Source organism: Struthio camelus, chromosome W (genome assembly GCF_040807025.1).
Source record: "Struthio camelus isolate bStrCam1 chromosome W, bStrCam1.hap1, whole genome shotgun sequence".
Lineage (NCBI taxonomy): Eukaryota > Metazoa > Chordata > Aves > Struthioniformes > Struthionidae > Struthio > Struthio camelus.
Genome location: NC_090981.1, coordinates 1,822,376 through 1,964,943, shown reverse-complemented (window position 1 = coordinate 1,964,943; position 142,568 = coordinate 1,822,376). Strand labels below are relative to the sequence as shown.

Sequence of the window (142,568 nt, the reverse complement as noted above, 5' to 3'; positions counted from 1 at the left end):
TGCTGCATCTGTTCGCTGCCTCTGTTAGCTGCGCTCTCAGAGAAACGGATTTGGACAGTTTTGCACCTGGACCCATTTCAGGGATGAACCGGAACCGGTTCCCAACCAGAGACATTTCAGGGATGGACTGGAAGTGGTTTCCACACGGACCCATTTTGGGGATGGACCAGAGGTGGTTTCCTAACCCTAGCTCTGACCCAAACCCTAACCCAGACCCATTTTCGGGATGCACCTGAAGTGGTTTCCACCTGCACCCATTTTGGGAACAGCGAGGGTGTTGTTTCCACCTGAACCCATTTCGGAAATGGACTTGGAGTGATTTCCACCGGGAACCATTTCGGGAACAGACTACCAGTTGGGTTCCTACTGGACCCATTTCAGGGATGGCCCAGAAGTGCTTTCCTAACCCTAACCCTATAAATAACCCAGAACCCATTACAGGGATGCACCAGATGTGCTTTCTATCCCTAAGCCTAACCCAGACTCATTTCAGGGACAGACTGGAACTGATTTCCTAAACCTAACCCTAACACCTAACACAGACCCATTTTGGGGAAAGACCAACCCATTTCAGGGATGGACTGGAAGTTGGGTTCAAGCAGGATCCATTTCATGGACAGACTGGAAGTGCTTTCCATCCGGACACATTTCAGGGAGGGACCAGGAGTGCTTTCCACATGGACCCATTTTGGGAACAGACCACAAGTTGGGTTCCACCTGTTCCCATTTCGGGGACAGACCAGGACTGCTTTCCAACCAGAGCCATTTCAGGGATCGAAGTGGTTTCCAACCGGTACCATTTCGGTGGTAGTGGTTTCCACACCATCACATTTTGGGAACGGTCTGGAAGTGTATTCGTGACCCTAACCTGGACCTCTTTTGGTGATGTATACATAGTTGGGTTTCACCTGGACCCATTTCGGGAATGGACCAGTAGTTGGATTCCATGTGGAACCATTTCTGGGATGGATGGAAAGTTGTTACCACCTGGACCTATTGCGGGGTTGGACTGGAAGTGGTTTCCTAACCCTAACGCTAACCCATTTTGGGGATGAAACGGAAGTGGTTTCCACCCGGATCCATTCCGGGCAAAGACCTGAGCTGGTCTCCAACTGGACCCATTTCGAGGATGGACTCAAAGTGGTTTCCACCCGGACCCATTTTGGGGATGGACCAAAAGTGGTTTCCTAACCCTAAACCCTAACACAAACCCATTTCGAGGACGGACTCGAAGTGGTTTCCACCCAAAACCATTTTGAGGATGGACTGGAAGTGTTTCCTAACCCTACTCTACCATAATCTGGACGCGTTTCAGGGACGGACTGGAAGTGGTTTACACCCAGACCCCTTACAGGGATGGACTGGAAGGGGTTTCCACCCAGAACCATTCTGGGAACAGACTAGGAGTAGTTTCTACCTGAAACCATTTTGAGGATGGACCAGAAGTGGTTTCCATCTGGACCCATTTCTGGGACAGAACAGAAGTGTTTCCTCACCCTAATTCTAACCACAACCCGGACTCATTTCGGAGACAGACCAGAAGTGGTTTCCACTCGGACTGAGTTCAGGAATGGACCGCAAGTTCAGTTCCACCAGGACCCATTTTGGGGACAGACCAGAACTGGTTTCCAACTAGACCCATTTCAGGGATGACCGGAAGTGGTTTCTACATGGACCCTTTACGGGGATGGACCAGAAGTGGTTTTCACCTGGACCCATTTCTGGGCTGGACCAGAAGTGTTTCCTCACCCTAATCCTTAAACATAACCTGGAACCATTCCAGGGATGGACCATAAGTGGTTTCCAGCTGAACCCATTTCGGGAACAGACCGGAAGTGGTTTCCTAACCCTAACCCCTGGTGCAGGTAGAACCCAAATTCCAGTATGTCCCCAAAACGGGTCTGGGTTGCAATCACTTCCAGTCTGTTCCCGAAATCGGTCTGGCTTAGGGTTTTGATTTGGGTTAGGAAACAGCTTCTGGTCTGTCCCTGGAATGGGTCCGGGTGGAAACCCCTTCGGTCTGCCCCCGAAATGGGTCAGGGTTATGTTTAGAGTGAGGGTTAGGGTTAGGAGTTAGGGTTAAGGTTCGGAAACCACTTCTGGTCTGTCCCCAAAATTGGTCTGGGTGGAATCAAACTTCTCTTCTGTTCCCGAAATGGGTCCAGGTAGAAAGCCCTTCCGATCTGTCCCCAAAATGGGTCCAGGTGGAACCTAAATTCTGGTACATCCCCAAAATGGGTCTGGGTGGAAACCACTTTTGGTCCTTATCCCAGATGGGTCTGTTTTAGGGTCAGGGTTAGGGTTAGGAAACCACTTCCGGTCCGTCCCTGAAATGGGTCCGAGTTGAAACCACTTCCGGTCCGTCCCTGAAATGGGTCCAGGTTATGTTTAGGAAAAAAAACCCAGTCGCTCAGGCCTGTGTTGAACATCCTGAGAGCCACTCCCAGGACTGTAGCACCCAAAGTGCTGTTAGAGGTCATGAGAGCCACAGTGGGACTCAGATTGTCAGGGCTCCATGGAGGTTCTCGAGAGCCACCACCAGGGCTTTGGTACCCGACGTTGCCTCGGTGGTCCCGAGCGCCACCACCAGGACTTTGGCGCCAGGCACGGCCTCAGGGTTCCCAAGAGCCACCCCCGCGGCTGAAGTGCCCTGGGCAGCCACAGGAGTCCCAAGAGACACCCCCCCAGGCCTTTGGTGCCCAGAGCTGCCTCAGGGGGTCCCAAGAGCCTCTGCCAGGTCTTTGGCACCAGGCATGGCCTCGGGGTCCAGAGAGCTCCCCCCTGCCAGCACTTTGGCACCCAACATGGCCTCGGGGGTCCCGGGAGGCACCCCTGGGGCTGAGGTGCCCAGCACAGCCTCAGGGATCCCGAGAGCCACCGCTGCAGCTTTGGGGGCCAGGGCAGCCTCAGGGGTCCCGAGAGCCACTCCCAGGGCTTTGGCTCCAGGCACTGCCTCGGGGGTCCCGAGAGCCACCCCAGGGACTTTGGAACCAGGCACTGCCTCAGGGATACTGAGAGCCACCCCTGGGGCTTTTGCGCCCATTGCGGCCTCCAGGGTCCCGAGAGCCACCGCTGGGGCTTTGGCATCAGGCACGGCCTCAGGGGTCCCAAGAGCCACTGCCATGGCTAAGGCACCTGGCGCAGCCTTGAGGGTCCCGAGAGCCACTGCTGGGTCTTTGTCACCCAGCGTGGAGTCAGCAGTCACAAGAGCCATCCATGGGGCTGAGGTGCCCAGGGCTGTGTCAGGCATCCTGAGAGCCACCGATGGGGCTGAGGCACCCACAGCAGCATCAGGGGTCCTGAGAGTCACCCCCATGTCTGAGGTGCCTGGGACGTCAATGGCAGTCCCAAGAGTCACCCCCGGGTCTGAGGCATCCGTTGCAGAGTCAGCAGTCCTGAGAGCAACCCCCCTGGGCTTTGGTGTCCATGGTGGCGTCAGTGGTCCCAAGAACCACCCCCCCAGGGCTTTGGTGCCCGGCGTGGCCTCTTGGGGTCCCAAGACCTACCCCTGGGGTTTTGGTACCTGGGGCAGCCTCTTGGGGTTCTGACAGTCAACGCCAGAGTTTTGGTGCCCGGGAAAGCCACAGCAGTCCTGAGCACCACTCCCGAGTTTTGGCACCCTGCATGGCCTCAGGGGTCCCGAGAGCCACTGCTGGAGATTTGGCACCCAGCATGTCCTCAGGGGTCTCGAGAGCCAACGCCAGTGCTGAGGCACCCGGGCATGGCCTTGGGGGGTCACGAGAGCCACCCCCCACGGCTTTGGCACTAGGCACTGCCTCAAGGCTCCCAAGAGCCACTGCCAGGGATTTTGTGCACAGCACAGCATCGGAAAACCCGAGAGCCACCTCCGGGGCTTTGGCACCTGGGGTGGCCTCAGGGGTCCCAAGAGCCACCCCTGGGGATTTGGTGCCCTGCGCAGCCTCGGGCATCCCAAGAGCCACCCCTGGGGCTGAGACAGCTGGGCCAGCTTTGGGGATCCTGAGAGCCACCCATGTAGCTGAGGCTCCCAGGGCTGTGTCGGGCATCCCGAGAGCCCCTGACAGGGCTGAGGCACCCACAGCAGCATCAGGGGTCCTGAGAGTCACCCCCCCCACGTCTGAGGTGCCTGGGACGTCAGTGGTGGTCCCAAGAGTCACCCCCAGGTCTGAGGCGTCTGTGGCAGCATCAGTGGTCCTGAGAGCCACACCTGGGGCTGAAGCATCCATGGCAGTGACAGGGGTCCTGTAAACTACCCACAGGGCTTTGGGTGGTGTCGGCAGTCCTGAGAGCCAACCCTGGACCTGAGCCACACTGGGCTCTGTAAGGGGTCCAGAGAGCAACCCCCAACGCTGTGGCTCCCTGAGTGTCATCCCAGGTCTCGAGAGCCTCCCTCGGTGCTGTGGCACTCAGGGTGGTGTCAGTGGTTCCAAGAGCCACTCTTGAGGCTGATGCAACCGCGGAGCTCCATCAGGAATCCTGAGAGCTACCCTCAGGCGTGAGGCACCAAAGGCAGCTTTGGAGGACCTGAGAGCCACCCCCATGGCTAAGGCACCTCAGGCAGCCACAGGGGTCCTGAGAAACACCACTGGGGCTTTGGTGCCAGACACAGGCTCAGGGGTCCCGAGAACTACCCCTGGGGCTTTGCTGCCAGGCATAACATCGGGGGTACCAAGAGCCACTGCTGCGGCTTTGGTGCCTGGGATGGTATTGGGGGTCCCGAGACCCACCGCTGGGGCTTTGGTGCCAGGTGCAGCCTTGGGAATTCCCGAGAGCCTTTCCCAGGACTTTGGCGCCCATGGTGGCATTAGCCGTCCCGAGAGCCACTCCCAGGGCTTTGGCACCTGGAGAGGCCTCGGGAGTCCTGAGAGCAACCCTCAGGGCTTTGGTGCCCTGCATGCTATTGGGGGTCCTGAGAGATGCCACCAGGGCTTGGGCACCAGGCACGGCCTCGGGGGTCCCAAGAGCCACCCCTGGGGCTTTGGCACCAGGATCAGCATCGGGGATACCAAGAGCCACCTCCAGAGCTTTGACACCCAGTGCAGCCTCAGGGGTCCCGAGAGTCATCCCTGCAGCTTTGGCACCTGGGGTAGCCTCGGGGATCCTGAGAGCCCCTCCCAGGGCTTTGATGCCCAGCACAGCCTTGGGGGTCCTGAGAGCCAATTCTAGGTTTTTGCTGCCAGGCATGGCCTCAGGGGTCCTGAGAGCAACCCTCAGGGCTTTGGTGTCCTGCATGCTGTTGGGGATCATGAGAGCCACTCCCAGAGCTTTGGTGCCAGGCGCAGCATTGGGTGTCCTGGGAGCCACCCCCAGGGCTTTGGTGCCCGTGGCAGCATCAGTGGTCCCAAGAGCTACCCCTGGGGCTTCGGCACCTGGAGCGGCCTCGGGGGGGTCCTGAGAGCCACCCCCACAGCTTTTGTGCTCGGTGGGGCCCCGGGGATTCCAGGAGCCACCGTCGCTGCTTTGGCACCACGCATGGCCTTGGGGGTCCTCAGAACAACCCTCAGGGCTTTGGTGCCCTGTGTGCCGTCAGGGATCACGAGAGCTACCACCGGGTCTATGGTGCCTCCATGTTCCATATCTCTCATCCATCTCTCTCTCATCCCTATATCTCTCTCTCATTCTCCCTATCTCCCTGTGTCTCTCTCTCCTTAGCTCCCTATCTCTCCCCATCTCTCCCTCCCCCCTTTCTCCCTCCATCTCTCTCCCTATCTTTCTCTCCCTTCCCCCTCTCCCCATCCCTCCTTCCCCCTCTCCCTTTCCCTCCCCCTCCCCTCCCCCACTGCCCCTCCCTCCCCCTTCTTCCACCCTCTCTTCCTTCCTCCCCACTGCCCCTCCCCCTCCCTCTCTCCCTTTCCCATCCTGCCCCCTTCCTTCCCCTCCCCTTCTCCCTCTCTCCCCCCCTCCCTCCCTTTCCCTCCCCTTCCACCCTCTCTCTCTCCTCCTCCCTGCTGCCCCCTCCCTCCCCCTCTCTCCCTTCCCCTCCCCCATCCTGCCCCCCTTCCCCCCCTCTGTTGGAGGTATGAGAAAAAGGAGATTAGGGCATTACTCAGTCTTTCACAGGTAGTTAACAAAACAAGGCCCTGGAGGAGGAAGGAGCAAGACAACACTATAAGGCAACCAGATAAGGAAGTACCCAAATAAACCTGAAGAGAACAAAAACAGACGATAAACAGGAGAGAACTACTTGAACTACGGGAGAACTAGCCTAATTAGCAGAATAAAAAACCCACCCACGGGCAGGGAAGCCCCCCGCAGATCGAAGCCCCTTCCCCATAGAGCATGCGGTAGTAGAAAAAGAGGGTACTGTGACTTTAAACGAAGACGAGACCTGGCAGAACCAATGGGAACGAGGGTGACGATGTAGTTGTGAACTGTACTGATAACCGTTGCTTAAACTGTATGAGGTGTCGGCTGTGTAGTAACCAGGTGTGCTAGCTTTGTGGCGTTACCGCCTAGCACCCGTCTGTGCGCAGAAATGAATTAAGCAAATATCTCGACTCTGTGTTTTCGGCTCATTGCACACCGGGTGAAAGAACCCTTCTTTGGGACAACACCTCCTCCCCCCCTTCCCTCTTTGGAAAACTTGAGTCTTCACTTTCCTCTCCTGCCAGTCAGACACTGAATTATACTCCTAGTCACCACAGGCCCAGAACAAACTGCAAAGAAGTGACACACATGCCACATCAAGCAGTGCTATTTTAGTGGGGTTGAATGCTGCTGTTGTTCAGTCTTTGCTTTCAGAGCAGACACTTGCAAAAGATTTTTTCTTCAAATAGTAGTTATTAAAAAATTCTCCCAAGGCTCCAGTGCCCTACAAATTGTTCTGAGGAAGGGGAAGGAGGAAAGATACCTGCAACTCTCCCTGATAAGGCTAGTAGAGAAAAAGTGATTGAGAGGGGAGGAGGAGGGGTGGAAATTAGAGGTTTCTTAGCGGAAACAGAGTGAAAACACAGGGAGAGAGAAGAGGCAGTATCCCTGTCAAAGTGAAACACAGGCCCAGGCTCCTGCTGTGGGCTGTGCCACAGGCAGAGACGATAGCTCTCTCCCGCAGACACAGACACAACCCCAGCAGCGGCAGCAGCTTCAACACCAACCCCACCCACACTCACCTGCATTTTCTTAACGGGTCACTTAATGACTGGCAGCGGCAACATGAGACACATCTCCTAGGCTACTGCCAGAGCTAATAAGGGAGGGGAGAAGGTCAGCGGGTGTGGGGCAAGAGCTGCTGAAGTGGATGTGGGAGAGAAAGAGAAGAGAGGTGCTGCTGCTTGTACCCCTACAACTTTACTTCCCTCACCTCACCTTGCCTTGTTGCTTGGGTGGAACCTTGCAAGAGCTTGATCTCCCCGCTCCACCTCCTGTCTCCCCAGCCCAGGGGGGGCCACAGGGCTAGACTCCTCACAGGGCAGAGACAGCTTTGCACCTGGCCCTATGAGCAAGGCTCCCCTGGGCTGGGGAGGTGAGGGAAGTAAAGTAGTGGAGCTGAACTTTCTGCCAGGCGATTTAAATGTGCATGTGTGTGGTGCATGTTCTTGCAACCCAGAGCTGCACAAAGGGCCAGGGAGAGGGGTGAGCTGCTGCTACCTGCTTTCCCCGCGCTGCCTCCTCCCATTGCACTCACTGGCATGTGAAAAAGGAATGGATGATCTCCTTGCTATTAATAATAATAAGCTTTTCCCTGCCCTCCTTGTCTCCCTGGAAAAAACAATAATGCATAGAAATAATGCACTTTTAAAGCCATTGACTGGCAACAATAAAGTAATACCACCACCACCATCATATCTTTTTATTGCTGCTCCAGCAGGTACATCAACTCCAAACTCAGCTCTTCTCTGCCTAATACTGTGGCATCTCAGTGGTGGCAGTGGCAGCAGAGCACTGCTTCCCGGATGGATGGACAGACAGATGGACTTCTGCTTTGCCCTCAAAGTATCTCCTAGTGATGAGAAGAGTCTGAAAAAGCCTTCCTTCACTAAAGCAAAATGCTGGAGTGATTGTTTAAAGGCTTGCAATTCCACTGATAATAATACAGTTGGGGGGGGGGGAGACTTAGAATACTGTGTTTTGGTTGTGGTTTGCTTTTAATCAAGATTGGATAGCCAAATGCTGGTCAATACTCTCTTCCAAAAGAAACATTCACAATCATTTGCTTCCCCAAAACAATGCACAAATGCTCTTAGACCTTAAACCATTTATGAAAGACTGTAGAAAAGGCAAGATTTTATTTTCCTTTTAATTTCATCTGCATTAAAATACAACTTTGTTCAGCATGCCTGCTGCCTCCTACTGATTTTTATTTTTGAGGTACTATTTTACACTGAGTTGTTTGATTTCATTTCATGACACTCATTTCCCATCCCCTAGCTGTTCAGCTCTTGCTTGCAGTACCCTGCTACTATATGATTGTTTAGCCACAACCACCTCCTTATATAGAGGCTCATGCACCAGGTGAACTCCCTCCAAAAAGGCATAGCACAGTATTAGACATTGCAAACACATAATCCAACTACAGGGGCCTCTGCCAAAGTCTGCTAGTTAAATGTGATTCTCAGCTGGCAAGAAGGCATGATCAGGTGCATGCAGAAAAGACTCATTGCATACAGAACAAAAGAATGCTGCTCAGTCTTTTGAAAAGGGCAAGTTTGTCCTAGCTCTATTGGTAAATACAGGAAAGCATCCAAACTGTGCAGGACTCTTCTTGTTAAACTGTTCACAGTTGTGTCAGTAGTAGTAGTACTCAGTAGCTGTTCTGATTTGCACTTTACATGTTCACAATAAAGCAACAGTTCAGTGAAATCACTGTGACTCAACCAAGAAGAAAGTAAGTAGAGTTTCCATTGTTATAAATAACACAGGGCATATTGTCAAATTGTATGTTATCCTAGCTCCAAAGTTTACCCTACAAACTAAAGGCCTACTAAAATACTAAAAGAGAAGGAGAAGCTCCCATTACACATAGTTCTGAGCACTCTGAGCCATCTTAACTAAGTACTTTTTACAGTTTCATTACAAATAAATTTGACTCCAATTTGAATTATGAAGTTTCAGCCTGCAGAAAAGGAAATTAAACAATACAGAAAGAAAAAAAAAATCTCTTTTTTCTCCTGCTCTTGAAAAGGGGAGGTTGAAAATTGTGTCTGTTATAAAATGTATCTGTATTTAGACACATAACAGAAAATGTGATGCTAATCCTCCTCATATGGGTGTTTTCCCCTTTGGTAAATCACTTGCCAGTATTTCTTTAATTTATAACTAAATATAATGCAATTTATGTCTGTAAAATATCTGATCTTATTTGTATTATAAAACACTGCTAAATGCAGTAGAAACATTAAATTAAATACTCTAAAATCTTAAATTAACACTCCTTATAAAATTGAAATTATGTATATAATAACTTGCATATGTGTGTGTGTGTGTGTGTGTGTGTGTGTGTGTGTGTGTTTATAAATATATATAAAATAACTTGTGAGACCACATCTGGAGTACTGTATCCAGTTCTGGGCTCCCCTAGTACAAGAATGACATGGATATACTGGGGCGAGTCCAGAAAAGGGCCACCAAGATTGTCAGGGGTTGGAGTACACGAGTACACAACATACAAGGAGAGGCTGAGAGAACTGCATTTGTTCAGCCTTAAGATGAGAAGGCTTAGAGGAGACCTTATTGCTGTCTACAACTACCTAAGGGGAGGGTGTAGAGAAGACAGAACCAGACTCTTCTTGAAGATGCACAGTGGAAGGACAAGAGGCAACAGATACAAGTTGGAACGTGGGAAATTCCAATTATATATATTAGAAAATATTTTTTACCACAAGGGTGGTCAAATACTGGAACAGGGACCCAGAGAGCCTGTAGAATCTCCATCCTTGGAGACGTTCAAGAATTGACTGGACACAGTCCTGAGCAACCCTATGTAATTGGACCTGTTCCGAGCAGGAGGTTAGACTAGTGACCTCTGGAGGTCCCTTCCAACCTACATGATTCTATGAGTCTATATTTTTCCTTGAATACAGTCCTTTTATCTTTAATCTATCCCTTTATTTTTCTCGGGCTTAGATCTATTTTCCAGTTCACTATGCCCTCTTCCCACACTTCATTGCAAATCTCTTCATGAGAGAATAAATTCTACAATTGTTGATATACTGATATACAGCACCTTTCATGAGTATCAAAGTTCTGTGCAATATAGTATATTCAGAGATCACTTCACCCATTACTGAAATGCAGCCAGAATGCAGCACCTATTCTGCATCATGAATATTATACTATGCTTTATTAGATTCATGAAGGCTAGAATGAATTCAGTATTAGAAGGTGTCACAAATGTATATGGGGGGAGAGCAAGTGGATGAAAATCCATGAGAAAGACTGTCTCTGCAAAATCACACAAGTGAGAGAAATAAACTGTTTCAAAAGTGGAAAAGTTGTCATTAAAAAAACTACAAAATATATCTGTTTTTCACATAAGAAAAAAAGTACCCACAGGTTTCAATACATGCCAGGCTCTATTATGTCACCTGTCATCTCAAATAAATAAAGTTTACCCTAGAGGCAACACTGCACCTATAGTCCACTAAGATATAGTAACAAGGGTGATTTCTGTACCTGCTTCTTTATAAATTAGTGTAGTAAATATGCTGTTTTATATGCTATCAGCACTTCTTTTTGGACTTACTCTACTTCATTTTTCTTTTGGCCTGTGCACCTTTGAAAAGTGTGGCTGAGGTTGGACATTTTATAAACAGTGATGATGAAGCTAGTGCAAATGAAGACTAGGAAAACTGCAAACCTAACAGTTTCAAGATGGAAAATGCCAGCTTATTTTACCTCTGCCTTCAGGTCTCTCTGTACATATGCTTTTTTTGCATCTGACTTGATACCTCAGCCTAATGTTTTTTGTGGACTAAAGTCTCCAAAGAAAAAGAGCAGAAGTTTCATCATGTGACACATTTAAAACCACAATGAGTAAGTAGGGGTTGTATCATCTAGTTCTAACATAAAAGTCATGAGAGAGAAGAAACAAAATATAAATGGAAAGGAATGGCCCAAGAATATCCTTGTGAAACTCTTCTTTGAATGTTTTTTCCAGGTTGGAGTTTACTATTTCCTGGAAGGAACTGAAAAGATGACCCAGCAATTAGTAAATCCCATGAAACCAGCAGGAAGGTAGGACAATTCTTGCAAAGTCCCTATACCTGCAAGGAACTTTGAAGCTTAGGTATCTTCCCATCACAACTCTGTGGTGATGCAGCTCCATCAGCAGTAGCTCCCCATGGCAGTATCTTCCTTATTCACACTTGTCAAAGGTAAACACTTTATCCTGGGGGAGAAGGGAAAACATTCATATGAAAAATTAGTCAGTGCCAGAATTAATATACTTTTCCCAATAATCATGCCATAAAGCTGACATGGGGAGAGAGGTGATATCTATTCTTCTACTAACTGCACCTAAGACATAATTGCCCAATGCTCAGTCAGTCAGTGTCTGTACACTACACATATTTGAAACCTACAGAAGCAAGGAGAAATGAGAGGGAGTGCCACAGAGATAGCTGACTTCTTTATGAAAGGAGGGAGATTTATCTTTGAGATAGTATCTCCTACCTTTGGATCACCAGGTACCTAAAAATGTACTTGCTGAAATAATACTTCATTTGCAGGTTGATGAAGGGTGATATCAGTAGTTCTTTGGCATACAAAGGATTAGATGTGCATCCAAGAGCCAAAAGTCTAACAGAGCATAATGGGAATTCTTCCTGGGAAAAGACTGTAGGTCAGGGATCACTAGGAAATTGCAACCCTGGACTTCAGAAGAGCAGATTTTGGCATGTTCAGGGACCTGCTTGGCAGGATCCCACGGGAGACTGCCCTGGAGGACAAAGGGGCCCAGGACAGCTGGCTAATAGTCAAGGACAGTCTCTTCAGAGCACAAGAATGGTCCATTCCAGTGGGCAGAAAGTCAAACAAGCATGGCAGAAGGCCAGCATGGATGAACATGGAGCTCTTGACTGAGCTCAAACTTAAAAAGGAAGCACACAGAAGGTGGAAGCAGGGATAGGCTACTTGGGAGGAACACAAAGATATTGCCTGTGCATGTGGGAATTGAGTCAGGAAAGACAAAGCTCAGCTGGAGTTGAAACTAGCAAGGGAGGTGAAGGGCAACAAGAAAGGTTCCTGTATGTATATCCTCAGCACAAGGAAGGTTAAGGAGGGTGTGGGTCCATTGCTCAGTTGGGCACTGGTCCTAGTGACAAAGGACATGGAAAAGGTGGAGGTACTCAATGCATTTTTTGCCTCAGTTTTTCACTGGTAGGGCTTGTCCTCAGGCCACCCAGGTCCCTGAGCCTCTTAGCAGGGTTTGTGGGAGTGAAGCAGTACCAACAGTAGAGGAAGAAAGTGTTAGGGATCACTTAACTCACTTGGACATACACAAGGCTACGGGCCCTGATGGGATGCATCCATGAGTGCTGAGGGAGCTGGCCGATGTCATTGCTAGGCCATTCTCAATCATCTTTGAAAGGTCATGGAGAACAGGAGAGGTGCCTGAGGACTGGAAGAAAGCCAGCATCACTCTAGCCTTCAGTCTTCAAAAAGGGCAAGAAGGAGGACCCAGGGAACTACAGGCCTGTCAGCCTCACCTCCATCCCTGGGAAGGTGATGGAACAGCTCATCCTGGAGGCCATCTCTAAGCATATGGAGGACAAGAAGGTCCTCCAGGCACAGGCATAGCCATGGCTAAGGTGGAAACTAGTACTCCTACAATGTAGCTCAGGCAAGGAGTGAAGGTTGAGGCCTGAGCTGAAAGGGGGCTCCTGGGCCCATGGGCAGGGAGTGTGGGTGGAGGTCCCAGGTGAGGCTGGCCAGGGCCATTAAGGCCTATTAGTGCACTCAGGGCCCTGACACTCAGCTGGCTCTGATACTTCTTCAGACAGAGTTTCCAGTCCTTTGTGTGCTACCAGGGCACTGAACCTATTCTGCAGTTAGTTGCAGATCTGTGGGTGGAGAAGGAACCTTCCTCCTGGTGCCAGAAGTCACAAGCTTCCAGCCTTCCCCATCTTGGGATTCTCCATCTGATACTCCAACAAACACAGACTCTGGCTGCCCCTCCTTCAGTGCGATTGGAGGTTCAGGCTTTTGTCTCTGCAGGGTCTCTGTGAAGATCCTGTCAATCTCTTTTTCATCTTCCCTGATGCTGCACAGTCGGCTCACCTCCTCCTGCAGCTCCTCAACTTGTCAACACAGCTCCTGAACCAGAATACATCTCCTGCAGGCAAGGACATCATCTCCACCATCCCTAGCCTCAGGGAGAGGTCCCAGACATTCCCTATAGCCTGAGACCTGGAGAGCTGCATGCTCCCTCTGGAGCTCTGTCTGAGGAGAGGCCTCTGCTGTACCAGGGGTAGTGCTGTGCAGTGGGTGCTCCAGTGGATGCTAGGGACCGTGCCCTGTGGTGTGGCAGCACCACTGTTGAGCATTCCTACGCTGCCTTCAGTAGAGTTTCCACCTTTCTTTTGTGCTCCCTACTGTGCCAGCTGCTGCTTTTGTTAGCTGCTCTCTGGGCCTGGCAGTTGTACAGGTCTTTCCTTAGCACCAGTTGAAAGGGTGCTAACTATCCCTAGTCAGGAGTCAGATGACGACAAAAGGTCAAAGTACCTTGTAGCTGACAGGAGTAGCTGACAGAGGTTGTTAGAAACTTCTAGAGTTTGCTAGAACCAAAAGCCTCTCATAGCTACCCTTACCCAGCAGCAGCAGCAGCAGCAATCCTTAACTTCCTAGAAAAGTTCCCAGAAGTCCTCCAAAAATCCAAGAAGTTCCCAGAAGATCTAGAAGCAGAACCCGGAAACTGCTGCACAAACTGCTGCATCTGTTAGCTGCTTCTGTTTGCTGTCAGAGACAGTATGGGTAGCTGAAGAAAACACAGAAGGCTGTTAAGGAGGCAGTTGATCAATTAAGACACCAGGAGGTGGTAGTCCTGTGTTTCCAAGTTCAAAAGCCCATTATTATCAGTTTAGAAAGCTAACAGAGAGTGGCAGCTCACTGTAGACTATTGAACAGTGAACCAAAGAACCCCCAGGATAGCTCCAGTAGTTGTAAATATGCTCTAGATGCTATGTCAGCTTGAAAAAAGGAGCTCATTGGTTTTCAGTCATTAACTTGTCCAACTGCTTCTGGGCCATACCATTGACTCAATCAAGCTGGTATCTTTTTGTGTTTGCCATGGAAGGGAAACAGTACACCTTCACTCAAGTACCACGGGGCACGATGTGCCAGTTATTACACATGAAACAGTGACTGAGATACTGGACTGTTTGGAACCAGAGGACAGGGAGGGGGGTGTCTCATGTGTGGATGATATCTTGGTATGTGGAGCAACCCAAGAAGAGTGTGTACAATGAACAAGGAAAGTATTGGAGCTCATCCAAGAGATGAGCAAATTTCCAGAAAGTTCAGCTGATCCAAACAGAAGTGTCCTTCCTAGGTCTGTCATGGTTCATTGTGATCTCTCAAATTTACAGGACAGCATACTGTGTGAAACAAACTTTATTTTTACAAACTCATTAGATAAAAAAGCAAATAAGGGGTTAATCCCTTCTCTATAGGCTAGCCTAAATTATTAATTCTCTAGTTACTTAAATAATAGTTACCTAGAGCAAAATAGTTACCTAGCCAACAGTGAGAGGGCGCATCCTTCCTCCTCTGTCATGATGCGGGTGTCCCTTGAATTGTACCAGGAAGCACGAGAGCCTCAGCAGTCCAGCTGCTGGTGGATCCGCCTCAAAGGCTGTTTGGGTGAGCTGACATATTTGACCCTTCCAGTTCAGAAGTTTGGTCTATACCATCCCTATTGGTCGTTTCGGTTACTGGGCAAGAACGTGCTTAATTCTGAAGAGTTTCGGTCTTATCAGGTATTAACAAGCAGTTACTTATAAAACTGCAAGGATAGCAGACCTCATTCTTCTCTGTCTTTGAGTATCTGGCATATGTGTTGCTCTCACTTTAGCCTAATGGCGCTGCTCCCAGCATGCATCAGGCCTTAGCATGAGCTGTGTGTTAGGCCCAAAGCCTGAGCAGGAGTCGAGTGAACAGTCATAAGGGCTAACTTTGGGGGTTGAAGGGAAAAAAAAATCAAGGCTGAGAGGGTCCAGGCCTTGCTTAATATCCTAGCACCTACTAATGAATCCCAATTGAGAACTCTCTTAGGGGGATTTGGATTTGTGTGGACATTCATACTTCAGTATGCAGAGATTATGCACCCCCTGCAGGCCTTGCTGAAGAACTGTTGATGCGATGGAACAACAGCATGCTCTCAAGCACTGACCACCCTGAAGCAAGCAGTCTGTCAAGCTCCAGTTTTAGCATATCCCAACACAGATAAGGAGTTTGTGGTAAAGCTGACTGCTACAGATAGAGCCCTTGGAACAAGTTTAGCAAGAGAACAATCAAGGCTTCTGATATGGAACAGAAATGCACTTCATTATGAGCGTGAGTGCCTCTGTGCAGTCTGGGCTATATAACAATTCAAGTTGTAAACTGGTACTGTACCTATTTGAACCTGGACGCACCACAGCCCTTTAGAATATATTTTTGGAGGCATACCAACCAAAAGTCATGTAAGTAATGCCAAACTGGCTTAATGGACTTTGTTCCTGATCTGCCTTGGGGTAACATACCAAACCCAGACCCCACATCCTATATGTTAATAGTTGAAGGTGAAGATCACAAATGTGAATTCCAGGATGGGCCAGAAGACCCATTGTTCCTCACTGCACTACATATACAGGCCTTACTGGACAAAGGCATCCCTCCTAAATCCATTTGGCTTATGGATGGATCTGCCTTTTATCATCAGGGACGGCTACATGTGGTGAGTGTGGCCATCAATATGGATGGTACAGTCCTCAGGGCTACTACTACCAAAGGTTCTGCGCAGACTGCATAACTTCAGGCTCTCACTCTCATAGCAGAACAGGGTAAAGGTAGCTAAGAACCACAGCATGTGTATTCAGATTCTGAATTTGTTGTTCAGGGTTTTTACAGAATCACAGAATAGTTGGGATTGGAAGGAACCTCTGGAGATCATCTGGTCCAATCCCCCCTACTCAAGCTGGATCAGCTAGAGCAGGTTGCCCAGGCCTGTGTCCAGTCGGGTTCTGAATATCTATCTCCAAGGATGGAGACTCCACAACCTCTCTGAGCAACTTGTTCTAATGTTCAACTTACCCTCACAGTAAAGAAGTGTTTTCTTATGTTCAAGTGGAATTTCTTGTGTTTCAGTTTGTACCCATTGCCTCTTGTCCTGTCACTGGGCACCACTGAGAAGAGTCTGGCTCTGTCTTCTTTACACCCTTACACCCTCCCATCAGGTATTTATACACAATGATAAGATTCCCCCCCCCCCAGCCTTTGCTTCTCCAGGCTAAACAATCCCAGCTCTCTCAGCCTCTCCTCATATGTCAGATGCTCCAATCCCTTGATCATCTTGGTGGCCCTTTTCTGGACTTGCCCCAGTACATCCATGTCATTTTTGTACTAGGGGAGCCCAGAACTCTATACAGTACTCCAGATGTGGTCTCACTAATGCCAAGTAGAGGGGAAGGATCACCTCCCTTGGCCTGTTGGCTATGCTCTTCCTAATGTAGCCCAGGATGCTGTTGCCCTTCCTTGTCACAAAGGCACATTGCTGACTCATGTTCAGCTTGCTGTCCACCAGGACTCCCAGATCCTTCTTTGCAGAGCTGCTTTCCAGCTGGTCGGCCCCCCCAGCCTGTATTGGTGCATGGGGTTATTCCTCCCCAGGTGCAGGACTCTGCATTTCCCTTTGAGGCTCCTGTTGGCCCGTTTCCCCAGCCTGTCGAGGCCCCTCTGAATGGCAGCACAACCCTCTGGTGTATCAGGCACTCCTCCCAGTTTTGTATCATCTGGAAACTTGCTACGGGCACACTCTGTCCCATCATCCAGGTCATTAATGAAGATGTTAAACAGCACTGGCCCCAGCATCAACCCATGAGGTACACCCCTAGTGACTGGCCTCCAGCTGGACTTTGGGCCACTGATCAAAACCCTTAGAGCCTGGCAGTTCAGCCAGTTTTATGTCCACCTCACTGTCCATTCATCTATCCCATACTTCATCAGTTTGCCTATAAGGATGTGATGGGAGACAGTGTCAAAATCCTTGCTAAAGTCCAGATACATCCACTGCTCTGCCCTCATCTACCCAGCCAGTCATTCCATCATAGAAGGCTATCAGGCTGGTTAAGCATGATTTCCCCTTTGGTGAATCCATGCTGGCTACTCCTGATCACCTTCTTGTCCTCCAGATGCTTAGAGATGGCCTCCAGGATGAGCTGTTCCATCACCTTTCCAGGGATGGAGGTGAGGCTGACAGGCCTGTAGTTTCCTGGCTCCTCCTTCTTGCCCTTTCTGAAGGCTGGAGTGACATTGGCTTTCTTCCAGTCCTCAGGCACCTCTCCTGTTCTCCATGACCTTTCAAAGATGATGGAGAGTGGCCTAGCGATAACATCCACCAGCTCCCTCAGCACTCGTGGGTGCATCCCATCAGGGCCCGTAGCCTTGTGTATGTCCAAGTGAGTTAAGTGATCCCTAAATCTTTCTTCCTCTACTGTTGGTACTGCTTCACTCCCACAAACCCTGCTAAGAGGCTCAGGGACCTGGGTGGCCTGAGGACAAGCCTTACCAGTGAAAACTGAGACAAAAAAGGCATTGAGTAAAAAAAAAAAAAGGCAAGCTGGGAGCCAAATGACCTGATAGGTGCAGTGACCTCACCAGCCAGGGATTAGTCCCACACTATCTGAGCAGGACCAGGCTGGTGGCCCTGATGGGATGCACCCATGAGTGCTGAGGGAGTTAGCCGATGTCATTGCTAGGCCACTCTCCATCATCTTTGAAAGGTCAGAGTGTTGCCAGCAAGTCGAGGGAGGTGATCCTCCCCCTCTACTCAGCCCTGGTGAGGCCACATCTGGAGTGCTGTGTCCAATTCTGGGCTCCGTAGTACAAGAGAGACATGGAGTGAGTCCAGCGAAGGGATAAGATGATTAGGGGACTGGAGCATCTCTCCTATGAAGAAAGGCTGAGAGCACTGGGACTGTTCCGCCTGAGGAAGAGAAGACTGAGGAGGGAATCTTATCAATGCACATAAATATCTGAAGGGAGAGTGTCAAGAGGATGGGGCCAGACTCTTCTCAGTGGTGCCCAGCAATAGCACGAGAGGCAACGGGCACAAACTGAAACACGGTAAGTTTCATCTGAACGTAAGGAAAAACTTATTTCCGGTGAGGGTGACCGAGCACTGGCACAGGTTGCCCAGAGAGGTTGTGGAGTCTCCTTCCCTGGAGATATTCAAAACCTGCCTGGATGTGATCCTGTGCACTGTGCTCTAGGTGACCCTGCTTGAGCAGAGAGGTTGGACTAGATGATCTCCAGAGGTCCCTTCCAACCTCAACCGTTCTGTTATCCTGTGGCTTAGACACACAGTCCATACAGTCGCTGGTCCTGGATCCTCACTCTACCCAGTAGCCTCCTGCACAGAGACACACACACACATGCAAACGGGTCTCTCAGTTGACTCCCCCCCCCCGACCCACGGTCTCTCCAGCAGTTGGCCTGGACTCTCTGGTCCCTCTGGTAGCCAACTCCTCCAGGTGCCTCACCCACAGAGATGTGCGCACACACACACACACCCTGGCTCCCAAGCCACTTAACCTACTCACTGGCTGGTTCAACTTGATATTCTCTAGTGATCACCCACTGACATACGTACCCTCACTCACTCTAGTTGTTGGCACTACAGACACGCAGGCCTCTGTGACCTGTGGTCCGACTGCAGTTGCTGGCACTTTGACCTCAATACACACACATGCATACACAAGAGAGCGCCTCTCACCCAGGAAAATATTTAGGAATGGAGTTGAATGAGAAGACAGGACAGACTGCACTGATCAGGAGCAGAGCATGGACAGGCAAGCATACCGTCCAGCAACCTGTCTACATGCAACCAGCCCCTTTTATCCCCTTATCCCTCTATTTTCCCACACTTGTTCCTCCCCAAACCACCTTGATCCCTCCCCTTCCCCACCTTTTGTTCCTTCCTGAAACATCCCATAATAAGTCTTGTGCAATCCCAAAATGCTCTTTCCCTGCATTCTATAATGAATTCCATACCTTCTAGGCAGTAACCTCCCCCTCAGGCTGTGAGGTGATCCAGAGAGCCTTTCCCATTGACTCATCATGATGGGCATCACCCCCAGACCATGGGGCTGATGGCTCTGCTGTGACAGCCCTGGGAGGAGCCAGGGCAGGGGCTCTGTTTCTCTGACTGGGTTATTGGGGCTCCTTCACATGCCACTGTGCTTGTGGAGATGAGCCTTTTATTGGTTGATTGCTCTCCTGTGATAGCCCTGGGAGTAGTTGGGTCAGAGCTCCCCCTCCTGCCATTGTTCCTCTGTGCTTGTGTGTGTGTGTGTGTGTGGAGACGAGCTTCTTATCACATAACCTAACAATTTTCCCCTGTATGATTAAATGCCACTGTTTTTCTTCTTTATTACTGATCTTTTATATGTTATAGTCTCATGCTGCACAAAATAATTGCATCTCTTATTAGTAACTTCAGGTAGAAATCTTTAATGGTGGAGCCTAGGTCTAAGTGTTTGGATATGACAGTCTAAAGTTATTTCCTCCTCCCTCCCAATCTCTATTTAGGCACATATATCTGAATTTCAATAACTGTTGTCTCCTGTTTATGTCCATGGAGCAACAAATATTAGCTAAGGAACAGAACTCTCCAGTATAATTCCACTGAACATGCTTAGCTCTTGATAGGCACTTTCTTAATTTTGATCGCAGGAGGTGGAAATTAAGATTCACATCTCAGTGGTAAAATCAATTTCTAACTGTTAGAGATCAAGATGAGCATAAATGTAAAGAACTGAGTATTCCACATCAATCTAACATGGGGTTCTTGCTCCTTTCCCTGAAGCATCTAGTGTTAGATGGGAGAGCCTGTCCATCTATCAGACCACACGTCTGATCCAGTATGTTGATACCTGCATTCCTATATGCTAGGAAAAATTCCACAGTTTTCAATGTGCATTAAACAAAGCGTATGTGTGACTGCAAGGCGGGAAAGAGAGGGTTGGATACCGGCATAGAGAGACACTCAAGGTTCATGAGGGGTTAAACAGGATAGATTTAATAAAGGACTTATACTCCAAACTGCATGGGAAGCCCCAATGTTAAGGAAATTTCCACTATACTCTAGTTTTGCAGAAAGAACATGCAAGGTCACATGCCCTGCAAGCAGAACATCTTATCTGACCTTGCCTTAGCCCTGGCTTTCGTACATAGTTGAAGAACTGCAAAGAAGCCAGTTTAATCCAGCCAGCAGTACAAAAGTTGTTCAAAGGTAACACCAGAAGAGGTGCAAAATCAGCTAATGAATAATTATAAGATAGATCATTTAAGGCTGGCATGGAACAACCTTGTATTGTAAGGTGGCAAGGGGACTGGTAGAACTAAGAATCGTGGATAGATCTGATTGGTTATGCAAACTAAAGTATTGCATATGTAACAACTTGCCTCTGCTTAAAAGTTGTAAAAAAAAAGCTGCTCAGGGTCCTTCTTGTGCTCCCAGCCAAGAGACATCTTATTGCTAGCAATAAAAACTTAGCAACTAAGAAATCTGACTCCTGCTGCTCATTACTGGTGCCTGTGAATGAACAAAAGAGAAAAGATAATTTTATCACTGGGAACTGCACAGAGGGGTCACTGATGGGAGGCTGCTGGACGCACAGGTCAGACGCCTAGGTGGGACTCACCTTGTTGTATCCTAAGGGCCCCTTAAATCTACTAGAACTATTTCCTTATCTCAGCTGTGCTAAACTTGGGTAGCTACCGGCTGGGAAGCAGCAAGACATTGTTGACAAAACAGAATATGCATGTCCGGCCTTGACAGGTTTCAGTCAGTGTGTAGCAAGCACACGGTAAGTTTCATCTGAACATGAGGAAAAACAACTTTACTGTGAGGGTGACTGAACACTGGAACAGGTTGCCCAGAGAGGTAGTGGAGTCTCCTTCCCTGGAGATATTCAAAACCCGCCTGGACGCGATCCTGGGCATTGTGCTCTAGAGGACCCTGCTTGAGCAGGGGGGTTGGACTAAATGATCTCCAGAGGTCCCTTCCAACCTTAACCATTCTGTGATTCGACATGGCTAGAGAGAGGGCCAAGGAGAGAGCTGGAGACAGGGCCAGAGGGCAGCCCAGAAAGAAGTCAAGAGAGAGACCCAGAGACAGGGCCAAAGAAAGGCCTGGGGACAGGGCTGGAGAGAGGGCCTGAGGCAGGTCAAGAAAGAGACCAGGGGAGAAGACTGGGCAGAGGGTTGGAGAGAGTGCTGCAGACATGGCTAGAGGAAGGGACAGGAGACAGCTGGAGAGAGAGCCAAGGAGAGAAGGTCAGAGGGATAGAGACAGTGCTGGGGAGAGGGCTGGAGACATCACTGGAGACAGGGCCAGAGACAGGGCAAGAGAGTGATCCAGAGAGAGAGGGCTGTAGAGGGGGCTGGAGAAAGGCCTGGAGAGGGGCAGACACAGGGAAGGAAACAGGACCAGAGAGAGGACCAGAGACATGGCTAGAGAGATGGCCGGAGAGAGGGCTGGAGACACAGCTAGATTCTGGGCAAAAGAGAGGACCGATTATATGGCTGGAGAGAGGGCTGGAGGGAGAGTGGTAGAAAGGGCTGGAGAGGGGGCCAGAAAGAAGGCAGAACAGAGGGCTGGAGAAAGGACCGGGGGGGGGCCCAGAGAGAGGCCTGGAGAAAGGCATGGAGAGAGGGCTGGAGACATGGCTACAGAGACGGGGGGAGAGAATGCCAGAGACAGGGCTGGATAGGGGGCCACAGAGAGGGCCTGAAGCAAGGCAAAACAGACAGCTGGAGATAGTGCTGGGGAGAGGGCCAGGGAAGGGGCTGGAAAAAGGCCTGGAGAGAGAGCTGGAGATGAGGAAGGAAACAGTGCTGGAGAGAGGGCTGGTGACAAGGAAGGAGAGATGGCTGGACAGAGGGTTGGAGACATAGCTGGAGAGAGGGCCAGAGAAAGGACTCAAGACAGGGCCAGAGAGAAGGCTGGAGACACAGTTAGATTCTGAGCCAGAGACAGGGCTGGAGATATGGCAGGAGAGAGGGCCAGAGAGAGGGCAGGAGGGAGGCCTGGAAAGGAGGCCAGAGAGAGGGCAGGAGGGAGGAATGTTGAAAGGCCTGGAGAGGGGGCCAGAAAGAGGGTAGGAGAGAGGGATGTTGAAAGGCCTGGAGAGAGTGCCAGAGGGAGGGCCGGGAACAGGGCAAGAGAGAGGGCTGGGGAGAAGACCAGAGACATGGCCAAAGAGAGAGCCAGCAGAGGGCTGGAGGAAGGACCAGAGAGGGGGCTAGAGAGGGCTGGAAACACAGCTAGATTCTAGGCTGGAGAAAGGGCCAGAGAGGGGGCTGGAGAGAGAGCCTGAGGAAGGGCAAAAGAGAGGGCTGGAGATAGGCCCGCAGAGAGAGAGATGGAGAAAGGGAAAGAGAGCAGGTCAGAGAGGGGGCTAGAGACATGGCTGGAGAAGGGGCAAGAGAGAAAACCAGAGAGGCTTGGAGACAGGGCTGGAGAATGGACCAGAGAGGGCCAGAGACAAGGCTGGAGAGAAGTCCCAGGTCATAGACAGGTCCAGAGAGAGGGCCCAAGAGCCGGCCAGAGAGGGAGCCAGAAAGATGGCAGGAGAGAGGGCCAGAGAAAGGCCTGGAGAGGTGGCAGGAGAGAGGGATGGAGACACGATGGGAGACAGGGCCAGAGAGAGGCCCGCAGAGAGGGCTGGAGAGACAGCTGGATTCTGGGCTGGAAAGAGGGCTTAAGACATGGCTTGAGAGAGGGCCAGAAAGATGGCCAGAGACAGGTCTAGAGAGAGGGCATGAGGGAGGGCCAGAGAAAGACCTAGAGTGCTGTAGACAGGAGCAGAGAAAGGCCTAGAGAGAGAGGGCCGGAGACACAGTGGGAAGAGCAAGCTGGAGGAATGTCTGAAGGATGGGCCAGAGGAAGGGCTGGAGAGAGGGCTAAAGAAAGACCTAGAGAGAAGGACGGGGAGAGGACCAGAGACATGGCTAGAGAGAGCCAGAGACAAGGCTAGAGACATGCCCAGAGAAATGGTCCAAGAGGGGACTGGAGAGAGGGCCAGAAAGAGGGCTGGAGAAAGGCTTGGAGAGAGGGCAGAGGATAGGACCAGAGACATGGCTGGAGAGAGGGTTGGGGGGGAGGACAGGAGACAGCACTAGACAAAGGCCTGGAGAGCAGGCCAAAGAGAGGGTAGGAGAGAGGACTGGAGACACAGCGGGAAATAGGGCAAGAGAGAAGCCCAGAGAGAGGGCCAGAGAAAGGTCTGGAAACAGGGCTGGAGACAAAGGTAGGTTCCAGGCTGGAGGGAGGGCCAAAGACATGGCTTCGGAAAGGGCCAGAGAGATGGCTAGGGACAGGACCAGAGAGGGCCAGAAAAAGGCCCAGAGAAAGGGCTGGAGAGAGGGAGAGAAAGAAAGCCAGATAGTGGGTCAGAGAGAGGGCCAGAGAGGGGACTGGAGATAGAGCAGGGGACAGGGCACACGACAGGGTAGGAGACAATGCTGTAAACAGGGACAGGGAGAGAGTCAGAATCAGGATTGGGAAGAGGGGGCTACAAAGAGGGATGCAGAGAGGGCCAGAGAGACAGACAGAGACAAAGTTGGAAAGAGGGCTGGACATATGGCTGGAGATAGAGCTGGAGAGAGGGTTAGAGACCAGTCCAGGGACAGGGCTAGAGAGAGAGGCCCAGAGAGGGGGACAAGAAACAGGGCTTGGGAAAGGACTGGAGACAGGGCAGTACAAGGGGCCAGAGAAAGACCTGGAGAGAGGATTGGAGAAATAGCTAGAAAAAGAGAAGTAGACAGTTCTGGAGAAAGCAAGCTAGAGAGACAGTGAAAGAGGGGGTCAGAAAAAGAGCCGAAAAACTGGCTGGAGGAGGAACCTTAACTTCTCCTGGGAAGGTCTAGCTAGGCGTGGTTGCTGCTAACAAGGTCTCTGGGTTGCCCTGATCAGAGGGAGGTGGGGCTTTTGATTCAGGTGGCTCTTGATTGGGTGGGTCAAGCACCCTGTAAGTCGCTGCTAGGCAGAGGCCTATATAAGAGCCAGGCCTAGAGCACAGCTCCTAGACATAGTGAACAGATGCAGCAGTTTGTGCAGCAGGATGCCAGATGGCAAAGAAGGCACCTTTGTTTCCTGTAGCAGTGTGTCCTTCCCCCTGGTATGGCCGTGACATGCTGCAGAGCGTATTCCCCAGTGGCTGCTGGAGGTGCTGCATCAGCTGTGTCTGAGGCTTCAACCCAGACAGACCCTCTGACAGCAGATGCAGCTCTGCAGGTGTCAGGCTGCAGGGAGTGCCTGGGGCCTCTCTGTGAGGCCTGGGCTGACAGTCAGCTCTCCTGCACAAGGTGTGCTGTGGTTGATGAGTTGTGCTGCCAGATAAAGGAGTTACAGGAGGAAGTCAGTAGGCTGCGTAGCATCTGAGAAGATGAGCAGGAGATTGACAGGGTATTCTTGGAGACTGTGCAGCTCCAGGAGTCCCCACCCTCCACTGCAGCGGAGTTGCTGGAGGGCTCTGTACTGTGTGTAACGGTACATCATAACACTGTTGAAGAAGGCTGGAAAGTGGTCACTTCTTGTAGAAGGAGAAAGGCTCTTGCTCCTCCTCAAGATTTGCCTTTGAGGAATGAGTTTAGGGCCTTCCAAGCTTAGGAGGAGCTGGGCATGGCTTCAAGGGAGGCAACTGGCCTGACAGACCCCGTGCCATGCAGGAACACCTGGATGAAGCAGTGAGTGATGCCTCAGACTATTACCCTCTGCTGCTCTTCCATGTGGGCACTAATGACACGAAAGGCAAATTGGAAACCATCAAACAGGACTTCAGAGCTCTGGGAATGGTGGTCAAGGGTCTGGGAGCCCAAGTCGTTTTCTCCTCCATCCTGCCTGTGAGGGGGAAGGACGGGAGGAGGAGTAGACGAGTTTTCCAAGTTAAGAACTGGCTGCGCTGCTGGTGTTGGCAGCAGGGTTTTGGTTTCTATGACCATGGGACCCTGTTTGAAGATCAACAGCTGATGGGGAGAGATGGGATCCACCTCACCAAGCGGGGCACGTGTGTCTTTGCCAACAGGTTGGCCAGCCTGGTAAGGAGGGCTTTAAACTAGGCAAGATGGGGGAAGGGGAGTGGTATAGTGACATGGTAGTCACATAAAACACCACTCAAGTCAGGATGCCTCCAGTGGGTGCATGCAGCCAGGGGAGACAGCATGGGACATGGCTATGGCGGATCCTCTTGCACCTCTCCTGGGAAGCTTGCATGCTTGACTGGCTCTCTGAAATGCCTGTGCACCAATGCACGCAGCATGGGGAACAAGCAGGAAGAATTAGAGATCTGTGTGTGGTCGCAGGGCCGTGATCTCATTGCAGTGACAGAGACATGGTGGGATAGCTCACATGACTGGCATGCTGTCATGGATGGCTATGTGCTTTTTAGGAAAGACAGGCCAGGAAGGTGAGGTGGTGGAGTTGCCCTTTATGTGAGGGAGCATCTGGAATGTATGGAGCTCTGCCTAGGGGTGGATGAAGAGCAAGTTGAGAGCCTATGGGTAAGGATTAAAGGGCAGGCTAACATGGGTGACACTGTTGTGGGGGTTTCCTACAGGCCCCCTGATCAGGAAGAAGTCATCGATGAGGCCTTCTACAGACAGCTGGAAGTAGCTTCACGATCACAGGCCGTGGTTCTCATGGGGGACTTCAACCACCCTGACATATGTTGGGAAGACAGCACAGCCAGGCACAAGCAGAGGAAGAGGTTCCTGCAGAGCATTGAGGATAATTTCTTGACCCAGGTGGTGGAGACGCCAACAAGGAGAGGTGTCCTGCTAGACCTTGTGCTAACAAGCAAAGAAGGGCTGGTTGGAGATGTGCAGGTTGGGGGCAGCCTTGGCTGCAGTGACCATGAGATGGTGGAGTTCAGGATCCTGGGAGGAGGGAGCAGGGCAATAAGTAGGATCGCGACCCTGGACTTGAGGAGAGCTAACTTTGGCCTCTTCAGGGACCTTCTTGGAGGAATCCCATGGGATCAGGCCCTAGAAGGAAGAGGGGGGGGTGTCCAGGAGAGCTGGTTAATATTCATGTATCACCTCCCCCAGGCTCAAGATGGGTGCATCCCTCTGAGTAAGAAGTCCAGCAAAGCGGGCAGGAGACCTGCATGGATGAGCAAGGAGCTCCTGGCAAAACTCCAACAGAAGAAGGAAGTCTACAGAACGTGGAAAAGGGGACAGGCCACTTGGGAGGAATATAGGGACGTTGTCAGAGTGTGCAGGGATGCGACAAGGAAGGCTAAGGCCCATTTGGAATTAAATCTGGCAAGGGATGTCAAGGACAACAAGAAGGCCTTCTTCAAATACATCAGTAGCAAAAGGAAGACTAGGGAAAATGTGGGCCTGCTGCTGAATGGGGCGGGTGCCCTGGTGACGAAGGATACAGAGAAGGCAGAGTTATTGAATGCTGCCTTTGCTTCAGTCTTCACTGCTAAGGCCAGCCCTCAAGAATTCCAGACCCTGGGGACAAGAGAGGAAGGCTGGAGAAAGGAAGACTCTCCCTTGGTCGAGGAGGATCGGGTGAGAGATCATTTGTGCAAACTTGACATCCATAAATCCATGGGCCCCGATGGGATGCATCCACGAGTGCTGAGGGAGCTGGTGGATGTTAGCGCTAGGCCACTCTCCATCCTCTTGGAAAGGTCCTGGAGATCAGGAGAGGTGCCTGAGGACTGGAAGAAAGCCAATGTCACTCCAGTCTTCAAAAAGGGCAAGGAGGAGGACCCAGGGAACTACAGGCCTGTCAGCCTCACCTCCATCCCTGGGAAGGTGATGGAACAGCTCCTCCTGGAGGTCCTCACTAAGCATCTGGAGGACAAGAAGGTGATCCGGAGTAGTCAGCATGGATTCACCAAAGGGAAATCATGCTTGACCACTCTGATAGCCTTCTATGATGGACTGACTGGCTGGGTAGATGAGGGCAGAGCAGTGGATGTTGTCTACCTGGACTTCAGCAAGGCTTTTGACACTGTCTCCCATCACATCCTCCTAGGTAAGCTCAGGAAGTGTGGGCTAGATGAGTGGACAGTGAGGTGGATTGAGAACTGGCTGGATGGCAGAGCTCAGAGGGTTGTGGTGAATGGCGCAGAGTCTAGTTGGAGGCCTGTAGCTAGTGGTGTCCCCCAGGGGTCAGTCCTGGGTCCAGTCTTGTTCAATGTATTCATCAATGACCTGGAGGAAGGGACAGAGTGCACCCTCAGCAAGTTTGCTGATGATACTCAACTGGGGGGAGTGGCTGACACACCAGAGGGCTGTGCTGCCATTCAGAGGGACCTGGACAGGCTGGAGAGGTGGGCGGAGAGGAACCTCCTGAAGTTCCACAAAGGCAAGTGCAGGGTCCTGCACCTGGGGAGGAATAATCCCATGCACCAGTACAGGCTGGGGGTTGACCTGCTGGAGAGCAGCTCTGCAGAGAAGGACCTGGGAGTCCTGGTGGACAACAAGTTAAGCATGAGCCAGCAGTGTGCCCTGGTGGCCAAGAAGGCCAATGGTATCCTGGGGTGCATTAGGCAGAGTGTTGCCAGCAGGTCGAGGGAGGTGATCCTGCCCCTCTACTCAGCCCTGGGGAGGCCTCCCCTGGAGTCCTGTGTCCAGTTCTGGGCTCCCCAGTACAAGAGAGACATGGCCCTACTGGAGAGAGTCCAGTGGAGGGCTACCAAGATGATGAGGGGACTGGAGCACCTCTCCTATGAAGAAAGACTGCAAGAGCTGGGCCTGTTCAGCCTGGAGAAGAGAAGACTGAGGGGGGATCTCATCAATGTGTACAAGTATCTGAAGGGGGGAATGTCGAGAGGATGAGGCCAGACTCTTCTCAGTGGTGCCCAGGGACAGGACAAGAGGCAACGGGCACAAACTGGAACACAGGAAGTTCCATCTGAATATGAGGAAAAACTTCTTTCCTGTGAGGGTGACAGAGCATTGGAACAGGTTGCCCAGAGAGGTGGTGGAGTCTCCTTCCCTGGAGATGTTCAAAACCCGTCTGGATGTGATCCTGGGCAATATGTTCTAGGTGACCCTGCTTGAGCAGGGAGGTTGGACTAGATGATCTCCAGAGGTCCCTTCCAGCCTCAACCATTCTGTGATTCTGTGATTCTTTTAAAAGAAGATACTGGTGAAGTAAGCCAACAGGTTTATTAGTTTTAAGTTTTGCTCTTCTACTCATCACGGTGCTTTTGGTAAAGCAGTGATGGAATTTGCCGAAAAGAATCAATCTTGTGCCTGCAAGCCAGCTGGAGCAGCTAAGGGTGCCGCCGTTACTCATGGAAGTTATTAGGTCTGATACAGTTCACTCTTTGGATGCTGAAATGAGGGACAATCTCCAGAAGCTGGGCTTGATGGCATATAAAAAAGCTAAGGTGTATACCAACACTCTTCAAAAGTACTTGGCACACATGATGCAGAGTGATCAGGAAAGGGGGAAAATAGCTCTTGTTTTTCTGGAACAAAATGCAACAGAGGCAGAAAAGCCCCCTGAGACTGCTGAGGACCCCGACCCTGTTGTTCAGGAAGTGTTAGATTTTGTGCATCCACAGTATAGGAAGAATGCACAAGTGCTCCTAGGTAAACTAGGGCAACACAAACATATTTCTTTTTGGTACAACTAGGGAAGCTTTTCATGCAAAGGAGATGTCATCGAGGGATCCAGCCTGCTCCATTTAGTCCGAGGCATCCTTCAGACTCATGCCCCTTCTAGCCTGAGAACACCTAAATATGGAATGTTCTTATTAAAGCCATGGCTGTGGTGAATGTCCTGTATTCTCTCATGGATAATAAAGTGAATCAAGATCTATGGAACAACTAAAAGTGACTGAGTAGGACCAAGAAGGACCACACACTGCCTAAGAAGAGAAAGATACCTAAAGCCCAGTGGCTCACTCTGTAAAGTTTACTGTTGAAAATAAATATTCATAAAACCTTTAAACTTTGTTGTCTATAGTGTCCATTTAAAAAAAAAAAAAGCATGGGGGGTAGTTAAAGAACACACACACAGCCCTTCAATTGGGTTGTAAGTTTTATTTACATAATGCATTTATGGAAATCATTACAAGAGATACAGGTCTGGGTATTTTGAAACATATTTTGAGTAGCTCTGATCATGGGGAAAGCTCCATATTTATTTTTTACAAAATGCATCACCAGCTGGTCATTCTATACTAGATCGTTAGAATACAGCATTAAAAGCTGTTCAAAAGGTAGTCCCTTGTTACAGTGATGTAGGAAGATGACGCAGTGGCATCCACAGGCCATGGTGAGGGAATGCTGTAGTTATTTCCTCTGGAAAGCAATATCCATAATGTTGTACTTTAAAAAAGACATGATGCTTTTAGGAAAGAGTATTCATTTTGGGGGATAGCCACAGGCATCAAAAAAACTCTGTGCAGTTCTGATCTGCCAGGAAAATTACTAGCCAGTGCTCTCCAGGCTGGTTATGTGGATGCATAGTCACAACCATGCTCGCTGTTCTTAGATGAACCCTAGGGAGCCAGTCACTCAGGTACATGTCTAGAAATGTTTCTCTGGCATATAGGGTCTGTTAAAAAAACACAGGAGAGCTGTTCAGTGTCCATCCTCACATGTAGACAAAGAGCATGTCTCCTCTGGTTTATTTCTTATTTCTATCATGTTGTCAAATACTCACAGAATCACAGAATCACAGAATGGCCAAGGTTGGAAGGGACCTCTGGAGATCATCTAGTCCAACCCCTCTGCTCAAGCAGGGTCATCTAGAGCACATTGCACAGGATCACGTCCAGGTGGGTTTTGAATATCTTCAGAGAAGGAGACTCCACAACCTCTCTGGGCAACCTATTCCAGTGCTCAGAGTAAAAATACTGAGTAAAGAATACCTGTGGAAGATCTGGCGAGGAGTCAGGTAGGTGACTGGCAGAGTATGTGATAGCAGCCCCAGAGTGTGCTCTCTACACACTGACCGAATTCCCGTCAGGGCCAGACATGCATATTCCGTTTTGTCAACAATGTCCAACCGCTTCGCAGCCAGTAACTACTCAAGCTTAGCATAGTTGAGATAAGGAAATAACTCTAGTAGATAAAAGGGGCCCTTAGGATACAACAAGGTTAGTCCCGCCTGGGCATCCAATCCGTGCGTACAACAGCCTCCCATCAGTGACCCCTCTGCACGGTTCCTGGAGCTCCCTGCACAGTTTGAAGTGCAAGTCCTTCATTAAATCTATTTTGTTCAGTCCCTCACATGCCTTGAGTGTCTCTCTACACCAGTATCTGACCTTCCTTTTCCCGCCTTGTGGTCACAAATACGCCGTACACCATCATGTTAACAGTGGTGGTCGAAACCTCCTTTCTTTCTTTTAAGGCTTTTTCTTTGAATATAAACAAGCTCCAAGCCCTCCTGGTTTGCCAGTCTTTCCAACTTGTCCAGGACAGCCTTGGAAACATGTTGAAACACTTTTTTTTGCAATGTCTTGAGTGGCACTTTTAACATGTGGCTTAACAATTTCCAATCCCCTTTTCAGAAGCAGGACAGCCTTTCTGAATGGAATATACCTCCAATGCCCACCCCATACATCACAAGAACGCCTTGAAAACCAGGGAGACCATTGCTGGCCTGGGCTCTGTAATAGTTAATGTCCAAGACCGGGTCCCCAGGCCTTCCGAGGCCAAAGCTGGAGCTTCACAATCACTTTCCCAAAGTGAAAGAAGATGTACTTGTTCTGGTCTGTCTTTATTTCAGTGCTGATCGTGTTGATGTGCTGGCAGTTTACAGACATGTAAGGCAGATTATCATGCATCACTGTAATGATCTTGTTGCTATTTCCACCAACCAGAACACAGCACAATAATGGAACTGAAGAGTCCCGCACAAGCTGGTGCTCTACAAGATACATGTAGAGGTAGAGCAAGTTAAACCCTCCAGTGATGTCCGCCACAAAGGCAAATTTCTTAGCAGCAACCCCCAGAGAAGCCCCCAAAATATGTGCTAGATCCCCAGTTCTCAAAAAAGTGTTAGGATTTTCATTTAAGTTTTGTTTTCCTTATGACAGGATCCTAGATCAAGCCTACAGCTGGAGATTTGACAGCTGAAGCTTTGTTGTGGGGGATAATAAGATGGTTCAGAGGTTCCATCAACATGGAGAGGGATGGATAATAGCCTTTTCATACTGCCATGTCTTACTCTGCAGCACTATTTCAAAGATGATGTCTTTGTTGATGTTATTCCAGCTGTGCGGATACTGTATTTCTGCCAGCCCCACCTCCCACTTGCCTGAGAGCTCCAGGTGCCTCACCAGCTGTATGGTAAAGTTTGAACTGGCATTTTGTAGGAAGATTCTGGCACTGGCATTGCTGGGTACCGTGATGTAGAAACTCCCCCTCCGCCATCCTTCTTTTTCCCCCACTCCAACCCCAAAAGTTTGACATCTTCAATTTGGGAGGTTTCAATTCTCCATCCTGTTACATTGCTGGGGCCAGCCATGCTGGTTCACCAGCAGCTGTTTCTTTCTTTTTTTCCCTTTTGCATCAAGGATCTTTTCAATTTTATAGATTCTGTCCTCATCAGGATTCACTTTTAGAAGTTCTTCAGGGTAAAATGTCCCCTTGATTGCTTCATGACCGTAGCCTATTAAGTGGTACATGGGTATCTGTCCCCTTCTCAAAATTTCAGCTACTACAAAAATTTCATCCATGAACGTCTGCTTATAACCTTTCTCAAATCTTGGATAATGCTTGGATAATATGGCTATCATGGTTAAGATGTACTTAACACCATCATTGTGTTTGGAAAACTTGCATATCCACCAAGTCTGCCTGCCATTGTGCATCCATATCTGCCACAATCATCTTGTTTCTTTTAAAGCACTTTCTTGCTGCCTTGGGTAAGCTGTAAGCATCCTGGTTTGCAAGCCAGGCTGCCACTTGGCTTCTGTTCAGGTTGGCAATTTGCCTTTTAGCACCTTCAAAAAGGAGGTTTATACTCCCAAAGCTTCCCATCTCCCTAGGAGCATAGTAAATGTCTTTCAACAGAGGCATTGGCATAGACATGTCTACCAACATGCCACTACTACACACATGTAAAAAAATGAAACACTGGACAATCCATTTAACTCAAATACAGAGAAATTTTATTAACAGGGTATGAGGGGAGTTGGTTGCCAGTCAGGCTTCAGCAAGGCTTTTGACACTGTCTCCCATCACATCCTCCTAGGTAAGCTCAGGAAGTGTGGGCTAGATGAGTGGACAGTGAGGTGGATTGAGAACTGGCTGGATGGCAGAGCTCAGAGGGTTGTGGTGAATGGCGCAGAGTCTAGTTGGAGGCCTGTAGCTAGTGGTGTCCCCCAGGGGTCAGTCCTGGGTCCAGTCTTGTTCAATGTATTCATCAATGACCTGGAGGAAGGGACAGAGTGCACCCTCAGCAAGTTTGCTGATGATACAAAACTGGGGGGAGGGGCTGACACACCAGAAGACTGTGCTGCCATTCAGAGGGACCTGGACAGGCTGGAGAGGTGGGTGGAGAGGAACCTCCTGAAGTTCAACAAAGGCAAGTGCAAGGTCCTGCACCTAGGCAGGAATAATCCTATGCAGCTGTACAGGCTGGGGGTTGACCTGCTGGAGAGCAGCTCTGCCGAGAAGGACCTGGGAGTGCTGGTGGACCACAAGTTAAACATGAGCCAACAGTGTGCCCTTGGGGCCAAGAAGGCCAATGGTATCCTGGGGTGCATTAGGCAGAGTGTTGCCTGGAGGTCGAGGGAGGTGATCCTGCCCCTCTCCTCAGCCCTGGTGAGGCCTCCCCTGGAGTCCTGTGTCCAGTTCTGGGCTCCCCAGTACAAGAGAGACATGGCCCTACTGGAGACAGTGGTCAGGAAACCACCTATGGTTCGTCCCGAAAATGAATTCGGGTTAGGGCTAGGGTTAAGGGTTAGGGTTATAAACCACTTGCGATCTGTTCCCAAAAAGGGTCCAGGTGGGAACCGCTCCTGGTCTGTCCCCAGAACGGGTCTATGTGGAAGCTACTTGCGGTCCATCCCCGAAATGGGTCTGGGTTTAGGTTAGGGTTAGGAAACCACTTCTGGTCCACCCCTGAAATAGGTCCAGGGGAAACCAGGTCTAGTCTGTTCCCAAAATGCAACTGGGTGGAACCCAGCTTGCTGTCCATTCCCAAAATGGTTCCAGGTGAAATCCACTCCAAGTCTGTTTCCAAAATGGGACCAGGTGGAAACCCATTCTGGTCCATCCCCAAAATGGATCCGTGTGGAAACCAATTCTGATCTGTCCCAGAAATGGTTCTGGGAGGAAACCACTTCCGGTCCGTCTCTGAAATGCATTAGCGTTAGGGTTAGGGTTATGAAACCAGTTCCAGTCTGTCCCCATGATCAGTCTGTGTGGAAACCACTCCCAGTCTGTCCCCACAATGGGTCTGGGTTATGGTTTGGGTTAGGGGAAGGTTTAGGGGTAAGGGTTAGGAAACCACCTCTGGTCCATCCCTAAAATGGGTCTGGGTGGACACCACTTCCGGTCCATCCCCGAAATGTCTCTGGTTGGGAACCAGTTCTGGTCCGTCCATGAAATGGGTCCAGGTGGAAACCACTTCTGGTATGTCCCTGAAATGGGCCCGGGTTATGGTTAGGATTAGGGTGAGGAAAAACTTCTGGTGCATCCCCAAAATGGGCCCAGGTAGACACCACGCCCAGACCATCCTCGAAATGGAACCGGGTAGAACCATTTCTGGTCTGTCCTCAAAATGGAATCAGTGGAAACCACTCCCAGTCCATCTTCAAAATGGGTCCAGGTGGAGACCACTTCCGGTCCGTTCCCAAAATGGGTCCAGTTTATGGTTAGGGTAAGGACACCACTACTGCTTCATTCACGAAACAAGTCCGGGGGGGACTCAAATTCCAATCTGTCCCCGAAATGGGTCTGGGTGGAAACCACTTCTGGTCCATCTCCTAAATGGGTCTGGGTTTGGGTTATGATTAGGAAAGCACTTCTGGTCCATCCCTGAAATGGGTCCAGGAGAAAACAGATCTGGTCTGTCCCAGAAATGAGTCTGGGAGAAATCAGGTCCAGTCATTCCAGGAAATGGATCTGGGGGAAACCACTTGTGGTCCATCCCTGAAATGGGTTAACGTTAGGGTCAGGTTTCGGAAAGCAGTTCAAGTCTGTCCCTGAAATGGATATGGTTGGAAACCAGTTCAGGTCTTTCCATGAAATGGGACCAGGTGGAAACCCCTTTCCCTTCTGTCCCCAAAATGGGTCTGGGTGGAAAATAATTCTGGTCCGTTCCTGAAATGGTTCTGTGTGGAGACCACTTCCGGTTCAGTCCCAAAACGTGTCTGGGTTAGGGTTAGGAAACAACTTCTGGTCTGGCCCTGAAACGGGTCTGGGTGGAAACCACTTCCGGTCCATCCCCGAAATGGGTCTGGTTGGAATCCATTTCCAGTCGGTTCCCTAAATGGGGCTGGGTTTTGGATAGGATTAGGAAACCAATCCTGGACCGTTCCTGAAATGAGTCTGAGTGGAAACCACTCCCAGTCCTTCCCTGAAATGGGTCCAGATGGAAAGCACTTCCAGTGCATCCCTGTAATGGGTTCTGGGTTATTTATAGGGTTAGGGTTAGGAAAGCACTTCCGGGCCATCCCCGAAATGGGTCCAGTAGGAACTCAACTGGCAGTCTGTTCCCAAAATGGGTCCAGGTGGAAACCACTTAAGGTGCATCCTGAAAATGGGTCCAGATGGAAACCAATTCTGATTTGTCCCCAAAATGGGTTAGCATTAGGGTTAGGGTTATGAAACTAGTTCCAGTCTGTCCCCAAAATGGGTCCGGGTTAGGGTTTGGGTTGGGGGTAAGGTTAGGGGTAAGGGTTAGGAAACCACCTCTGGTCCATCCCCAAAACAGGTGTGAAAACCACTTCCGGTCCAGCTCCAAAATGTCTCTGGTTGGGAACCAGTTCTGGTCTGTCCCTGAAATGGGTCCAGGTGGAAACCGCTCCCAGATCGTCCCCGAAATGGGTCCAAGTGGAACCCAAATTACAGTCTGCCCCTGAAATGAGTTTCAGGGGAGACCATGTCCGGTGGAAAGCACTTACAGTCAGTCCCTGAAATGAGTCCAGGTGGAAATCACTTCCGATCTGGCCCAGAAATGGGTCCAGTTAAAAAACCACTTCTGGTCCATCTCTGAAATGAGTCCGGGTTATGGTTAGGATTAGGGGGTGGACTTACTTCCAGTCCGTCACTGAAATGGGTTAGCGTTGATGTAAAGGTTAGGAAACCACTTCCAGGCTGTCCCCAAAATGTGTCCAAGTGGAACCCAAATTCGGGTCCGTCCCTGAAATTGGGCCTAGGGGAAAACCATGTCCAGTGGAAAGCACTTACGGTCCATCTCCAAAATTTGTCTAGGTGGAACCCAAATTTCGGTCCTTCCCTGCATTCGGTCCAAGTGGAACCCAACTTCTGATCTGTCCCTGAAATGGGTCCGCATGGAAACCACTCCTGGACCATCCTAGACATTGTTCCAGGTGGAAGTCAACTTCCAGTCTGTCCCTGAAATAGGTCTGGGGGGAACCCAAATTCTGGTCCGGCCCTGAAATGGGTCCGGGTGGAAATCCCTCCATGACAGCCCCTGTAATGGGTGGAACCCAAATACTGCTCCATCCACAAAATAGGTCCACGTGAAGCCCAAATTCTGGTCTTTGCCTGAAATTGGTCGGGGCAAACCATCTCTGAAATGGGTCCAGGTGGAAACCATTTCTGATTCATCCAAAAAATGTGTCTGGGTGGAACCCAACTTCCAGTCTGTCCCTGAAATGAGTCTGTTGGGAACAAAAATTTCGGTCCATCCCTGAAATGTGTCCAGATGGAAACCACTTCTGGACTGTCCCCAAAATGGTTCCGGGGAGAATCCAAATTCCCATCCATCCCTGAAATGGGTCCATGTGGAACCCAACTTTGGGTCCATCCCTGAAATGGATCAAGGTGGAAACCAAATTCCAGTCCTTCCCTGAAATGGGTCCATGTGGAAGCCAAATTCTAGTCTGTCCCTTAAATGGGTCTGGGGGGAAACACTTCTGGACCGTCCCCAAAAGCGGTGGAAGGGTGGAAAACACTTCCAGTCTGACCCTGAAATGGGTCCTGGTTATGTCTAGGTTCCTTCTGGTCTTTCCTCGCAATGGGTCTGGGTGAGACCCAACTTCCGTTTCATTCCCGAAATGGGTCTGGGGGAAACCATGTCTGGACCATCCCTGAAATGGATCTGGGTGGAAACCATTTTGGGCCTGTCCCCGAAATGTATCCGGCTTATGTTTAGAGTTAGGGTTAGGAAAGCACTTCCGGTCTGTCCCCAAAATGGGTCTGTCTGAAACCCAAATTCTGGTCTTTCCCTGAAATGGGTCTGGGGAGAACCACTTCTGGACCGTCCCTGAAATCAGTCTGGGTGGAAAACACATCTGGTCCATCCCTGAAATGGGTCCCGGTTATGTCTAGATTTAGGATTAAAAAAGTACTCCCAGTGTTTCCTAGCAATGGGCCCAGGTGGGACCCAAATTCCGTTCTGTTCCCTAAATGGGTCTGGGGGAAACCATGTCTGGTCCATCCCTGAAATGGGTCTGGGTGGAACTCAACTTCCAGTCTGTCCCCGAAATGGATCCAGGTTTTTGTTAGAGGTAGGCTTAGGAAAGCACTTTCGGTCCGTCCCCAAAATGGGTCTGTGTGGAACCCAAATTCCGATCCATCCCCAAAATGGGTCCAAGTGGAATGTAACTTCCATTCCGTCCCCGAAATGGGTCTGGATGGAACCCAAATTTCAATCCATCCCCAAAATGGGTGGAGGTGGAACCCAACTTCCAGTCTGTCCCTGAAATGGTTCCAGTTCCATCCCAAATTCCAGTCCATTCCCAAAATGGGTCCAGTTGGAACCCAACTCTGGGACTGTGCCTGAAATGGGTCCAGGTGGGACCCAAATTCCAGGTGGTCCCCGAAATGGGTCTGGGGGCAAACCACATCCAGTCCATCCCCACATTGAGGTGGTGCCTCAAATGTGTCTATTGGGAACCGAAATACTGGTCCATCCCTGAAATGGGTTCGGGTGAAACCCAAATTCTGGTTCACTCCCAAAATGGGTCCAGGTGGAACCAAACTTCCCTTCCATCCCCGAAATGGGTCTGGGTGGAAAGCACTCCCAGACCGTTCATGAAATGGGTCTGGGTGAAACGCAAATGCCGATCCTTCCCCAAAATGGGTCTGAGTGGAACCCAAATACCGGTCCATCCCAGAAATGGGTCCAGGTTGAATCCAAATTCCGCTCCATCCCCTGAAATGGGTCCAGGTGAAACCGAACTTCCTGTCCATCCCTGAAATGGCTCCGGGTGGAACACAAACTCTGGTCCATCCCCGAAATGAGTGGGAGTGCAAACCATGTCTGGTCTATACCCAAAATGGATCTGGGGGGACCCAGCTTTCGATCTGTCCCTGAAATGGGTCCATGTGGAAACCACTTCCGGACCGTCCCTGAAATGGCTCCAGGTGGAACCCAAATTCTGGTCCATCCCTGCAATAGTTCTGTGTGGAGCCCGAATTCCGGTCTGTCCCTGAAACAGGCCCAGTTGGAAGCCAACTTCCGATCTGTCCCTGAAATGGGTCCAGGTGGAAACCACTTCCAGTCAATCCATGGAAGGGTCCGGGTGGAACCCAAATTCCGATCATCCCCGAAAAGGGTCCAAGTGGAAGCCAACTTCTGGACCATCCCTAAAATGGGTACAAGTGGAACCCAAGTTCCAAATCATCCCTGAAATGGGTCTCGGGGGAAACCATGTCCAGTCCATGCCTGAAATGGATCCGGGTGGAACCCAGAATTCAGTCCATCCCCAAAATTTGTCCGAGTGGAAGCCAAATTTCGGTCCAGCCCTGAAATTGGTCCAGGTGGAACTCAACTTCTGGACCATCCCTAAAATGGGTGCAGGTGGAACCCGGAATTCGATCCATTCCCAAAATTAGTCTAGGGGGAAGTCAACTTCCGGTCCATCCCTGAAATGGCTCCAGGTGGAAACCACTTCCAAACCGTCCCAGAAACGGGTCCGGGTGGAACCCAAATCCCAATTCGTCCCTGAAATGAGTCTGAGTGGAAACCACTTCCGGACCATCCCCAAAATGGGTCCGGGGGGAACCCAAATTACAATCCATCCCCAAAATGGCTGAGAGTGTAGTTTTGAGTTAGGATTAGGAAAGCACTTTCGGTCCATCCCCAAAATGGGTCCAGGTGGAAACCAACTTCCAGACCATCCCTAAAATGGGTCTAGGTGGAACCTAGAATTCGGTCCATCCCTGAAATTGGTCCAGGTGGAAGCCAACTTCCAGTCTGTCCCTGAAATGGGTCCAGTTCCATCCCAAATTCCAGTCCATTCCTGAAATGGGTCCAGTTGGAACCCAACTTTGGGACTGTGCCCGAAATGGGTTCAGGTGGATCCCAAATTCCAGGTGGTCCCCGAAATGGGTCTGGGGGCAAACCACATCCAGTCCATCCCTGAAATGGGTCCAGGTGGGAACCACTACTGGTCAATCCCTGAATTCAGTCCATCCTGGAAATTGGTCCAGGTAGAAGCCAACTTCTGGTCTGTCCCCAAAATGGGGCCTGGGGGGAAAAAAATGCCTGGTCCGTCTCTGAAATGGGTCTAGGTGGAATCGAACTTTCAGTCTGTCCCTGAAAGGGGTCAGTGTGGTTTCCAAATTCCACTCTGTTCCCGAAATGCGTCCAGGTGGAAACCACTTTAAGTCTGCCCTGAAATGGGTCTGGGTGGAAACCACACACAGACTGTCCCCGAAATGGGTCCACGTAGAATGCAACTTTCTGACCTTCCCTAAAATGGGTCCGGGAGGAACCCAAATTTCGGTTTGCCCGCTAAATTGGTCCAGGTGGAACTGAACTTCCAGTCCATCCTCAAAATGGGTCTGGGGGGAAACCACGTCTGGCCCATCCCTGAAATGAGTCCAGGTGGAACCCAAATTCTGGTCCATCCCCGAAATGGGTCCAGGTGGAATGCAACTTCCAGTCCGTCCCCCACATGTGTCTGGGTGGAAACCAGAATTCGGTCCATCCCCATTTTGTTCCTGAAATGGGTCCAGGTGGAAAACACTTCCACTCAGTCCCTGAAATGGGTCTGGGTGGAACCCAACTTCTGTTTTGTCCCTGAAATGGGTCTGTTGGGGACCCATATTCCAGTCCGTCCCTGATATGGGTCCGTGTGGAACTCAAATTCCGATCCATCCCTGAAATGGGTCCAAGTGGAAGCCAACTTCTGGACCATCCCTAAAATGGGTCTGGGTGGAACCCAAATTCCAATCCATCCTCGAAATGGGTCTGGGGGAAAACCACATCCAGTCCATCCCCCAAAAGGGTCCAGGTTCAGTTTAGAGTTAGGGTTAGGAAAGCACTTATGGTCCATCCCCAAAATGCGTCCGGGTGGAACTCAAATTCCGGTCTGTCCCTGAAACGGGTTCAGGTAGAACCCGAATTCGGATCCATCCCTAACATGGCTCCAGGTGGAACCCAACTTCCGATCCATGCAACCCCAAAATGGGTCCAGGTGGAACCCAAATTCTGGTCTGTCCCTGAAATGGGCCTGTTGGGAACCCAAATTCTGGTCCATCCCCGATATGGGTCTGGGGGAGGGAAAACGACTTTCAGACCATCCCTGAAATGAGTCTGGGTGGAACTCAATTCCAGTCTGTCTCTGAAATGGGTCCAGGTAGAACCCAAATTCTGATCTATCCCTGAAATAGCTCCAAGTGAAACCCAAATTCTGATCCATCCCCGAAATGGGTCTGAATGGAACCTAAATTTCGGTCCATCTCTGAAATGGGTCTGTTGGGAATGCAAATACTGATCTGTCCCTGAAATATGTCCATGTGGACCCCAAATTCCTGTCCGCCCCTTCAATGGGTCCGGGTGGAACTCAACTTCCAGTCCACCCCTAAAATGGGTCCAGGTAGAAACCACTTCCGGTCAATCCCCGAAATGCGTCTGGGTAGAACTCAATTTTCGTTCTGTCCTCGAAACGGGTCCAGGTGGAACCCAAATTCCAGTCCATCCCTGAAATGGGTCCAGTTGGAAACCACTTCCAGTCCGGCCCTTCAATGGGTCCAGGCAGAACCCAACTTCCGGACCATCCATAAAATGGGTCTGGGTGGAAACCACTCCCAGATCGTCCCCAAAATGGGTCTTGGTTGAACCTAAATCTCGATCCGTCCCCAAAATGGTTCCAGGTGGAAGCCATCTTCTGGACTGTCCCTAAAATGGGTCTGAGTGGAACCCAAATACCAATCCATCCTCGAAATGGGTATGGGGGGAAACCACATCTGGCCCATCCCTGAAATGGATCCGAGTGGAACCCAAATTCCAATCCATCCCTGAAATGTGTCTGGGTGGAACCCAATTTCCGGTCCGTCCCTGAAAGGGGTCCAGGTGGAACCCAAATTCCAGTCCATCCCTAAAATGGATCCGGGTGCACCCAGAATTTGATCCATCCCCGAAAACGGGTCAAAGTGGAACTCAACTTCCGGTCCATCCCTGAAATCGATCCCAGTGGAAAACCCTTTGGTCAATCCCCAAAATGGATCCAGGCAGAACCCAACTACCGTTCCTTTCCTTAAATGGGTCCAGGTGGAACCCAAATTCCAGTCCATTCCTAAAATGGACAGATAGAATGCCCCCCCTTCACCCACGCGCTCTCTCTCACACCCCCCAATTTGCATGCTCGCTCCCTCTCACACCCCCCCGTTCACATGCGCGCTATCACGCTCCCCATTCACGCATTCTCTCTCTCACACCCCCAATTCGCACGTGCTTGCTCACGCCCACCTTCGCTCACGAGTGCTCACACCCCCCCCACGCACGCGCACGCTCTCTCATACCCCTCTTCGCATGTGCTCTCTAACACCCCCCCCTTCGCACACGCACGCTCTCTCACCCCCCTTCGCCCATGTGTGCTCTCTCATGCCCCCCTTCACGCGCTTGCTCTCTTTCTCATGCCCCACTTCATGTGCTCTCTCTCTCTCTCTCATGCCCCCGCTTCGCTCTCTCTCTTTCTCTCTCACGCTCCTTTTTGAGCTCTCTCTCTCATGCTCCCCTTGGCTCTCTCTCTCTCTCACACGCCCCCCTTCATGCGCGCTCTCTCTCTCTCACATGCCCCCCCGCGCTCTCTCTCTCATGCCCCCTTTTTCGCTCTCTCTCTCATGCCCCCTTTTTCGCTCTCTCTCTCTCTCTCACGCTCCCTTCCCTCTCTCTCACATCCCCCTGGCTCTCTCTCTCTCTCTCATGCCCCTCTTGGCCAGCTCACTCTCTCTCTCACCCCCTCTTCGCATGCTTTCTCTCACGATATACTTCTCCCTCTCTCTCTCACTCCCCCTTGTCTTTCTCTCTCTCTCTCATGCCCCTATTGGTTCTCTCTCTCTCTCTCTCTCTCACGCCCACCCCCCCACGCGCAATATCCCTCTCTCTCTCACAGCCTCCTTGGCGCACTCTCTCTCACGCCCCCCCCCAACACTTCCCCCTCTCTCTCACACCCCCTGATCCCTCGCTCTCTCTCTCGCCCCCCTGCTCTCTCACTCTCTCATGCCCTCTGCTCTCTCACACACCCCTGCTTGTTTACTCTCTCATGCCTCCTTCACTCTCCTGCTCTCCCATGGCCCCCTTCTCTTGCGCTGGCACTCTCATGCCCGCTTGGCTCTCTCTCTGTCACGCCCCCCTTCTCTCCCTCTCTCTCTCTAATGCTCCCCTTCTCTCCCTCTCACCCTCTCACGCCCCCTTGGTTCGCTTCCTCTCACACACCCCTTGGTCTCTCTCTCTCTCTCTCATGCCCTCCTTCGCTCTTTTGCTCTCTGACACCCCTTCTCTCTCTCTTTCTCTCTCACCCCCCCCCCCCTCTCTCTCTCTCTCCTGCGACCTGCTTGGCTCTCTCTCTCGCTTACGCCCCCACTTTGCACTCTCTCACGCCCCCCCGCTCTCTCTCTCACACGCCCCTTTCTCTCTCTCTCTCTCATGCCCCCTACTCTCTCTCTCTCATGCCCCTCCTGCTCTCTCACATCCTCTGCTATTGCGCTCTCTCATGCACTCCTTATCTCTCGCTCTCTCACGCCCCCTTCTCTTGCACTCGCTTTCCCGCGCCCCTGGCTCTCTCTCTCTCACACCCCCCCTCGCTCGCTCTCTCTCATGCCTCCCTTCTCTCCCTATCTCTCCCCTTGCTCCCCTTTGCTCTCTCTCTCACGCCTCCCTTGGCTCTCTCTCTCGCTCAGGCCCCCCCCTTCGTCCTCACTCTCTCTCATGCCCCCCCCTCATGCACTCTCTCTCTCTCTCACAGTCTCCTTGGGGCTCGCTTTCTCTCATGCCCCCTTCTCTCTCTCATGCCCCCTTGGCTCACTCTCTCACTCATGCCCCCCTTCGTGCTCGCTCTCTCTCATGCCCCCTTCGCGCTCTCTCCCACATCCCTTTCTATCCCGCTTTCTCTCTCATGCTCCCTTTCTCTCTGTCTCTCACGCCCCCCCCCCCAGCTCTCTCTCTCTCTCACACCCCCCTTTGCTCTTGCTCTCTCTCACGCCCCTCCTCACGCTCTCTCTCTCTCTAAGGCCTCCTTTGGGCTCTCTCTCGCTCACGCTCTCCTCCTCTCTCTCTCACTCTCTCATGCCCCTCTGCTCTCTCTCGCTCTCTCACGCCCCCTGGTCTCTCTCTCTCTCATCTGCCCGCCTTCGTTCTCTCACTCTCTCATGCCCCTGTTGCTCTCTCGCGCCCCCCCCCCCACATGCACACTGTCTCACGTCCCCCTTCGCTTGCTTGCTCTCTCACTCCCCCTTCTCTTGCACTGGCTCTCCCACACCCACCTTGACTCACGCTCTCTCTCTCACCCCCCCCCTTAGTTCTCTCTCTCTCACGCTCCACTTCTCTCTCTCTCACACCCTCTGCACTCTCTGTTACCCCCTGTTTTCTCTCTCTCTCACGCTCCCCTTTTTCTTTCTCACCACCCCTCTCTCTGTCTAGCTCTCTCATGCCCCCTGCTCTCTCTCTCTCTCGTCCCCTGCTCTCTCGGTTTCTCTCACACCCCTCCTGCTCTCTCCCTCTCTCACGCATCCCTGCTCTATTGCTCTCTTAGGCCCCTCGATTTCTCACTCTCTATTGCCCCCTCCGCTCTCTCACTCTCTCACGCCCCCCTTCTCTTGCGCTCGCTCTCTCACACCCACCTTGGCTCGCTCTCTCTCATGCCCCCCTTTCGCGCACCCTCTCTCTCTCTCATGCCTTCCTTCTCTCCCTCTCTTGTATGACCCCCTTGGCTCTCTCTCTCTCATGCCCCCTTCTCTCTCCCTCACGCTCCCTGGCTCTCTCTCTCTCTCTCGCGCCCCTTCACTCACTCTGTCTCTCATGTCCCTCTTCACGCTTGCTCTCTCTCATGCCCCATGTCTCGCTCTCTCTCACACCCCCTGCTCTCTCTCTCTCTCGCCCCCTGCTCCCTTGCTCTCTCTCACGCCTCTCCTGGCCTCTCGCCCTCTCACGCCCTCAGCTCTCTCGCGCTCTCACGCTACCTTTGCTCTTTCACTCTCTCATGCCCCCTTCTCTTGCGCTCACTCTCTCACGCCCCCCCCTTGGCTCTCCCCCCACTCTCACACCCCCATTTGCGCTCTTGCTCTCTCTCATGGCCTCCTTTCGTGCACCCTCTCTCTCTCTCATGCCCCCTTCTCTCTCGCTCTCTCTCTCACGCCCCCTTGGCTCTCTCTCTCTCTCGCCCCCCCCCCCCCCTTCGCACTCTCGTTCTCTCTCACGGCTTCCTTGACATGCTCTCTCTCTCACGCCCCCTTCTCTCTCTCTCCTACGACCTCCTTGGCTCTCTCTCTCTGATGCCCCCCTTGGCTCTCTCATTCATGCCCCACTCCACACTCTCTCGCTCTCTCTCATGGCCTCCTTCTCTCCCTCTCTCTCTATCTCAGGCCCCCTCTCGTGCTCTCATGCCCCCCTGCTCTCTTTCTCTCGCTCACATCTCCCTTCGCTCCCTCTCTCTCACATCCCCCTTCACACTCTCTCTAACGCTCTCTTTGAACTCTCTCTCTCACCCCACCTTTGCACTCTCTAACATCCCCTTCACTCTCATTCTCACACCCTCCGCTCTCTCTCTCATGCCCCCCTTCGTGCTCTCTTTCTCTCTCACATTCCCCCTTTGCTCTCTCTGCTCTCTCAGCTTTCGATCTGTCCCTGAAATGGGTCCATGTGGAAACCACTTCCGGACCGTCCCTGAAATGGCTCCAGGTGGAACCCAAATTCTGGTCCATCCCTGCAATAGTTCTGTGTGGAGCCCGAATTCCGGTCTGTCCCTGAAACAGGCCCAGTTGGAAGCCAACTTCCGATCTGTCCCTGAAATGGGTCCAGGTGGAAACCACTTCCAGTCAATCCATGGAAGGGTCCGGGTGGAACCCAAATTCCGATCATCCCCGAAAAGGGTCCAAGTGGAAGCCAACTTCTGGACCATCCCTAAAATGGGTACAAGTGGAACCCAAGTTCCAAATCATCCCTGAAATGGGTCTCGGGGGAAACCATGTCCAGTCCATGCCTGAAATGGATCCGGGTGGAACCCAGAATTCAGTCCATCCCCAAAATTTGTCCGAGTGGAAGCCAAATTTCGGTCCAGCCCTGAAATTGGTCCAGGTGGAACTCAACTTCTGGACCATCCCTAAAATGGGTGCAGGTGGAACCCGGAATTCGATCCATTCCCAAAATTAGTCTAGGGGGAAGTCAACTTCCGGTCCATCCCTGAAATGGCTCCAGGTGGAAACCACTTCCAAACCGTCCCAGAAACGGGTCCGGGTGGAACCCAAATCCCAATTCGTCCCTGAAATGAGTCTGAGTGGAAACCACTTCCGGACCATCCCCAAAATGGGTCCGGGGGGAACCCAAATTACAATCCATCCCCAAAATGGCTGAGAGTGTAGTTTTGAGTTAGGATTAGGAAAGCACTTTCGGTCCATCCCCAAAATGGGTCCAGGTGGAAACCAACTTCCAGACCATCCCTAAAATGGGTCTAGGTGGAACCTAGAATTCGGTCCATCCCTGAAATTGGTCCAGGTGGAAGCCAACTTCCAGTCTGTCCCTGAAATGGGTCCAGTTCCATCCCAAATTCCAGTCCATTCCTGAAATGGGTCCAGTTGGAACCCAACTTTGGGACTGTGCCCGAAATGGGTTCAGGTGGATCCCAAATTCCAGGTGGTCCCCGAAATGGGTCTGGGGGCAAACCACATCCAGTCCATCCCTGAAATGGGTCCAGGTGGGAACCACTACTGGTCAATCCCTGAATTCAGTCCATCCTGGAAATTGGTCCAGGTAGAAGCCAACTTCTGGTCTGTCCCCAAAATGGGGCCTGGGGGGAAAAAAATGCCTGGTCCGTCTCTGAAATGGGTCTAGGTGGAATCGAACTTTCAGTCTGTCCCTGAAAGGGGTCAGTGTGGTTTCCAAATTCCACTCTGTTCCCGAAATGCGTCCAGGTGGAAACCACTTTAAGTCTGCCCTGAAATGGGTCTGGGTGGAAACCACACACAGACTGTCCCCGAAATGGGTCCACGTAGAATGCAACTTTCTGACCTTCCCTAAAATGGGTCCGGGAGGAACCCAAATTTCGGTTTGCCCGCTAAATTGGTCCAGGTGGAACTGAACTTCCAGTCCATCCTCAAAATGGGTCTGGGGGGAAACCACGTCTGGCCCATCCCTGAAATGAGTCCAGGTGGAACCCAAATTCTGGTCCATCCCCGAAATGGGTCCAGGTGGAATGCAACTTCCAGTCCGTCCCCCACATGTGTCTGGGTGGAAACCAGAATTCGGTCCATCCCCATTTTGTTCCTGAAATGGGTCCAGGTGGAAAACACTTCCACTCAGTCCCTGAAATGGGTCTGGGTGGAACCCAACTTCTGTTTTGTCCCTGAAATGGGTCTGTTGGGGACCCATATTCCAGTCCGTCCCTGATATGGGTCCGTGTGGAACTCAAATTCCGATCCATCCCTGAAATGGGTCCAAGTGGAAGCCAACTTCTGGACCATCCCTAAAATGGGTCTGGGTGGAACCCAAATTCCAATCCATCCTCGAAATGGGTCTGGGGGAAAACCACATCCAGTCCATCCCCCAAAAGGGTCCAGGTTCAGTTTAGAGTTAGGGTTAGGAAAGCACTTATGGTCCATCCCAAAAATGCGTCCGGGTGGAACTCAAATTCCGGTCTGTCCCTGAAACGGGTTCAGGTAGAACCTGAATTCGGATCCATCCCTAACATGGCTCCAGGTGGAACCCAACTTCCGGTCCATGCAACCCCAAAATGGGTCCAGGTGGAACCCAAATTCTGGTCTGTCCCTGAAATGGGCCTGTTGGGAACCCAAATTCTGGTCCATCCCCGATATGGGTCTGGGGGGGGAAAACGACTTTCAGACCATCCCTGAAATGAGTCTGGGTGGAACTCAATTCCAGTCTGTCTCTGAAATGGGTCCAGGTAGAACCCAAATTCTGATCTATCCCTGAAATAGCTCCAAGTGAAACCCAAATTCTGATCCATCCCCGAAATGGGTCTGAATGGAACCTAAATTTCGGTCCATCTCTGAAATGGGTCTGTTGGGAATGCAAATACTGATCTGTCCCTGAAATATGTCCATGTGGACCCCAAATTCCTGTCCGCCCCTTCAATGGGTCCGGGTGGAACTCAACTTCCAGTCCACCCCTAAAATGGGTCCAGGTAGAAACCACTTCCGGTCAATCCCCGAAATGCGTCTGGGTAGAACTCAATTTTCGTTCTGTCCTCGAAACGGGTCCAGGTGGAACCCAAATTCCAGTCCATCCCTGAAATGGGTCCAGTTGGAAACCACTTCCAGTCCGGCCCTTCAATGGGTCCAGGCAGAACCCAACTTCCGGACCATCCATAAAATGGGTCTGGGTGGAAACCACTCCCAGATCGTCCCCAAAATGGGTCTTGGTTGAACCTAAATCTCGATCCGTCCCCAAAATGGTTCCAGGTGGAAGCCATCTTCTGGACTGTCCCTAAAATGGGTCTGAGTGGAACCCAAATACCAATCCATCCTCGAAATGGGTATGGGGGGAAACCACATCTGGCCCATCCCTGAAATGGATCCGAGTGGAACCCAAATTCCAATCCATCCCTGAAATGTGTCTGGGTGGAACCCAATTTCCAGTCCGTCCCTGAAAGGGGTCCAGGTGGAACCCAAATTCCAGTCCATCCCTAAAATGGATCCGGGTGCACCCAGAATTTGATCCATCCCCGAAAACGGGTCAAAGTGGAACTCAACTTCCGGTCCATCCCTGAAATCGATCCCAGTGGAAAACCCTTTGGTCAATCCCCAAAATGGATCCAGGCAGAACCCAACTACCGTTCCTTTCCTTAAATGGGTCCAGGTGGAACCCAAATTCCAGTCCATTCCTAAAATGGACAGATAGAATGCCCCCCCTTCACCCACGCGCTCTCTCTCACACCCCCCAATTTGCATGCTCGCTCCCTCTCACACCCCCCCGTTCACATGCGCGCTATCACGCTCCCCATTCACGCATTCTCTCTCTCACGCCCCCCTTCATGCTCACTCTCTCTCATGCCCCCTTCGCTCTCACTCAATCACCCCTGCTCTCTCTCTCACGCCACTCTGCTCATGCTTTCTAATGCCCCCTGCTTGCACTCTCATGCTCTCCTTCTCTCCCTATCGCTTACGCCCCCTCCTCTCTATCTGTCATGCACCCCTTCTCTCTCTCTTTCTCTCCCCCCTCTCTCACACTGCCCTTTGCGTGCTCTCACTCTCATGCCACCATTCTCTCTCTCATGTCCCCTTCCCTCTCTCTCTCACACCCCCCTTCTTGCTCTCTCTCTCTCAGGCACCCCTGCTCGCGTTCTCTCTCTCATGCTCCACTCTGCTTTCTCTCCCTCTCTCTCACGCCCCATTCCCCCCCTCTCTCTCATGCCCCCCTTACACATTCTCTGTCTCACACCCTCTTCTCGCTCTCTCATGCCCCTATTCTCCCACTCTCTATCACACTCCACTTCTCTCTCTCTCTCTAACGCCCCTCCTCTCTCTCTCGTGCCACACTTCTCACTCTCTTGAGTCTTCTTTCTCTCTCTCCAGCCCCCTGCTCTCTCACTCTCTCGCTCTGCCCTTCACTCTCTCCCTCTCATGCTCCCTTCGTGCACTCTCTCATTCCCCCTTGCTCTCTCTCACGCCACTCTGCTTGTGCTTTCTCATGTCCCCTGCTCACACTCTCATGCCCCCCTTCTCTCTCTCTCTCACAGACCCCCTTCTCTCTCTCTCTTGCCCCCTTCGCACTCTCTCACGCCCTCCATTCACTCTCTCATGCCACCCTTCGCTCTCTGTCTCACGCCCCTTTTATTTTTTCCTCTCTCAGGCCCCCCTTTCTCTCTCCCTCTCTCATGCCCCCCTGTGCTCTCTCTCTCATGCCCCCTTCACTCTCTCTCTCTCAGTAATCCATGCTTGCGCTCTCTCTCACCCCCCTTCGCTCTCTCTCTCCCTCTCTCACACCCCCCTTCGTGCTCAGTCTCATGCCACCTTTCGCCCTCTCTCTCACGCCCCCCCCTTCGTGCTTGCTCTCTCTCACACCCCCCTTCACTCTCTCTCTCAGTCACCCCTGCTCCCTCTCTCACGCCACTCTGCTCGCACTTTCTCAAGTCCCCCGATCGCACTCTCATGCCCCCTCCTCTCTCTTTCTCATGCACCCCTTCTCTCTCTCTTTCTCTCTCGCCCCCTTCTCACTCTCTCTCATGCTCTCTTGCTCTCTCTCTCTTGCCCCTTTATCTCTCTCTCTCATGTCCCCCTTCTCGCTCTCTCTCTCTCCCTCAGGCACCCCTGCTCGCGTTCTCTCTCTCATGCTCCACTTCACTTTCTCTCATGACTCCCTCATGCTCTCTCATGCCCTGCTTCGCTCTCTCTTTAAGGCCTCCCTTTGCTCTCTCTTTCTCACGCCCCCCCCGCTCTCTCTCTCTCTCACATGCACCCCTGCTCATTGTCTCTCTCTCACACCACTGCTCACACTCCCTCATGCCCCCCTGCTTGCTCTCTCTCTCATGCACCCCTTCTCTCTCTCTCTCTCTCGCCCCTTCTCACTCTCTCACGCCCCCTGCTCGCTCTCTCTTGCCCTCTTCACACTCTCTTGCCCCGTGCTCTCTCTCTCACCCCCTGATCTCTCACTCACCCCTTTCATCTCTCTCTCATGCCCCCTTCTCTCTCACGCCCCCCTTCATGCTTGCTCTCTCTCAGACCCCCTTCTCTCTCGCTCTCTCTCATGCCCCCATTCACCCACTCTCTCGTGCCCCCTTCTCCCACTCTCTCTCTCACGTCCCCCTTCACTCTCTCTCACATCCCCTTCTCTCCCTCTCATGACTCCCTTCTCTCTTTCACACCCCCTTCTCTCTCTCACGCTGCCTTTCTCTTTCTCATGCCCCCTTCTCTCTTTCTTCACGCTCCCTTCTCTCTCACGCCCCTCTTCACGTGCTCTCTCACCCCCTTCGATCTGTTTCTCTCTCTCGCCCCCCTTCACTTTCTCTCTCTCATGTCCCCCTTTGCGCACCCTCTCACGCGCTTCTCGCTTGCTCTCGCTGTCCCCTTCGCGCACTCTTTCATGCCCCCCCTTCAAGCTCTTTCTCATGCCCCTTTTCATGCCCTCTCTATAGCACGCCCACCTTTGTTCTCTCTCACTCACCCCCCTTCGCACTCTCTCACGCCTCCCTTGCCTGCTCTCTCACATCCCCCTTCGCTCTCTCTCATGCCCCCTTCTCACTCTCTCTCCCCATTCACACTCTCTCTCGCCCCATGCTTTCTCTCTTCACGCATTCTCTCTCATGCCTCCCTTCTCGCCCTCTCTCACATGCCCCCTCACTTTCTCACATCCCATTTGCTCTCTCTCACAGCCCCTTCCATCTTTCTCTCAAGCCCCACTTCGCTCTCTCTTGCCTCCTCCATGCTCTCTCTTGCCCCATGCTGTCTCTCACACCCCCTTCTGTCACTCTATCATGCCCCCTTTCTCTCTCTCTCACCACCCCTTTCCCTCTCTCTCACGCCCCATTCTCCCTCTCTCTTATGACCCCTTGCTCTCTCTTTAACGCCCCCTTTGCATGCTCTCTCACACTGCCCATCGTGCACTCTCTCATGCCACCCTTCTCTCTATCTTCCTCTCACGCCCCCTTCGCTCTCTCATGCCCTCTTTCACTCTCTCTCACATCCCTCTTAGCACTCTCTCTCACGCCCCCTTCATGCTCTCTATTTCACGCCCCCTCTTCACTCTCTCTCAATCACCCCTGCTCTCTCTCACACCCCCCTGCTTGCCTCTTTCATGCCTCCTGCTCTCCTCCTCTCTTATGCCCCCTTTCCCTCTCTCTCACGCCCCCTGCTCTCTCTTTCTCTCTCACGCCCTCTTCCCTCTCTCTCACACCCACTTTACTCTCTCTCACGCCCCTTTTCACACGCTCTCACACCCCCTTTGCTCTTTCTCTCTCATGCTCCCTTCTCGCTCTCTCTCACGACTCACTTCTCTCTCTCTCACAAGCCCCCTTCACTCTCTCACGGCCCCGCTCTCTCTCTCTCATGCCCCCATTCGCACGCTCTCTCTCACGCTGCCTTTCACCCTCTTTCTCACGCCCCCTTCGCTCTCTCTCTCATGCTCCCCTTTGCGCTTTCTCTAATGCCCCTTCGCTCTCACTCATGCTCCCTTTTGCCCTCTCACACACCCCCTTTTGCTCTCTCTCACTCGGCTCCCTTCGCACTCTCTCTCTCTCTCATGCCCTCTTCTCGCCCTCTCTCATGCTCCCTTCACTTTCTCATGCTCCAAAATCAAAAAATCAACCAATCAAAAAAAAAAAACCAAAACGAACAATGCCCAGAAGGCAATTGGGTCTGCCTGTCGGGCAAGGGGAGGCTTATCAGCGGATAAGTGATAATGGCCCATATACCTTGATCCCAGTTGGTCCTCACCGACAATGGGTGAAGTTTTAATAGATACGGCAGCACAAATTTCAATACTAACACAACAAGATGCTGAGAAGCTGGGTGTGTGACCCGGACGGCAGAGAGTTAAAATTACTGGTGTGAATGGAGCGAGCGTTGTGTGCCAGACTGCCAGGTGTTAATTCATGGCTCCCGGGCGAGAGGTGCATGTCGACTGCTCGCTTTGCAGTTAAAGATCACTATGAAAATATTTTAGGTTTCAATGTTTCAAATGGATGAACCTGGCGCCTGCTGGATGGCAGCGTGTGGTCCTTCGGCTCAAACGTCGACCCCAACCCCGGTAGGAATAGGGAGGCTCTAGTGCGTGTCCTTTGCACAGCCCCTGCATTCCCTGATTCAAAAGTTACTAACGGACGGCAATAGCCGATCTCTGCTGCGGCACGGAATGGAACTTCTGAAGTCAGAGCTGATTTGGAGAAACGACAAATCATCTCCAGAACCCACTCCCCATATAACCCACCTATCTGGCCAGTTCAGAAACCAGACGGGAAGTGGCATTCGAGAATTAGTTATCAGGCCCCCATTAACAGCTGCTGTACCAACTATTGCAAACTTAACAGCTATATTATAAGCAGCTGCACACCCATGGATGGCGGTGCTAGATGTGAAAGATATGTATGTTCCTTATGGTCCCCTTGCAGGAGGAGGATAAAGAGAAGTTCGCTTTCACTTGGGAGGGAATACAATATACCTTTAACAGACCCCCACAAGGAGGGGGACAAACATTCACCCACGATTGCTCGTGCCGCACTTGCTGAACTTTTACAGACAGTCCCACTCCCTCCAGATGTGAAACTGCACCAATATATAGATGATATTCTGATCCGAGGAACTTCTCCTGAGAAGGTGGGGGAAGTGGCAGCAGCAGCAGTGTGGCAAGCACTGCAGAAAGCAGAAGTTGAGGTTCTACCTGAAAATTGTCAGGGACCAAGTAGGGAAGTAAAAATTTTAGGTACTTGGTGGAGAGCAAGCAGTGCAGTGACTTCTCCAGACAGTTCAAGAAAAATCCAAGAGCTGCGAATGCCCCAATCAAGGAAGGAGTTACAACAGTTAATGGGAACTTTAGGATATTGGAGGAAGCATGTACCTGGATTTTCTATTAGTGCTCGCCCATTATATTCACTCTTACAGAAAGGCAAACCCTGGGAGTGGAAATTAGAACACAAAGAGGCGGTCAAAACTCAAACTGAAGAAATTAAAGACATATGAGTCATTGGGACCAGTACACCCCTGCGACCCTACTAGAGCCGAATGGGGTTTCGCTGAACACGCTACTTACCGTAACCTGTTCCAAACTGGCCCCGATCGACCAAAAAGACCTTTATTATTTAGCTCTACTGCATTTAAAGAAACAGAACAACGATATTCTGAATGGGGAAAAGGACTTTTATCTTTAGTCCGAGCAGTTAAACAAGTTGAGAAATTCACCAGGGACAACCTGTGCAAACTAGGGGACCATTTAATTTGCTAGAAGCAATCCTAAAGGGGACTGCTCCCCCAGAAGGAGTTGCACAAAAACCCACTATCAGACAACGGTATGCCTACCTAACAGGAGTGCAGAAAACATGCAATTAACTGAAGGACATGCTAAGGTTTCCAAATTACAGATGCCCGTAGATACAGACCCCTTAGCATTACAACAACCTTTTAAACCTTCACCAATTCTGAATGCACTGCTCCTCACTGAGGATACAGCAACAGAAAATATTTGGTTCACTGGTGCCTCAGCAAAAAGGATAAATGGTAAATGGCAATACAAGGCCGCTGCGTTAGATATTACCACTGGCAAACAAGTAATAGAAGAAGGTGAAGGCAGTGCACAAGTAGTAGAATTAAGAAGAGTCATTTTGGCAGCACAGAATGGAGCAAAAATCATATGGGTAGACTCTTATGCTGTGTGGGCCAGTGCCACATAATGGCTCTGTCAGTGGGAAACCTTGAACTGGGAAATAAATAGATCTCCAGTTTGGGGAAAACAAGATTGGCAACTATTACTAAATATAGCCCAAAAAACACTAGTCAAGATGGGATGGGTGAAAGCTCGTACCAAGGATAGTCAACCCGCCACGAAGTGGAACCAAAAGGTGGAGGAGTTAATTAAAATTAGGAAAATCACCTTTAAATCCCGAGTGGTGTTGGCTGGGAGAATGGCTACATCAAAACCTAGGCCATAGCTTTTGTCTTAACAATACACAATGCTTCGGTATACACCATCTACCCTATCATTGAGCTAGGGTTAAATCACGATGGAGCTATACTCTATCCTTTAGAGCATAGCGTATGGGTCTAACGAAACAGAAACAAATGGCAAACTGTAGATGTCAATGTATGCGTTGTACGGGAACAACAAGGATTTATTTGTGAAAGTAATACCATTCAAAGCCCAAGACATTTGTCTTGACACTGAACTGTCATCTTGAAATACATCCTGATGAAACCCCTGAAACTGTGCTTGCGTATATTGGAAAAGGATGTGTTTGTGTTTGAGACCCCTCTGTGATTGTGTATTTGTAGATAACATAACTGTAGATGCTAGCAATCACTCAAATATTTGTGTTCGTAACTTTACTGAAATTATGGAGTGTGACTTTAATTATTCAGCTCCTGTTATGTCTCATCAATTGTAACAATCTAGTTATACACTAATTCGAGATTTATTGCCTACCCCCATTGGACTGAATCTCACATTGGTGAAAAAACTGCTACAACATGATGACCTGTGTCAACTGCTGAAGCGCATCTGAAACAATGGACAAAAAAAATCCCTAATCACCATTCAGGGTCACCAACAGCAACAGGAATTTTTAATCTTATGCTTCACCCTGTAGTAATATTATGCACTTTGACATTGTTATGTTTACTGCTTATAATCATCCTATACCTCCGTGTGTGGTGGTTATTGTGAAAAACACAAGCCCTGCTGTTATATATTGAATTAGTATATTCTGAGTAGTAAACTCTGAGGTCTATTTATACCATGAAGGCAAGAGGCACCTGTACAGCCACTTTGTGAGGTTGATGGTTTGACTATAGTCGGAGGGGGAAGGTGGCAGGACCTTCGCCCTCCACTTTCCCAAGTGGTCAGCGATGACCTCGACACATACAATCAACTGATAGCGAGTCGCTAGCAAAAGGCCCAGGTGAGAAGTCCTCGCTTGACAACAAACAAGGAATTTCCTCCTAAAATTCGAAAAGTATGTGACTCCCAGACATGCACTGTGGCTAGATCACACCTGATTTGACTAATAGTACAAATCATTGATGTAGTATAAATAGACCTCGCTCAGGACAGCCATTTGAACTCTCCTGAGGAATGATGAGCCTGTACACCAGGATCTCCCCTCGAGTTGGGACATCTCTTAAAGTTGAAAGATCCCTCTCACTCCACAGACAAAGGTAAAAACTAGTGCTTAGTCTGAGATAAACTTTAAAAAAGAAAAAAGCGCTTCACATTCTCCTCTAGGTAGTAAATAACTATGCACATAACTTAAAAGATACAAAAACTTGGCTTCAATTTAATCACTTATATGTATATCTAGCAGGTATGCTCCTAAAAACAAAGAGAGGACTGTTAGAAAAGGGAGCTAATTTAGCTTTAGCCCAGCTTAGCACTAGTGCCTAAAGTAGATGAAGCCTGCAGGCCGCAGGAGTGAGTTGTAAATGAGCTCAAGGGACATTGCTGAGGATGCGACTGCAAACCCAGCTAGAACCAGCCCTCAAGGATACAGCACACAATGGCCAGAGGTAACTGTTAACCTTGGGATAAGATAAGGCACTGTGAAGCAGGACCATAGCAACCGTCCCGGGATGTAGATGTGAACCAATCAAAAGGAAAGAGACCACCGACTCAGTAGAGAAGATTGGAAGAGACTGTCACGGGCAGGAGGGGAAATTTGACTGTAAGGAGTATAATTACCACAAAATGTCTTTGTTTGGGGTCCCTCCCTGGAGGCACCCAGCTCGAGCTGTTACTTTGTTGTACCATCATTTAAATAAATAATTAAATTCACTGTTAGATGTACGTGAGACTCTGCTCCTAGGAAACCTAGGGTCGAACTATTTCCACAACAGTTTGGCGACCCAGATGGGACCCTAGGCAACCACTGTCAGACCCCTTCTCGCTCTCTCTTTCACACTCCCCTTCGTGCGCTCTCTCTCTCACGCTGCCCTTCACGTGCTCTCTCAAACCCCTTTTCGCACATGCTCTCTCTCATGTCCCCTTTTCTCTCTCTCTCTCTCCCTTTCGCTCTCTCTCATGCCCCCCTGATCACTCTCTCATGCCCCCTTCACTCTCTGTCATGGCCTCCTTCACTCTCTCTCACACCTCTCTTGGCGCTCTCTCTCGTGCCCCCTTCACTCTCTCCCACACTTCTCCCCTTCACCCTCTCTCTCTCTCTCTCTCATGCCCCATACTTTCCCTTTCTCTATCACACTCCACTTCTCTCTCTCTCACACCCCCCCCTTCTCACTCTCTTGCACTCCCTTTCTCTCATGCTCCCTTCACACTCTCTCATGCCCCCTTTCTCTCTCTCTAATGTCCCCTTCGCTTTGTCTCTCATACCCCCCATTCCTTCTCTCTCTCTCAGGAATCCCTGCTCACGCACTCTCTCTCTTGCCCTCCTTCTCTTTCTCGCTCATGCCCCCTTCGCTCTCTCTCTCTCAATCACCCCTGCTCTCTCTCTCTCTCTCTCACACCACTCTGCTCTTCCTTTCTCATGCCCTCTGCTTGCACTCTCATGCCCTCCTTCTCTCCCTCCTCTCTCACGCCTCCCTTCTCTCTCTCACGCACTCCTACTCTCTCTTCCCCCCTTTTCTCTCCCTCTCTCTCTTGCCCCTCTTCTCTTTCACTCTCTCATGCCCCCTTCTCTCTATCTCATCTCCCCCTTCTCTCTCTCTCTTGCTCCCTTCTCTCTCTCTCTCTCGCTCCCTTCTCTCTCTCTTGGCCACTGCTCTCTCTCTCGCCCCCCTACACTCTCTCTCTCTCTCTCTCTCTCAACCCTTCTTCCCCTCTCTCTCTCTCACCCCCCTTCATCTCTCTCATGCCCCCCCTCTCTCTCACACCTTCATGCTCGCTCTCTCTCAGGCCCCCCTTTCTCTCTCGCTCTCTCATGCCCCCATTTGGCCCGCTCCCTCATGCCCCCCTTCACCCACTCTCTCTCTCACGTCCCCCCGCTTTGTGCTCTCTCTCCCTCGTGCCCCTGCTCGCTCTCTCCCTCTCACGCCATCCTTCACGTGCTCTCTCTTTCATGCCGCACTTCTCTCTCTTTTTATCTCTCATGCTGCCCTTTGCTCTCTCTCTCTCTTGCTCCCCTTTGTGTCCCCTTTCTCTCTATCACATCCCCTTTGCTCTCTAAGGCCTCCATTTGCTCTCCCTCTATCATGCCCCCTTCGCTCTCTCTCTCACACCCCTCCTTTGCTCTCTCTCTCTAAGGCCTCTGTTTGCTCTCTCTCATGCCCCCTTGCTCTCTCTCTCACGCCACCCTGCGCTCTCTCACACACCCCTGCTCATTCTCTCCCATGCCACTCTACTCGTACTCCCTCACGCCCTCCTGCTCACTCTCACGCCCCCTGCTCTCTCTTTCTCACACCCTCCTTTTCTCTCTCTCTCTCTCTCTCTTGGCCCCTGCTCTCTCTCTCTCTCACCTCCGATCTCTGTCTCTCACCACCTTCGCTCTTTCTCACGCCCCCTTCTCTCTCTCTTTGTTTACACCCCCTTATCTCTCTCTCACATCCCCTTCGATCTGTTTCTCTCTCTCTCTCGCCCCCTTCACTTTCTCTCTCACGTGGTTCTACTCGCTCGCTCTCTCTCACAGTTCCCTTCGTGTGCTCTCTCTTGCGCCCCCCCTTTACGCTCTTTCTCACTCCCCTTTTCATGCCCGCTCTCTCTCACGCCCACCTTCGCTCACTCTCACGGCCCCCTTTGCCCACTCTGTCACACCCTCCTTTGCCCACTCTCTCTCTCATGCCCACCTTCGCATTCTCTCCCTCATGCCACCCTGCTTGCTCTCTCTCACGCCCCCTTCATGTGCACTCTCTCTCTCACGCTGTCCTTTGCACTCTCTCTCTCTGACGCTCCCCTTCGCTTTCTCTCTTTCATGCCCCCTCCTCTCTTGCACGCCCCCCCGCTCTCTCTCTCGAGTCCCTTCTCTCTTTCTCTCTCACGCCTCCCTTCTCTCTCTCGCACGCCTCCCCTTCGCTCTCTCTTGCCCCCTTTGCGCTTTTTCACCCCGTGCTCTCTCGCTCACTCGCCCCGATCTCTCTCTCATGCCCCCTTCTCGCGTTCTCTCTCGCACGCCCTTTGCTCTCTCTCTCTCTCACACCCCCCCTTTGCGCTCTCTCTCTCATGCCCCCCTTATTCTGTCTCTCACGTGCTTCTGCTCACTCTCTGTCTCTCATGGCCCCTTTTGCCCACGCTCTCGCACCCCCCTTTGTCCACTCTCTCGCCCCTTCCATATCTCTCTCTCACGCACCACTTATCTCTCTCTCGTCCCTTTCGCGCTCTCTCTCGCCCCCAATCTCTCTCTCTCATGGTCCCTTCTCGCTCTCTCTCTCTCTTGCACACCCCCTTCACTCTCTCTGTCTCTCGCCCCCTTTGCGCTCTCTTACGCCCCCTGCTCTCTCTCTCAACTCCCTTCTCTCTCTTTCTCTCTCACGCCCCCTGCTCTCTCATGCCTCCCTGCTCTCTCGCTTCCTCTCACGCCACCCTTCTCTCTCTTTCTCTCTCATGCGACCCTTCGCTCTCTCTCTCACACCCCTCTTCACATGCTCTCTCTCACGCCCCTCTTTGCGCACTCTCACACCCCCTTCGCTCTCTTACACCCCCTTCGCTCTCTCATGCCCCCTTCCATCTCTTTCACATCTCATTCTCTCTCATGCCCCATTCGCTCTCTCTCACACCCCCTTCGCTCTCTCATGCCCCCTTCCATCTCTTTCACACCTCATTCTCTCTCATGCCCCATTCGCTCTCTCTCACGCCCCTTCTTGTTCTCTCTCATGCCGCCCTCCTCTCCCTCTCTCACACACTCCACCTCTCTCTCCCTCTCGCATGACTCCCTCCTCTCTCGCATGCCCACTCCTCTCTCTCTTGCACGCCCCCCTTGACCCTCTCTCTCTCGCCCCCTTCGTGCTCTCTCTCACCCCCTTCGCGCTCTCTCTCTCCCCCACCCCCTTCTCACTCTCACTCTCTCACGCCCCCACTCTTTCTTGCACCCCTCTTTGCACGTTCTCTCACGTCCATCTTCGCGCACTCTTTCTCTCTCACACCCCCTTTCGCTCTCTCTCTCTCACACCCCCCTTTGTTCTCTCTCACGCACCCCTGCTCTCTCCCTCACGCCACTCTGCTCGTGCTCTCCTTCTCCCTCTCTCGCTGCTCTTCTCCTCTCTCTCATGCCCTCCTCCTCTCTCTCTCCACCTTCTCTCTCGCCCCTGCTGTCTCCCTCACGCCCCCTTCGCACGCGCCCTGATCTCTCTCTCGCCCTCTTATCTCTCTCTCACGCACCCCTCCTCTCTTTCTGTCACCCCTGTTGTCTCCCTCACGCCCCCTTCGCTCTCTTGCGCACCCTGATATCTCTCTCGCCCTCTTATCTCTCTCACACCTCCCTTCTCTCTCATGCACCCCTCCTCTCTCTTTCTCTCTCGCCCCCAATCTCTCTCACTCCCTTATGTATCTCTCACGCCCCTTCTCTCTCTCTCACGCCCCTTCTCTCTCTCTCTCACGCCCTCTCGCTCTCTCACACTCCCCCTTTCTCTCTCTCTCACCCCCTTCTCTCTCTCTCTATTGCCCCCTGACCTCTGTCTCTCTCACCCCCTTCTCTCTCTCACATCCCTGCTCTCTCTCTCTCACCACCCTGCTCCTCCCCACGCTCCCTTCCATCTCTTTCACACCTCATTCTCTCTCTCTCATTCCCCTGCTCTCTCTCTGCCATGCCCCCTACTCATGTCACCCTTCCCCCTCTCTCTCGCCCCCTTCTCTCTCTCACGCCCCCCTTCTCGCTCTCTCACGCCCCTCTGCTTGTGTGCTCTCTCTCTTGCCTCCTTTCTCTCTCTCTGTTGCCCCCTGATCTCTCCCTCTCTCTCGCCCCCTGCTCTCTCTATCTCTCTCTTTTACATCCCCCCTCTCTTTCTCTTGCCACCCTACTCCCTCTCTCTCTCTCACACCCCCTTCTCTCTCTCTCTCTCACATCCCCCTTCAGTCTCTCTCTCACGCCCCCCTTGGCTCTCCCTCTCTCTCTCATCCCCTCTTCACTCTCTCTTGCCCCATGCTCGCTCTCTTTTGCCCCCTGATCCCTCTCTCTCACCCCTTATCTCTCTCTCACGCACCTCTTCTCTCTTTCTCTCTCACCTCCCTTCTCACTCTTGCACACCCCCCTTCGCTCTGTCATGCGCTCCTCCTCTCTCAAGCCCCCCCCGCACGCTCTCTCTCAAGCCCCTTTCACGCTCTCTCTCTCACGCCCCCCTTCGCCCTCTCTCTCATGCAACCACTTCACTCTCTCTCTCTCACCCCACTCTGCTTGTGCTCTCTCGCGGCCCCTGCTCGCTCTCACGTGCCCCTACTTGCTAGCTCTCTCTCATGCTCCCCTTCTCTCTCTCACCCCTCTTCTCTTTCTCTCATGCCCTCCTTATCTCTCTATCTCGCCATCATCTCTCTCTCTTGCACCCCTGTTCCCTCTCTCACCCCCTGATTTCTCTCTCTCTCAACATCCTGCTGTCTCTCACACCCCACTTCGTGTTTGCTCTCTCTGAGGCCCCCCTTCGCTCTCGCTCTCTCACGCTCCCCTTCGCTCTTTCTCTCATGCCCACTTCACGCTCTCGTGCTCTCTCACGCCCCCCCTTCGCGTTCCCTCTCTCTCACGCCCCCCTTCACTCTCTCTCACACACCCCTGCTCTCTCTCATGCCACTCTGCTCGCACTCTCTCACACTCCCCTGCTCTTCTCCTTCTCTTGCTCACGCCCTCCTTCTCCCTCTCTCCACCTTCTCTCTCTACCTTCTCACACTCTCTCACCCCCTGCTCTCTCTCACGCGCCCCTGATCTCTCTCATGCCCCTCTTTGCACGCTCTCTCTCACGCCCACTTCGCGCTCACTCTTATGCCCCCTCCTCTCTCTCTCACGCTCTCCTTCACGTGCTCTCACCCACGCCCCCTTCACATGCTCTCTCATGCCCCTTTTCACACGCTCTCTCTCTCTCACGCCCCCTTCGCTCTCTCTCATGCCCCCTCTCTCTCATGACTCACTTCTCTCTCTCTAATGCCCCCATTCACGCTCTCTCTTTTACGCTCTTCTACTCGCTCTGTCTCTCATGCTCCCTTCGCACTCTTTCTCACACCCCCCTTCGCTCTCTCTCTCTCTCACCCTCCTTGGTGCTCTCTCTCTAACGACCCCCTTTGCACTCTCTCTCACCCCACCTTCGCACTCTCTCTAACACCCTCCTTGCTCTCACTCTCACACTCCCTTTGGCTCTCTCTCACACCTTCCTGCTCGCTCGCTCTCTCGCATGCCCCCCTTTGTCTCTCCCTCACGCCCTGATCTCTCTTGCCCCCTGATCTCTCTCATGCCTCCCTTCTCTCTCTCTCACTCACCCCTCCTCTCTCTTTCTCTCTCGCCCCTGATCTCTCGCTCATACCCCCTGATCTCTCTCCCACACCTCCCTTCGCGCTCTCTCTCATGCTCCCCTTTTCTCTCTCTCTCCCTCCCCTTTTCTCTCTCTCTCACTGCCCTGCTCCCCCCCTTTCTCTCATGCCCCCCTTCGCTCTCGCTCTCTCACGCCCCCATTCGCCTGCTCTCTCACGCCCCCCTTCTCTCCCTCTCACACCTTCTGCTATCTCTCTCACACCCCCCTTTGTGCGCTCTCTCTCTCACACTCCCCCTTCACTCTCTCTCTAAGGCCTCCCTTCGCGTGCTCTCTCTCATGCCTCCCTTCTCTCTTTCTCTCACACACCCTCTTCTCTCTCTCTTTCTCTCTCACACCCCCCTTCACTCTCTCTCTCACGCCCCCCCTTGCGCTCTCTCACTCTCAGGCCTCCCTACTCGCGAGCTTACTCTCTCGCCCCCTTCTCTTTCTCTCCCTCTCTCTCTCACGCCCCCTTTGTGCACTCTCATGCTCTCTCTCACCCCCTTTACTCTCTCTCTCATGCCCCCTTCGCTCTGTCTCACACTCCCTTCTCGCTCTCCCTCACGCCCACTTCTCTCTCTCTCTCTCCTGCCCCCCTGCTCGCTCTCTCTCACTCACTCCCCCTTCACTGTTTCTCTCATGCCCCCCTTCACGCTCGCTCTCTCATGCCCTCCTCCTCTCTCTCTCAATCACCCCTGCTCTTTCTCACGCTACTCTGCTCACGCTCTCATGCCTCCTGCTCGCATTTTCTTGCCCTCCTTCTCTCCCTCCTTCTCTCATGCCCCCTCCTCTCTCTCTCACACATCCCTTCTCTCTCTCTTTCTCTCTCGCCCCCTTCTCGCTCTCTCTCACACCTCCCTACTCTCTCTCTCTCACCTCCTTCTCTCTCTCTCTCTCACCTCCTTATTTCTCTCGCTCACGCCCCCCTTCTCGCTCTCTCTCTCTCAGGCACCCCTGTTCGCGCTCTCTCTCTTATGCTCCACTTCGCTTTCTCTCCCTCTCTCCCATGACCCCTTCGTGCTCTCTCTCTCACGTCCCCCTTCGTGTGCTCTCTAAGGCCTCCCTTTGCTCTCTCTCTTGCGCCCGCCTTCGCTCTCTTTTCACGACCCCTGTTCTCTCTCTCTCACGCCACTCTGCTCACTCTCCCTCATGCCCCCCTACTTGCGCTCTCTCTCATGCCCCTCTCCTCTCTCTCTCACACACCCTGCTCGCCATCTCTCTTGCCCCCTTATCTCTCTCTCACGCCCCCTTATCTCTCTCTCATGCCCCCTGCTCTCTCTCTTTCTCTCTTGCCCCCCTACTTGCTGCCCCTCTCTCTCTCTTGCCCCTCTCCTCTTTTACTCTCATGCCTCCCTTCTCTCTCTCTCTCTCATCTCCCCCTTCTCTCTCTCTTGCCACCTTGCTCTCTAACTCGCACCCCTGCTCCCTCTCTCTCTCTTACATCCCGTTCATCTCTCTCTCTCATGCCCCCCCTCATGCTCGCTCTCTCTCAGGCCCCCCTTCTCTCTCTCTCTCATGTCCCCATTCGCCCGCTCTCTCATGCCTCTCTTCGCCAAGTCTCTCTCTCTTATGACTCCCCCCTTGCGTGCTCTCTCTCCCTCGCACCTCCTGCTCACTCTCACCCTCTCAGGCCGCCCTTTGCATGCTCCCTCTCTCATGCCACCTTTCTCTCTCTTTTTCTCTCTCACGCTGCCCTTCGCTCTCTCTCTCATGCACCCCTGCTCATTCTCTCTCACGCCACTCTGCTCACGCACTCTCACGCCCCCTGCTCGCTCTCTCACACCCCCCTTCTCTCTCTCACGCCACGTGCTCGCTCTCTCACACCCCCCTTCTCTCTCTCTCGCCTCCCTTCTCGCTCTCTCATGCTCCTTTCTCTCTCTCTCTCTCACGCTCCCCTTTGTTCTCTCTCTCTCTCATGCCCCCCATTCACTCACTCTCACACCCCCCCTTCGCTCTCTCTCATGTCCCCCTTCACGCTCTCTCTCTAACACCCCCCCTCTGCACTCTCTCTCACCCCACCTTCGTACTGTCTCTCTAAAACCCCCTTCATCTCACTTTCATGCTCCCTTTCGCTCTCTCTCTCACATGTCCCCTTTTGCTCTCACGGCCCGCTTCGCTCTCTCTCTCTCTCTCATGCCCCCTTCTCACCCCCTCTCATGCCCCCTTTGCTCTCTCTCTCATGCTCCCCTTCGCTTTCTCTCTCACGCTCCCCTTCGTGCTCTCTCTCACGCCCCCCTTCTCTGTCTCTCTCTCATGCCCCCTTTTCTCACTCTCACGCACCCCTGCTCATTCTCTCTCATGCCACTCTGCTCACGCACTTTCTCACGCCCTCCTTCACTCCCTCTCTCACGTCCCCTTCACTGTCTCATGCACCCCTTCTCTCTTTCTCTCGCCTGCCTTCTCGCTCTCTCACGTGCTCCTGCTCTCTCTTGCACGCCCCTTTCGCACGCTCTCTCACACCTCATATTCTCTCTCATGCCCCCCCTAGTCTCTCACGCCCTTTTTGCCCTCATGCTTCCCTTCGCTTTCTCTCTCTCATGCCCTCCTTCGTGCTCTCTCTCTCACGCCCCCCTTCCTGCTCTCTCATGCCCCCCTTCGCTCTCTCTCTCTCTCTCAATCACCCCTGTTCTCGCTCTCACACCACTCTGCTTGCACTTTCTCACCCTCTGCGTGTACTCTCACACCTTCCTTCTCTCCTGCTCTATCACGCCCCCTCCTCTCACGCGTTCCTTCACTCTCTTTCTCTCTCACCCCCTTCTCACTCTCTCTCACACCCCCCTGCTCTCTCTCTTGCCCCCTTATCTCTCTCGTGCCCCTCTTATCTCTCTCTCTCATGCTCCCTGCTAGCTCCTCTGTCTCTCACATCCCTGCTCCCCCCTCTCTCTCACACACACTTCATTTCTCTCTCTCTCATGCCCCCTTCATGCTCACTCTCTCTGAGGCCCCCCCATCTCTCTCGCTCTCTCACGCCCCCCTTTGCCATTTCTCTCACTCCCCCTTGGCTCTCCCTCTCTCTCTCATGCCCTCCTTCTCCCTCTCTCTCCACCTTCTCTCTCTCTACCTCCTCTCACTCTCTCGCCCTCTGCTCTTTCTCTCACGCCCCTCTTTGCATGCTCTCTCACACCCGCTTCGCGCACGCTCTCTCTCATGCCCCCTTTCTCTCTCTCTCTCTCTCATGCCCCCTTCGCTCTCTCTCTTAGGCCCCCTGCTCTCTCTCTTTCATGCCCCCCTTCGTGCTCTTTCACATTGCCCTTCGCTCTCTAATGCTGCCCTTCTCTCTCTCACATCCCCTTCGCTCTCTCATGCCCTCATTCGCTCTCTCTCTCTCACTCCCCCCTTTGTGCTCTCTCTCTGATGTGCCCCTGCTCTCTCTCTCTCTCTCATGCTCTCCTTTGTGCGCTCTCTCCCACGCCTCCCCTTCACGTGCTACCTCATGCCCCTTTTCACATGCTCTCTCTCTCACACCCCCCCTTCGCTCTCTCTCATGCCCCCTTCCTTCTTTCTCTCTCATGCCCCCCCTCACGACTCACTTCTCTCTCTCATGTCCTCCTTCGTACTCTCTCTCTCACTCTCTTCTAGTCATGCTGTATCTCTCTCAGGCCCCCCTTCACACTCTCTCTCACCTCCCTTGGTGCGCTCTCTCTCACGCTGCCCTTTGCTCTCTCTCTCATGCACCCCTTTGCGTCCTTTCTCTCTCACAGCACCCTTTGCGCGCTCTCTCTCTCATTCCCCCCCCTGCACTCTCTCACTCATGACCCCTTTGTGCTCTCTCTCTCACACATCCCCCTTCATGTGCGCTCTCTCACGCCCCCTTTGCTCTCTCTCTCTCTCTCACACCCCCCTTCGCTTTCTCTCTGTCTCATCCCCTTTTGCTCTCTCTCTCATGCCCCCACCTTGTGCTCGCTCTCTCACGCCCCCCTGCTCTTCCTCTCTCTATCACACTCCACTGTTCTGTCTCTCACGCACCCCTTCTCTCTCTCTCTCATACTCCTCTTTTCTCTCTCTCTTGCCCCCTACTCTATCTCTCTCTCTCGCCACCCTGCTCCCCCCTCTCTCTCACACCCCCCTTTGTGCTCTCTCTCTCTCTCAGGAACCCTTGCTCGTGCTCTCTCTCTCACGCTCCCCTTCACTTTCTCTCCCTCTCTCTCACACCCCCCTTTGTGCTCTCTCTCTTTCTCATGGTCCCCCTTCGCTCTCTCTCTCTGACGCCCCCCTTCTCTCTCTCTCACACCTCCCTTTATGCACTCTCTCTTATGCCACCCATCTCTCTCTCTTTCTCTCTCTCGCCGCCCTGCTCCCCCCTCTCTCTCACGCCCCCCTTCATCTTCATGCTCTCTCATGCCTCCCTTCACTCAATCTCTCTCTCACGACCCCCTTGGCTCTCCCTCCCCCACGCCACTCTTCACGCTCTCTCTCTCTCACGCCACCATTCTCTCTCATGCCCCCCTTTGCTCTCTCTCAGGCCACCCTTCATTCTTGCTCTGTTACATCCCCATTTGCTCACTCTCTCTCAGGCATCCCTGCTCGCGCACTCTCTCGCTCCCCTTCTCTTTCTCTCCCTCTTTCTCCCCCCCATCGTGCTCTCTCCCTCTCACACCCCCCTTTGAGCACTCCCTCTCACGTGCCCCTTCACACGCTCTCTCACACCCCTTTTCACATGCGCTCTCTCTCACGCCCCCTTTCACTCTCTCATGCCCCCCTGCTTGCTCTCTTTCATGCCCCCTGCTCCCTTCCTCTCTTCTACGCCCCCTTTCCCTCTCTCTCTCTCATGCTCCCTTTCCCTCTCTCTCTCATGCCCCCTGCTCTCAATCTCACGCCCCCCCCGCTCTCTCTTTCTCTCTCATGCCCCCTTCCCTCTCACGCCCCCTTTGCTCTTTCTCATGTCCCCATCACTCTTTCTCTCTCATACTCTGTTCTCACTCTCATGCCCCCCTGCTCTCTCTCTCACATTCCATCTCTCACGCCCTCCTTTGCACTCTCTCATGCCCCCTTCACTCTCTCTTACACTCCCCTTCACGCTCTCATGCCCCTCTTCGTGCTCTCTATCACCCCCCCTTTGCTCTCTCATGCCCCCTTTTCTCTCTCTTGCCTCCCTTCTTGCTCTCTCACGCTCCCTCGCTCTCTCTCATGCTCTCTTTCGCTCTCTCTCACCCCTTCACTCTCTCATGCCCCCTGCACTCTCTCTCATGCCGCCTTCGCACATTCTCTCATGCCCCCTTTGCTCTCTCTCATCCCCCTGCTCTCTCTCATGCACCTCTGCTCATTCTCTCACGTCACTCTGCTCGCCCACTCTTACACCCCCATGCTTGCTCTCTCACACCCCCTCCTCTCTCTCTCTCTCGCACCCCTTCTCTCTCTTGCACACGTGTGCGTGCCCCTGCTTGCTTTCTCACGCCCCCTTCGAGCACTCCCTCTCATGCCCCCCTTCACACACTCTCACGCCCCCTTTGCTCTGTCTCACATCCCCTTTGCTCTCTCTCACCACCCCCTTTTCTCTCTTTCATGCTCCCCTTCTCTCACTATATCATGCCCCTTTTCTCTCTCTCTCTCATGCCCCCTTCTATCTCTCTCACCACCCCTTTTTCTCTCTCATGCCCCCTGCTCTCTCTCGCCACCCTGCTCCCCCCTCTCTCATGCCCCACTTCACTCTTGCTCTCTCACGCCCCCTTCTATCTCTCTCATATCCGCCTTCGCTCCCTCTCATGCCCTCCGCTCTCTCTCTCTCACGCCCTTCACCCTCTCTCTCATACCCCTATTTGAGCTCTTTCTCATGTCCCCCTTTGCACTCTCCCTCTAATGCCCCCCCTTTGCACCCTCTCTCTCTCTCACCCCACCTTTGCACTCTAAGGCCCCCTTCACTCTCACTCTCATGCTCCCTTTCGCTGTCTCTCAAACACCCCCTTTCCTCTCTCTCTCTGACGACTCCCTTCACGCGCGCTCTCACACTCCCCTTTTTGCGCTCTCTCTCATGCCCCCCTTGGAGCACTCTCTCTCACACCCCCTTCCCATGCTCTCTCACGCCCCTTTTCACGCTCTCTCTCTCACATCCCCTTCACTCTCTCTCACGCCTCCTTCTCACTCTCTTTCTCAACCCCATCTCTCTCTCTCTCACGCCCCTCCTTCGCTCTCTCTCACGCTGCCCTTCGCCCTCTTTCTCACGCCCCCCCCCTTTTTGGTCTCTCTCTCTCACGTCCCCCTTTGCGCTCTCTGTAACACCCCCCCTTTGCGCTCTGTCTCTCATGACCCCCTCTGTGCTCCCTCTAACGCCCCCTTCACACGTTCTCTCTCACGCCCCCTTTTCTCACTCTCATGCCCCCCTGCACTCTCTCTCACGCAACCCTGCTCATTCTCTCTCACACCACTCTGCTCGCGCTCTCTCACGGCCCCCCCCCCCCCGCTCGCTCTCTCACGGCCCCCCTCCTCTCTCTCATGGCCCCCTCCTCTCTCTCTCTCTCTCTCTCTCACACGCACCCCTTCTCTCTCTTCTCTCTCTCTCAGGCATTTCTGCTCGTGCACTCTCTTGCGCACCCTCTTTCTCTTTCTCTCCCTCTCTCCTGCCTCCTTCACGCTCTCTCTCTCTCACGCCCCCTCTTCACTCTCTCTCTCTCAAGCACCCCTGCTCTCGCTCTTACACTCCCCTGCTCGCTCTCTCTCACTCCCCCTGCTCTCTTTCTCTCGTGCCCCCGTTCTCTCTCACGCCCCCTTCACTCTCTCTCATGCCCCCCTTCGCTCTCTCGCTCATGCCCCTCTTCGTGCTCTCTCTCACCCCTTCTTCGCTCTCTCACGCCCCCTTTTCGCTCTCTCTTGCCCCCTACTCTCTCTCTCTCTCTCACCACCCTGCTCACCCTCTCTCTCATGCCACCTTTCGCTCCCTCTCACGCCCTCCACTCTATCTCTCACGTCCCCCTTCGCGCGTGCTCTCTCTCAGGCACCCCTGCTCACACTCTCTCTCTCACGCTCCCCTTTGCTTTCTCTCCCTCTCTCTCACACTCCCTTTGTACTCTTTCTCTCTCTCACACTCCCCTTCTCTCTCTCTCACGCCACCCTTCATGCGCTCTCTCTTATGTCCCGCTTCGCGCACTCTATCACACCACCCATCTCTCTCTCTTTCTGTCTCACGCCCTCCTTTCTCTCTCTCTCTCTCTTGCCCCCTTCTCTCTCTCTCTTGCTGCCCTGCTCCCCCTCTCTCTCACGCCCCCCTTTGTGTTCACTCTCTCTCAGGCCCCCCTTCGCTCTCACTCTAGCACACCCCCATTCGCCCACTGTCGCACGCCCCTTCACCCAATCTTTCTCTCATGACCCCCTTGGCTCTCCCCCCTTCTCTCACGCTGCCCTTTATGCTCTCTCCCCCTCATGCCGCCATTCTCTCTCATGACCCGCTTCGCGCTCTCTCATGCCTTCCACTCTCTCTCACACCCCCCTTCGCGCTCACTCTCTCCCAGGCACCCCTGCTCGAAGTCTCTCTCTCATGCCCCCCTTCGCTCTCTCTCTAAGGCATCCCTTTGCTTTCTCTCTCTCGCACTCCTGCTCTCTTTCTCTCTTGTTCTCTCTCCCCTTCGGGTGCTCTCTCTCACACCCCCTTTCTCTCTCTCTCTCTCTCTCACGCCGCCCTTCTCTCTCTCTCTTGTGCCCCCTTTCTCTCTCTCTCTCTCATGCCCCCTTCTTTCTCTCTCTCGCACACCCCCCTCTCAGGCCTCCTTCTCTCTCTCTTGCGCCCCCTTTCTCTCTTTCACTCTCCTTTCTCTCTCTCTCATGTCCTCCTGCTCTCTCTCCCTCGCCCCTTCTCGCTCTCACTCTCTCTCATGCCCCATGCTCTCTCTCTCACACCCCTCTTTGCGCGCTCTCTCATGTCCATCTTCATGCACTCTTTCTCATGCCCCCTTTGCTCTGTCACACCTCCCTTCCATCTCTCTCTCTCGTCCCCCTTCGCTGTCTCTCTCACACCCCCTTTCTCTCTCTCTCACGCCCCCCTTCTCACTCTCTCATGCACCCCTGCTCTCTCTCTCTCTCACGTCACTCTGCTCGCGCGCTCTCATGCTCTCCTTCTCTCTCTCTCGCTGCTCTTCTCTTTCTCTCGCACCCTCCTTCTCTCTCTCTCTCCACCTTCTCTCTCTCTCGCCCCCTGCTGTCTCTCTCCCACTGCCCTTTGCACTCTCTCTCTCACACACCCCTCCTCTCTCTCTCACACACCCCTCCTCTCTCTCTCACACCTCCTTCTCTCTCTCTGTAAGAAAACTACTGTTATTTCCATTGGCATAACCTTGATTAAACTTAGCATCAGTGCTTGGAGTAGTGAAGCCTGCAAGCCTAAGCTTGAACTTTAACCAAACCTGTGGGATACTGCTGACAGAACAACTGCAGAACCAGCTAGAATCAGCCCTCAAAGATACAGAACGCAATGGACAGAGGTATAGGTTAACCTCCGGATAAGATAAGGCACTGTGAAGCAGGAACATAGCAACTGTCTTGGGATGTAGACATGAGCCAATCGAAAGGATAGAGACCACTGACTCAGTAAAGAAGATTGGAAGAGACTGTCACTGGTAGGCGGGGAAATAAGACTGTAAGGAGTATAATTATCCTATAATTTCTTTGTTCTGGGTCCCTCTTCAGAGGCACCCAGCTCGAGCTGAAATAAACAATCATATAAGAGTCTGACTCTGACTTAGTGGTGAATGCCTGGGGACGTTTATAACAGTTTGGCAACCCAGATGGGACTGAGCCTTCTCTGCTTGGTGTGACTGTGGAGCAACTGCTGACGGCATATGGGTGAGTTCATCTTACGAATTGCTCCTCGGGGTCGCACAGATCCAGGGATACTAAATTTCCACCACTAAGTATTTTATTTGGGGTTCAAGTCCCTTGAAAAAGGAAAAAAAGAAATTTGAATTTGAATTTTGCCCCACGGATAAAACACCTTCTGTGGAGACTTCCCGAGACTGGGTGAGTACTATCTTTTCTATATTCCTATAAGCTTTTACAATTAGGTTGGAGTGGGAGAGGAGAAGAAAAGAGAAAGAAAAATGGGAACTGGATTAAGTGCCCCAAAGGGGACACCCTTAGCAGAAATTATTACTAATTGGAAACATACATATTCCAGGAATTGTAGGTATGTCATTGCGACGATTAATAACTTCATGCCAGGAGGACTAGACTTTTATTACTCGTGATGGTAATGCAGCCAAACGCTGGCTGCGAGTGGTAGTTTTAATTCGCAAGTATTAACTTTCTCACGGCACCGTCTTGAGTATCGTTATCCTGGTCAAATGGATTACTGGTATGTGTGGGACAACTGGGCATATGAACGCCAGAAGGATAGCACAGTCCGAACGATGATGATGATACATACAGAAAGTAGCAGACAGTCAGTGCATGGTAGTAATGATAATGGCAATGGGAATGATAATAAGATTAGAAAGGTGAATGAGAATGCAAGTTATGAAGAATGTGAGGAAGGGAAAAATAATGATGAAGGAGGGGCTGCTTCCCCATTGTACCCTGCACTCCCATTACCAACTGTGAATGCTGAAATAATACAAGCCCCCTTACGGGTAGTCCCAATAACTGGTCCCCTGCAAGAGGGAGGAGCAGGAGTACCCCAAGTCTTTACTGCTCGAATTTATAGACCCTGGGAACCCCAAGATTTGATTATGTGGGAGCAACAGACCCCTCATTTGCGGGAGGATCCTGAGAAGGTTGTCCAAATTGTGAAAGGCATATTTCAGGCATACGACCCTACCTGGAGAGATGTACAGACGTTAGTAGACACTCTGTTTACACTAGATGAGAAACATGCGATTTTAGATGCCAATTGACATTGGGCGGAACAGGGAGGGGATCCTGAGGCTCATACCCCCTGGCCTGCTATAGCTCCTGGGTGGGATTATTTGAATGATGCAGATCACAGGCAGCTTAGACGGGCTCAGAGAGGATTGGAAGAAGCTATTAGGCTTGCAGGTGTTAGACCAGTAAACTGGTCAAGGGTGAGGGAATGTCAACAACAGCCTACTGAACACCCAGCCGCATATCTGTCTTGTTTGTTTAAGCAAATTCGGATGTATGGGGGTGGAGTGGCCCCAGAAGCTGAAGCTAATAGCTCATTAGTTGTGTCTGCTTATGTTGATCAAGCTGCCATAGAAATAAAAAAATATTTTTCTAAACATGTGCCTGATTGGCCAAGAAAGACTGTAGATGAGATTGTCCGCTTGGCAACCTTTGTATATAATGGGCGTGATGCTAAGAAATTAGAGGAAAAACATAAATTAAAAAAAGAAAGAAGTGACAATTCTGGCTGCAGTCATGCGAGGAGCTACTCCCTGTGAGTGCAGAACTGGGTTTTTTTAGAGGACAATGTCGTGGATCTTTTCCTGGATGGTGGATGCATGGGATGGCAGCAGGACGAGGAGTCATGAGGGGAGGAAGGGGAAATTCCATTAACTTCCACATCTGGGTTAGGTTCTTGGGAATGTTATTATTGTGAGAACTTAGGACATATGCAGCATGCGTGCCCAAGTCGTCCATGAATTCAACCACAGTTAGGGGTTCGTGCACACTCTCTCACGCCCTCCCCTTCGCACACGCTCTCTCATGCCCCCACTTCGCTCTCTCTCTCTCAAGCACCCCTGCTCCCTCTCTCGCATGCCACTCTGCTTGCACTCTCTCACACTCCCCTGCTCGCTCGCTCTCTCTCTCTCTCACGCTCCCCTTCTCTCTCGCGCCCCTCTTCTCTTTCTCTCTCGCACGCCCTCCTTCTCTCTCTATCTTGCCACCTTCTCTCTCTCTCTCTATCGCACCCCTGCTCTCTCTCTCTCTATCGCACCCCTGCTCTCTCTCTCTCTCTCTCTCTCGCACCCCTGCTCTGCTCTCTCTCATGTCACCCTGCTGTCTCTCTCTCATGCCTCACTTCATGCTCGCTCTCTCTCATGCCCCTCTTCGCTCTCCGTCTCTCACAACCCCCTTAGTCTGCTCTCTCACGTCCCCTTGGCTTGCTCTCTTTCTCTCATGCCCCCTTCTCTCTCTCTCTCTCTCTCTCTCATGACTCCCTGCTCTCTCTTTCTCTCTCATGCCCCCCCACTCTCCCTCATGCCTCCCTGCTTTCTCGCTCGCTCTCACACCGCCCTTCCCTCTCTCTCATGCCCCTTTTCTCTCTCTCTCTCTCTCATGCCACCCTGCTGTCTCATGTCCCACTTCATGTTTGCTCTCTCTGAGGCCCCACTTCGCATGCGCTCTCTTATGCCCCCCCATTCTCTCTCTCATGCCCCTTGCTCTCTCTCTCTCACGCTCCCTTCACTCTCTCTCACGTCCCCCTTCACTCTCTCTCACACCCCCCTGCTCTCTGTCTTTCTCATGCCACCCTTTGGGCGCTCTCTCTCACGCCGCCCTTCGCCCTCTCTCTCATGCCCCCTTCACTCTCTCTCACGCCCTTTCTGTCTCTCATGCTCCCCTTTGCTTTCTCTGTCTCTCATGCCCCCCCTCACTCTCTCTCACGCTCCCCTTTGTGCTCTCTCTCTTTTGCCCCCTTTGCTCTCTCTCACACCCCCCCTTCACTTTCTCTCATGCTCCCCTTCACTGTCATGCTCCTCTTTGCGTTCTGTCTCACAACCCCCCTGTTCTCTCTCTCACGCACCCCTGCTCATTCTCTCTCATGTCACTCTGCTCGCGCACTCTCACACCCCCCTGCTCACTCACCGCCCCCCCCTCTCTCTCGCCTCCCTTTGTGCTCGCTCATGCCCCCTTCGCACTCTCATGCTCCCCTTCGCTCGCTCTCTCATTTCCCCTTTTCTCTCTCTCTCTCGCCGCCTTCTCTCTCTCTATCGCCCCCTGCTCTCTCTCTCGTTCCCACGTCCTCTGTTTTTCTCGCACCCCTGCTCTCTCTCTCTTGCCACCCTGCTCCCCCCTCACACCCCCTTCACTCTCTCACACCCCTTCCATCTCTCTCTTTCATGCCTCGTTCTCTCTCTCTCTCTCTCTCACCCCCCTGCTCTCTCTTTCTGCCATGCCCCCCTACGTGCACTCTCTCTCACGCCGCCCTTCGCCCTCTCTCCCATGCCCCCCTTTGATCTCTCTCTCAGGCCCCCCCTTCACTTCCTCTCTCTTGCCCCCTTCGCGCTCTCTCTCGCCTCGTGCTCTCTTTCACCCGATCTCTCTCTCTCACGGCACTCTGCTCGTGTTCTCTCACGCCCTCCTCTCTCTCTCCACCTTCTCCCTCTCTCGCCCCCCCTTCTCACTCTCTCTCACGTCCCTCTGCTCTCTCTCTCTCTGTCACCCCCTTTCTCTCTCTCTCTGTCACCCCCGATCTCTCTCTCTCCCACCCTCTTCTCTCTCTCAGCCCCTGCCCCCTCTCTCACCCCCCTGCTCTCTCTATCTATCTCTTTTGCACTCCCACTCTCTCTTTCTCTCGCCACCCTGCTCCCTTGCTCTCTCTCATGCCCCCCCCCCTTATCTCTCTGTCTCTCTCATGGTCCCCTGCTGTCTCTCTCTCATGCCCCACTTCATGCTCATTCTCTCTGAGGCCCCCCCCCCTCGCTCTTGCTCTCTCACGTCCCCCTTGGCTCTCCCTCTCTCTCACGCCCCTCTTCATGCTCTCTCTCTCAGGAACCCCTGCTCATGCTTTCTCTCATGCCCCCCCTTCGCTTTCTCTCTCTCTCACTCCCCCTTCACCCTCTCTCTCTCATGCTTCTGCTGGCTTTCTCTCTATCATGCCCCGTTGATGCACTCTCTCTCACGCCCCCCCCTTCACTCTCTCTCTCTCTCTCTCTCACGCCACCCTTTGCCCTCTCTCTCACGCCACCACTTCGCGCTCTCTCTCTCAAGCACCCCTGCTCCCTCTCTCGCACACCACTCTGCTTGCACTCTCTCACATCTCCTGCTCGCTATCTCACTCACCCCTGCTCTCTCTCTCATGCTCCCCTTATCTCTCTTGCCCCTCTTCTCTCTCTCACGTCCTCCTTCTCTCTATCTCACCACCGTCTCTTTCTCTCGCACCCCTGCTCTCTCTCTCTCACCCCCTGATTTCCCTCTCTCCACCCTGCTCTCCCCCCTCATGCCCCCTATCTCTCTCTCTCACGCCCCTCTGCTGTCTCTCACGCCCCCCCTTCACTCTCGCTCTCTCACGCCCCCTTTGTCTGCTCTCTCGCACCCCCTTGGTGCTCTCTCTCTCTCTCACAACCCCTTTTCTCTCTCTCTCTCATGCCACCCTGCTGTCTCACGCCCCACTTCATGCTTGCTCTCTGAGGCCCTCCCTTTGCGTGCGCTCTCTCACGCCCCCCCCTTCACTCTCTCTCTCACACACCTTGCTCTCTCTCTCTCATGCCCCCTTGGTGTGCTCTCTCTCACATCACCCTTTGCCCTCTCTCTCATGCCCCCACTTCGCTCTCTCTCTCAAGCACCCCACTCCCTCTCTCGCACGCCACTCTGCTTGCGCTCTCTCACGCGCCTCTGCTCACTCTCTCACACGCCCCTGCTCACTCTCTCTCATCCTCACGCTCCCATTCTCTCTCGTTCCTCTTCTCTTTCTCTCTCACACCCTCCTTCTCCCTCTCTCTCCACCTTTTCTCTCTCTACCTTCTCTCACTCTCTCGCCCCCTGCTCTCTCATGCGTCCCCAATCTCTCTCATGCCCCTCTTTGCATGCTCTCTCACGCCCACTTCGCACTCTCTCACGCCCCGTGCTTTCTCTCTCACGCCTCCTTTTGCTCTCTCTCATGTCCCCCTTCGCTCTCTCTTATGCCCCCTCCTCTCTCTCTCACGCCTCTTTTGTTTTCTCTCTCACGCCCCCCTTCGCGCGCTCTTACACCCCCTGCTCTCTTTCATGTCCCGTTCGCTCTCTGATGTCTCCCTTCGCTCTCTCTCACACTCCTTCATTCGCTCTCTCTCACTCCCCCCTTTGCGTGCTCTCTCATGTGCCCCTGTTCAATCTCTCTCACATTCTCCTTCACGCGCTCTCTCCCACGCCCCCCCTTCACATGCTCTCTCATGCCCCTTTTCACATGCTCTCTCTCACGCCTCCCTTCGCTCTCTCTCACATCCCCTTCGTTTTCTCTCATGCCCCCTCTCACGACTCACCTCTCTCTCTCTAATGCCCCCTTCACGCTCTCTCTATCACATGCTTCTACTCGCGCGCTGTCTCTCTCACCCCCCCCTTCGCTATCTCTCTCTCTCTCTCACCCCCCCCCATTCTCTCTCTCACGCCCCCTTTGTGATCTCTCTCTCACGTATTCTGCTCTCTCTCTCTCTCTCTCTCACGGCACCCTTTGCGCATTCTCTCACTCCCCTGCGCGCTCTCTCTCTCTCACGGCCCCCTTTGCACGCTCTCTCTCATGCCGCCTGTCGCGTGCGTGCTCTCTCTCACATGCACCTCTGCTCATTCTCTCTCATGCACCCCTGCTCATTCTCTCTCACACCACTCTGCTCACGCAATCTCACGCCCCCCTGCTCGCTCTTTCATGCCCACATTCTCTGTCTTCCTCTCTCACCTCCCTTCTTGCTCTCTTATGCTCCCTTTCGCTCTCTTTCACCCCTCTTCACTGTCTCTCCCCCCCTCACGCTCTTTCTCTCACGCATCCCTGCTCACTCTCTCTCTCACACTCCCCTTCGTGCGCTCTCTCTCATGCGCACCTTCACGTGCTCACTCACACCCCTTTTCGCGCGCTCACTCTCTCATGTCCCCCTTCAGGCACTCTCTCTCATGTGCTTCTGCTTGCTCGATCTCTCTCACGTCCCCTCGCATGCTCTCTCTCACACTCCCTTCGATCTCTCTCACACCCCCCACTCGCGCTCTCTCTCTCGCTCTCACGTGTCTTTCACTCTTTCTCTCTCATGCCTCATTCTCACTCTCTTACTCAGGCCCCCCATTCGCTCTCTCCCTCTCACCCCCTTCGCTCTCTCTCTCTCGTGCCCCCTTCGCGCTCTCTCTCTAATGCACTTCTCTTCACTCTCTCTTTCTAACGGCACCCTCCTCGCACTTCCTCTCACGCCCTCCTTCGCGCTCTCGCTCTCTCACGCCCCCTTCGCCCTCTCTCTCACGCTCCACTTCGCGCTCTCTCTCGCACCCCTCTTTGCTCACTCTCTCACATGCCCCCCTTCGCGCACTCTCTCACCCCCTTCGCTCTCTCTCTCATGTCCCCTTTTTTCTCTCTCTCTCACGCCCCCCCTTCACACTCTCTCTCATGCACTTCTCTTCACTCTCTCTTTCTAACGGCACCCTCCTCGCACTTCATCTCACACCCTCCTTCGCCCTCTCGCTCTCTCATGCCCCCTTTGCGCTCTCTCCCTCATGTGCTTCTGCTCACTCGATCTCTCTCACGTCCCCTAGCATGCTTTCTCTCACGCTGCCCTTCGCCCTCTCTCACGCTCCCTTCGATCTCTCTCTCTCATGCCCCCCATTTGCTCTCTCTCTTGTGAGCATCCTTCGCTCTTTCTCTCTCATGCCTCATTCTTGCTCTTACTCACACCTCCCCTTCGCTCTCTCTCTCACACCCCCCACTCACGCGCTCTCTCTCATACCCACTTTCACTCTGTCTCTCTCTCAACCCCCTTTGTGCTCTCTCTCTCGCCCTGCTTCTCTCTCTCTCTCCCTCTCATGGCCCCCTTCGCTCTTTCTCTCATGCCCCTTTCGTGCTCCCTCTCTCACGCCCCCCCTTGGAGCGCTCTCTCTCACGCCCCTTCACACGCTCTCTCACGTCCCACATTACGCTCTCTCTCTCGCCGCTTTTGCTCTTTCTCACGCCCCCTTCGATCGCTCTCTCACCCCTTCACTCTCTCTCACGTTCCTTCCCTTCGATCGCTCTCTCTCACACCCCTCATCGCGCTCTCATGCCCCCCTACCACTCTCTCTCATGTTCCCTTCAATCTCTCTCTCTCGCACTCCTCATCGCGCTCTCACGCCCGCGTTCGCACTCTCCCTCGCTCTCAACCCCCCCTTCGCTCTCTCTCTGACGCCCCCCTTCACGCTCCCTCTCTCACACGCTTCTGCTCTCTCTCTCTCATGGCCCCCTTTGTGCTCTCTCTCTCTCACCCTCCCTTTGATCTCTCTCTCATGCCCACCCTTCTCACTCTCTCTCACTCCCCTTCTCTCTCTCTCACACCCCCCGTCGCGCTCTCTCACCCCCCCATCGCGCTCTCTCTCATGTCCCCCTTCGTTCTCTATCTCTCACCCCCATTTGTGCTCTCTTTCACGTGCTTCTGCTCTCTCTCTCACTCACGGCCCCCTTCGCATGCTCTCATGCCTGCTTTCGTGCGCTCTCTCTCTTAACCCCCTTCACTCTCTCTCTCACACACCCCCCTTCGCTCTCTCTCTCTCACGCCCCCCTTCGCGTGCTCTCTCTCATGCCCCTCTTCAAGTGTTCTCTCACACCCCCCTTCACTCTCTCTCACATTCCCTTCAATCTCTCTCTCATGCCTCCCATTGCGCTCTCTCTCATGCCCGCTTTCGCACACTCTCTATCTCAACCTCTTTCACTCTCTCTATCACCCCCCTTCGCTCTCTCTCTCACACACCCCCCATTCGTGCTCTCTGTCTCACGCGCTTCTACTCGCTTTCCCTCTCACATGGCCCCCCCTACTCGTGCTCTCTCGCTCACGACCTCCTTCGTGCGATCCCTCTCAGGCCCCCTTCAAGCTCTCTCTCTCAACCCCCCTTCACTCTCTCTCTCACGCCCATCTTCATGCTCTCTCTCATGCCCCCCCTTCTCTCTCTCTCTCTCACGTGCTTCTGCTCTCTCTCTCTCACAGCCCCCTTTGCGCGCTCTCTCACACACACTCCCCATCACTCTCTCCCTCATGCCCTCCCTTCGCTCTCTCTCCCTCACACCCCCCCCTTCTCTCGCTCTCTCTCATGCACTTCTACTTTCTCTCTCTCTCTCTCATGCCCCCTTGGAGCACTCTCTCTCACGCCCACTTTGCACGCTCTCTCTCTCACACCCCACATCGCGCTCTCTCTCACCCCTTTTGCTCTTTCCCTCTAACGTCCCCTTCACACTCCCTCTCTCACCCCCTTCACTCTCGCTCTCTCTCTCACGTCCCCCTTCGCTCTCTCTCCCACTCCCTTCGATCTTTCTCACGCCCCTCATCGCGCTCTCTCTCGGGCCCCCCTTTGCGCTCTCTCTCAGGCCCCCCCTTCGAGCTCTCTCTCACGCCCCCATTCGCACTCTCTCTCTCACGTGCTTCTGCTCGCTCTCTCTCACATCCCCTTGCGTGCTCTCTCTCATGCTGCCCTTCGTCCTCTCTCTCATGCTCCCTTTGATCTCTCTCACACCCTCCCATTCGCTCTCTCTCACACATGCTCCACTTTGCTCTCTCTCTCTTACGCCCGCCTTCTCGCTCTCTTACTCATGCCTCCATTCGCACTCTCTCACTCTCACGCCCCCCCACTCACGCTCTCTCACGCGCCCTTTGCCCTTTTTCTCTCACTTCCCTTTGCGCTCTCTCTCACGCCCACTTTCACTCTGTCTCTCTCTCAACCTCCCTTCACTCTCTCTCTCGCCCACCTTTGCACTCTCTCTCTCATGTCCCCCATCGCACGCTCTGTCACGTGCTTCTACTCGCTCTCTCTCTCTCATGCCCCTTTTCGCGCCCTCTCTCTCGCACACCCCTTTTGCTCTGTTTCTCATGCCCCCTTTGCGCTGTCTCTCATGCCCCTTTTCGCTCTCTCTCACACACTCTCCCCTTCACTCTCTCTCTCACGCCCCCCCCCCCGTGCTCTCTCTCAGGCACCCCTGCTCCTGCTCTCTCTCTCTCATGCCCCCCCTTGCTCTCTCTCGTTCACACCCTCTGCTCATTCTCTCTCATGCCACTCTGCTCGCACTCTCTCAAGCCCTCTTGCTCTCTCACGCCCCCCCTTCTCTCTCTCTCTAGCCCCTCTTCTCTTTCTGTCTCTCGCACCACCTTCTCTCTCTCTCTCACGCAGCCCTTCTCTCTCTTGCCTCCCTTCTTGCTTTCTCACACGCCACTCTTGGCGCTCTCTCTCACGTGCTCCCCCTCTCTCACGATTCCCTTCTCTCTCTCTCTCTCATGCCCCCTTCTCTCTCTCACGCTCCCTTTCTCTCTTTTTCATGCTCCCCTTCTCTCTCTCTCTCTCTCATGCCCTCCCCTTCGCACGCTCTCTCTCACGTACTTCTGCTCACTCTCTCTCTCATGGCCCCCTTCACAGGCTGCCTCTCATGCTCCCTTCGAGCCCTCTCACACGCCCCTTTTCATGCTCTCTCTTTCTCATGCCCACCTTCGCTCTCTCTCTGTCCCCCCTTCACATTCTTTCTCACGCCTCCCCTTCGCTCTCTCTCACGCCCCCTTCACTTTCTCTCTCACAACTTAGTTCTCTTTATCTTTCTCTTACCCCCTGCTATCTCTCTAACGCCCACCATTCGCACTCTCTCTCTCAAACCCCCCTTCGCACCCTCTCTCTCGCACACCCCCTTTGCTCTCTCTCTTTCTCTCACGGCCCCCTTCAAACACTATCTCTCACACCCCCTTTCGCGCTCTCTCTCTCTCTCTCATACCCCTTTCGCACCCTCTCTCTCACGCCCACTTTTGCCCTCTCTCACACACGCTCCACTTCACTCTCTCGCTCTCACGCCCCCCCGCTCTCTCTCTCTCATCCGCCTTTGCTCTCCCTCTCACGCCCCGCTTCGCGCTCTCTTTTACACCTCCTTTTCTGCCCTCTCTCTCGCACACCCCCTTTGCTCTCTTTCTCACACCCCCATTTGTGCTCTCTCTCTTACGTGCTTCTGCTCTCTCTCTCTCTCTCTCTCCCCCACGGCCCCCTTTGCGTGCTCTCACGCTCCCCTTTACGTGCTCGCTCACACTCCCTTCGCTCTCTCTCTCTCTCTCACGCCCCCTTTTGCGTGCGTGCTCTCTCACGCCCCTCTTTGAGCCTTCTCTCTCACGCCCCCTTCGCTCTCCCTCTCATGCCCCCCCTTCACTCTCTCTCTCTCATGTTCATTTCAATCTCTCTCTGTCATCGCGCTCATCATCATGCCCCCATTGCGTGCTCTCTCATGCGCTTCTGCTTTCTCTCTTTCTCACGCCCCTTTCGCCCTCTCTCTCCCACACTCCCCTTCACTCTCTCTCTCTCATGTCCCCCTTTGCTCTCTCTCTCATGCCCCTTTTCGTGCCCTCTCTCTTGCACACCCCCTTTGCTCTCTCTCTCTCGCCCCCTTGGAGCACTCTCTCTCATGCCCCCTTCGCGCACTCTCTCTCGCCCCTTTTGCTCGCTCTCACGCCCCTTCGCTCTCTCTCTCACCCCATTCACTCACTCTCTCTCTCTCATGTCCCCCTTTGCTCTCTCTCTAATGCTCCCTTCGATCTCTCTCTCTCACACTCACCCTTCCCACTCTCTCTGTCACCCCCCCTTCACTCTCTCTGATGCCCCCATTCGTGCGCTATTTCTTACGTGCTCATCCTCTTTCTCTCTCTCTCACGCCCCTTTCACTCTCTCTCATGCCCCCCTTCGCTCTCTCTCTCTCTCTCGACCCCATTCGTGCTCTCTCACATGCTTCTGCTCTCTCTCATGGTCCCCTTCGCATGCTCTCACGCCTGCTTTCGCGCTCTCTCTCTCAACCCCCTTCTCTCTCTCTCTCATGCCCCCTTTTCTGCCCTCTCTCGTACACCCCCATCACGCTCTCTCTCTCTCACGCCCCTTCGCTCTCTCTCTCTCTCAACCCCCTTCTCTCTCTCTCTCATGCCCCCTTTTCTGCCCTCTCTCGTACACCCCCATCACGCTCTCTCTCTCACGCCCCTTCGCTCTCTCTCTCTCTCACCCCCACCCTTCCCATTCTCTCTCTCATTCCCCCTTCACTCTTTCTCATGCCCCCCGTCACTCCCTTTCTCACCCCCCTTCGCTCTCTCTCTCTCTCACCCCCTTTGTGCTCTCTCTCTCACCCCCTTTGTGCTCTCTCTCTCATGGCCCCCGTTGTGTGCTCTCTCTCACGCGCTTCTGCTCGCTCTCTCTCATGGCCCCCTTCACGCACCGTCTCTCATGCCACCCTTCAAGTTCTCCTTCTCTCATGCCTCTTTACGCGTCCTCTCTCTCGCACGCCCCCTTTGCTCTCTCTTTCTCATACGCTTCTACTCGCTTTCTCTCTCTCACGGCCCCCCTACTCACATCCCCCTTTTCGCTCTCTCTCTCATGCTCCCTGCTCTCTCTCTCTCTCTCTCACGCCCCCCTGCTCTCTCTCCTGCCCCTTTCTCTCTCTCTTTCAGGACTCCCTTCTCTCTCTCACACACACCCCTTTCGCGCTCTCTCTCTCACACACTCCCCTTAACTCTCTCTCTCTCGTCCCCCTTTGCTCTCTCTCTCTCTCACGCCCCTTTTGCGCTCTCACACATGCTCCCCTTCACTCTCTCTCACACGCCCCCCCTTCGCTCTCTCTCTCTCTCACGCCCCCTTCCCTCTCTCTAATGCCCCCCTTCACACTTTCTCTCTCTCTCAGGCCCCCCTGCTCACGCACACTCTCTTGCCCCCTTCTCTTTCTCTCCCTCTCTCTCATGCCTCCTTCGCTCTTGCTCTCACGCCCCCTTTCACTCTGTCTCTCTCTATCACAGATCCCTTTGAGCGCTCTCTCTCTCTCACCTCCTTTGCTCTTTCTCTCACGCTCCCTTCTCTCTCTCTCACATGCCCCCTTCTCTCTCTCATGCTCCCTTTCTCTTTTTCACACTCCCCTTCTCTCTCTCTCACGCCCCCCTTTGCACGCTCTCTCACGCCCCTTTTCGCTCTCCCTCTCGCGTCTCCCTTTGCGCACTCTCTCTCATGACTCCCTTCGCACGCTGCCTCTCACGCCCCCCCTTCGAGCCCTCTCTCACACCCCTTTTCGTGCTCTCTCGCTCTCATGCCCAGCTTCGCTCTCTCTGTCCCCCCTTCACGTTCTTTCTCACGCCTCCCCTTCGCACTCTCTCAAGCCCCCTTCACGCTCTCTCTCGCGCCCCTTTTCCTGCCCCCTCTCTCACACCCCCATCACTCTCTCTCTCACCCCCTTTGCTCTCTCTCTCACGCTCCCTTCAATCTCTCTCTCTCTCTCTGACACCCACTCTTCCCATTCTCTCTCTCTCACCCCCCTTTGCTCTCTCACACCCCCATTCGTGCTCTCTCTCTTACATGCTTCTGCTCTTTCTCCCCCCCATGGCCCCCTTCGCATGCTCTCACGCCCTCCTTTACGCGCTCTCTCTCTCACGCCCCCCATCATGCTCTCTCTCTCACACCCCCCCCTTTGCTCTCTCTCACGGCCCCCTACACGTGCTCTCTCTCATGCCCCTCTTCAAGCGTTCTGTCATGCCCCCTTGGCTCTCTCTCTCATGCCCCCCTTCGCTCTCTCTCTCATGTTCCCTTCAACCTCTCTCTCACACATGCCCCCCATCGCTCTCTCTCGCCCCTTTTTGTGCACTCTTTCTTGCACACCCCCTTCGCGCTCTCTCTCTCACTCTCCCTTTGATCTCCCTCTCTCACGCCCACCCTTCTCTCTCTCTCATCCCCCTTCGTGCTCTCTCACGTGTGTCTGCTCTCTCTCTCTCTCTCTCACCCCCTTTGAGCGCTCTCTCTCACACACCCCCTTCGCTCTCTCTCTCTCACCCTCTTCGCGCTCTCTCTCTCATGGCCCCCGTCACTCTCTCTCTCACCCCCCTTCACTCTCTCTCTCAGGCCCCCCTTTGCTCTCTCTCTCACGCCCCCCTTCACACACTCTCTCTCACCCCCTTCGCTCTTGCTCTCTCACGCCCCCCCCCCTTCGTGCTCTCTCTCTCACATGCTTCTGCTCGCTTGGTCCCTCTCACATCCCCTCGCACGCTCTCTCTCATGCTGCCCTTCGCCCTCTCTCTCACGGTCCCTTCAATCTCTCTCTCACGCCCCCCGTTTGTTCTCTCTCTCTCTCACACTTCCTTTGCTCTTTCTCTCTCACCTCCCTTTGCGCTCTCTGTCTCTCATGTCTACTTTCACTCTATATCTCTCTCAACCCCCCTTCGTGCTCTCTCATCCCCCTTCGCTCTCTCTCACGTCCCCCATTGCGCTCTTTCTCATAGCCCCCTTTGAGTGCTCTCTCACGCCCCCTCACACGCTCTCTCACGCCTCCCTTCACATGCTCTCACTCTCTCGTCCCTTTTACTCTCTCCCTCTCACTCGCCCCATTCGTGCTCTCTCTCTCACGCTCCCTTTTCTCTCTCATGCCTCCCTTCCATCTGTCTCTCACACCCTCCCTGTCGCTCTCTCTATAACGCCCCCCCTCGTGCTCAGTCTCTCACACCACCGTTCGCGCTCTCGCTCTCTCTCAGATCTCCATGCTCACACTCTCCCTCTCTTGCCCCCTTCTCTTTCTCTCCCTCTCTCACGTCCCCTTCGCTCTTAGTCTCACGGCCCCCTTTCGCGCGCTCTCTCTCTCTCTCTCATGCCCCTCTTCGAGTGTTGTCTCTCACGCCCCCCCCCCCTCACGCCCACCTTCAATCTCTCTCTCTCAACCCCCTTCGCTTTCTCTCTGATGCCCCCCTTTACGTTCCCTCTCTCACATGCTTCTGCTCGCTCTCTCTCTCTCTCTCACACGTCCCCCTTCATGCTCTTTCTCTCGCCCCCATTCGTGCTCGCTTTCTCTCACGTGCTTCTGCTCTCTCTCTCACGCCCCCATTTGCTCTCTCTCACTCTCACGCCCCCCACTCGCGCTCTCTCTCATGCGCCCTTTGCTCTTTCTCTCACCTCCCTTTGTGCTCTCTCTCTCTCTCTCACGCCCGCTTTCATTCTGTCTCTCTCTCACCCCCCCTTTGCTCTCTCTCTCTCACACACTTCTATTCGCTCTCTCTCCCATCCCCCCCTTCCCTCTCTCTCTCATACCCCCTTTCGCGCTCTTGTTCTCTCTCAGGTCTCCCTGCTCGCGCTCTCTCTCTCTTGCCCCCGTCTCTTTCTCTCCCTCTCTCTTCCGCCCCCTTTGCTCTTACACTCACGGCCCCCTTTCACTCTCTCTCTCTCAATGCCCCCTTCGCTCTCTCTCTCACGCTCCCTTCACTCTCTCTCGCGTGCCCCTCCCTTCATGCTCCCTCTCACGCACTTCTCGCTCTCTCTCTCTCTCACGCCTCCCTCTGTGTACTCTCTCTAATGCTTCCCTTCGCACTCTCTCATGACCTCTTCAATCTCTCTCACACGCCCCTTTCACACTCGCTCTCTCTCGCCCCCACTCTCTCTCCTATCCCCTTCGCATGCTCTCTCTCACTCCCCCTTCGTTCCCTCTCATGCCAGTTTTCGCTCTCTCACACCCCCATTCGCGCACTCTCTCATGCACCCTTCGCTCTTTCTTTCACGCCCTATTCTCGCTCTTACTCGTGCCCCCTTCTCTCTCACGCCCCTCCTTCACTCCCTTTCTCTCACTCCCCTTCACGCACTCTCTCTCGAGCCCCCCTTTGATCTCTCTCTCACGTCCCTATTTGCGCTCTCTCATGTCCCTTTTCACGCCCTCTCTCACACCCCCTTCACTCTCTCTCTCTCTCTCATGCCCCCCATTCACAATCTCTCTCACACGTCCTTTGCTCTTTCTCTCTCAATCCCCTTTCGCACTCTCTCTCTCACCCCCCTTAACTCTCTCTCTCACAACCCCTCTCTCTCTCTCTCTCACCCCCCTTAACTCTCTCTCTCACATGCTTCTACTTGCTTTCTCTCTCTCATGGCCCCCTTCGAGCTCGCTCTCTCTCTCACGCCCCCTTTCACTCTCTCACACACTCTCCCCTTTGTTCTCTCTCTCACGCACCTTCATTCTTTCTCTTGCCCTGTTCTAGCTCTCTCTCTCTCACGACCCCCTGCTCTCCCTCCCTCACTCAGACTCCACTTCTCTCTCTCTCTCTAACGCCTCCCTTCTCTCTCTCTCATGCCCCCTTCTCACTCTCTATCTCACGCCCCCGCTTCCTCCCTCTCTCTTACGTCCCCTTGCTCTCTCTCTTTCATGCCCTCTTCTCACTTTCACGCCTCCCTGCTCTCTCGCTCTCTCACGCCGCCCTTCTTTCTCTCTTTCTCTCTCACACCCTGTTCTCACGCTCTCCCTCTCACGTCCCCCTGCTCTCCCTCCCTCCCTCACACTCCACCTCTCACTCTCTCATGCCCCCTTCTCAAACTCTCTCTCACGTTGCCCTTTGCCTTCTCTCTCACACCCCCTTTTGACCTCTTTCTTTATCACTCACGCTCCCCTTCACTCTCTCTCTCACGGCCCTTTTCGCGCGCTGTCTCTCACGCTGTAAGGGTAAGGTGGGGGCACCGCCTGGACTCCTGGCTGGGACTGATACACAAACACAAGGCACACTAGGGTCGATACTGAGCGTTTATTACCTGTGCGTCTGAGCAGGGGTTCCCCAGTGATTTCCCGATCGAGGCAATAATGGAGCAGGAGAGTCCCTGGCACTGCTGAGCATCGGTCCAGGGTGAGGAACGCCTCGGGGGGGGGCACTATGTGAGGTTTTTATGGACTACACACATGCGCAGCAAGCATAGTGAGCTCATCACTCATCTCGATTCAAGGCCCAGGTGCAGCGCCACACTGGCACAGACTCGGCCGCGTGACTATGGGTCAGCATGCCCTGTAGAAGCTCCTTTTCCCACGGAACGGTCTGGCTAGCTTCCATCACCTATCCCCTCGACATTCTTCCACATTTTCCCATACACTCCACCCCCACCATGGAAAGCTAGTTACAGGCCGTCCCAATCTTCAGAAGGGCGTGGGGTATGAGGGCAAGGGAGTTTACAAAGCAATGAAATCAAAACATAGCATAATACAAAGCAAAAGAGAAACAAGGGTCCTCCTTGTATGAGGTGGCCCAGCCATCCCGTTAGGGAGCCAAACCAATCAGCCAGCCAGGCATCTCCGTTGTTCTGCCGGATACGTTGGATAATATCTGGTAAGTGGCTGATATCATTCTCAACAGACGTCGATTCATCACTGATGTTAAAACAGCACATCCCGGTGAAGTCATGACATCTGTGGTTATGTCACAGTAGGAGATAGTTGAGCACTAGACAGCTTTGCAGTGTTCCTTGCCATACTGCTCCCAACTCTTTATTTAAAGAGGCAATGGCCCTAGATGTCCAATTTAAGCCTTGAGCTAAAGCACAGGCCACATGCTCTAACTGTTTATAGTTAGGCACCACCACTCCTAGGATCCCAACCAGGCTTAACAATAGGCCTAAGGCTTCTGCATGAGAGAATAAACTTATATGGGGGTTACAAGTGGCATCCAGGACATGCCGTGGGGTCCTTTGTCGCTCCATCATAAAGGGAAGGATGCTTAAAGTAACACGACCCACAGTGCATGGGCCACCTGTGACGCTGGACAGCACAAACGTATATGCTGTAGTGCCCCACAGAAGGAACCATCCTAGTGGTAGCATCATCAGGTGAGCAGACGCATAGGCAATATTCATAGTGTCATTACAAATTAACTGGGTATTGGTTACATTCTACAGAACAGAAGTAGCATTTACAAAGCAAAAGCAAATATCTGCTTTAGATATGTTAGCTGTATGAAAGGAGTAAGTCCAAGGTGTCAGCTTTTGGGAAACAATACCCAAATTGCATAAATTCATGGGAGAAACAGAAATATCAAAATATTTTAGAAAAGCATAACTATGCAATGCTGCGAGTGGAGTTGGCACACCTATGTAACATGTAGTTAAGACATCATTCCCTGATCGTCCTCCTGCAATACAGAAAGCAGAGAGGTTAGCCGACCTTTGTGCGAGCCAAATCCATGTATTCACATGGGAGGCGAGATGGTCTTGTGGATCAATGGCATCTGTCGTGGTCAGCAAGAGGCAACATTCCAACAGCAGCTTACAGATGCCGGCGTGACAACCTGTTGACGGGAAGATAGAAAGGCATGGTGTCGCCATCAGGAAGAACTAGCGTGGTGGCTCCTGGACCATCTGCTAAAACAGTGCCGGGCCGTTTTTCCTTCTGAGGAGTAAGTATCCACACACTGGCTAGAGAGTGTATTGAGGGTGTTTGCTGAACTTGAGGCACTCCGGCACTGCGGATCAGAATTCCTCGCAGCATTGGTGCTCCCTGCGAGACATCCACTGGTGTGGATATGGATACCTGGGAAGATAAATCTTGGGAATATATAGCCTGCAATAAGAGTGGGGCTATTTGAACAGGTATTAAAGGCGTAAACAGCCATACACACGGTGAAGGGCAGTCAAGTCTCAAATGTAAGCTTACAACTCTTTGTTCAGTAATCATCAGTTGCTCGGGTGCATAGACTTCTACCTCCCCGGAGGTGAGCAGGCAGGGGGCAATCCCCCTTCCATTACAGATATCTGAGCGGGAATCGCTAGGGTTGGCTTGGCTTGTACTCGCTCATAGGGAGGAAGCATTCCAACACGCCCGTTGTTAAGCATAAACAGCGCTTGGGGGAGCATGCTCACCCACCCCCTTAATGTCTGCGTGGTGGTAAGTTTCCGAATTTGTTCTTTTAGCAGGCCATTCATTCTCTCTATTAATCCACTAGCTTGAGAGTGGTAGGGTATATGCAAGACCCAGGTGATCCCCAAGTCCTTTGCCCATTCTTGTACTACATGGCCGGCAAAGTGGGTACCTTGGTCACTCTGTATTTCTTTTGGTATACCGTAAGTATACATGAGCTGCTCTAAGCCCCGCACAGTAGAGGATTGATTCGCATGGGAGGTAGGCTATGCATACATAAGGCCTGTGTAAGTGTCTGCAGCAGTCAATATATACTTTCACCCCTGTGAGGCGGGCAATGGGCCTACATAATCTACTTGCCAGGTTGCAAAGGGTTGTTTGCCTCGCTTGAGGCGACCGTATGCGCTGGTGAGAGGCCCTTTTGTTATCTTCATACAAACGGGACAGTTAGCATGTGCTGGCTTACACCAATGTAACACTAACATGGGATGGCCTCGTGCTAGATCCCAAGCCTGAGCTGCGATGGGGCCACGATGCCCTGATCGTTCATGCACTTGCCAAGCTTGCTTTAACTCTGAGGGAGTTGCCATCTGGTCGACTGCTGTATTATGCTGAGTTTCGAGGGTCTCCTGTTTCTGATGGGCATCACCATGTCGCACAGACACAGCTTTAGTTTGCACACTGTCCCAAATCCTTTCCCACGAGGGGCTCCCCCGGAGTTCCTTATCATGTATCTGCCACTGTGCGGCGACCCATGTTGGTAACCAGGTTCGCAGACCCTTGTATACTCCCCAGCTATCCGTATAGAGGTAGCGTGCATCTCCCTCATCGAGAGCTATAGCTGCGGCCTTTAAGTCGGCCCAAGGACTTGAGTATCCCGTTCCTCAGGCAAAACAGATGATAGTACCCGTGGCAGGACTGTATGCTGCAGAGCGCCACACTCGCTCTCCTGCCCAGGAATACGGTGCACTGCCATCAGAAAACCAGGCCCACTCCCGTTGCTCAGGAGCTAACGTCTCAAAAGGAGGCGCCTCTTGGACAGGCGATGGCTCTATCGGGGGAGCAGGGGAGGGCAGCCCCTCTGGCTCCGACAATAGAGGCATGTGCTCAAAATGTACTTCCCCTAACAAGGGTGCATGCGGGGTACTCACATCCTTTCTTCCCCCTTTAAACCGGGCTTGTAAATAGTGTTTCCATTTCCACTGAGTTGCACCTTGGGCCACCCCTACATGGGCCCTGACTGTATCATCAGTCACCCATGCCTGGATGGGGATGGGGGTGTGTACAGTCACCGGGTCACGTCCTGTAACTCGTTCGGTATCCTGCAAAGCCCACACCACAGCCAAAAGCTGTTTTCCCAGAGGTGTATAATTTGCTGTGGCCCCTTGCAGGGAACGGGACCAGAAACCTATAGGTTCCTGCCTTGTGTGAGCACATTGCTGCCACAACCCTCAAGACACTGTATCCCCCATAACCGTTACCTCCAGCTCGAAAGGTTGTCCCTCGTACAGAGTGAATAGTTTGGAGTGTTGGACCACCGCCTCCTTGCACAGGTCAAAGGCTTGCTGCTGTTCTTCAGTCCATCGCCACTGGCTACTTTTTTTGGTCAAACGCTGTAGAGGCCACATTAAATATGCTGAGTGGGGTATAAAAGTCCGCCAGAACCCCAAAAGGCCCAAGAAAGCTTGTAGTTGTTTTACAGTAGTGGGAACAGGGTACTGTTGCATAGTATTGTGCACTTTCTCAGGGACAGCTTTCGTCTGTCCCCTCCAGACTATCCCTAGGAATTGCACACTAATGTCCAGCTCCTGCACCTTCTTAGGGTTCACAGCCCACCCCTGCTCCTGTAGGGTCTGTACTAGCAACGATAGCTGTTCATGCACCCATTCTTTAGAAGGTCCCATTATCAAAATATCATCACTATAATGATGGATGGTACACTCTGTAAGGGGTGGGGGGAGATCAGCTGAGACCATCTGGTGGCAAATGGTGGGGCTATGTTTATAGCCCTGAGGAAGGACTTGAAACATATATTGCTTATATTCCATGTAAACCCAAAAGAGTAAGCAATCCGGCACCTGCATCCCATGCCCTCACTAACCAGGCTCACAAAGACTCCCCGGGCTGCTGCTGGAAAGTAGTTAAAAACTCATGCAATTCCTTCAGGCTATATGTCCTAGATTGCTCCACTGTATTCCCATCTACTTGCCTCTCCCCCTTCAATTGCACAAGAGGTCGGACCTGGGGAGTAGCCAGTTCTCCTTCTAATCCAAAGTCAATCTCCGAGTCAGATGAAGTGCTCCAAATATTGCCATCCCACTCCTCGGGGTCCCAGGAGGGTCTAGTTATCATTGCTCTCACCTGGACAACTGTAGCTGGGGCTTTACCATAGCGTGCATGGTGTTTGTTAGCCACTCGTAAAGCCAATCGCTCTACCCTGTGGGTTAATTCCTGACCCTTTTCAGGTTGGGTTGTAATCAACTCCTGTGCTATATCACCTTCGCATCACGCAAATCCCCAATCTCCTTCTCCAGATCTTTTACTCATTGCTGCCAAGATGATACCTCATTATCTAAGGCTCGAATGCCCGTCAGCAGTGCCCACCCTAATTGTCCGGCTAGCCTCCGAGCTGCTTCTGAAGCAGCACGGAAGGGCATAGCCTGTAAAGCAGATTCAACCGCCTTCGGGGTAACATTTTCCCCCTGTGCCAACTCTGGCCAGTCCTCGGGGACTGCCAGAGTGGCAAGCAATGCAGCTGCTGGCCCCCACCGCTCAGTCTGGGGCCATCCTGGCAGCCGCAGGCGAGCAGCCCCTCCTTGGCTCTCGCCCTCCCCCTTGGCTCTCCTCGGCCACAGCATTGTCGTTTGTGTCTCCTGCCGACCACGCCAACTGTAAGGGTAAGGCGGGGGCACCGCCTGGACTCCTGGCAGGGACAGATACACAAACACAAGGCACACTAGGGTCGATACTGAGCGTTTATTACCTGTGTATCTGAGCAGGGGTTCCCCAGTGAATTCCTGATCGAGGCACTAATGGAGCGGGAGAGTCCCTGGCACCGCTGAGCGTCAGTCCAGGGCAAGGAACACCGTGGGGGGCGGGGGGGGAGTATATTTGGTTTTTATGGACTACACACATGCGCAGCAAGCATATTGAGCTCATCACTCATCTTGATTCAAAGTCCAGGTGCAGCGCCACACTGGCACGGCCTCAGCCGCGTGACTATGGGTCAGCATGCCCTGTAGATGGTCCTTTTCCCACGGAATGGTCTGACTAGCTTCCATCACCTATCTTCTCGCATTTTCCCATACACATGCGCTTCTGCTCCCTCTCTCTCATGTCCTCCTTCGCGCTCTCTCATGCGCTTCTGCTCTCTCTCTCTCTCTCACAGCCCCCTTTGTGCACTGTCTCTCACGCTGCCCTTTGAGCTCTCTCTCTCATGCCCCTTTTCACGCCCTCTTTCTCGCACACCCCCTTCGTGCTCTCTCTCTCTCTCACATCCCCCTTTTCGCTCGCTCTCTCTCATACGCCTCCCCTTCGCTCTCTCTCTCTCAGGACTCCCTTCTCTCTATCTCTTTCTCACACCCCTTTCACGCTCACACACACTCCCCTTCACTCTCTCACACGCCCCCCCCTTCGCTCTCTCTCTCTCACACCCCTTCACTGTCTCGTCTCCCTTCCAGCTCTCTCTCTCTAATGCCCCCTTCGCACTCTCTCTCTCTCTCAGACCCCCCCCCCGCTCACGCTCTCTCTCTCTTACCCCCTTCTCTTTCTCTCCCTCTCTCTCACGTCCCCTTCACGCTTACTCTCATGGCCCCCTTTTGCTCTCTCATGCCTCCCTTCCATCTGTTTCTCACGCGCCCCCTTCACTCTCTCTCTAATGCCCCCCTCGCGCTCTCACTCTTTCTCAGGTCCCCCTGCTCGCGCTCTCTCTCTTGCCCCCTTCTCTTTCTATCCCTCTCACTCATGCCCCCTTCGCTCTTACTCTCATGCCCCCTTTCGCTCTCTCTCTTACGCACCCTTTGATCTCTCTCTCATACTCCCTTCGCTCTCTCTCACACCCCCATTCGCTCGCTCTCTCTCACGCCCTTCGCTCTTTCTCTCTCATGCCTCATTCTCGCCCTATTACTCATGCCCCCTTTACTCACACCCCCCTTCGCTCTCTCACACCCCCATTCAGTCTCACTCTCACGCCCCCCATTCGCACTCTCACACCCGCTTTCGCTCTTTCTCTCTCTCAACCCCCCTTCACGCTCTCTCTCTTGCCCCCTTCACTCTCACACACTCTCCCCTTTGCTCTCTCTCTCACACTGCCCGTCGCGCTCTCTCATGCTCCCTTCGTTCTTTCTCTCTCACACCCTGTTCTCGCTCTCTCATGTCCCCATGCTCTCCCCTCCTCACTCACACTCCACTTCTAACGCCCTCCTTCTCTCTCATGCCACTGCTCTCTCCCTCTCTCACACGTCCCTTTTCTCTTTCACGCACCCGTCTCTCACACCTCCCTGCTCTCTCGCTCTCTCTCACGCTGCCCTTTCTCTCTCACATCCTGTTCTTGTGCTCTCTCCCTCATGTCCCCCTTCTCTCCTTCCCTCTCTCACACTCCACTTCTCACTCTCTCTCTCTCACACCCCCTTCTTGCGCTCTCTCTCACACCGCCCTTCGCCCTCTCTCTCATGCCCCCCTTTGACCTCTCTCTCTCTCATGTTCCCCTTCGTGCTCTCTCTCTCACATGCTTCTGCTCTTTCTCTCTCTCTCCTGCCCCCTTCTCTCTCTCAGGACTTCCTTCTCTCTCTCACACATGCCCCCTTTCACTCTCTCTTATGCCCCCTTCTCTCTCTCTCTCTCTCAGACCCCCTGCTCGCATGCTCTCTCTCTTGCCCCCTTCTCTTTCTCTCCCTCTCTCTCACGCCCCCTTCACACTTACTCTCACGCCCCCTTTCGCTCTCTCTCTCATGCGCTTCTACTCTCTCTCTCTCTCTCATGCCCCCTTCAAGCTCTCTCTCTCACATCCCTTTTTGTGCCCGCTCGCTCTTTCATGCCCCCCTTTGTGCTCTCTCACACCCCCCTTTGCTCTCCCTCTCTTACACACCCCTTCATGTGCTCTCTCATGCCATTTTCACTCTCACATGTCCCAATTCGCTCTCTCAGCCCCCTTTGCTCTAACATGCCCCTTCGCGCTCTCTCTCTCATACCCCCTTCGCTCTTTCTCACTCACACCCCCTTCACTCTCTCACGCCCCTCTTTGTGTGTGCGTTCTCTCTCATGCTCCCCTTCAGTCACTCACTTGCTCTCGCCCTCCTTATCTCTCTCACTCACATCCCCATCAGTCTCTCACACCCCCTTCGCGCTCTCTCTCACGCCCCTCTTTGTGTGCGCGTTCTCTCTCATGCTCCCCTTCAGTCACTCACTTGCTCTCGCCCTCCTTATCTCTCTCACTCACATCCCCATCAGTCTCTCACACCCCCTTCGCGCTCTCTCTCACGCCCCTCTTTGTGTGCGCGTTCTCTCTCATGCTCCCCTTCAGTCACTCACTTGCTCTCGCCCTCCTTATCTCTCTCACTCACATCCCCATCAGTCTCTCTCTCACACCCCCTTCGCGCTCTCTCTCGCCCCCCATTCACTCTTGCTCTAGCCTGCCCCTTTGCTCTCTCTCACACCCCCCTTTGCTCTCTCACTCAAGCCCCACCTTTGCGTTCTCTCTCTAATGCCCCCCCTGCTCTCTCTGTCTCTCATGGCCTCTTCTCTTGCTCTCACCCCCCCCTCACGCCTCCTATGCTCTCTCAAACTCCCTTTCTCTCTCTCTCTCTCTCTCTCTCTCTCTCTCTCTCTCTCTCTCTCTCTCTCTCTCATGCCCCCCTTCTCTCTTCCTCTCTCACGCCCCTTCTCCCTCTCTCTCATGCCCCCCCTTGTGCTCTCCCTCTCATGCACCCCTGCTCTCTCTCATGCTCCCCTTCGTATGCTCTCTCATGCCTCCCTTCTCGCTCTCTCACTCCCCATTTCTCTCTCACACCTCCTTCTCTCTCTTACATCCCCTTTCCCACCTCTTACACCCACTTTCTCTCACCCCTTCTCTCTCTGACACCCCCCTCCTCTGTCTCTCTCACACCCTCCTTCCCCCCCTCTCGTGCTTCCTTCTGTCTCTCACCCCCCCATTCTCTCACACCCACTTTCTCTCTCACACACCCTCCTTCTTTCTCTCACTCACACCCTTCTCTCTCATGCCCCCTTCTTTTTCTCACCCCTTCTCTCTTTGTCTCTCATCTGCCTTCTCCCCCCCTCTCTCTGTCTCTCCACCGCTCCCCCCCCTCTCCCCCCGTCTCTCTCCCCCTGTCTCTCCCCCCTCTTTCCTTCCCCCTCTACCCCGCTCTTCTCCCCCCCTCTCCTCCCCATGATGATGCATGCTTCACCCTAATGTGGAATCAGATCACATATCCACAGCTGAGAAGGTTCTTAGGTCTCACAGTCCATGCAGAAGCAATGATGTGACTGAAACTTAAAGGATCAAGGATATTATCATTTATATGATGCTTCTCACTGTAGCAGTGAGGCATAGCGTTCTGACAGTGAGCACTGTGGTGAAAAGTCTAGCAAAGGAATATGGTTATCATATGAATTTATTTGTTTGTGAGAATAAGAGCTAGCTCCTTCTTTCTGTTAAAACAAACAGCAGTCCCTTCTTTTAAGAGGAGGTTGTCGTTGACAACTCTTTAAAAAAAGTCCTAATTTGTTCTCTCACAACTTCTAGAGACTACTTAATCTATGCCTTTGAAACACTCTAAAAGGAGATAGTATCTAAAGACTATTGATTGTCCTGTGGCACAGCATGAACACCTACTGTGAGTTCTAGAACCTTCTTGAACAGCAGCAGACACCAAAGCAACAAATGACAGCAAATTAGCAATGAGCTTCATCTGGGAGCTGTCTCCTCTCTGCAGTTTGAGATACAAGCCAGTTCCCTCTACTTCTTCTTCCTATGTAGTATATGCTTCTAAAAGCTTCCCTTTTGTTGCACTAAGACATTGGTTATCCATATAGATATAGCACACTTGATTCTGTGCATATGCTTTTTCGGATGCCAGACCTCTTTGCTTCTGTTGTTAGCCTATCAAACATAAATAAAAGGTAATATACCATCAGATAGTACACAAAGAAGGGAGACCTCTACTGGATGAACAAATTTTGGCTAGATCCTCTGTGTATTCAGTTAACTGAGTTGTGGAACAATTAACTCACATTTCTGTTCTTATCTTCATTCAGTGTTTAAAACGGTGATTTAAAGGTATAGGAGCCTGGTATTAAGTTTCAGTTAATCTTGCTTCCAATTCCTTCTCAGGAAACCAGTCTGCCAGACAATGATTACCTTCATTGGGAACATCTATAAATTCCAACCTAATTACCCCTATCTGCTTGGGTTGCAGAAAGAAAGGGGGGGGGGGGACAAACCCCTCACTGAGCCAGTCTGCCAGTAAGGGAACAAAATTCCTCCTCAGACTGCTACAACACCCAGAGCAGAATCTCAAAATCCAGTCCCAACTGTAATTACAGGAAGATGAGCTGTTGCACTTGGCTGTAGAACAGCAGCCTAGGCAGGTTAGGAGCCTTCCACTGGGAGCCAATTTTGCTCCATCATTCCAGTTATTCAGTCCCATCCAGTTTCTGAAAATTCTTGAGCAAATGTATGTGTATGTGTGCAGAAAGTGTGAGGAAGTATTTAAGAGAGACAGATAAAAAGCTCTACCATCCGAGCCAGTGCAGGGAGAGTTAGGTACTGCATGCATCAGTTACTCAAGACCATTTGCTTCATTCTGAAAGCAGCTTCAAAGCAAGAAGTGGGAAAATTAAATTATGACTCAGGAACTAATAGAAATTTGTGTTGATCCTGGCCCAGTAATACCTTATCTAAGATTTCCTTTTTCAAAAAGAAGAAAAGATTTTGAATTCTTTTAACTCTTTCCATCATACAAAAACTCTTTTTTCCAGCTGCAAAAACTCTTAAATTTTGTATTTTTTAATCTCTACCTTCTGAGTCACAGAATTAGCTACTTGCCCTGTGTGACCGCAAGGCGGGCAAGAGAGGGTCGGGTGCCGGCGTAGAGAGACGCTCAAGGTTCCGGAGGGGTTAAACCGGGTAGATTTAATAGAGGACTTACGCGCCAAGCTGCGCGGGGAGCCCCGGGAACCGCGCGGAGGGGTCGCTGATGGGAGGCTGCTGGACACCCGGGTCGGACGCCCAGGCGGGACTCACCTCGCTGTAGCCTAAGGGCCCCTTACATCTACTCGAACTCTCTCCTTATCTCAGCTGTGCTAACCTTGGGTAGCTACCGGCCGGGAAGCAGCCAGACGTTGCTGACCAAAGGGAATATGCGTGCCTGGCCCTGACGGGAAGTCGGTCAGCGCGTAGAGAGCACACTCCGGGGCTGCTACCACGTACTCTGCCAGCCACCTGGCTCCTCGCCAGAGCTTCCGCAGGTGTTCACTGCTACACCATAGCAAGGTATAGACTCACAGATTGGCTTCTGTCATTTCTCACTTGATCTCCGCCACTCTTGCCTTCTACAACATTGCAGATTAGTCCTTTCTCCCATTCCCATTCCCATTCTTTGTCAGCTCTCTGCCTATTCATGATATCATTTTTGAGATGTTTATTCATTTAGTTAGGTTTAGAGCCTCCTTCTAAAACTTCCCCTTTCTTGAAATTCAGATTCCAAGTAGTTTTAGCAGTTTGACTTGAAGAAATTCCAGGTCTCCCCCCTAATCAAGTCCCTCAGTTCTTCAGTCCAATTGACTTTACTAATCAGTTTCTTTAGTTCATCAAAGTTTGCCCTTTTCAAATCCAGAACCTTATTTCCCTCCTTTCTTCCTTGTTAGTTGTTGAGGATTTATACTTTTTGTTGGGCTGAGCCACGTATACACTTCCCCCATGCTGGTCTGGCTAATCTCAGGGAGATTTCCATAGTCCTTTGAACAACTCAAGAAGAAACATTTACACCAGGTCCAGGTAACGGATATGGCTGCTTATCTAAGACTTTATGTCTTTGCTTTATGTCTTTGTGTTGCTTAAAGTATTATCTTCTTTGTGACTGACAGTAGTGCAAAGTGAGAACAAAAAGAGGTCAGTTGTCCTTTCGAAAAAGTTTTCAAGGAGAGCAGGAGGGAGTTCTATTTTAAGGGCTTATTTTTAGAGATCTATAAAGAAATAAATCCTTTGACTGAAGTTATATGAAAAGTTAGAAGTTTTTCCTATTGCAATATTGTCTTCTCTGATCACACAACTTTCCAAAGCTTATTTTGTATTCTGGCCCCTTTGATATGGCTCACCGTGCTTGATGCTAAGACCTTACCAATGGCAGAAATTGCAGAGGAAAGATGCCCTGCAATAAGGCCCTGGTCCTGCAAACCTACGCTTATCTTTATTGAGGTTAGAGGTTCCATTGCAGTTTTCACTTTAAAATGGTTTAGGACTTGAAGATAAACACATGCTTGCATGCTCTTGAGATTGTATCCTAAAAGTGACAATTTCTGTCACTAAAACAAAAATTAACTGTTATCTGTAAACAGGAATATGTATTTTTATCCATGACCTGATGATGATCTCCAAAGACCTGGTGTGGCAGAAGTTATGGGGCTTAAGTTATAAGTAAGTTATAAGTATGAAAATCAAGTTTGTTCTTTTGTTATAATTGTGGTGCAGCTGGGTATCAGGGCTGTGCTCATATTCCTTTTCCTTTGTAAAACAACAAAGTCACCCAGATCGATCCCTGTGTAGGGTGCTTAACCACAACCTCATCTCCAGGATTTCGATAGGATTTTACTTCTGATTTAACAGGAATTTGTGTGGCTACTGACATGAATCCCATATCTATGGGCCTTCCCATGGGAATCTGTCACTTAGCTGACTTACAACTTTCCACAAAAGGGATCCCCATTTAGAGGTATTCATAGATTCACTCTTGTGTAGCTGTTGTTTTAGTAATCCATTCCACCTTTCTACTATCCCATTACTCTGAGGTCGGTAAGGGAGGTGGAAAGTCCATTGTACTCCATTTGAAGCACACCAAGTTTGCACCTCTTTATTCTTAAAATTTAATCAAAAGCAACTGTCAAGCAAAACAAGTTTCAGTGAAAACTATTCAGCTATTGGTGTCCTCAGTTACTTCTGTTACTTACTGTTATGAAATCAGAATTATACCATCAAATGATCTTGCAGCTATTTCTATGATTTGCTCATTCTGCTATTTCAGAGAGGTTAAAGTGACACAATATATGAGATTGATGAGGTTTTGTTTTCTTTTCTAAAGCACAGCAGTTATTTAAAAATATACCTTCAGCGTGTCAGGTAGAGACAAACATATTCCAATTAAAGGACATGTACTTCTGCAAAATAAACATGTACCGCCAAACATTTGTGCCTTTTGTATTCGCAAATGGATAATAAGTACTTGGAAGTAGGTAAGTGTTCTCAGTGACTGAGACATATTCATTACAGTGTATTGTCAGAGCCTGTAAATGAAACAAATGTTTTGAACTGAGGCTATAGCTTCCAACAACTTCCTGAAGAGAGAGTTGGTACTTTCAAATACAGTGTTTAAGTTAGAGCTGCTGCTGTATAAGTTGTGGTCAAAGTCAGGCAGATGGCACACACATGGTAAAATTTTGGCTACCATGGAAAAGGGCTTTTTTAAATTTAAACTGTGCAATGTCATAGCAGGTGTTACAGAACATAATGCTCAGAAATCTCATGTAAGAATCAATAGGAAAACATGCTAGTATTGTGAGGTAGACAAAAATAATTGCAAATGGATTCTCTACACATCCCCAACCATTAATGATTCCCAGACTTCATTTAAATAGTTTGATCTTTCTCTCACCCTTTTCAGCAATTGCAGAATCTGACCCTAAGGATTATATTTATTGGATCTAGCTGTGTTTGTAGTATTTGTGATGTTCCTAGTTTATACTATTAGTTCTACCATGCTGTTACATACACGCTGAATAATACTTAGCATTTTTATTGCATTTTACAGACATTAGCTAATCTTCACAACATCTCTGAGAGGCAAGTGTATAAAATGGAGGTAATAATACCGATCGGGAAGCAATACAGAGTCCTGATCTGACTTAACCAGAGCTCTGTACTGAGTCAGTGACAGAGTGATGAATAGAAAACTGGGCACAGACACAGAATTATGAAAAGGTAACTTGTTATTCAACTAGAAATTCAAAAATATTTTCAGTGTTTTGCATACATATACATACATGCAATTTGCACTTTATCTAGGTTTATTTCATTTTCTCTAGGCTGTATGAGCCCAATATCCAAGAGCCTCATAATCACTAATGAGTTTTATCCTCACCAAACCCATTTGGGTTAGGGAAGTGTTATCCTGCTTCACAGATGAAGATGGGTAGATTAAGGGATATGCCCAAGATCAACTAGAAATCTGTGTCACAAATTGGAATTTTACCCTACATCTTCAAAGTCATAGTTCAACAAATTAACTAGAATATCTTTATTTTGAGGGGGCATGGCCAAAGGCCACTTTTTAATATTTTGGGAAGTTAGTGTTATTTTGAAATTTAGAAAGATTCAGCGATGCTGTTGATCCATAACTGTATTGTGAACTGGAAGAAGGAATTAAAGCTGCTGGTGTGTTTGTGCAAGGGATCTTACATTATATTTATAAATAGAAATTCCATGTAGAACCCAGGATGGGCTATTGTTATATTTATTTCAGTATAAGTAGAGGAAGGCTTAGCATGGGGAAATAAGATAGCAGTGCTGTAAGGGATCCAAGGAACTACTAAAGAGTGGGTACTATAAGTTGCTGAATTAGTGTTGTTGGAATGAGTAGCCTAAACAGAAGACTCAGGACGTGGGCCAACAGCAGCTGAAGGAAAACAGGGAATGAGGCATGTAAGCTACCTTAAATACAGATGCTGGAGTTGGCATATCTTGTTTCCAGCCATGTAATAGAATACTTGGGCCAACATCCTCACCCACAGCAGGAAGACGAAATGCAGGAACACCGCATAGGATTTTTATTGACACCAGAGCCTCAAGCAAGATCAAGGCTGTAAAATCAACAGCTAAGGATTCTCACTTCTATCTAAAAAGGAATACATGCAAAGAGACATCTTTGATTCCCGGTCCAAGAATCCTGAGAAAGTAGTCCATTGCCACTTCCACGGGCATCACTTTTACATTCTCTATGTCCATACTGTAAGTAATGTCTAACACCTGTGCCATGACTGTTTGCCTTCTTCATCTCTGTCAGAGTCCAGTACTCTCTGACCAGGTTCTTTTAGATATTCCACGCATACGGAGAGTGCAGTGTTTCATATAAAAGTTTATTTTTGAGGGAATTTGATGTTACACGGGATTTTGATGTAGCAGAGTGATTCAGCAATATACTGAAATCACAATTCAAGTGTATACACTTAACAAAATCTAGCTAGACAGTTCAAGCACAACACCAATGTGATTGCCATTACCGGTCTCAAATATGCTCACCGTCATGACACTGGGCGTCCCCAGTCACCGGGAAGGAATACACGGGTTGATGCCAGCTCAAGCCCGTTGCTCTCTTCGAAATTTCTTTGTTAGTTGTTGAGGTTTTATATTCTCTGTTGGGCTGAGCCACATATACGCTTCCCCCATGCTGGTCTGGCTAATCTCAGGGAGACATTCACATCCTTTTGGTCAGCTCAGGAAAAAAAACTTACACCAGGTCCAGGTAATGGATATGGCTGCTTATCTAAGACGAAGGCCACCCTTCGGTCCCCTTTGTCTTGAGATAAAGTCAGTTCTCTGTGCAACACCTGCGGTTAGTGAGCCGCACCCTACACTGTCCTTGAGATTTATGGGGCACCTTGCCCTCTGAGCCTTCTCCCATTGTAGGGGCTGTTGGTCGGTCACATTCCACCCCTTGGCTCAGACCAACATTTAACGATTACTGGTGTTGCACAGTGAGCTTTATATACGCATCGTATGAATGATCAGCTCTCTTGCCTGTGCACAGTGAAGGTAAGAACATATATATATATATATATATATATATATATATATATATATAAAATATATTATATATATATGTGAGACCGGTAACTTACAATAAGTTAGTATGGGATTTAACTTGAGTTAAGATTTCATTCATGTTTACTATTTGATTTTTAAGATAATCAGGGTTACAAAAAATAACAATACAGAGATTATTAACAATACGACCATAGGATGTAACATTAGTCACAGCACATTGGTGGCTTTTGGTGACCAGCCTGTAAAGATGTCATACCAATGATGCTCTGTAAGACTAGTTTCTACGTTTGCTAAACGAATCAGTTCATTATTATCATATGTCATCTTCACTTCTCCATCATCTTCTAAGCCTTCTCCAGTTTCAGACAGATGTTGAGTAACCTTGGTGTTTTGTCTGAGAAAGTTGTCCAGTTCATGGAATGTCACTCCGAGTGTTATTGAAGTATTAAATGGTGCAAAGTAAGATATCTTTTGTTCAGTCACATGAGAAGTTAGCCAGTAAGTCTGCTTAGTAATTTGGTCAAAAACATATGTCACATCACAACGGCAAATGTTGCCAGGTCCAAAATTAACAGAATCTTCGAAGTGAATAGCATTGAGGGTGGATACACACACACATCCAAAACCATTGTCATATACTCGTGTCTCATTACCATAGATACGTTGCCAGATGCAGGTACCGGATGAGTGTTTCATACAGCATAATTCTGGAGCTCTAGACGTTGTACGGCAGGTCCATCCTCGACTGGATAGCCAGTAGGTGCAATGTTTACTTATTTCATAAGTGTCATTAGTATTACAATGCAAACGGTCTCCTGCTACTGTAGGTACCCACATATTTTCATTAAAGACTTTAGGAATGACAGCAAATTGGCATAAAGGTATTATTTTTGTATGAGTGTCCCCAATCCGTCCAATCCCTAGCAACTGGAACATTAGTTCTGTTGTGCTGGCGTTATAATAAGGGCCTTCAATAGTTTTAAGCCATCCTCCTCTGAATTTGTCTTTCACTAGGTCAGGGAACAATCGTTCCAATGTTTGCTCTTGACTATTTTCAATGGCTACCCAAATCTGACCGATTTGGTACATACTTGTTAACTGAAATACAATACCTGATAAAGTAGAGCCAACTTTTCGTGATACGTTTTTGGTAGTTAGTAATTGGGACCACAGCGATACATTAGTGTGTCGCCAGAGGTGCCAAGTACCTTGCCAATTTTGCACTGAACTTTGTAAAGGTGTTGATAGCCAGCTTGCAGTCATTCTGGTTACACCAGCTTTGGTTTCTCCCAATACTGACAATGTATTTGCTAGGGTTTCAATATCAAATGAATTCAGTATTCCTGTTCCTGTACCAATTGCACCTAACAGAGTTTGAATAATATCTCTTTTAGTTCTATGTCCTATTGGTCTATGATTTTGTAGCCACCAAGCATAGAGAGGGTCACTATAATCAGCACAAGTCTTATTCCATGCACTGGTGCGTAAATTGGTCAGGTCCAAATGTACATTCATTGTCATTAATCTTGGAGCCATAATCATAGGTTTTTGTCCATCATGCAATTGCATTAGGTGGGGAATATTTTTGTTTAGAGGTTGTTTGGGATGTTTTACAAGAAATACAATCAGGTACAGTCGGTATTTTGATTTTGTCCGTTTACGTTGACTTGCCCATTGGTTGTTACTGGTGTTTACAGAAAAGTTGCCATATATTATTATGTTGTTCTCATGTTTTACACTTAGAATGTACTTCTCGTGGGCCACTAATGTATGATTAGTTGCCTTACATGTCTGTAGTACCCATTTCAACTGATTGATTGTTAAAACCATGCGCGGCTTCCCATCCAGTGTTATTACAAACAGTTAAATTTAGATCAACCATAGATCTTAGGGTTAACGTAACATTATTGCCTACTACTAGTCCTTGGCCTCGTGCTATTACAGATAGCGTTCCTCCTGTAACTGTAGCTTTAACGATGGGTTGTGACTTATTTTCAATACCTGAGTTGTTCCATGGGCAGCTTGAAAAGGTGAAAGCTGTTAGAGGCTGGCTTTGGGTGTACGTTCCAGTTAACAGTGTTCCCACGGCGACAAAATAACACCACATTTTCCTGCAAAAGAAAACACTTAGGTCTTGGACATAATCCAAGCCTCAGCTATGGTTAAGATAGATTGAGCTATATCATAAATCTTTTCCCAGTGTGTTTTTCCCCATACATCTCTACCATTTACTTGCCAATGACCTGGAGGAAGGGACAGAGTGCACCCTCAGCAAGTTTGCTGATGATACTAAACTGGGGGGAGTGGCTGACACACCAGAAGACTGTGCTGCCATTCAGAGGGACCTGGACAGGCTGGAGAGCTGGGCGGAGAGGAACCTCATGAAGTTCCACAAAGGCAAGTGCAAGGTCCTGCACCTGGGGAGGAAGAACCCCATGTACCAGTACAGGCTGGGGGTTGACCTGCTGGAGAGCAGCTCTGCCGAGAAGGACCTGGGAGTGCTGGTGGACAACAAGTTAACCATGAGCCAGCAGTGTGCCCTTGTGGCCAAGAAGGCCAATGGGATCCTGGGGTGCATTAGGCAGAGTGTTGCCAGCAGGTCGAGGGAGGTGATCCTGCCCCTCTCCTCAGCCCTGGGGAGGCCTCCCCTGGAGTCCTGTGTCCAGTTCTGGGCTCCCCAATACAAGAGAGACATGGCACTCCTGGAGAGAGTCCAGTGGAGGGCTACCAAGATGATGAGGGGACTGGAGCACCTCTCCTATGAAGAAAGACTGCGAGAGCTGGGCCTGTTCAGCCTGGAGAAGACTGAGGGGGGATCTCATCAATGTGTATAAGTATCTGAAGGGAGGGTGTCAAGAGGATGAGGCCAGTCTCTTCTCAGTGGTGCCCAGCAACAGGACAAGAGGCAACGGGCAGAAACTGAAACACAGGAAGTTCCACCTGAACCTGAGGAAAAACTTCTTCACTGTGAGGGTGACACAGCACTGGCACAGGTTGCCCAGAGAGGTAGTGGAGTCTCCTTCCCTGGAGATATTCAAAACCCGTCTGGATGTGATCCTGGGAAATATGCTCTAGAGGACCCTGCTTGAGCAGGGAGGTTGGACTAGATGATCTCCAGAGGTCCCTTCCAACCTCAACCATTCTGTGATTCTGTGAGTCTATGATAATATTTTACACTTGTTCCCTTTTCCCTGAGATGGGTTTGAATCGGGGGAGACATAGATCACAACCAATATCTATGAGAACACCTTTTATTCATTGAATTGCTATTATTAATAGAATCAAGCTGTTATTAACAGCAGAGAACTATTCACACAGTACATTCAATTATTTCCTCAGTCTCTCGCTCTCGCGCTCTCTCTCTCTCACATACACACTCAAAAACAGTCACAGTTACTCAGTTGGAGCAACAGTTGGGAGGCCAACCCCCAACTGTTTACTCAGAAGCAGCAGGTCATACTGACATGACAGTGGCTTCAGGGTAGGTGTTTGGAGAGTCCCTCAGGGGTCCCTTGTTCCATCAGGTGTAGATATAATCCTGTAGTCTTTGCATATAGCAGCCACTGCCCTCTTGGATGTGGTCCAAGTTACGTGACCCATTGTTGATGCTAGTGTGTGCCAGTGGCCTCGGACAGATTCGGCAGCGTCTTGGTGTCCTGAGATTTGTTGGAAGAGCTGGCCTTCCATTTTGGTCTTCTAATTGTCCTCTTTGGGAAGTCCTATAAGCTCTATTGTTTTCTTTTTTTAGGGGAGTGGGAGAAGGAGGTTGTTTTGTTTTTCTTTGAATGTGGAAGCCTCATTTAGTAATGGGAAATAGAAAGTTTTATTTCTCCATAAATTCCAGAATATGCATCACAGGTTAAGACACACGTCACTTCAAGAATTACAGGCATTTTTCAAGCTGAGGTGAAGATCCTACAGTACAAATAGGATCCAGTAGCAAATTCTAACATACACTCTATCTCTAAGGCTTTCTTTTCTTGAAAAATGCTAGTACAATTTAAAGGGTGATCAGTAGAGGTATCTATCTTTCCAAAATTCTTCTCCTGCCAATTTGAGTGTATTATCTGCAACCCTTATTTTAATTGACTTTAATTTCCCTAAAATGTAGCTATAGAGCCAAAGAAAAAATGGGTTATTATTTCTAATTACATCAATCTCCTTACAAAACACTAAAAAAGAATATGCCACTTTTATGTCAAATCATCTGACAGGATTATTTTTTCCAGAAGCAAATGGAAAAAGAGAATATATTTTCATATTTTTTTATTTGTAGAATCTTTTAAACAAAAAAGGAATTTTATTATACAATGTGTCTAGTTTAATATAGAAAAAAGGAAAAGTTTTGACATTTAAATCTAGGCATAGTCCAGGATTGTATGTGATTTGATATCTGGCTTTTCCCAAAGAAAGAGATCACATGCTGTATTTGGATTCGTACATGGACCTAGATGTTCTGTACATTTGTGTTCAGAGTCAGGAAGCAGAAAGTTGGTTCTGACTCATCTCCAGTGTCCTCACTTATCACATAAGTCGTATTTAATTCAACTTTTTTTTAACAAAAGCAGCATGATTCACTTTTACCAGATAGTGAACTGTAGGAATAAGAAATCCAAATGGAATCCAAATCAGTCCAAAAGCTGTCTGTGTAAATAGAACACTAATTCTATTTTACAAAAAAGATTGACTTATGAGGGTATGTCTAAGAAACACTATATCCCCACCCCCAACCCAAACAGTAAGGGTATTTAAGACCTAGCCTAGTTCCACAGGTGATGTAAATCAGCATCTCATAGATCAATGTAGCAAGGTTTCCCTGCCTCACACCAGCTGAGGATATAGTTGCGGGTTTTCAAATCTTACAAGTTCAAGACTGCATTGACAGTTAGCCCAATTGTACATTCAGATGTTCATGCTTCTAAATTGACAGTTTATTCATCCATTTGCCCACTCCAATATTCAGTTTTCATAAACAGTTACAGTTGTGATATTTTTGAAAGGATAATCATACCAGAGGCAATATGCAAATAACAGCAATAACACTAAACAACTTCCTGTGCAACTTAGGCTAACAAAATAATTTTTCTTGGGCCCTGTGTTTCTTGAGATTAGGGAATAAAGACCTTAATAAATAAGGGCAACTGTCAAAGGGCATCACTGTTACAAAAAAAAACCTATGCGACTTAGGAATGTAGTAAACACTGTACAGTTGACTAGAAAATTAATAAAATTAAGTTAAGACATAACTGGCACATCAGCCTTCATCACCATTCAAGAACAAATAGAAATAGCTATATTTTCATAAAATCCTTCAGGAGGTCAGGGTAGAGGCAACTCCTAAAACATATATAGATGCATAAAGGCCTGCTTATTATCATTATCACCATCAAGAAGTAATGCCTACATAAGGAAAAAAATCTAAACTAGATGTGAACTAGTATATTACTTAACTCTCTGTATAGAAGCTCTTAGTCCACACAGACATGCACTATAGATTCACACACTATTATTCTTCATTCAATTTCTCATGTAGAAAAGCCCTTAATAAACACAGTCAGTGAAACACAAATTGAGTATAGTCAGATAATCTCTACGGTTAAATCCTTTCAGACACAGTATGGGAACAGGAGTCTCTAAAGGCAGGGGTATCAGAAGAAAGACTATGAAAGGGATTGAATACCACAGAACTCTGCTGCAAGATTTCCAGCAGGAACACCAAAGGAATGTTTGGGGTATAGAATGAAGATAATCGTAGTCTCTCTGGCTATAAGATTCCACTGACCAAAATCCATAGATTTTGGCTATGGAGAAGGCTATACAGAAGCTCTGCATTATGTCCACCATTATGAGGGAAAGATTCCTAATGCCAAGCAACTCCAAGCATTATTTCTACTCACTCTCTGGAGAATAAACTAATGAAGTGGAGAAGTGTCCTAAAAGCCTTGGTCCTACACTGCAGCAGGTGATGCCATGTAGAGGGTTACTGTTAACTGAGTCAGAACTCAGGGATCCTGCTCGGTCATACAAGCCATAGGTGGCTAGGCTCGTTGGTATGATCCATGGCAGGCTAAGAATAAGAAAGCTTAGAAAACCTTATTTTATTGCCTTCCAGAATCTGGTGCATGCTCACATTTTGACTTGTGTATACAGAAGAAGGAGAGGGAGTAGGGAAGCCATTTTCTACTGTATGTCAGATATATTGTGGTTGAAACTTTTCCCAGAAAATGTGTTAACATATTGTCCTTGTGCAAGTTAATATGCTTCAAGTTTTCTTGACAAAACATCCTACTCTCAAGGCCATCGTTGCTGACAAATACGGGGAATAGAAGAAGAAAGAATGTCTGAATGAAGTCATCTTTTCTCAAGTGGAATTTATACCCATAAAGAAGAGAGAAGCATTTTGTTCAACCCAAAGCCTTTTTTTTATTATTTTTTCATTTCAGCACCCCTTGCTGCACCTGCTGAGAAATTAACATTGATCCAAAAAGATTGTTGTCTTTTTATTTGATCCTCAAAATAAATGGTTAATCAGAAAGTTGTAAATTTAAATATGGAGCATTTCATTTTCTAAATAACCTATCTTTGTCTCTTAATGTGGCCTGCTCTTGAAGACATCATTTTTAGCATTTAAAAAGTCTGTTAACTGTGAACTTCCCAAGTGTTCTTTGCTGTTTTCAAATGAACCTTTCTTTGCAAATAAAAAGAAAAAAATTTTTCACAGTAGTCTTTACTGTTTTGAATTCAGTTGCTTGTCTCTGACCTTTGTGAAAACTTGTAAAATCACAAGGAGATAAGTATGATGGAAATCATGTGCTGTTGGAGTACTTAAAGTCCAGGAAAATGCATTGAAGTAGAAAGGGGTTTAGTAAGGAGGAGGAAGGTGATGCCAAATATAGTGTGTTGGTAGAACAAGGATTAGTAAGTAAAAAAAAACTTATACCAGGTCCAGGTAACGGATATGGCTGCTTATCTAAGATGAAGGCCACCCTTCGGTCCCCTTTGTCTTGAGATAACGTCAGTTCACTGTGCAACAGCTGCAGTTAACGAGCTGCATCCTACACTGTCCTTGAGATTTATGGGGCACCTTGCCCCCTGAGCCTTCTCCCATTGTAGGGGTTGTTGGTAGGTCACAATCTCCTGCCAGACATTTCTTTTTTCTGCCTAAGAGATATGACCCTATCAAAAGTTAGAATCTGAGGAAGCTAGTAGCTGGAGTATCTTCCAAACCTGCTCCTCAGCTTATAGTACTGCCAGGCATTAAAAAAGAGTCCACAACAATAAGGAGCAGCTTGGATGCATAGAGCTCTTCTATATGACCAATTACAGCCTGGTTAAGAGCTTGTGGGTCAGGATCAGAGGAGATGCCAGTAAGGGTGACCTCGTGGTGGGAGTGTTACAGACCACCTGAATAGGGTGAGGACGTGGATGAAGCATTCTTTAAACAACTCGAGGAAGTCTCTGGCTCACAGATCCTAGTTCTCATGGGGGGGGGCGGGGCTTAAACCTCCCTGACATCTGCTGGAAGGGAAACACAGTAGGATGCAAAGAGTCGAGGAGATTTCTAGAAGATGTCATGGATAACTTCTTGATACAGATACTGGATGGATCAATTGGGGGTGACACACAGCTGGATCTGCTATTCGCTAACAAGGATGAACTGTTTGTGGACATGGTAATCAATGGTAGCCTTGGTTGTAGTGACAATGAAATCAGATCTCAAGATCCTGAGGGGAGTGAGGAAAGAGAGTGGTGGAGTACAGACCCTGGACCTCAGGTGAGCAGACTTTGGCTTATTCAGGAAACTGGTAGGTGAGATCCCATGGGAGGCAGCTCTGAATGGCAAAGGAGCTGAGGAAAGCTGGCAGACCTTTAAGGACACCATCTTCAAAGCACAAGAAAAGGCCATCCCAATACTCAGAAAGGCAAGTAGACATATCAGGAGACCATCTTGGCTAAGCAGAGAACTCATGATGGAGCTCTAAGGCAAAAAGGTACCATATAGGAGATGACAGCAAGGACAGGCTACAAAGGGGGAAATTTAGAAACATTGCCTGGGAATGTAGGAATGGTGCCAGGAAAGCCAAAGCTCAGCTGGAGTTGAGACTGGCAAGGGATGTGAAGGGCAAGAAGAGCTTCTCCCACTCAATTTGTAGTAAAAAGCTGAAAAGGAAATTGTGTGCCCATTGCTGAATGGGGAAGGTCATTTAGTAACAACAGACATTGATAAGACTGAGGTACTCTATGCTGCCTTTGCCTCAGTCTTCACCAACAAGGTCTCCAAGGCTAAGTGAAAGGGTTCAAAGAGGAGACCTACCAGCAGTAGATGAGGCCATGGAGATTGGGGGAGGTCCTCGATGACTTGAGAAAGGCACATATCACACGAATTTCCAAAAAGGCCAGAAGGACAACCTGGAAAACTATAGAACCAAAGTGAGGCTAGTAGCTTTAACCAAAACAAGAAGTGACAGGTGCCACAATCCCCTACTTCTGATGGAAGTCCCACCCCTACTTCGCTGTCATGTATCCCACTTGCCCTGGAAGCCCCCCTCCTCTTCTAGTCACAAGGTCTGTTTACTCCACCTCTTTTTGCCCCTGGGGATTGCCATTTTCTAAAACATCATACCTTACGTGTTCACAGACTGCCCCTGTGATTACTGGCAGGTCCAGCCACCCCTTCCAGTTTACCCAGAAGAATGTCAGGACAGGAAGCCCCTGCCTATGATATACATGGAGGCCACCATTTTGGACAACATGTTAATCCATGTGTTTTCATATTGCTGTGATTGGCTGATTGCCTTTTTTTGAAACCATTATACCCACATGGTCTCAGAGCCCCCCCGATTGGCTATCTATCTGTTTATTTTTGACTAGGAAATGCTCATATGTAAAAATATATGAAGTTATATATAATATATACATATATAGAAATATATATATATAAATGAGTTTACAAATATGTATATAGATTTCATTTATAGATAGTTACATTTTTATTTATATATAAAAATATATAATATAACATATATCTATGCCTATATAAAGATATATAAATTAAATATTTATGTACTGTAGTGAGCACACCTGCGGAAGCTCTGGCGAGGAGCCAGGTGGCTGGCAGAGTACGTGGTAGCAGCCCCGGAGTGTGCTCTCTACGCGCTGACCGACTTCCCGTCAGGGCCAGGCACGCATATTCCCTTTGGTCAGCAACGTCTGGCTGCTTCCCGGCCGGTAGCTACCCAAGGTTAGCACAGCTGAGATAAGGAGAGAGTTCGAGTAGATGTAAGGGGCCCTTAGGCTACAGCGAGGTGAGTCCCGCCTGGGCGTCCGACCCGGGTGTCCAGCAGCCTCCCATCAGCGACCCCTCCGCGCGGTTCCCGGGGCTCCCCGCGCAGCTTGGCGCGTAAGTCCTCTATTGAATCTACCCGGTTTAACCCCTCCGGAACCTTGAGCGTCTCTCTACGCCGGCACCCGACCCTCTCTTGCCCGCCTTGCGGTCACGTTTGGCGCGGTCGGCAGGGTCCCGGTGTGGAGATGCCTCTTTGGGGGCGAGAGGACCGGGGGGAGGCGGGGAGCCGCGTTCCCGGGTGGCCCGCTACGGGTCGATGGGCACCCATGGCTCGCGAGCTGGCGAGGCGCCCCCGCAGCGTGGCCAGAGCTAGAGGGTGAGCCGGGGGCATCCCCAGAGCGGCTCGTGGGGCTGGTCTCCGAGCTCCGAGCTCCGGCTGGCAGAAGCAGGGCTGGCAGCGGGGGATCTGGGGTGGGTCTCGCTGACTGCGCTCCGCACCCCGGACGAGGCGTTGCTGACGCAGCGCCAGCGAAACGGGCAGGTGGAAAGGGGTCTCGAAGCCGCTAAGGAGGCTCGACAAACGACCCAGGAGGCCGCAACTGCAACCGCGGGTCGAGCCGAGAAGCTGCAGCACCGGTGCGCCGCTGCGGCCGCCCGCATCGCAAATCGCCGGCGGCGACAGGGGGGCGGCGAGATGTCCGTCCCCGGCGGTGCGGGCACTGGTGCGAAAAGCCGATGGGGATCCGGAAACTTGGGACGGCAATATCTGGGACCCCGACGAGCCCCCCAGCTCGGAGTCGGACCCCGAGCGTGAGGGGGAGGCAGCTGCCCGGCCGGTGGCAGCGCAGCCGCCTACCGGACCGAGCGCGGCCAGCCTGCAAGGGACCGCAACTGCTCGCGATTTTAAAGCGTCGGAGCTGCAGGATGTGCAGGGGCGCTACCGGCAGCAGCCCCGTGAAGGGTTGTTAGAGCGGCTGTTGAGGCTGTGCGACGATGGGCCAGAGGCGGTTCATTGTACTAGAGGGGAGCTCGATGCGACGGGGGCCCTGCCCCAGGATCCCAGGCTGCGCGGCACCCTCCGTCCCCCGCAGCAGCAAAGCCGAAGCGTTTCCCCCTCCCTAGTGGAGCGGGTGCTGGGCGCGGCGCGGTTAACCTGGCCGGCTGCCGCGGACGTCGATGACGGGCTCACCGGGTGGACTGCTATCGCGGCAGGAATGAACCGGCTGCGGCAATCAGGAATGCTGTCCGGAACGTATTCCCCCGCGTTTACCGGATCCGATCCCCGTGAGCAAAACCATCCGGACTAAGATGCTGCGAACCGGCCCGCCCATCTTAAAGCGATGGTGCTGCCTGTGGGTGGTGGGGGAAGTCGCAGCGCTGCCATCTCAGTTGGCAGAGGCGTCCTCTGTTAGCAGCGGTGGGAAGCCGGGACACAGGCGGGTCAACGTGAAGCGGGCAGAAAGGGCGAGTCGCGGCACTATGTTCCGAGAGCTGCTGCAAGCGGCCATGCCATGGCGGGAGGCGGACGGCGAACCCAGCGCAGAGCTGCTCGAGCGGTGGCTGCAGCTGCAGCCGGAGCAGCGCACACCGCCCCCGGGGGTGGGGGCGCGCGGCGAGCAGCCTGGAGAGCGCCGGGGGGGCGCGGCGGCACCCACTGCCCCGCCGGCAGCGTGCACGGACGGGGAGCTGCCAGCGGCACAAACGGGGGCCGGCAGCGTTGCCCCCGCTCAGCTCTGCAGCGGTTGGGGACCCAAAAGGGGTATATCTGCAGAGGACAAAAGCCTGGGGAGGGGTGGCAAGTTGATTATATTGGACCCTCGCCGGAGAGCCAGCGGCACAGGTGTGTCCTGACCGCTGTAGACGCCTGCTCTGGTCTATTGTACACCCGCTCTTGCACCGCAGCTACCCAGGCTCACACCATGAAGGCATTAGAAGACTTGACTGGGTTATATGGTTCCCCGGTGGAGATCCAAAGTGATCAGGGCACTCGTTTTACAGGGAAGGACGTTCAAAATTGGGCTGGAGAGCGAGGAATAGCCTGGACATATCACATACCCTACCATCCGCAAAGGGCCGGATTGACAGAACAGCTGAACGCTTGTTTCAAAGGGGAGTCCATCGAGCAGCCGCGTGTGCTTAGAGTGCAACGGCTGCAGCCCCAAGCCTGTCTCCCCGTGCGAGCCACGCCTGGGAGTGCAGGGTTGGATCTGCGATTGCCACGCAAAGAAATAACCCAAGAACTGGAGAGCTGTCATCTTGTGAGTATGGGGTTGGCAGTTGCCATACCTCTATTGTATTGCGGTCACTTGGTGCCCTGTAATAGTTTAGGTCTCCGGGGCGGTGGACATCGTTGCAGGAGTCATTGACTCAAACTACCCTGAGGAGGTGAAGGTTGCAACCCATTACACCGGATCCCAACCCTGGCGGTGTACACAGGGAGCCCAAATAGCCCAACTGACATGTGAGCGGATAGGGGTCCCCACTATCCAGGAAGTAGATCCCTTGCAGCCCACCGGGCAACCAGGCGGTTTCGGGCCCACAGGCCGTGCTGTGTGGGTGCATGATCTGACTAAACCCAAACAGTCGGAAGGGGAAATCATTGCTGATGGGCCAGGAGACACCCACTTGGTACTAATCAAAGGGGAAAGTGTCCCAGTCTATGTTCCCTCTAGGTACACACATACTTTTATAATGATATAGAAATTAAATATATATATTTGGAAAAGTAGAGATATAGAATGGATAAAACATTCTTAATAAGAGATTTATATTTATTTATATTTATTTATTCCAGTTGTTGGAACCTGGTGATTATGCTCAGCTCTGTCTTGAAGCTGTCAGCATGCACAGCTCTTTATGTTCTGCCACTATTAATTTAAGCAATATGAACACTGCGAAATTTTTAGACTGGGTCAGTACTCTCCTACAAAGTAAGAGCTGTGTTTTGATCAGACTTTCTGCCTGGCTATCAGTATTGTAAAAACCGTTGGGAGCGGGGTATGCAGAACCCTACAGTCTATCCTCCATTCCAAAATTATAGACAAAAAGCAGTGCTGTTTAATTGATCTAACTAACAGCAACAATAATCTCTGTTTTGCTGGGTGTCTCACAGCGCTTACAACAGTGGGGGAATCTGACAGATGCAGAATTGTTAAAAGGGGAGCAAAAGAACTACATGACAAACTGAGGTGGTCTGTGCACAGGAAGGTCTTGCTGAGTGAGATCCCCTTGTTTGAGGATCTGCTACGTGTTAATATAGGCATCATCCTCCTATCTGAGGGCAAAAAAGGTTGGGAGATTTTTTTTTTAAGCCAAACGGCAGTCTTGAATATCCAAGACCTGTTTCTTCCTTTTACGTGATGAACATTAGTATGGTGTTAAGGACGTCAGGAAGGTATTTGGGGCAATAAACTTTTTTGAGCTTTGTCAGACATTGTATAATCATGTCCATAGCTGTACATACTATTGCTGGCTCGGCTTGTCTTGAGACTGTGCAGTTAACATGGGGAGGAGCCCTAGCTGCAGACTGCTGCGCAGGTCTGGGGAATGTTTACAGAGGCACCAGGCCCTGGCTATTAAAAAACAAATTGATTGTTTGACTATGATTTTTGGTGAGAAGTGCAAGGCCTATGTGGAAAAGCATCACAAATGTAAGGGCTGGCAGTGCGGAATGTGCTATGGACAGATCTGTAACGTGAACCAGCATCATGCCTGTGATCAAAAACCCAGAAGCAGGGCAGGGCTATATTTCCTGCATGCACTCCATGTCATAGAAAACTGGGACACGTCCCAAATTACATTTTTGCCATGGAGGTCACCCTGGAAGAACCTGGGGATGAAGAAGAAGGAGAGGTAGGAAGGAAAACTGAAGGAGAATGGGAGTTTAAAGGGGGGCACATCCCTCATGAACTTAAATCAGTTGTTTATGGAAACAAAGTTTTGGGGCTACATTTTCCTAGCACATAATGCCAAAGGCTATAAAGGCTACTGTGTTGTTAGTCAGCTTCTGAAGGAAAAAATGGACATGCAATTAATCACCCAAGGTGGTAAACTCATGCGCATGGAAGTACCCATCCTGAGTAGTCGTTTCATAGACTCCTTAAATTTTTCACCCATGAAACTAAGCAGCCTTCCCCAAGTGTTGGGTATTGAGGGCTGCCAAAGTTATTTCCCCCATTTTTTTCAACACTGCTGAAAATCAAAGTTATATCAGCCCTCTTCCACCACCACAATATTATGGGGTGGATGGCGTGATGCTTGAGGAGAACAAGGAATTCTTGGCATGGCACACACATGGCTAATCAGGAGAAGATTTTTTGACTTGCAAAAAGGACTGAGTGACTATTGCCAGCAAGATGTAAAAATGTTGTGGGAGGCCTGCAGAGCATGTGGGAATGGTGATGACCCATCGCACATTCTATGAGAAGGAGGGTGATGAAGAGGTGAAGGCTTATTGCTGTATAGATCCCTTTCAGTATACTACGCTGGCCTCTACTTGCATGTCTACATACCGGTTTATGTTCCTTAAACCTAACATGGTAAGACTCCTCCCTCCAGAAGGCTATCGTTGGAGGAAAAAGATATTCGACCCCCTCTATTCAATGGCTTATGTACATGGCTGAAAAGGAAAATATTCAAATCTGTCATAAGTTACAAGGTGGTGAATATCAAGTGGAAGCCTGTTTCTTGGATGGCTGTGCAGTCATTGGTGGGGTGCCGACAGCTTTCAAATTTAATGGGTGCTTTTTCCATGGCTGTATTGAATGCTACCATGGAAATGACTGGAACCCTCTGGTGGGGGCCACCTTTGGATATTTGTATTACACAACACAACAAAAGATGGACGACCTAAAGAGAGCAGGCTTTAGCATCAGATGTCTATGGGAGCATGAGTGGATCACTATGACAAAATCAGTGGGGGAGCTCACAGAGTTCTTTGCCAGGACCAAACTGGCTACACTGTTCATCTCATGATGCACTTTTTGGCAAGACAAATACCATTTGTCTGTACTACAAAGCAGCCTCCAATGAAAAGATGTATTACTATGATTTTACTAGCCTCTATCCCTTCATCAACCCAAAGTTATTTTTGAAAATTTTGACGCTCTGCCACCATCCTTGGGATGGTCAAAGTAAAGGTGTACCTACCTCCTGGATTCTTTTTTCCCTGTACTTCCCATGAGGGCAAGCAGCAAGCTATTGTTTCCCTTGTGCCGCACTTGTGCTGAAACCTGTCAGGCCCTCTGTATCCACAGTGATGAAGAAAGAGCCCTTGTGGGCACCTGGTGTTCCCCAGAACTGAACAAGGCTCTGGAGAAGGGCGATAGGGTCTGTGAAATCTATGAGGTTTGGCATTTCAAGCAGAGGGGAACAGTCTTTTCTCAGGTTATATAAAACTACACCTCCGCCAGAAGCAGGAAGCTTCAGGCTCCCCAGCCTGGTGCAGAGATGCTGACAAAAAAGCTGAATATGTTGAAGATTACAGGCAGAAAGAAGACATTCTTTTGCAGTCTGAACATATAAAGAAAAACCCTTCCAAATGCCAAATTGCAAAACTGTTTTTCAATTCTCTGTGGGGAAAATTGGACAGAGATCCAACCTACCCAACATCACCATTGTAAGAGAACTAGATGAGTTGTATGGTTATCTCTTTTCTCTGGCTTATGATATGTCCTGTGATTTTATTGATGAGGATGCAGCCACTGTCTCGTGGAAGTATGCTAAAGGAAGTGCAACCCTGTAGCACAACACTAACATTTTAGTAGCTTGCTTCACCACAGCATATCTGCGCCTGGAGGTTTACGATCTCCTAGATGCCCTGCAAGACCATTGCCTTTATCATGATGCAGACTCTGTGATATTTGGGAGTCGTCCAGGGGATTGGAAGCCCCTGCTCAGTGACTATTTAGGTGAGTTGATGAGTGAATTGCCACCAGAGGAGCACATTACTGAGTTTGTGTCTTCAGGCCCCAAATTCTGCAGCTACTTGAAGTCTGGGGGAAAGTGTTGCTTAAAGGTTGTGACAGCAAGGCAGGTAAGAGAGGGTCGGATAGAATACCGGCATAGAGATACACTCAAGGTTCATGAGGGGTTAAACAAGATAAATTTAATGAAGGACTTGCACTCCAAACTGCACAGGGAGCCCCGGGAACCACACGGAGGGGTCGCTGATGGGAGGCTGCTGGACGCACAGGTCGGACGCCCAGGTGAGACTCAACTCGTTGTATCCTAAGGGCTCCTTTTATCTACTAAAACTATTTCCTTATCTCAACTGTGCTGAGCTTGAGTAGCTACTGGCTGCGAAGTAGCTAGACATTGTTGACAAAATGGAATATGCCTATCCGGCCCTGATTGACTTTGGTCAGTGTGTAGAGAGCACACTCTGGGGCTGCTACCATGTACTCTGCCAGTTACCTACTCCTCTCCAGATCTTCTGCAGGTGTGCTCACTACAAAGTTTAAAGGCATCACTCTAAATGCAAAAGAGAAAAGATCAATTTTGAGGCACTGAGGTATCTCATGTTGCATTACAGTGTAAATACAGACAGTGATGACCCTAAAAAGATCATGATAGACCAGCACTCTATTTGTCAGGAACAAGGAGAGGTAGGCAATAGAAACCAGGCCCCTCCAGAACACACAGAAGGTCGTCTATGACAAAATGGTGCTGACTAAAAATTTTAAAAGCCTCCCCTACAGTTTTTGGTCATGGGCATCCACTGGAAGCACCCCTTTTCTGCTATTCTGGCAGGGCCTAGCAACTGTGGGAAAAGTTATTTTGTAAAAAGTCTTTCAGACAGGGCCAATTGCTTCCTTTCTTTTATGCCTGAGAATATTGTGTGGTGTTACAGTTGTTGGCAACTGTTGTATCAGGAACTGCTCTGTAAATAACCTTTTATCAAATTCATGGAGGACTTGCCTGACAGTCTCAGTGATAACTGTTTATTTCCCCCAATAAAGTAAATATGGTTGTGATTGATGATTTGATGAACTCTGCTTCTGAGAGCAATGAAATTGAGAAAGCTTGTACTAAGTCTGTGCATCACAGGAATCTAAAGCATCCTGTACATTGTCCACAATGTTTTTTTGCAAGGGTAAAAGGAGCTGCACCATCACTCTCAACACAAAATATCGGGTGCTATTTAAGAACCCCTGAGATAAGATCCAGGTTGCATCCCTAGCCAGGCAGATGTATCCTGACAAGGCCCGGTTCTTTTTAGAAGCATTTGAAGATGCTACAAAGTCACCATATGGGTACCTCGTTGTTGAGGTCACCATATGGGTACCACTTCTACCCTTGAGGCTTTTAGGCTAAGAACTGATTTTTTCCTGCCAGAGCAGCCAGCCTTTTACATACTGAAAACAAACAAACAAACAAACAAACAAACAAACTGGTGCTCTGCAATAAATAGAGAGGAGCTGGACTGACACCCTGCATTGCTATTGGTGTAGACTCAAGAGTATGATGTACCACTGTCTGAAGAGTAACCTGTCCCTCCTGGAGCTGTTGATCCAGTCCTCCCCCCAGCAGAGGAAAGCAATGCTCTGCACTGCTTCTTATGACCTGATAAAAGCCATTTCTTATATTTCCCTGAATACCTTGAAGAGGAACATTCCATTAATATCCCACCAGATATGCATGCTGAAAAAGGGCCGCAAATTCATTAAAAGCCTGAGTAGTAAAAGTGCGCCCTTCAAAAGAAAGACGCTACTGGTGAAGTAAGCCAGTGGATTTATCAGTCCTCTTCTAAGTTTTGCTCTTCCCCTCATCACAGGGCTTTTGGTAAAGCAGTGGTGGAATATGTAGAAAAATTGTATCTGGTGCCTGCAAACAAGCTGGAACAGCTAAGGGTGCTGCCACTACCCAAGGAAGACATTAGGGCTGACGCAGTGCACTCTTTGGATGCTGAAATGAGGGATATTCTCCAGAAACCAGGCTTGACAGCCTACGAAAAAGCTAAGGTGTATACAGTCAGCCACTCTTCAAAAGTACTTGGCACATGCGAAGCAGAGTGATTAGGAAAGGGGGAAAATAACTCTTGTTTTTTCTGGAAGAAAGCAAGACAGAAGTGGAAAAGCCCCTTCAGAATCCTGAGAACCCCGACCCTGTTCTTCAGGAAGTGTTGGATAATCTGCATCCACAGGATAGGAAGAATGCACAAGTGCTCCTAGGTAATCTAGGGCAACACAAACATATTTCTTCTTGCAACAACTGGGGAAATTTTGTATACAAAGGACATGTCATCAAGGGGTCCTGCCGAAAAACCAAGAGAGCTGTTTGGTGTCCATCCTCACAAGTAGTTGAAGAACACGTCACCTTTGGTTTAATTCTATCACAGTATCAAATATATCATACATGATCATATTAACAGTGGTGGTCAAGGCCCCTGCAAAGTGCACTTCTGCTCTCAGGTTTTGTGTTTTAATCAGAGAATAGTGATCAGCACATGCTTGATCTGGAGATAGGTAAAAGATGAGCAATGTATAGCCATGGACAAATTCTTCCCTGTCAACAAGCAGGTAATGAATTTTCATATGGCCGTCGACTGTCTGAACAAGCTGCATGTATTCTCTTAAACAGAAGCCATTCTCAAAATCAGGCTGCAGCAATTTCATTGGCATTTCACCATCCAAATACAGGGCCACAAAATTTATATCACAACATTTATAGTTGAAAGGATTCTTAGCATAATTGCTGCTAAAAGCATCGTTATCTATGAACCCAATGTTCTAGAGAAGATATATAGCATAGTACATAAGAAAATGCATCTGGTCTAAAACTGTTTTGGCTTTAATGAATTCTCTGGCCAGCAGATGGCAAACTCTGCTTCTTTTAAACAACTGAAGAAGAATTGCTCGGGTGCCTTTTTGCTTAGATTTATTTTGAATAAATTAATGAGGATGAAAATGGCCAGGAAAGGAAAATGGTGATTTAAGGAAAATCCAGGTAGAGGAGAGATGGAGCAGCTTTAAAAAAGTTAGTTGCCTGCATTCCTACATGTTCTCCCTAGCAAGTTACCAATGGCTTCTGATTTTTGGATCAGCTTGGCTCAGATTGACCGCAAGATCATTAGTGAAACAAGGGTGAAATTTCAATCAAATTTCATGTACCTAAGGTCTGCCATGTGCCATTAAAGCAGGTACCTTTGTCCTGATCTTCTGTACACTACACCAATCTTAGTATGGAACTGAAATGTGGTCAATTTTCTTGTAAGGGTTTTGGAAGCCTTCCTCTCGAGTCAGTTCAGTCCTGTAGTCACAGCACAGATCAGGCTGTGTGCAGGCTCAGGTCTTCACTTTTTAGAAATCAAACCACTGAGTGGATGGTTTTATGCTGAATATCATGACCAGGAGTGACACTGCTTCCTTTTGTCTTTCAGATGCAGACTTTGCTGATGGGAGCCTTCAATAGTCTGACTAACCTTACCATCAAAACCACAAGTGAACATCAAAACTGACAGATAACCATTCTCAAAATAATACTAACCAATCAAAACTTGAAAGGTATTCTCAAAACAATAAAATTACCATCAAAACAAAACCCAGTCTTTGGTGGTGCTTCCTATTTCAGTATGGAACATTATCATGAAAGTAGAAACTTTCTTTTCTGTTTTTTTTTTTATTTAGATGTTCTTTTTTTCAGGACATACTTGTCATCCAGAAGGGTGGAAGAGATCTGGCTGGCGCACAGGGCCTGGCAGTAGCTAAGGCCTGAATGGGGCACTGTGGGAACACACAGCAGGAGTGTGAGAATCAAGTCACTCTGCTGCTAGGGTAGGTTAAAGTGTCAGCATGTATGATAAGAACCTGCTTGTGCTTCACTGGAACTAAGTGGCGGAATCAAGGCTAAAGTGAAATAATGATGTCTGGCAATTGAATAAGGAAAAACTAAATCCAACCAGCCCCAACTGGATAATGATAGGGCATTTTGGGGTGCAAGGACACTCACACACAGGTAGTCCTGTCAGCAAAACCACTTAGGGCCATCACAACCAAGGTAAAAGTACCAGAAATACCAAACTGGGGAATGGCTGTAGGAAACCAGGGACCAGTGGGGACAGACGGGCCATGCCATGGCCTAGCGCAGGGGTACAGTGACAGATGTGCCGTACCATGGCCTGGGCTGGGGCTGGGAGGACAAACAGGCCAGACAGTGCTTGTTTTGAGTTCCCCAGTGTAAGGGTAAGGCGGGGCCACCGCCTGGACTCCCAGCAGGGATGGATACACAAACACAAGGCACACTAGGGTCAATACTGAGCGTTTATTACCTGTGCGTCTGAGCAGGGGTTCCCCAGTGATTTCCCAATCGAGGCAATAATGGAGCAGGAGAGTCCCTGGCACCGCTGAGCATTGGTCCAGGGTGAGGAACACCGCGGGGGGGGGCACTATGTGAGGTTTTTATGGCCTACACACATGTGCAGTGAGCATATTGAGCTCATCGCTCATCTCGATTCAAAGCCCAGGTGCAGCGCCACACTGGCATGGGCTTGGCCACGTGACTATGGGTCAACATGCCCTGTTGATGCTCCTTTTCCCACGGAACGGTCTGGCTAGCTTCCATTGCCTAGCTCCTCCACATTCTTCTGCATTTTCCCATACACCCAGCAATAAAATTTCAAGACAGAGTTTATGTATGTGGAATGCATGACTATGGCTAAAATAGAGCAGAATTCGTTTAATCCCCAAACAGGACTAAATATATCAAACTGATTGCAGTAAAGAGAGTGAACAAGATTAGGAGATCACTCTGGAGATCATCCAGTCCAATCCTGCTGCTCAAGTATGGTCAGCTAGAGCAGGTTGCCTAGGACCATGTCCAGTCAGGTTTTGAAAATCTCCAAGGATGGAGATTCCACAACCTCTCTGGGCAACCTGTTCCCATGTTCAATCACCCTTTAATCATATCTTTCATGATGAAGATATTGGAATAATATCCCCCTTTGGAAAATTTTTGGGCAAATAACCTCATAATAATGAGACTTCAATAATTTATCCTTTGTGTTTAGCAAAATAACCATTGGCTTGACTTGACTACATAGGGAAAAAACAAGTAAATGGTACCAAAGATTCCCAAATTTTTAAACTACTGCTGTTGGTATTAACAGTAACAATACTGACTATTGCAAACGATTCTGCCCTTTTTTATTTATTTAATTTAAAATTCTCAGTAACATTATGAGATACTATCATGTCTGCAGGGTTTTTATAATCTGCAAGTTATATTTTTTATCTGAAATCTGGTTTCTAAACCTCAAATGTATTTGGCTAAACATAAATACTCATTTTCCTGGCCCTCCCTCTGTTCAGGTTGCTCATATGAGCAAAATGTTTAGGACATTTACTGTAATTTCATACTCAGGAATAGTTTTGAGAAACTAACTTCTTTTAACAGTTATTTCTTCTCTGTGAACTGCAAAATAAGAAGCTATTGGTGTAGTAGCAGAAACTGTAAGTGTGCCAAATCTCTTCCTTTGGGGAAAAGGGGAAACAAAAGTATTGCCTCAAAAAGATGAGCTATCGCAAGTTTGCTGTGTTATTGCTTCCCTCTGTAGCGCTCTCCCTTCTTTGACATGCTTCTGTAACCACACACTATTAGGTTTTATTGACATTTTAAATGATCTAGTAGTAGCAGCTAACGATGTAAAACATAGCAAAGCTAAATAGGAGACTGTATAGGAGGGGCTGGTGATTTTATTTTAAACCAAACTGATTTCAGTCATACTAATTCTCTTACAGATTTCTTTCATTCAGCCTTTCATACTCATTTTTCCATACTCTCATGCTCACAAGCACCAAGATGTGTATGTCTGGCTAGTCTTACCAGGATTACTTGTGGTGAAATGAAGGACAAATCATGCCAGATTAAGAGTCATTTTCATGTCTCCTTGGTTCTTTTTGATGGGTGATCATGTGCTTAGTTTGGATGTGCCTTTTGTACTCTTCAGTGACCCCGCTGTGTGATTCATTAAGCAATATTGTTGATTTGCTGTCTGTCCTTCTGTGTCCTCTTCTGGGAGTAGTCTCTCTTTCATTTAGGCTGTCCTTTTTTTTCCCAGTCTGTGTGTCTCAAGAATCTGAATCTAGATCTCAGTGACCTGTTGGTGCCATCAACTCATGTCATTCTTTTGTCCCTTCTTTTCTTGTAATTTCTTTTGGTGCTTTCATACATACATTTCTGCTCTTAATTTATTCATTCCAACCTATTATAGATCTCTGCATCAAGAAGGTACATCAGGTCACACAAATGAACTAGACAAGGGAAGTATGTAGTGTCTCAAACAGGTTACAAGCTATCGAGAGGTTCCTGTCACACTGAAACTGAATTTGGAGACATGTCTGTGCTGGTCATTCTGGAAGAATAGAGTTTAATACCAATAAAAGTACATCAGTGTAAACTAATTCACTCACTTGTTCTGGCATGAAAAGGTACTTGTTTTTTGGTGACTTTTTAGTCACCAAACTCAATGCTATGAACACTTTTTGAAGGTGGACAGTGAGATGAAGCCTCTGGAATGACTGTAAATGTATCACTGCTCCTTCACGTGCAATTGCACCATTGAGTGATACCCAATAATAATAACAATGCTATACAGGTGTTTGCAAGAGGAGTTCCTGAATTTAGGTACCATTAGCTTTGTTTGAGAGGATCTGCATTGTATTTTTGCTGGTTTTGTTTTTTGAGGTTTTTTTTGGCCTGTGGACCTGGTTTTGGTTGAATAGTGGCCTACAGTTCTGGCATTGCCAGGACAGTCTCTTCCAGGACTTGTCTTCAGTTCCTCCTCCTTCTTCTCCTCTCTGAGAACAACCAGACCTCCTCTAACAGGTGTTGAATCTTTTTTTAAGAACAAAAACGTTCTCTTTTCATCTTGTCTGACTCTACAGGGTCCTAAATCCAAACATCAAATCATTTCATTACTTTCCTGCTTCAAAACTGCAGCTTTCTGATCTTCTGACAATCAAACACAGCCAAGTCCTGGTGTAGGAAAGATTTTGTGATGCACATTTAAAATTGCATACACAAATAAAATCTGACTTTAAATGAGAGGAAAAAATTCAGATTGTTTTTGTTTTAAATTGTGGCTTGGGAACTGATTGCATTTTATATCACTTTGATACCTAGCCACTACAAAAAAAATGCTAATAAGTATTAATAATGAGAGAAAAAACAGAGAGGCAAGATGACTAATGGAGAATTGTAAGGCAAATGCAAGCTCTCCAGAATAAAAGAAGGAACTTCCAGACTTGCATGAATGGCAAAGGAAATATAAAATGGCTTTTTTTTTATTCAGTCCTCACTAGTCTGACTAGTAGTAATGATAGAGAAAAAAGAAATTATAGCAGCTAAAAGGGCTAAACACTCAGGGTAGAATAGGAAAAGAACCGAACAGAGACTATGTAGGTTAAATTTTCTCAGATTGTCTCAGCCTGATGAAATCTTCTCTAGAGTAAAGATGGTATGTAAACAATGACTTTAAGATGACCAGAACATACTGCAGTAATGATTTGAAATACATGAGATATGCTTTGCTAAGAAAACTAGAAATATGAAACTAGAAGTATAAAAACTAGAAGCCTTGAGGGTTTGGGAAGTTCAAAGAAAGCAATTTGAAGATATGGCAGAGTACAGTATTGAAGAGAGGATGGTAAATGGGTAAAAATGAGGAGGCAGGGAGTGCATCTGCAAATTTGGGTGACTGTGGGACTGAGGGGGTGTAAGATATATAAGCTGCCTGGCAGATGCTGCTAGGAAGTAATTCCTATTTTGAAAATAATTAAAATTAATGGTGCCATTTCTACAGTAATAGAGAATTTAGGTCAATCAAGTTGAGCAATTTTGATTTTCAGATGAACTGTTTGATCTGATTTTGACCAACTCTCACAGGCATAATAAGCATATGGAAATGTGCAGAAATTAAGGAGGGAGGCCTCTGTACATCCTGTTTCATTTCAAGTCCAGAGAGCATGCAAACCACCCTGTGGGAAATACAGCATTTCTAGTATCCCTTCAGTTTTCTCTCATTGCAGTGCTTATTGAGGAACACTTTTTCAGATGCCCTCTGAATGTCATGAGGTAAGTAGTGAGAGCACCACATCCTTTGCAGCTATGCCAGTTCACTGTCCAGTAGTGAATTAATGCTGGTGCCAGTGAAGATGAAGTGGGGCAACAAATAGCAGAAGGAAAAGAAGGATAATAGAGTATGGCAATATGAAATAGGAAGGATGTCAACCTGGCACTACAGAAAAAAGTAATGGTCCACAGAAGATGGGGGGGAGAATATTGTTTGTATTGACAGTTTAACACTTTCCCAACCCTTTATCCCATCATTTCCAAGTATATCTAGTGGTATTTCTGCTCCACATGCTCTCCTGGGATAGTGTTTGCATTATGCTGCTCCAGCTGGCTGCTGCCGTGCTCTCTGTATTCTCACTCCAGATGTGGGTGAGGCTTGGGGCTGAGGAGTAGCATTTTCTGGTAAGCAGCAAGACTGAGGGTGAAGATATAGAGTCCCCAACAGACAAAGGATTAGACAATGGGAGTCAGTATTTGAGCAATGAAGACATGATTTAGCTCCTACTCAGATAGTGAGATGACATTAGTCTGTTTTAAATTTCTCACTATTACAAGTCATAGGACAAATGAAGGCTTTAGGACTTGGAATGGTGAGTGCAGGTTACTGTGAATTATAAGAGGTGATGACTTGCTGAAAAATTTAATATGGTGTCCTTTTGTAACGAGAACACCTGCGGAAGAGCTGGCGAGGAGCCAGGTGACTGGCAGAGTACGTGGTAGCAGCCCCGGAGTGTGCTCTCTACGCGCTGACCGACTTCCCGTCAGGGCCAGGCACGCATATTCCCTTTTGTCAGCAACGTCTGGCTGCTTCTCGGCCGGTAGCTACCCAAGGTTAGCACAGCTGAGATAAGGAGAGAGTTCTAGTAGATAAAAGGAGCCCTTAGGATACAATGAGTTGAGTCTCACCTGGGCGTCCGACCCGGGTGTCCAGCAGTCTCCCATCAGCGATCCCTCCGTGTGGTTCCCAGGGCTCCCTGTGCAGTTTGGAGTGCAAGTCCTTTATTAAATCTATCCTCTTTAACCCCTCACGAACCTTGAGCGTCTCTTTCTATGCTGGTATTCTACCCTCCCTTTCCCACCTTGCAGTCACACCTTTCAATCTCTGTTTTTGTGGAATCAGAAGCTGATTTTGGCAGGAATTGGAATCTCATTACCTTAAGGTGAGGGGTACATGAAAATCCCAGAGGCTGCCCTACCAGGAGGGGGAGATGGTGGTATTGTCAAGCAGGAGGTGTTAATGGGTGTTGTCAATCCACTAGCTTACTTGACGTCAGCATAGACAGGTGAACTTGATAAGCTTGTATCTCATTCTGAAATCAGTGTCCTGCAGAGCTTGAGTGTGTAGGAGAGAGCCTAGAGAGAGGGAAGAGGGGAGGCAAACCATCTCTGCCTAGAGAGCTGTAGAATTGCCTTGCCCCATCTTCTCTTCACAAGCACTTCACAGGAGGTTCCCATGCACATTTATGTCATATGGCTATGAAAAAGGCTGATGTTCCCCTACTTCTAGTTCAGAGAAAATAACTGCTCCCTTCATTAAGAATTAACAGGCTTGAGGGGAAAAGAGTAGAAGTCCTCTAAGACCTGATTTAATTTTTTTTCCCACTTTGAATTCATGGGGGAAGGATGTCTGCAGGGACAAATCCAATGTGGTGTTTGGGAGTAATACATTGTTAGAAGTGGGGGAAACTTTGAAGATCAGAGAGGTGGAAACCATACCAGATAGATAGCAACAGTCCTTCCCCCACCTCCTGGAGGCTGACCCTCCTCTCTCTCCCCTGCAGATTGCAGCTGCCTTCCCCTCATCTGTTGCTCACAGCACCCACGCCTACCCTTATCACCAGGCTGCCTCTTTTGACAGCCCTACCAAGTAGTCTTTCCCTTCACTGAGGGACACTGCTGAAGATATGGAAATGCCCTATGTCCTCACTGTGCTAGGGAGCCACATTTGCTCCTTCACATGGTGTGGAAAGTTCCCTCTCTCTTGAAACCAAGAGAGAGGGAAAGGGTGAGGACAAGAGGTTAGCAGGTAGAAAGAGGGGAGGGGATGGTTGTTTTAGGGCCACAGAGATGACTAAGGGACTGGAGCATTTGTCATGTAAGGAGAGGCTGAGAGAGCAGGGATTGTTTAGTCTGGAGAGGAGAAGGCTGAGATCTTATCAGTATGTATAAATGACTAATGGGAGCAAGTAAAGAAAATGGACCCAGACTCTTTCTCAGGGATGCCTAGTGACAGGACAAGAGGCAATGGGCACAAATTGAAAAACAACAAATACCATTTAAACATAAAAAAAATTTTTGTTTTATGGTGAGAGCTGTCAAACACTGGAAGAGGTTGCCCAGAGAGGTTGTGGAGTCTTCATCTTTGGAGATATTGAAAACATGACCTGCTCTAGTTGATCCTGCTTTGAGCAGAGGGGGTGGACTAGATGATCTTCAGAGGCCCCTTCCAATCTCAGCTATTCTGTGATTCTGTGAATCTGTTTTTGCTCTGGGGGAAGGGGGTCACAGAATTTGCTGGCAGGTCTGGACCGCGTGCCAGCAGAGTGGTAGAGATATGACTGTAGGGAAAAGGCCTATTTGTGGCAAAGGAGAAAGGAAAATCAGCTCTAGATGGGGAGTTTGAAATAACTGTGGTGTCCTAACAAGGAGGTGAAAGTCAAGCTATCTATGAAGATTGTTTTTCAGAGGCAGGCACAAGCGAGAACAGCAGTGGGCTGGGGAGGTGTGACGGTGTGCTCTTTCCCCCCCGATGTGCTCTTCCCCCCTCAACCTGACCTCTCCGTAAACAGCACATAGCCAGGGGCTAACTAAGCATGTGCTCACACCAATATGGCTGGTATGCAAATATGAGTCAACCATCTTACCCCATGAATAGGAGGCAGTTCAGAGCCTGTTGAGCTCTCCTGCATGACAGCAGGCTGCATGGCAGAATCTCCCCTTGAGCCAGAGACACCTCTCAAGGTTACTCCTCAAGGTCAAGAGATTCCTTACCCACGACAGATCCTCGGTAAGTCACTAATAGCATGCTAAATCATTGCAAACTTTGCTGAGTTACCTCTTTGATTGATTGTGCACATAATCCTTTAGACATAAACCGTTGACCAAATCCAGGACTAAGATTGGATCCAGCCGCACCTAGACTCCTCTGAGAAGGAGTTTGGAAAGCAAGGGGGGGTCCATTCTGAACCTCATGACTCAATGGGAGGGTCTCTCTGACACTTTCATCTGACCCTGTCCTCCATGCAGTAAATAACCGAGTGAACCTTGCCATCGACCCTTGTTAAATCACTTTCTTATTTACGATTTAACTTTTGTTAAATCACTATCTTACCTCAATAAAACATATTGCTGCTTCTCTCTTACGAGTGAAGTGCATTACTCCCCACTCATCTGTGACAGGAGGGCAGTATTTTCTCTCTGGGATGCAGTGCAGCCATACTCCATGCATTGCTTTGGGTGCTCCTAGAGGAGTGCAAAGCAGAAGAGGGAGCATGAGGTCCTTGCAGGATATCTGTAGCCCTGCCTCCCCAGTCTTTTAGCATACTCTGATTAGCCTTCTGGGCCCTGGCCTCAGCTGTCCTGTTTGTTTCAGCCTATTTGGGGTTATGGTGCTCTCCCCACTCTCCACAGGAGCTTGGCAAGACTTACACCAACCTCATTCTCTAAGAGCTTGAGGTTAGCCAGGGTGTCTGGTGGAGAAACCGCCTCTGGCCAAGTCAAGCACATGATAGTGCCCCATAGCAGGGGGCTGTGGCAGGTGCCTAGGATGACAAGGGCCCCACCACCTGTCCTTCTCAGCATGTTTGTCTAGCCTGTCTCAACTTCCAGAGGCTGCTATACAGGGCCTTCCTGAGCCAAGCTCCAGCCTCTCCAGTAAATCACCCACAAAAAGCTTTCCTTCCTTGGGAGTATCCTGCTGCTCTTTGACCCTGTGAGAGGGCCTGCACAGATCATCAGGTAGCATGAACTCTGTGTCAAATTGTGTGCCTGGGCCTATGTACAGGATTCACAATGTAGATGACCATGGTATTATGGATGGGGGCACACTAAAGCACTCTGCTTTTGGATTTGTTTAGACTTTTTCCTCCTCTAGTGTACTTGCTGAGATTACCTATGCTGATTATGCTCCAGTGAGGCTCTGAGCTGATGTGTCCTTGGGGGCTCTGTTGTATAGTTGGTGAATGGAAAGGACAGAGCCCCTTCAGGTGCCAGTAAAGCCAAGGTTGCGTCTTCCATCTGTTCAGTGACACTGGATTGTATCTGTCACTTTTATTGGCTGGTGGCACAAAATCATCAGGTTTGTGGCAGCACATCAGGCTTGTGGCAGGTCATCATGGCCAGCATTTTCCTGCCTTGCCATTTGCTCTATTTTCCAGTTTTTTTGCAAGTGGTGAGGCAGCACAGACTTCCACAGTGTTCCACTTGTGCTCTCCTGCTCCAGCATAATCTCCTGTACCTCCCTGCTGCAGACGCTCCATGTGTGCTTGTCTGGCTCTTTGCGCGGTGGCAGACCTTCCTTCCTCCCATCTGTTTGAGCTCTCAGTACAACCCTTTGTCAAGCACCTTTTGGAAGCAGAAATTGACACTGTGCTTGGGGGTTGCTTGTTTCGCTAAGGAAAGGGAAATGGAGATTGTGGAGAAAATTGCTGTGAGGCCACAACAGAGGGGAGGGGTGAGAAAGAGGCAAGGTATAAGAGGGAGAGGTTAAAAAAAAAGGTGTGTATGTCTTTTCCTTGATGGGGAAAGGAAGGAATGTTATGCTTCCAGCAAGCCTGGGCTGCGTGGCAGCAGTAAGCCAGGAGTGGGTAGTTGCAGGAGAAGGGGACATTTGTGAAGAGCACCTGGAGGAAGGAGGGTACAGTGGGTCAAGGCAGGAGGTGCAGAGAATTGGGGTGTGTTAGAGGCACTGATTCCATCTGTTCTCCAAAAAAACCTGTTAAATTTCATATTTTAATTTAAATTAGGAATGGCTACATGTATGCATAGATTTTGTCATCCTCTTTTTCTTCTTCACTTTTAAAAGAAACACTGAGTATAATACATCACTAAAATTTGTGCACTGTAGGATTAACTTTTGGAAACACTCAACAGATTGGTTAAGCTTTGGTTATTAGATGGTTATAAGCATTCTCCAATGCTTATCTATACTGTCTTCCTTCAACATTACTTCTCTTCTGGTTCAGTTGTAATATTTTACTCTTCATTTTTCACTTCTCCTCAATTCTTTCTATTCCTGTGCAGATGCATGAAAGGATGTTACCACAAGCAGCAATACTATTGCTAGGTTTAGTAGCTTCTCTTTGAGTTGTTGTCCTTTGGAAGATTGCCCTGTAACACAAATTAATTAGACCTACCGAGATCATTAGGTTGTTCTATTTTTGGAGGACTTGTCCAAAGCTTTAGCTGTGACTGAGCCTTTGCACACTCAGAGAGAGTAGCTTGGGTTAAGCCCTAAGCAGGGAGATCCCTGCAGAGGAGACATCTCTTTGGTGAGGAATGGAGTGTCTGTGGAGAGACCTGGTCTATGGCGAGAGCACAACTACAGGCACCGGGCACACAGTTAACACAGGGCCACACGCATGAGTCCACATGGATCCACAGGGCAGGTGTTTAGGGACAGTGCCAGAAATGGAGTGAAAATGGAGAGGGCTGTCAGGGCAAGAAAGATGCCTGCTGCAAGGCAGAGCTGCTCTTCCACAGGTGCTGGAGTACTGGCTCAGCTTGGCCCAAGGAATGGAAGCAAGAGAGGGCCCTGCAGGCCTGTGCCCAGTTGCTGGCTACTTACAAGGAGCAATTCAAGTGCACAGTGAGTGGAGACCCCCTCAAGCGCCATGTCTCCCCTCATCGCCTGCTTCAGCCCCAGCAGGGAGCTCTGCCCTGGGCTGTGCTCTGGGTTTCTGGTCTCCCAGGGTTATGGGGCTGCCCCTTGGTGCGCCCTGATGCCCCACCATGGCTCAGGGCCAGCACAGCAGTGAAGGGAGGAACAGCCACTGGGGCCACCTGCAACCTTTCTGTCTTCTCTTGCTTTTGCAGGGAGAAAGCATTTGTGAGCAGTCTGGCTCCCTGATGGGACTGCTGGGCCTTCTGGCCTGCCCCTTGCCGGCCACATCCTGCCAGTGTGCAGGGGCCTACTTCAGCTGCCTTCTCTGAATACAAGGTGAGGAGAACGGGCACTTCCCCCTTTTGTCAGCCTCATTTTCTTCCTCTGCCCTGCCCAGCGACATCAAGATCATGCAGGGCCAGGGCACCGTCCCCAAAAGGGCAGGGGGCGGGTAACAATCTTGGCTGGTTTCTTGCATCCACCCTGTTAATTCTCTCCCTTCTCCTTGTCACAAGGGATCCCTGGGAGAAGGTCGTTGAGTCCCATCTCCTCAGGGCATTTCCCACTGTGATGGAGAGTCAGGGCCATTTCCCGCTGCTGCCTGAGAGCAGGATGTTGTCAGGAATGCCAGGGACTGTCCCCCTCCGCATCCAGGGGAGACAGAGGGAGATCAGAGAACTAGCTCGGACGAGGTCCCTAACTTTTCAGTAGATGCTTTCCCCCTTGCTCCCTGCTCATGGAGTGGAGAGACAGGCAGTTCCACATATGGCTTCTCCAACCTGCTTCCTGCTGGGGAGGAAATCTCCTTCCAAGGACAAGAGGGGAAATCAGTTTGGTGCTCAGAGTTAGGGAGGAGGGATCTGAGCTGAAGGTCCAGACCTTGGTTTGAAGGTTTTTGTTTAAATGCCTTTCCAGTCAATCTTAGCTCTTCTGAGAAATGCACTCAGCAATGATGTAAGGATAGCAGACAAGGCACTCCATGGCCCCAGAAAATAACAATCCCTGGTCAGAAATTCATTAGAATTGGCTTCTGCATCTAGGCTTCTTGCCTCCACTTTAGTCAGCAGCCTCTGTCTGCACAGAGGAATTTGTGGGGAGGTTTCCTCCCTCTCAGAGACGTGAATGACCTGTGCAGGAATGCCCAGGGAATGCAGGCGCTGAGAGGAGAGAGGCCTGCAGCTGCAACCCTGCACCCTCAGCAAATGGCTCAGGGGAAAAGTGGGGGCTGTCCAGACTGGGACTGATCAGCCATTGAGCCTGGCTAGTACAATCCTGCTGCACAGAGTTCAGGAAGGCCCTGGGCTCCCCCTGTGGCCTTTGCTGCTGTCACTCGGGTCTGTCTTTCTGAAAATCTGGGGCCAGTGGTTCAGTTTCAGTAAATGTGACCCCCCCCCCTTTTTCTCCTGTTGTTCATTCTAGGCAAGACCATGAACGTGACTCTTGAGAACGATGATATTGGGTTTTTGTGTGAGGAGCTGCATGCCTCAAATGATGAATCTCTGCTTGAGATATCTTCAAAAATAGCGAAGGTAACTGATCCCAAAAGAGCAGTGTGAGGGCCCAGTGTCCGGGCTCCTGCACATCTCCCTGCTCCCCTCCAGCCTCTCTCGCCCTTTCCAGAGTGAGCTGTCACACCAGGACATCTGTCATTACCAAGTAGCAGGAGGCTTTTGAGACGTTCATATCATTTAGGCACACCATGAAAGGAGTAGATATCATGATATGATTGTGCATGTACATGTGTGTTTCATGCATCCATGTGCACACCCACATAAATGTCAATGGAAAAATAGATGTTGAAGAGAAGCCTCAGCTCTTTCCTTTGTTTTTTTTCTGTTTGTTTTATTTGAACATTTATTTACTTGCATGTCTTTTATGCAAGTCCTATGTAAGCCATTCACTCTCCAGTGAAAACAACTATGCCCAGTATCTCTGTGTGCTGTTGTGGCAGCTGTGACACCTTCAGTATCCGACTTAATGCTGTTGTCAGAATACCAGTTTTGCATATAAGCAAACAGCTTATGGAGGAGGCACTTCCAAGTCTATCAACTGCATAAAACATAAAAAGCTCTGAATGCCCAGCTGTAAAGTGATTGCACCCTCCATGTCTGCCAACTAACAGACCCCTCAAGTTTTTTCTCTTTTCTGAAGAGCCAGAACAGAGCTGTGATGTGGTCTCTCCTGTTTCTCCTTTCTCTCCAGACTGTGTGCAAATACTTCCCCCCAGCACAGGCCACAGACTTCATTACGACAGTCCTGGATGGCATGCTGTCTGCCAGACCCACGTGAGCTCAGGCAGCTGGAGAGTGGATGACCACCTTTCTGGTAGAATGTGGAAGGGAAATAGTCCAGGAGGTAAAACAGACATTTATTGCCTCTGACTCTGCACTTTTCTCTCTTGGCTGTTGCACGATGCTTCATATGGGGAAAAAAAAATGCACTCTGTGTGCAGAGCCCAGGGTGTATTGACAGTCTAAGTCAAGCATTAGCATCCACTGCAGGCATTCTGCTTAGTCCAGTGAAAAGGATACTGGCACTTCTAGTTGAAAGTCCCCAGCTGGTCCAGGTCCTTCGCACGAATGAGACAGTTAAAGCTGAGATGCACCAGCTTTCCTGTTCCTCCCTCTTTCTCTGGTGTTACGCTCAGCCCACCCTGCTTGGGAGCCTAAGGGGGACAGCACCTACTTCTTCCAGAAGAAGGGGGGTTGTGGCAAGGCATCAGCGTCCTGAATTCCTCCTTGGGAGGAAGATGATGGTGGCAGTGGGGCTGCCATCTTTCTTCTCGTTCCTGATTCTGCATGGGTTTTTTTTTTTTGGTAACATAACCCCTTCTTTTCTCTTTCTTCACTGGTCCCCAGTTCCCTGTACTCTCTCAATTTTACTGTGTATGGTACATTTTCTATATGTTGGATACCTCCTTCTCCCTGAACCCAGCATTGCCCAGCCCATGAGGTGATGTTCCTTTCGTGACCAGTTTTTTCTCAGTTGTGGTCTGTGTTTGTAGCCCAGGCTCCCTAGTCTCGTCCTGTGCCTGCACTTTCAAGGCCCCCCTACACGGACCCTGCTACTCTCTGGTTTGACTATAGGGCCACAGGCAGTTCTCTCTGCCCAAAGTAACTCCTTGATGTCCCTGTCAGTCAGTGACAGAGAGCTGTCACAGTGATGTCACAGGCGCTACCCCACATGACTGTACAAAGCTAAGCTAAAGCTCAGATGAGGAAGGTCGTAGGTGCCTGACCATTAGAGGGTTGCTGTTATGGCCGAATAAGCTCTAGGTAGAGCAGGAGAAGGGTGACCAAGCCTAACTGGGCCAGAAGCCTGCACTGCACAGCCCCTACAGAGCTGTAGCCTGGCACCGATGATACTGTATGTGTGGTCTGTGGGGCCATCACGTGTATATGTGGTGGAGAGACAACTCACTGTTTCTCCAGGGACACAGAGCAAGTTTTGTCTGTATTACTCCCTGGAGGTAGACACCAGCAGGAGAAGCTGAACTCTTCCACAAGACAAGTATCCTAGTTGTTGATTTGTCCAAATCCCTGCCATAGTTTCTGGCTGGGAAAGGCTTGAACAAATGCCTTCATTTGGGGGACAGTCCTCTCCTGTGGGGAAGGGGGGTTTCTTCCCCCTCCTTCCTGATTCTGCTTGGGATTTTTTAATACTTTGATAACAAAAATCCCTTCTTTGCTCTTTCTTCACTGGTCCCCAATTCCCCATACTCTCCAAGTTTTCCTGTGTATGGTACGTTTTCCATATGTTGGATACTTCAAGCTCAACCAGTGTTGCCCAGCCCATGAGGTGATGTTCATTTAGTGACCAGTTGTTCCCCATTTGCGGTCTGTGTTTGTAGCCCGGGGCCCCTACTCTTTTGCTGTGTCTGTACTTTCATGGCCTCTCTGTTCCCAGACAGTTAGGTTCATCTGGAGGGAGTTGAGTGCCCTGGCACAGCCCTGCATGGCACTTCTAGGGGGTTGAAGAGTGTGTTTGGGATCTTGCATTGCTACAGACACATTTTCAGACTTATGCAGCCTATTCTGTGTGAGATGTGCATGTATGCTCTGTGTACACAAAGTGATTAGTTGCAAACAGTTTAGCCCAGACCCATGCACTGATTAATTTGGGGGGAGGGTGCATGTGTGTGTGTGTGTGTGTGTGTGTGTGTGTATGCCAAGGAGCACACTCACCCCCCAAACGTGAGCCAGGACTTAGGGTAGAAGGGAAGAAGTTTAGGACTAAATCTGGACAAATTTTCAAGGGAGCAGGAATTGTTTATGCACTGAATGATTGTGGCTGAGCCCCACAGAAGGATGGGAAAAGGATGTGCAGAGCTGTTCTTTCTTGTCTTGTTCCATTCATGTGCCAGAGATCCTCAACATCATTTATACCCGCATGTGGATGGTGAAGCAGGACACCTTCAGGCCTTTCCTTTTCAGTGTGATGTTTATCCTAGCCCGCTTTCACCCAGAGCCTATGATCAACAGCCTCCTACAGAAAAGGCTGCCTATGGACTGATATATGCAGTCCCCACTTCCCCACTCCCCACTTTAGTCAGCAACCTCACAGCTGGACTGGGTGAAGGGGAATTTAGTTAAGTAGCAGGTTGCTTTTTCTCCCTGAAGAAAAAAATATATAAGTTGGAAGACTATGTGCTTTTGCCTCTGTCAAGAATGAGGCATTGTAAGCCCCGTTTCAGGCAGCGAGCAGATTTGGCCTCTTGTGGGGGCATCGCAGGTACCAGAGGATATGGACTCATGGTGAACTTCTGTTTCATTGCAGCAACAGGGTGGAGCTGTGGAGGATGCTGGGGCGAAGCTTCTTTGGAATTCAGGTCCTGAAGTGCCTAAAGGAAAAACTGAAGACTGCAGGAAACAACAGCCTGGGGACTGACTCCTCCCTTCGTGAGCCAGATGAGAGATTGGCTTCTCTGGAGCCGCTCACGGTACATTCAGTGGCAGACACATTTCTGCAGCTTCATCTCTGACTTCCTAGAGAGTGTTTTAGCCTGAGGGAATGGTGTGCACTTTGGGAATACACGTGGAGACACAGAGGGTGCTTTGCTGGGGCGCTTGCAGCATTGGCAGTGTGGGAAACGGAGACAGTTTGCAGCTCCCCGGCCTCCAGTCTGTTGCAGGAGTGATAACTGCAGACAATAAAGGCCAGCAGGCAGGCCATGGACCTGGTGGGACAAGCCCTTGTTTTCAGCAGGTGGTTTTTGATCAGATTTCTCTGTAGCTAAGCTGTGTCATCTCTGAGGTGGTGCCCACCCTGCAGACCACAGAGGCTGTCCAGCCCCTGCTTCCAGAGCTCATCCCAGTGCTCCTGAAGCAGATCAGTGACACACTGGGGAAGGAGATGCCCTTTTCCTCAGTGAGCATCTGGGGAAAGCTGTTCTTCAAAGGGCACGGGAGTGACAACAACCCTTGCAGGTAAGGAGCAGAAGGGACAGAGGAAGGGGTTGGCTTTAGTTCACAGACTCAAGCCATGTTCATTCATGGCACTGAGGGAGCACTTTGGCCTGCCCTATTTCCTACCTGTGGAAAGAGATTGTTATGGTTGTCAGCACTTTTGTTTTTCCATGGAGAAACTTCATTTCCCAGAGAGCAGGGTGTTATGCAGATGGTGCCACTGATTGCTCTAGTCGCATCTCCTGTGTATCCTCACCTGCAGAGTCTCATTTCTCTCCCTCTCTGCTGGTCCCCAGTGGGCAGAGTGACCAGGAGGGACTGTGGATAAAACCTTGTGTGTTACTGGGCAGGCCACATTGCCCTAGAAATGGAGGAGGCCGTGGCCTGCCTGTGGGGCTGTGGGAACTTGTGCTACCCATGGGACTGGGAACTGGTCGTTTCAGTAGGGCCAAAACATGTCTGCTCAGTCAGTGTCTGACCCAGGGAAATTTTTTCCCCCTCTAGTCTATCTTTGTTTTGCTTTGGCTTTGTCTGTTTGCTGTAATTATTTTTTAATAGTGTTTGTTTTGATTCCTGTGGAAATATTTCAAACTGACAGTCTCTAGGTGCTTCCTTCTTTGCTGAACTGAAGCAGGAACATGATTGCTGTGGCCCCAAACATGACACAATTGAGCTCCCTGTGCTTGGGCTGAGTGGTGCCATTTCATGCCCTCTGAGGGAGCAGCAGCTTCCTCCCAACCTGATCATCTTGCTGGGAGCTGGGCTCTCAATGGTGGTGGAGCCTGTGCTCACATGAGAGGAAGTTCCATCTAAACCTGAGAAAAAACTTCTTCACTGTGAGGGTGACAGAGCATTGGAACAGGTTGCCCAGAGAGGTAGTGGAGTCTCCTTCCCTGGAGATAGTCAAAACCCGTCTGGATGTAATCCTGGGCAATATGCTCTAGAGGTCCCTGCTTGAGCAGGGAGGTTGGACTAGATGATCTCCAGAGGTCCCTTCCAACCTAAACGATTCTGTGATTCTGTGATTCTGTGAGAGTTGCTCTGGGCTGGACTGCATGGGAATTGCTGCGGATCCTGGCAGATCTTGGGGTGCTGCATTTTTATGCCCTAAAGGCTTTGCTCATTTAATTTGTGGCCTTGCAAGGTGTGACTGACTGTCCTGCTTATGCTGTGCTGCCTCCTTGGGCAGTTGTGCCTGGTGTGCTCAAGGTACCCACACCTGGGGATTTGGCCATGGCATGGTCATTCCCCCCCCTTAAAATCTATACCCCCAATCTGGGGGCCTTCCCCGAGTGCCTTCCTCATAGAGCTGTAGTACTTTGCTAACGTTCCTGCTCCTAAAGGACAGGAGAAAATCAACACTGTCTGTTGTCTGCAAGTTATTCCTTGTAAAATGTTTTTTAGAAGAGCCTTTCAGTATTCCCTGGGGTTTTAGTATAGAATAAGTAAGAGACGTGATTTTCCCATGCTGTTAGTGGGTTTGGGGCATCAAAAAGGATGGAAAGGCCAGTTTCCTTTTAGCTTTGGAGATTGTAGGGCTATAAAGTTTCATTTCAGGATATATTGCATTTTTCTCAGTGGGAGTTAGAATGAGTGAATGAACTCCTCCCAAAGTGGCTGAGCTTTCTTAGCTCTGCTCAAGATGCATCTTTTTCTAAACTGCTCTGGCTTGACATCCATTTATTTATTAATTTATTTTTTTTCTAATAGGCTTTCTACTGAGGCATTAGAGGTTGTGCTGGGCAACCACATTGACAAGAGATGGCTGCATTTTCTCAGGAAGCAGAGAGTGTGGCTTCCCTTGAAGATCCCCAGGCTCACAATGATGGCATGTGTCTCCTGACTAGGTAAGAGCCCCAAGGATGCACCTTACCTTCTCGTGGGTGGCTGTGACTAAGGATCTGGCTGATGGATCCCTTCCTTTCTGCCTTGAGAGTTGTCCTGAGTGTCAGAACAGTGTCTGCATCAAAGCAGGTGAATTTCTGAGGGCCCTGGGCTATTGCCTCCCTGTGTGACTGCGTGTTGCCTCCTTGCCCTCTGTTTGCAGTGTCCTGCTCTGTGCTGGAATAGTCTCACTGCCTGTGGTACAGACCGTCTCCTGATGGCTGGCATCCCAGTCAGCAAACCTGCGGGTCATGGCTACATCTTTCTTTGCTGAGGTAAGACAGGAGGTGGGAATGGAGGGGCCCACAGGTGTTTTATCAAGAAACTGCTTTTGGGATGGCTCTTTCTGTGGGAAACCCCACACGAACACCTGCAGGAGACCTCCCCCAGACACTGAACAGCCTTACTCTCCACAGTGCCCTGTCCCTGAAGCCCCAGTCTGTGCCTGTGGCTAGGAGGAAAGCCCCCGAGGTCTGTAGGAGTCCATCAGAGGTTTGTAGGGCTTCCTCATGTTAGAGTCAATTGATGTTGCTATTCACATGTTATGCCTGGTCTAAATCCTTATCCTTATGCTAGTGGATGTGTTGTTTTATTGTAGCTGATGAAGGACCCACTGGTTGAGGAGAAGAAGCTCCTGAAGCCAGTCTTACATGCCTTAGTGGAGAAATCTCGAGACAGAAACAGTGCAGTGCGGCAGATGACATTGAGAGGCCTGGGCAACATTGCCAGTGGAGCGCCTGAGAAGGTGAGAATGATTTTCCTCTGCACTACCTGCAGCATCTTCCTAGAAAGACCCCAATGGAGAGTTGCAAAGGGCTTAAAGAGGCTGGACAAACTCGCTAAGGCTAGCTGGTCTTTCCTAAGCCCACACTCAACTCTTTGACATCAGCAATGTTCCAAAGGAGAAATTTGGGTCAAAATGTGGATCCTTGGGCTGCAGTCTGTTCTAGAATTGTTTCTAGCAACTTCAGCCCTTGGAAGCACTGCTAAAGATCAGAAGTGAGAGGCCCAAATAATGAGGTCTTGTGTGTTTTATGCCTTGCAGCTGAAAAAGTATAAGGAGGTGATTGTGGAGGTGCTGATGAGGGGCCTGGAGTACATCACCTCTCTGGAGATTGTCAGCGAGAGCATACTGGTGCTGGCAAAAGTGGTGCATGACCTGAAGGGGAAGGACCTGAGATCCGCTTTCAAAGCTTTCACCAAGTGCACTAAGAGGTTCTTTGGTGCTGTAAGTGAACGCATGGTCTTTCTTTGGTTTCTCTGAGAGGTGGGACGAGGGCCAGGGCATGTCAGGATCTTGGGGGTTCAGGGAAGATATGTATTTTCTGGAGAAGCAAGTATTTTCTGAGGAAAAATGGATGAGGTTTGGGGTAATCTCTCCTGACCAAGGGTCTCACACAGTTGTTCTTTTTTGGGTTCACCTTTGAGAGTGATGAAGGAGGTCTGGGCACTATGGGAAGGTATCACCTCAATTCACTCTAGGGCTTTATAGCTGAGCTCATCACATTAGGTGTCTTTTGTAGGCAGTGGAGAGAAACAGCTGCTTGGGAGGTCTCCTCTGCTTGAATGTCTTATTTGACTCTTTTCCACACCTATTGCGGATAGGATGGATTGCACTGTGAAGTGTGTGTTCCTCTCTAGAGCCGACAGGGTCTACCACACTTGGTTGATGTTTCTCACAGATGACCCATCTCCACCTTCTCTAAGGATGAGCGTGCCTGTGCGGTGCTTGGCGCTCATACAGTGACCTGAGTTCCCATTTTGGAGAGGATTTTGAACAGGGCTTCTTAGTGCAGTAGAAACCTGCTGTTTGTGTCATCCTTCTGGGGCACTTGGGCTCTCCAAGCTGAAAGCCCTGAGGTCTTAGGGATGCAAAGCTGCCAAGGGGCTCTGAGGTGGGCAACTGAGGAGTCCTGAGACTCCAAGGCTTTTGAACCTGAATTGCTGCCAGAAAGGCTGCTAACAAGCTCCAAAACTGAAAGCCTAGCTCCCCCATAGCTCAGGAGTCAAACCACGATGAGCTGGTTAAGTCTCAGGGAAGGAATATGGACAAGGTGATCTTGTTTCCGAATCTTCTTTCCAAAATGTTATTTCCAAAAGAATGTCATTCAAGCACCCTGATACTATTGATCATTGAGACTTGGATGAGTAAATAAGAGTCATTTCTCAGGATGTCGTTCTCTGCTGGCAGTACTCAGTTGTTGAAGAGAAGTTTGTATAAGGTGTCCTGGTAATCAACCTGATGGCTGGGGTTTCTTGGTTGCAGGGGCAAGCGAGCCTTCACTCCTCAGCCTTCACCCTCTATGGAGAGCTGACCTCCTCTGCCAAGAGAAGATGGAGATCTTTCTTCACCAAAGGAGTGGAGAAAACCTGGGTCAGCATTCTCCTGTACCTCTAGGATCCAGACCCATAAGTCACCAACATTAAGCGCCATGGGAGCTTCTTTGGTCTTGTCTCTTTGTGTCTGCCCCTGCCTCCTGGATCCAGGGCTTCCCCCCAGGAGATAGTAGTTAACAGCTCTCTCATGGGTACAACTGGCAGGCACGGGTGCCACATACACACATGGGAAATTCTTATAAGCATTCCTCTCTCCTGCCTGGGAATTGCATCTTGGGCAGCAAACCCTGCTCTTCTAGGAACACATAAGCAGAGCTCAGCTGGACAAGATCCCTTGGAAGGACCCTGGCTGTCCTGGGGAAGAAAAGACATGGCCCAACTCCATTTTTCAGGCATGTAGGCTCACCCTGCAACTTTTCACTCCATTTCTGGGGCTGAAGAGGGTCCAGGAGCACATTGTTGTGAACACTAAGATGACAGCGGCAGAGCTCCAGGACGACATCTGCAGTCATCTAGTGAGTAAGCTCTGTACCAGGGTGAGAAATACTCACTGCAGGGAAGTTCCCTGCCTCAGGGAGAGGGAGTGTGGAGGGATACAGTGAGGCCAGGTAGAGGGTGATCTGGCTGGTCTTGGGACATGTCCATCCCTGCAAGCCACCTGCTCTTTCTCTTTTTCACCTCATGGTCCATTATGGTGCTACTGGCTGAGGGCTGAGAGGGAGGGCATTTTTTGGCCAGAGAAGACCTCCTGTGTCCCTGTTTTCCCCTAGGCCAGAGAAGGGCCAGAGCTGTTGGAAACCCTCTACAGCACTGTCAAGAACAGTTTCTTCTGAAGCTGTGTGGGGGTGCGGACTGCAGCAAAGTAGCTGGTGAGAGACAGAGCTGGAGCTCTCTGTTGTTGCTCCCTGCCCGAGAGAGCAAAGGGGACCCTCCACTTTCCCCATGTCCCCAGTGAGGCTGGGAGTTGTGGCCTGCCTTGGGAGGGTGGCAGGAGGAGGGATTTGTGGAAGGCTTAAAATGCTGGAAGTACCTGTAGGAAACGCGTCATGGGGTGAGGGCTCAAGGGGAGGCTGGGCCCTGGCATAGGGAGTTGCTCAGCTCTGCTTCATGCCACTTTCGAGGAAGGTGTAAGTTGGAGGGACCTTGCTGGGCCAGACAGTGGCTTGCCACTGTGCTGATCCTAATTGTGTCCAGCTCTATCTGAAATCCTTTTCAGTGAGCTTTCACCCCTGCAGCCCCTTCCAGGGAAGGTTTTCCTGGACCTGTGGCATTGAAAAAGCACCAGGTTTGAGCTCTGCTTGGTCTTTGCCCTCTGAGTGGCAGGAAAGTTTTCTTGTGCCCTCTCTTCTCCTAAAACAGCATCCGAGCTGAGGAGGCATTTCAGATCCCTCAGGGACCTTGTGTGGTCGGAGCACAGGAGGAAGAGCTTGTTTGCTCATGCCTCCCCACGTTTTGCCCTGATGACTAGGCCAAGACAGCACGTTAATGTGTCCCAGTGGTGAAAGACCAGTCGGATGCAACAAATGGGCTTTTTATTGAGATCATTTTTGGAGTTCCTTGTTGATATTTATAATACTTCCCTCCATGTCCCCAAGCACATCTTGAGTGTCATAAACTGACCTGGAATTCAGGGCTACCAAGGGGAGTGTACTGATGTTTGCTATTCACACTGTGCTTAGGAGTCATCGTGGAAAATGAAGATGCTGAATGGCTGAGGCAGCAGGACATGGCTCTTCTTTTTGGAGGTAGGTTAAAATTGGCCTGAACTGCTGCTCCTTAAGTTAAGGAGGAATTCAGAGGCCAAGCAGCAGCCTGACAAAGTCCTGGTACAAAGTAACCTCACCAAAAGCAACTTCACACTTGGAGGAGAAGGGCCTCCTACAGCCCCCTCCCACTTCCCTTGGCTCCTGGCCTGGGGAAAGCTGTCCCCCTCCTGCAGCCCCACACTGCCCTGAGCAGAGCTCCTTTCCCTGCGATGTCCTGCACTGAGCCTGGGCCTGGGCTCTGCTTCCTTCTGGCTGTCTGTGCACCCAGAGCAGTTTGGTCCCCAGGCACAGAGGTGATTGCTCAACTGGAAATGCCTTTTGGCTAACGATGTTACCCTGCTCCAGGAGCTAGGGATGTCAGCAGGATCTCCCTGTCCTGGGGTTGGTGTCACCTCAGCCCTCTCCTGTGTCATTGCAGATCTCTGGGGACTGCAGAGCAACGAGGACTCTGCAGTGAAGCAGGCAGCAGCTGAGGTCCTCCGTGACAACTGGCCAGAAGAAACTCTGGGAATTTAGGATAATAAAGCTCAGTGCAAGGCCTTAGGGAAGGGAGATGTGATATTGATTTGCAAACTCTCCAAATGAGGTGATCTCACCCTCGATCTCTCCCAGGTTCAGCCACTCACAGCCATGTGCTCACAAGTGCCCAGATGTGTCTGCCCAGGGACACTTTTGTGCGACAGAGAGGGTAGGGGACACCGGTCATGAAAAACATTTTTCACCAGGAGGGTAGTCAAATATTGGAAGAGGTTGTCCAGAGAACATGTGCAGTCTCCATCCTTGGAGATTTTCAAGAACTGATGGGATAAAGCCCTGAGCAACGTGGTCTGACATCAACCTGATCCTGCCTTGAGCAGTAGGTGGGACTATAGACCTCCAGACATTCCTTCCAACTTGAATTATCCTTTGATTCTGATATTTGTGTCTGGGACCATTTCTGATGCTCCTGGGTATTTTTTGAAAGACCAGAGGAGTGTGAAGATGTGACATGGCACTTCAAGGTGATTCTCAGCCTTCCCAAAAGACAGCTGGAGGACAGAGACACACTACATGAGGTTAACTCCACTGCATTCCTGTGCACATTGAAAGGCATCCTGAACGGCTGAGGCGCACACATGTCGAGCTCCAACATGCACACCTCTGGGTTGGCACTTATATTGAAATGACAGTGACTGTCATAAAAAAATCAATCCTCCCCCTGCGATTCATGTCTTTTGTCCTTAGCAGCTAGACTACAAATGTCTGTGTCCACAGGGCCATCCTCTCCTGCCTTTCCAGCCAGTGCAGAGGCTGAGATGGCATCTCATGACATGCAATCCAACAGCACTGAGAGGGATCACATCCAGTGGCATCCACTGGGTCAAGCACCCTGTTAGCCAGTGCTAGGGAGAGGCCTATACAAGAGCCAGGTCCAGAGTGCAGCCAACAGATGTAGCACTTTGTGCAGCAAGGTGCAAAGAAGGGGTCTTTGTCTCCATTCATAATAGCGTACACCTCCTCAGATATGGTTGTGACACGCTACAGAGCTCGTTCCCTCGTATCTATTGGAGTTGCTGCGTTTGCTATGTTGGAGGCTTCCACCCAGATAGACCTTCTGATGGTAGATACAGCTCTGCAAGTCTCAGGTTGCAGGGAGTGCCTGGGGCCTTTCTGTGAGGCTGGGACTGACAGTCAACTTTTCTGCAGAAGGTGTGCTGTTGTTGATCAGTTGTGTTGCCAGGTCAAGGAGTTACAGGAGGAAGTCAGCAGGCTGTGTAGCATCTGAGAGGATGAACGAGAGATAGATAGGATATTCTCAGCGACCCTACAGCTTCAAGAGTCTCACCCCCC

The 142,568-nt window shown here is 50.4% G+C and overlaps 1 protein-coding gene across 3 annotated transcripts; it reads left to right on the top strand.

Moving 5' to 3' along the window:
- Positions 1–69,203: 69,203 nt before the first annotated feature.
- LOC138064271 (uncharacterized) lies at positions 69,204–118,986 on the top strand. 3 transcript variants are annotated; one of them, XR_011137543.1, is made up of 7 exons: positions 69,365–69,534; positions 98,158–98,327; positions 100,828–100,925; positions 111,454–111,713; positions 115,236–115,364; positions 115,594–115,661; positions 118,835–118,986. XR_011137543.1 is itself a non-coding variant. In XM_068926006.1 (3 exons), the coding sequence occupies exons 2-3, from the start codon at positions 100,840–100,842 to the stop codon at positions 103,001–103,003; spliced, it is 720 nt and encodes a 239-aa protein (XP_068782107.1). In that variant the 5' UTR covers positions 69,204–69,534; positions 100,828–100,839; the 3' UTR covers positions 103,004–106,891. The 3 variants fall into 3 exon arrangements, 1 of the variants encoding a protein (XP_068782107.1); XM_068926006.1 differs by lacking the exons at positions 98,158–98,327; positions 111,454–111,713; positions 115,236–115,364; positions 115,594–115,661; positions 118,835–118,986 and adding an exon at positions 102,370–106,891 and having other exon boundaries at positions 69,204–69,534; XR_011137544.1 differs by lacking the exons at positions 69,365–69,534; positions 98,158–98,327; positions 100,828–100,925; ... (1 more) ...; positions 115,594–115,661; positions 118,835–118,986 and adding an exon at positions 109,479–109,569 and having other exon boundaries at positions 111,454–111,532.
- Positions 118,987–142,568: the final 23,582 nt, after the last annotated feature.

Excerpts from the sequence above, each read along its gene's own strand:
- LOC138064271 (XM_068926006.1), top strand. The coding sequence starts at position 100,840 with ATGCAGGTACCGGATGAGTGTTTCATACAGCATAATTCTGGAGCTCTA. Across the intron at positions 100,926-102,369 it reads CATCCTCGACTGGATAGCCA|TGTGTTTTTCCCCATACATC; the intron begins GTAGGTGCAATG and ends ATCTTTTCCCAG.